Source organism: Euleptes europaea, chromosome 19 (assembly GCF_029931775.1).
Source record: "Euleptes europaea isolate rEulEur1 chromosome 19, rEulEur1.hap1, whole genome shotgun sequence".
Classification (NCBI taxonomy): domain Eukaryota; kingdom Metazoa; phylum Chordata; class Lepidosauria; order Squamata; family Sphaerodactylidae; genus Euleptes; species Euleptes europaea.
This window is the reverse complement of record NC_079330.1, coordinates 32170321-32314499: the sequence shown is the minus strand read 5'-3', so window position 1 is coordinate 32314499 and position 144179 is coordinate 32170321. Positions and strand designations below refer to the sequence as shown.

The window sequence follows — 144179 nt, the reverse complement described above, 5'->3', positions numbered from 1 at the left end:
CGCCGACTCCTTCGGGGCTTCCTTTTGATTGTGCATGCCTTTTCCGCCTGTCAGAGGTCACCTCGCCCACTGTAAGTTCCACGATAAATGGGAGTGCCACAACATCTGTTTTGATGCACAGCCTGTACTGTTAGAATATAAAGAAACACGATGGTTTCCAGTTGGCAAAGGTGGCAGACAAGTATGTATTTTATCTCCCTATCTCTTCAATCTATATGCAGAACTTATCACAAGGAAAACTGGCTTAGGTTTAGATGACGGTGGAGTGAAAATGGGAAGTAACGTTAACAATCTGAGATATGCAGATGACCCCACATTATTGGCAGAAAATAGTGAAGATTTGAAATGACTCCTGATGAAGGTAATATCAGAAAGTGCTAAAGCAGGATTGCAGCTGAACGTCAAGAAGACAAAATTAATGACTACTGAGGAATTGCACAACTTTGATGATGAAGAAATTGAAATTGTTAAAGATTTTTGATTCCTTGGCTCAATCATCAACCAAAAGGGAGCCTGCAACCAAGAAATCAGGAGATTGAAACTACAAAGGGCAGCCATGAAGGAGCTAGAAAAGATCCTTAAGTGTAAGGATGTGTTGTTGGCAACCAAGATCAAGATAATTCATGCCATGTATGGGTGTAGAAGTTGGACAATGAGGAAAGCTGACAGGAATAAAGTTGATTCATTTGAAATGTGGTGTTGGAGGAGAGTTTTATGGATGCCGTGCACCACCAAAAAGACAAATACGTGAATTCTAGATCAAATCAAGCCTGAACTCTCCCTAGAAGCTAAAATGACTATAAACTGAGGCTATCATACTTTGGTCACATTATGAGAAGACAAGAATCACTGGAAAAGACTCTGGAAATGCTAGGAAAAGTTGAAGGCGGCAGGAACAGAGGAAGAGCCAACCAGAGATGGATAGATGGATTGATTCTATAAAGGAAGTCACAACCCTCAGTTTGCAAGACCTGAGCAAGGCTGCTAATGATGGGATGTTTGGGAGGTCATCATTAATTTATAGGGTCACCATAAGTCAGAAGCGACTTGACAGCACATAACACACATAACCTCACTTCCTGACATTGTGCGGTTGGCTCCGCCTCCAGCAGCAGCCATTTTGTGGCTGCGCCCACCACACTGGGTCAGAATTCCAAAGGTGCCCACAGGCTCCAAAAGGTCGGGGACCCCTGCCGTACACGGAAATCCACCTAACTCAAAGTTGTCTAATGGCAGAAACTCTTCAGACAGAGAGGTCTTTCCCAGCATGGGCTGGGATCATTCAACTGGAGGTGCCAGGGATTGAACCTGGGACCTTCTGCATGCATGCATGCAAAGCAGGGGTTCTGCCACATAGCCACAGCCACTCTCTACAGCACTGGTTCCCAACCAGGGGTCCGTGGACCCCCAGGGGTCCGCGAGAACTAAATTAAGGTCCGCGAAACAAAGTTATAAACCCATAATAAATTAACATTTTCAATTAATAAATTAATATTTTCAATTAAAAGTTATCTATTATAAAAATGGAGCCCCGTGGCGCAGAGTGTTAAGCTGCAGTACTGCAGTCAAAACCTCTGCTCACGACCTGAGTTCGATCCCGACTGAAGTCGGTTTCAGGTAGCCTGCTCAAGATTGACTCCACCTTCCATCCTTCCATCCTTCCGAGGTCGGTAAAATGAGTACCCAGCTTGCTGGGGGTAAAGGGAAGATGACTGGGGAAGGCACTGGCAAACCACCCCGCAAACAAAGTCTGCCTTGGAAACGTCGGGATGTGACGTCACCCCATGGGTCAGGCATGACCCGGTGCTTGCACAGGGGACCTTTACCTTTACCTTTTTTATTATAAAAATATATATTCAAATATTATTCTAAGTTTAATGTTTAACTAACAGCTATGATGAAAGTTTATTTTCAAATTCTCTGAATTTTTATTTTGAACCTTGGGGTCCCTGCACCGAACAAAAAAGTCCTAGTGGTCCCTGGTCAAAAAACAGGTTGGGAACCACTGCTCTACAGGGAAACCGCTGCTGGTGGTAGCATCGTGTGTTCAGTGCCATTTTTGTGGAACGGAACTGAAGAAAGGGTAGCCGCATGGTGTCCTCCTGCCGATGGCCTCCCTTCCAGGGGCACTGTTGCCCAATGGGGACGATCTCTGCACACCTCTAAAAGCAGAGAAGGAGGGAGGGAGGAGAAACCCCTTCCTGTCTTCCTAATCAAAGAACTCGTCACTGTCGCTTTGGCGGCAGCAGATGCCAGTAACAATAACCAGAATCTGGCGCCTTTGAAATGCATTATTAACAAGGAACCTTCATTGCTGCCCCCCTCCCACCATTCTAACGAGCTTTCCTTTTGGATGTCACTCTGGGTTGGTGCCGATCCCCAAGCGGCAGGAGAAGCTGTCATTTCTGATTTTCTTCCGAGGGAAGGAGCGATTTCGGAGGAGGGAAGAAGATGACCAGCCCTTCCTGACCTTTTCTCCTTCAATTTCGCTCCTCTCTTCTCTTATGGGGCGGGGGGAGAAAAACCCCTCTGGCAAATCACGCTACGCGGAACTGACAAACTCATCACCGTGTCACACCGTTACATATACAATCGCCGTGTCACTCGCCATCAGGCAGGAGGAAGCCCTGATGGAATTACAGTCCCATCATGGATCTAATCGGTCAGTAGATTTAACTCCCCCCCCCTTCCCCGCTGCCTTTTCCGTTTGCTGGGAGTTTCAGGTGCTTGCTGCAGCCAAAAGCTATTTCAATTTGCCTTTCACGGCTAGGGACGTTGCCAAATTTCATGAACAAACTGACCCGGATTATACCCCGGATTTTTCCTCCAGTGGAAAAAAACCTCCTTCTTCTGATGCAAAAGCTCGTGAACACACATGAACACATGAAGCTGCCTTCTACTGAGTCAGACCCTGTGTCCATCAAAGTCAGTACTGTCTATTCAGACCGTCAGTAGCTCTCCAGGGGTCTTTCAGGCAAGGGTCTTTCACATCACCTACTTGCCTAGTCCCGTTAACTGGAGATGCCTGGGATTGAACCTGGGACCTTCTGCATGCCAAGCAGAGGCTCTACCACTGAGCCACAGCCCCTCACCTTGTGAGGGGGGACGTTTTCAAGGCCAGTTCCAGGTTTTGGTGGGCCCTGGGCAGAGAGTGCTAAGGGGCCCCCTCTCCTCCTAAACTCACTACCAGGAACCCCACTCACAGACCTCCCTTCCCGCCCCCACCCATGTACCCCCCAGCTGCCCCCTCCCACAGCCACCCAGAAGGACATTCCTGGAGGACATGGGGAGGTGTGTGCAGCTGGGAATGCCACTGCTGTGACCGTCCCCATCTGCATGCTCTGGCAATGCTGGGCAGCCCAGGTAGCTAGGAGCACAGGAGATAAAATACTTTCAAGCAAGTGAGTGAGGGAAGGTGAGGGCATGCAGGCAGGTTGCACAGGAGGTGTGTGGGTGGGAGCTGGTGACAGTGGGCCTAGCCAGAAACCCTGGGCCCTGGCAGATGCCCTCCCTCGCGGCATGCTGACAGCAGCCCTGGAAGTTTCCTTCCGCTAGATGAGAGCTCTTCCGCCAACAGAACAGATCCAGTTTCTGACACAAGTTCTTCCTGGGGATGCTGCAAACCTTATGGCAGACAGGTTCAGCAGGCAAACGTACCATCTTTGATTGCTAAGATGGTTTATGAGCCTATCCTCAGATCTGTCCACCTGTCTGCCATCTTCCTTGGGTAGCTGTCGAACATCACACAAGTGCTAGGACTGTGGCTGCCTGAGAATGCACATGTGGAAAACATTACCAATTTCACTTAATGTGTAGTGGTTAAAGTATTGGACTTGGATCTGGGAAACCCAGGTTCGAATCCTCACTCTGCCATGGAAGCTTGCTGTGTGACCTTGGGCCAGTCACACACTCTCAGCCTCGACCCTGGCAAGTATTTGGATGGGAGACCTCCAAGGAATACCAGGAACATGACGTGGAGGCAGGCAATGGCAAACCACCTCTGAACATCTCTTGCCTGGAAAACCCTACGGGGTCACCAGAAGTCAGCTGTGACGTGAAAGCCAAAAAACCCATGTTGAATACACAAAAAAGTAATCCAACAGGATCAAATGGCTCATGACCAGCCTGTCAAAAAACTGGCTCCATATTTAAGCCTGGTGAACAGAACTTGAGCCAAATATGTGGGTGGAGGAGGGGGAAATTATGCTGTAAGCCGCTTTGAATTGCCCATTAGGGAGAAAAGCAGGAAACATGCAGGGGGTTATGTGCTGTAAAGTAACTTCTGACTCATGGCGACCCTATGAATTAATGTCCTCCAAAATGTCCTGTTATGTATGTAGCGCGGGGAACCAAGTGTGTGTAGAGCTTGGATTTCCCCAGGCTCCTGAGTTGTGTGTTCCTATTGGCTACTGGGGCCCAACCGCCCAATCATGGACTTGGGAGGAGTGGTCGCAGCTGGCTGGCCGGGCATATATGCAGGGGTCTGAGCACAGTTCTCCAGTTCTGTTCTGCATGTTATGAATAAAGCGTTTGCTGTTGGAACTCCATCTCCGGTTTCGTGTATCGCCCACGCAACATAACAGTGGCGACGAGGATGGGATTCAAGCGCTGGTAGGCAATCCAGCTCATCCCCGCTGAAATCACTCAAAGGCCGGTAAGCAGCCCGGCTCGCCGACTGAAATCACTACAGAATAGTCAGTAGGCAGCCTGACTTGCACGGCTGAATCACTACAGATACACGAAGGAGATGCAACACAATGTGAAATGGCCACACCAGGAAAATTCAAGGCATTCAACCCCGCCACTCCAGAGAAGTGGGAGGCCTATGCCATGCGACTAAAATTCTTCATGGTGGCCAACGACATCACGAATGCCGGAAAAAAACGAGCGATCCTCCTCAGCAGCTGCAGCCAGGCCACATTCGAGATCGCCCAGGAACTGCTGGCCCCCGCACAGTTGGACACGGTCACGTACAACGCCATCATGGCCGCCCTGAAAGACCACTTTGCTGCGGAAAAGTCAGCCACATCACCAGAGCCTGCTGCGCCACGAGGAGAGGGGGAGTTTCAAAATTTCCCACTAAGAGAGATGGCACTGCCCAGCCAGCGAACTCCCTGTCCGCCGTCCTCACCACGACCCGCCACGTGCCTCCCAGGGCCCACAAACGGGTGGAGGGGGACTCTGAACAAAGTCAATGCCGCCAAGAAAATACAGGTGACCATCCTCATCCAGGGCTCACCGTGCAAAATGGAGGTTGACTCTGGGTCTGCGCTCTCGATCGTCTCGGCGGAAACCTTCAAGTGCCTGTGCACGAATGGCAGGGTGCCACCGCTTCAGAAAAGCAGCCTCATCCTGACCGACTTCCAAAAGTGTCAGGTTCCAGTCCTTGGAGTAGCGACCGTCCAAGTCCGGCACAAGCAGTTTGCAGGGGACCTCCGACTGGTCGTCGTTGAGGGGCACCGCGTCAGTCTACTGGGGCTCGAGTGGTTCCCTGCTTTGGGAATCCACATGGTCGGGTCCACAGCATTGACCAGTCGCAGCTTGAGGCAGATCTTCACAACACACGGCCTGCCAGACACCGTCGTCTTGGACAACGGGGCCCAGTTCACGTCCACTGAGTTTTGTCAGTGTGCACATCAGTTAGATTGGGGGGGGGGGTGGAGGAAAAATCTCAAAGCTATGGAAACCCGTTCACCCCACTGTGTTCAATAGAGCTTACTCCAAAGTAAATTTACAGATGAAGCTTCCTTACACCAAATTAGATCATTGGTTTATCTAGTTCAGTACTATCTGCTTCAACTGGCAGAGTCTCTTCAACTGGAGCTGAGGCAAAAAAAAGGCTTTCTCAAAAATGTAATAGAAGAAGAATAGAAGAAGACTGAGAGGGGATATGATAACCATGTTCAAGTACTTGAAGGGCTGACATATAGAGGAGGGTGCCGAGTTCTTTTCTGTTGCTCAAGAAGGTCGGACCAGAACCAACAGGTTGCAATTAAATCAAAAGAGTTTCCGTCTAGACATTAGGAAGAATTTCCTAACAGTTAGAGCGGTTCCTCAGTGGAACAGGCTTCCTTGGGAGGTGGTAAGCTCTCCTTCCCTGGAGGTTTTTAAGAAGAGATTAGATGGCCATCTGTCAGCAGTGCTGATTCTGTGACCTTAGGCAGATGATGAGAGGGAGGGCATCTGGGCCATCTTCTGGTCACTAGGGGTGTGGAGGGGGGAGGTAGTTGTGAATTTCCTGCATTGTGCAGGGGGTTGGACTTGATGGCCCTGGTGGTCCCTTCCAACTCTATGATTCTATGATTCTATGAATTTGTTCATTGATGATGCCGCTGGTTGCCAGGGCGGTGGTTCCAAGGTAAGGTGCGGTTAACCCTTTCTGTTTGCTGTTTTCCTGATGCAAATCACTCAGGCAGTAGCTCTGAAGTGGCACAGTCCAGCCTGACTTAACACTCTCTTTCCAGAAGAAAGAACAGGTTGGTGCAGAGTACATGAATACAATTTCTAGCAGGCAGAGATCAAACTCTGGCAATGTGTAAGCAGGGGACATTCATTCTGGGTGTGAGAATACAGTTGTTTCAGAGTGTGTCCCTTTTTTTCCAGAAGTGGACTGTTGAAAATACGTGGTTCTTATTATGAGACACTACTGCTGCAAACACCACAGAATGCCCTTTTTATGAGCCTTGCAGAGATATTGAGCTGTAGGAAACAGCATGCTGGACTAGATGGATCTTGGATCTGCTCCAGCAAGGCAAGTCTTTTGTTATGACAAGATAATTTGGGAATCGAGCCTCCATGTCTAGAAGCAGTCTAGCTGAGAGTGCCTTGTGTTGGGGACAGCCTACTAGAGGGGGGAAGGACTGTTGTCTTAATGTTTAGCTAAGAAATATCTCAATGGCATCTAGCTGTTGGAAAAAGATATACCAGGACTAGATATACCAGGACTAGATATACCAGGACTAGATATACCTGGACTAGACAGCTTGGGTCTAATCCAGGAAAGTGGTTTTGTGAACGAAGGTGGTTTATTATTATTATTTTTAATTCTCCAGAACAGAGAAAGTGTGAAAGGAGCCGAAAGAACAGGTCGGAGTAGAGGAGTTTAGAATATCTATCACCCACCTCAGGATTTGAAGGCTTGCAAGGAGTGAAATTCAAATAAATAATCCGAGAGGAGCCCAGGTGGAAAGGGAGAAGCTAGGGCCCCGTCTGCCAATTATCATTTGAAAAGATTCAGTCGCCGCGTTCTCTCGTCCACCCGGTGATGAAAATGAGATTCTCTGATGTGCGCGCCGGGCTGGATTTACCTTCGCTGGGTTCGCCCCCAATCAGTAGAGAGGGGTCATGCCACAAAAAATGTCATCCTTCAGCTCCATCAAATCACCTCCAATTTCAACAAGGAGGTATTATGCATTTCAAAAGGGGGGAATACCCCTTCACAATCCCCATGTATGGCTTATGTTACCAGTGCCTAGCGCTGCATGGTACACAGCAAACAGCGGATCTACCGCCAACAGCTTATTTCTTTCAATTTTTTTATGTTGCTAAAAGATGTGCAACTTCTGGTGCTTCTAGGCTCCCCCGCCCTCGGCATCTAATTTGAAATCTGAAAAGGAGGTGAGAGAATTGTCCAGCCCCTACACACACACACACACACACACACACCCCTCTGAAAGAATCTTAATAATCTTCCTCTCCCGTGTGTTTTCCTCATTAAAGAAAAAAAATTCTCCATTTAAATGCAAATTCAAGTTTTAGCTGGGGACTTCCCCCAAAAGTATCTCTGGAAACACCGGGGGAAATAGACTCGGAAAATCTAAAATGGCTGACGGCTGCAGAAAACATTTGCGCTCGAAACCGTCTACTCAGTAGCCATGCTGAGCAAAATCTGCAGCTTGGTTAAGGTGGCATGCTAATCGCTGCCCTAGACGTCGCCAACAGGGGAAACAGCCAGGGACAGCTGCTGATTCACAAATCTTCTATGCTTACGTATAAAATGGTGAAGTTGGGTTGTTGTTTTTTAATGGAAAGGTTTTGCCATAGAGTCTCTGGCAATTCCTAAAGATGTGTGACATCACTTATGGTTTCCCCCTGGAAATGATGTGATACAATTGCCAATGACTTCCCCCCCTTCACACTGGCCACTAGAGTGCTGGTGGGCCACACCCACAGAGGGGTGAGACATTGCCCACCTCCAGCGGGCGTACGGCAACCCAATCACATCTTCACTGAGCTCTCTCCCCTCCCAAACTCTGCCCTCCCCACACGTTGCCCCCAAATCTCCAGGACTTTTCCAAGCTGGAGTTGGCCAACACGGTGCCTCGGTCCTGTCAATTCTGGCACTGAGATTTAAGAAGACATTTGCTAGCCTGAACCATAACTTGTGTTGGCAAAGAAGCATTCGGATGAACACTTCAGCGGGAGCACAAACCCAGGCGTTCTTTTGTACTGTCGTAGCTGTTTACCGCATTGGGTATGTGCCATGCTGGATCATGCCAATGGTCCATCTAGTCTAGCATCCTTTTTTGCAAAAGAAGGCCCACAAGCTGGTTATGGAGATAAAATCCTCCTCCCGAGCAGGGTGAACCCATTTAAGAAACCAGGATTTTTCAACTGAAACCACGTGGCCAAATAATTTGGTTGCCTTCCCAGTTTTCAGAGCCCCTATCCCAAGCATCGTTTGTGGGATGGGTGGCATCTCATGACAGGGCCTTCTCTGTGGCAGCTCACTGCTCTGGAATGCCTTCCTGAGAGAGGACAATATGGATCCCTTATTGAGAGCCAGTGGGGTGTAATGGTTAAGAGCGGCGGACTCTAATCTGGAGAACCAGGTTGGTTTCCCCACTCCTGCACATGAAACCAGCTGGATGACCTAGTCACGGTTCTCTCCGAACTCTCTCAGCCTCACCTACCTCACAAGGTGTCTGTTGTAGGGAGGGAAGGAGATTTTAAGCTGCTTTGAGACTCCTTAAAGGTAGAGAAAAGCGGGGTATAAAAACCAACTCTTCTTCTTGTTCAGTAAGCAAAAGGGCACGAGATTTGCTTCATTGTTATGCCATTTATATGCAGTACGTCATTTAAGCGCCACAAATCCCATTCCAAAAATATTTTGGAATGCATGCGGTGTGACCAATACAGCTTAGTAGTGGTGGAAAGTGCAGTCAGAGTCACAATTGACTACAGCGGCCCCATAGAGTTTTCAAGGCAAGAGAGGAACAGAGGTGGTTTGCCCGCCTCTGGTCATTTATGCATGGGCACTTGGACTCATGCTCGGCCCCGGTCTGACTCAGTTGCTCCTTAGAGCTCTGCGCAAGTTCTCCAACCATTTGAAATGACTTCACTGCCAGCCCTCGCAACGGCCAGATCTTCCCATTCCTCTGTTAACCCGACTCTTCCCTCTCCCCTGAGCTCAGCCCGGCTGAAATTTCCGTGCAGATGGCAAAACCAGGCCACACAAAGACTGGCTTCTCTCACAGCCAATCACAAAGCAGCGGGTAAAGAAGCAGATTCAAATCCTGCTTCCTTGGAGCTCCTTCTGAGCAAAAGAAATACGTGTTAAAAGGGAGGTTTGGATTTCTCCCCCTTTTTCTTTCAGATGGCTCCGTTTTTTGTTTAGTGTTCTTAAAATGCTTTTTTAATGCGGCAATTGGGTTTTTTTGGGGGGGGGGATCTTCTCTCACAGTGAGCATTGCAATTAAAAAGCAGCATTTAAGGGGGCGGGACTTGATCTGAGCTTGGAGAGAGCTTGGTGCAGAGATTCCCAACAGGAAAGTGTGGGTCCAGCGTGCAACGAACCTCAGGTAAAACTCCCGTGTATAAATGACATCTGTGTAATGACCCTGGACTTCCATGGTGGTCCCCCATCCAAGTATTAACCAGAGCCAACCCTGCTTAGCTTCTGAGACCTGACAAGATTGGGCTAGCCTGGCCATCCATGCCAGGGAACCTCTATGCTAGACTTCTAGAAACCAACGGGGCTAAACTAGCCAAAGCAGTCAGCACAGCTACCAGCTCAAATAATAATAATAAAAGGATTTTTAAAAAAACAACAGTGAATAAGCAAGGTATGGCAAGAGCAAAATGAACTTTAATGCAAATGGCCAACCTGGGGGAAATAGCTTTCCGCACAGCTCTGGCAGTGACTTGTTAAGTATTTTTTGCTTAAGTGCAAAATCTTTGCCGTATGGATCATTAAGTTTCTGCACAGCAGTGATAATCGTTGGAAGGATAGCTCAGGAAGATTGGGGTGGGGGGGAACCACCCAGGGCCTGCTTCCGATCTTCCTTGATCCTGGAGTGCATCCAAAATAACCATCCATAAATCCCAATTTGGATCTTTCTCTTGCTCCACTGCCAATCAAGAACAGAGTACAAACCTCATTTATTCAAATCATGGGAGAAGACAGACGCGCCAAGCTGCCTGGCTCTATTCTCCTTGTGCTGGGTGATCTTTTGAGGATTGCGGGGGGTGGGTGGGTGGGGACTGAGCAAGGGTTACTGACTGCACCAGCTCTAGGGTTCCCAACCTCCTGGTACTAGCTGGAGATCTCCTGCTATTACAACGGATCTCCAGCCCATAGAGATCAGTTCCCCTGGAGACAACGGCCGCTTCGGCAATTGGACTCTATGGCATTGAAGCCTCTCCCCTCCCCAAACCCTGCCCTGCTCAGGCTCCGCCCCAAAAATATCCAGGTATTTCCCAACCCGGAGCTAGCAACCCTAACCAGCTCCAGGGCTGGGGGGAGGGGGACACGCTTGACCACAACCATTTCACTGGACCTTTTGCCCGAATTGGCACTCCCTCTGTAGCCAGGCCTGCATCAGCATACCCTCAGGTGGGGCAGTTGCCGGGGCCCACGGTTTCTGGCAGGTCCCACTGCTGCCAGCACCCCCTAGGCACTTGCTAGAGCTCTGCCCGCCCCCCACCCAACACACTGCCCAGGGCCACTGGGGAAAGGTCTGCAGGCATCTCATTTGGAGCAAAGGCAGTGGTGGAGTTGCCAGGCTCCTCTTGGCCACCAGCAAGGGGGGAGGGCAGGGTTGCTAGATCCAGGCTGGGAAACTCCTGGAGATTTGGGGATGAAGAAGAAGAGTTGGTTTTTATAAGCCGACTCTCTCTACCACTAAAGGGAGACTCAACCCGGCTTACAATCACCTTCCCTTCCCCTCCCCACAACAGACGCCCTGTGAGGTAGGTGGGGCTGAGAGAGCTCTAAGAGAGCTGTGACTAGCCCAAGGTCACCCAGGTAGCTTCGTGTGTAGGAGTGGGGAAACAATTCCAGTTCACCAGATTTGCCTCCGCCGCTCCTGTGGAGGAGTGGGGAATCAAACCTGGTTCTCCAGATCAGACTCCACCGCTCCAAACCACCGCTCTTAACCACCACACCACAGTGGATGGAGCCTGGGGAGGACAGGGAGGTACAATGCCATAGTGGGGTACAATGCCATAGAGTCCACCCTGCGAAGCACCCATTTTCTTCAGGTGATCTCTGTAGTCTGGAGATAAGCTGTAATTCCAGGGGATCCCCAGGCCCCACCTGGGGGCTGGCATGGCATCCCTAGGCAGTGGGAATGCTTGTGAGCAGTCAAGGGATGGGCACACAAGCAGGTGGGATGTGTGTTAGTGGGTGGGTGCCTGTCACACACACTCCCCTTCCCATGGCCTTCGTGCACTCCGCTCAAGCCTAGTTCCCGCAAAAGCTTCAGACACAAAAGCCCTAGGAAAACATTTTTAAAATGATATTACAATCCGGTTTCCAAATTAGATTTTGCCACAAGGAAATACAGTCAAGCACATTTTCATGAGGGCTTGGTGGTGGGCAGAGGAGGGGAGGGGGCCCTTGGGAACTCTTTTCCTGGGGTGGGGGGAAACCTGGAACCAGCCCTACCCTAGGGTTGCCAAGTCCCCCCTGGCCACTGACGTGCTGGGGGGATAGGGTTGCCAGATCCAGGTTGAGAAACTCATGGGCTGTTTATGCTTGGTAATTGGCAGGGCGTTCCAGGCTGAAGTGTCCCACATATTTTTTTGATTTCTTCATTCTGAACCTTCATTCCAGCCTTCACTACGAAGCCGGCGCATACCTGCTTCGCATTTCTTAAAAGCCCCTTTAACACAACCTTTTGTATTTCCTCCACCCCCGCATCGAAGCATTTACTGAAGGAACCATGAAAAATCACAGCTGTGGCTTAGCTATGCAAACAACCATTGCTAATGGCTATGCAAACGAAGGAACGAAGAAGCAGGCGAGTGGGGGGTGGAACTTGTTTGACTTTCTCCACTTGCATTGGAACCGTGAACAGTCATTTTAAAGGGTGGATTTTAAAAAGCAGCTTTGAGCGAGCATCAAAATCGACCCTGCATGAATGGCATAAATCCCCATGATTTGGGGATGGAGCCTGAGGAGGGCAGGGACCTTAGTGGGATACAGTGTCGCAGAGTCCACCCGCCAAAGCATCCATTTTCTCCAGCAGAACTGATCTCTGTAGTCTGGAGATGAGCTCTAATTCTAGGGGGTCCCCAGGTCCCACCTGGAGGCTGGCTGGCATCCCTACTCGAACCTCTGGGCCCAATCTACCCAGAGGGAATCAGTTGAGATAGAATCATAGAGTTGGAAGGGATCACCAGGGTCATCTAGTCCAACCCCCTGTACAATGCAGGAAATTCACAACTTCCTCCCCCCCACACCCCCAGTGACCTCTACTTAGGGTTGCCAGGTCCCTCTTCGTAACCGGTGGGAGGTTTTGGGGGTGAAGCCTGAGGAGGGTGGGGTTTGGGGAGGGGAGGGACTTCAATGCCATAGAGTCCCATTGCCAAAGTGGCCATTTTCTCCTGGTGAACTGATCTCTATCGGCTGGAGATCAGTTGTAATAGCAAGAGATCTCCAGCTAGTACCTGGTGGTTGGCAACCCTACCCCTACTCCATGCTCAGAAGATGGCCAAGATGCCCTCCCTCTCATCATCTGACTAAGGTCATAGAATCAGCATTGCTGACAGATGGCCATCTAGCCTCTGCTTAAAAACCTCCAGGAAGGAGAGCTCACCACCTCCCGAGGAAGCCTGTTCCACTGAGAAACCGCTCTGTTAGAAAATTCTTCCTAATATCTAGACGGAAACTCTTTTCATTTAATTTCAACCCGTTGGTTCTGGTCCAACCTTCTGGAGCAACAGAAAACAACTCGGCACCATCCTCTATAGGACAGCCCTTCAAGTACTTCAAGATGGTTATCATAGCCCCTCTCAGTCTTCTCTTCTTCAGGCTAAACGTACCCAGCTCCTTCAACCTTTCCTCCTAGGACTTGGTCTCCAGACCCCTCACCATCTTTATTGCCCTCCTCTGGACACGTCCCAGCTTGCCTACATCTTTCTTAAATTGCGGTGCCTCAAACTGAACAAAGTACTCTAGGTGAGGTCTAACCACAGCAGAGTAAAGCGATACCATCACTTCACATGATCTGGACACTATACTTTTGTTGATAGTGCCCAAGATCGCATTTGCCTTTTTAGCTACTGCATCACAATGCTGACTCATGTTCAGTGTTTGGTGTTATCTGCTCCTGCTCACTCCCGTGGCGGCTCGCTCACTTGTAGAGGGCGGACAAGCAGACAGCAGCTGCAAGGGGGAGAAGCAGGGTTGCCGGCTCTAGACAAGGTATTCTTGGAGATATGGGTGGGGGGAGTGTGGAGAGGGGATGAAGCACCGCAGGGATGTGATGCCACAAATTGTGCCCTCTGAAGCTGCTATTTCCTTCCAGAGGAACTGACTTCTGTAGTCTGGATGTCGGTTGTAATTCCAGGAGGACACCAGGCCCCACCTGGAGTTAAGAAACCAAAAGGAGCAGCAGCAGGCCAAGAAGTAGACTTGTAGGGTTGCCAACCGCCAGGTGGTGGATGGAGATCTCCCGCTATTACGACTGATCTCCAGGCAAAAGAGATCAGTTCACCTGGAGAAAATGGTTGCTATGGCGGACTTTATGTCATTATACCTCATTGAAGTCTCTCCCCTCCCCAAACCCCACCCTCCTCAGGCTCCAGCCCCAAAATCTCCAGGTGTTTCCTAACCTGGAGCTGGCAACCCTACCAAGAAGGCTCCCGTTGAGTTGATACTGGGCTCCCACGGCAGAGCAAGGGCCTTGTCAGGGCCCCAGAAATGCTGCTCCTGCTTAATTTGTTCCACATCGGCTAATAGGACTGGACTCAGTGAGCAAAAGCCCAGTTTGCTGGCACTCCAGGCCTGGAACCCAGGAAGCTTCCCTGTACCCATCCTGCTCAGTATTCGTCCAGCTCAGTATTGCATGGCTGATATTTTTGGTAGCTTTCCAAGGTTTCAGTGAGTTTCCCAACACTTGCTCCCTTGGATCTTTTAAATAGGAGATGTTGAGAACTTTCCGTGTGCCAAGTGAGTGCTCTGCCCCTGAGCTACGGCCTCCTTTCCCAATCCTAACCTGAGAGAATGAATATTTGGAGCAGGCTTGTACTGAATTGGATCCTTGGTCACTCTAGTTCAGTATTGTTTCCTCTGACAGGCAGGGGCTTTCCAGGATCTCAGGCAGAGAAAGGTCTTTCTTGAGAGAAAGCATATCTGGGCAAGGAGTAGGCTTGCCATCTGCCCACCCACAGCGGGTAAGCCCCCACCCTTGGCCCCAATACCCTACCTTCAAGAAATCAAGGAGCAGGAGGGAAAGGGCCTGGAAATGGCCTCCATAGTGACATTCTAGGGATTTCCTCATGTCTCTATGGTGTTCACCACAGAGATAAAGGGAAATTCCTAGAGTGTCTCCTAGAAGTACCATCACATCCTCCCCAAACTCCACCCTCTTTGGGCACCTCAAGCCTAGCCCAAACCCCTGCACAGCATAAGAAATACACAACTACATTCCCCCGACTCCCCCAAAGACCACTGCTCAATGCCCAGAGGAAGGCAAAAAAAAAAAAACCCTCTGGGATCCCTGGGCCAATCTGGCCTGGAGGAAAATTCCTTCCTGACCCCAAAGTGGCAATCAGCATTAACCTAGGCAGGCAAGAAAGAAGAAGAGGTTTTTATATGCCGACTTTCTCTCAAACCGGCTTGCAATCCCCTCCCCACAACAGACACCCTGTGAGGTAGGTGAGGCTGAGAGTTCAGAGAGAGCTGTGACTAGCCCAAGGTCACCCAGCTGGCTTCATGTGGAGGAGTGGGAAAACAAATCCAGTTCACCAGATTAGCCTCCACTGCTCATGTGGAGGAGTGGGGAATCAAACCTGGTTTTCCAGATCAGAGTCCACCGCTCCAAACCGCTGCTCTTAACCACTGCACCAAGAAAGCTGAGCACAGACTTATCCCTTCCTGCCCTCTCTGTCATGATCAGCCTAAGTTCACAGAATCAGAATTGCTGTTAAATTGACATCTAGCCTCTGCTTAAAAACCTCCAAAAAAGGAGAGCCAATATACTTGATCCGATAATCAATAAACCAGAGCATATTCAACAACTGGTGGTCATGACACAATCCACACTTGCAGGAGTTTGGGCACCCCCACTGGCAGCGACAGGGGGTGAGTTTATGTCAGATCAGGTGGATCGGTGTTTTGGATGGGTGAGGAGGTGGAACCACGGCCCTTTATGCATGGCTGTTTCCCTTGTGGTCACCCCTCTGACCACTTTGGGTCATTGTTCTGATTATGCATGCAGTTTCTGACCATCAGAGGTCGCCTCGCTCTCCCTTTGTGTTTCCCTGCATTTTGCCCACATTTTCAAATCGTAGATAAAACAGGGCCCTGACAACATGGGGGAAATGCGGGGGGAGCGCGAGGTGACCTCTGATGGTCGGAAACAGCAGGCACAATCCAAACAAAGACCCGAAGTTGTCAGAGGGGTGACCACGGGGGAAACAGCCAAGCATAAATGCCCTTGTGAATTTTTGGAGGCTCCTAGGGTGAAGGATCATGGGTGCTAGAGTGGATCATGGAACCTGGTAAATGTATGCCCTGTACTGCCTTCTCCCACAAGAACCTACCCATACACTCCAGCTATCTTTGGAGGCCCTGCTTCGGTTGCCCCTGCGATCTGAGGCTAGACACGTGGCGACCCAAGAAAGGGCTTTCTCAGTCATGGCACCAAAACTTTGGAACCCCCTTCCCAAGGAGATTAGTCTGCCTCCCTCTATCAGTATCTTACACCAGCAAGTGATGACTTCTCTGTTTGGCATACCCCCAATAAATGCTGTTTCTGGTGTTGTTTGTTTATGTGTTTTTATTAAAATATTTTAAAATTTCAAATGGTTCGTTTAAAAGTTTTTATGCGCGCCACTTTGGGGACCCTGGTTGGGTGGAAAGGCAACATAAACATGTTTCAAATTAATAAATAAGTCAGGAAACTGGCCATTTATGCAGGGTCGATTTTGATGCTCGCTCAGAGCTCCTTTTTTAAATCCGACCTTTAAAATGGCTATTCACGGTCCTGATGCAAGAGGAGCAAGTCAAACAAATTCCACCACCCCCCACTCACCTGCACCTTCATTCCTTCATTTGCACAGCCATTAGCAAACCTCGTTTCCATAGCTAAGCTGCTGCTGTGACTCTTCATGCTTCCTCAAGTGAATGCTTTGATGTGGGGGTGGAGCAAATACAAAAGGTCGCGTTAAAGGGGCTCCTAAGAAATGCGAAGCAGGTATGCCCCACCTTCACAGTGAAATCTGGAATGATGGTTCAGCATGAAGAAATTAAAAAAAAATGCGGGGCACTTCAGCCTGGAACGCGCTGCCAATTACCAAGCATAAATGGCCTGTGAGTTTTTGATGGTTCAGGGGGTGCAGTTGGGTTTTTTTGCCAGTTAGAGAATGGAGTCCAGTGAATGATTTGGAGGGTAAGGAAGGTAGAGCCTCATGAGTTGGGGGGCAGATAAAGAATGGAACCAGGCAGGTTTGTGGCAAATCAGGAAGCAGAGCCAGGTGAATTTAGACAGGCTAGCCTGATCTCGTCAGATCTCAGAAGCTAAGCAAGGTCAACCCTGGCTAGTATTTAGATGGGAGACCTCCAAGGAATACCCGATCGTGACAGGAAGGCAAACAACCTCTGAGCGTCTCTTGCCTTGAAAACCCCACCATGGGTCACCATAAATCAGATGTGACTTGATGGCAAAAAAAAAAAAAAAAGGAGGTGGAGCCATGTATATTTTTGATGCATCGGGGAGGTGGAAAAAAATACAGAAATCCATTGACACCTTAAAGACTCACCCGAAAGTGGGCGGGGGGAGCAATGTGATTGGGGGAGGTCCACACAGATCAGAGCGTGGAGATAACATAATTTTTTTTTGCCTTTGCTCCCACCCCAGCATAAACTAATTCACTCATTCAACAAAATAGCTGCTATTTAAGCCAAGGGAAACATTTAGAAAAACAGGTAAAATACCTCCCACTTTCTGCTGCTTACATTGTGAAGCCCAATCCTGCAGATACTTTTATGGCTAGGGTTGCTAGCTCCAGGTGGGAAATCACCTGGAGATTTTGGGGGTGGAGCCTGAGAAGGGTGGGGTTTGGAGAGGGGAGGGACTTCAGTGCCATAGAGTCCAGTGGCCAAAGCGACCTTTTTCTCCAGGGGAACTGAACTCTATCACCTGGAAATCAGTTGTAATAGCGGGAGATCTCCAGCCACCACCTGGAGGTTGGCAACCCTATTCATGGCTCTTATTCTTAGAAGGAACTGTACAACCCCTCTCTAGGGCTGCCAACCTCCAGGTTGTGGCTGGAGTTCTCCCGGAATTACAACTGGTCTCCAGATTACAGTTTCCCTGGAGGAAATGGCATCTTTGGATGGTGGACTCTATAGCTTCACATCCCCGCTGAGCTCCCACCTCTCCTAGGGTTACCAGGTTGGGGTGGGGTTGGGGTTTTTGAGTTGCCATATCCGGGCTGGGAAACTCCTGAAGATTTGGGGATGGAGCCTGGGGAGGTCAGGGACCTCAGTGGGGTACAATGCCATATAGCCACCCTGCAGAGTATCCATTTTCTCCAGGGGAATGGACCTCAGTACTCTGGACATGAGCTATAATTCCAGGGGATCCCCAGGTACCACCTACAGGCTGGCATCTCTAACCCCTCCCCAAATTCCACCCCCCACAGGTATAGGGTTGCCAGGTCCCTCTTCTCCAACGGCAAGGGGTTTTTGGGGCGGAGCCTGAGGAGGGCGGTGTTTGGGGAGGGGAGGGACTTCAGTGCCATAGAGTCCAATTGCCAAAGCAGCCATTTTCTCCAGATGAACTGATCTCCACCGGCTGGAGATCAGTTGTATTAGCAGGAGATCTCCAGCTAGTACCTGGAGGTTGGCAACCCTATCCAGGTACCACCCCCAAATCCACCTTCTTAAGAATGCGAGTCTGTATGTCACACACACTCCCCTACCCTTGGCCTTTATGCACTCAGTTCAAGCCTCGTTCGCTCGAAAGCTTCAGACACAATAGGTTGAAACAGCCCTGGGAAAACATTTTTAATACGATATTACAATCCGGTTTCCAAATTAGATTTTGCCACAAGGAAATACAGTCAAGCACATTTTCATTTTTAATTTAATTATTAAATCTCCAGCTTCATAAGGAAGGATTGGGGGGGTTCATGTTCTTAAAACTGCTCCATTTAATTTCCAAATGTACAACCCAGGTACAACGGGCTGAAATTAGCAGGCCTACATGTGCCGGGGGGGCGGGGGGATGTATCGATGAACCAGGCATAAAAAACTGTTCCTATCAGGAGCTGAAACTGCAGGAAGAAAAGTAGCAAAAAAGGTGAAGATTTTTGGTTAGATTTTTTTAAAGAGCTCCGTGCTGTTTAATAAAGGGTTGCAAAATGGGATTTTGGATATTTTTTTTAAAAGGCTTTGCTAATGTTTTGCTGGATCCGTTCATCACGCACGCTCCACCGATAAAAACCGATGGCCTGCATTTAGTTTCTTCCAGGTGCATTAAATTCCCATAACATGAACAGGGCCCTGTTAAGTCTACCATAACCTCTCTCTCCCCCCCTCTCTCTTTTTTCATTGTACAGAGATTACATTTCCAACCTAATGACAAGAGCGGTTTGTTCAGACACTGGAGGCTCCAGCAGGAACAGTCATTGAACCCTTCCTACAATCCGTCACAGACCCCCGCACTGCTGAAGGCGCACCGCTCAGGGGGGAGGGCCTCCTGAAAAAACTGCTAGAAGCACAATGCTTTGTGAGCCCTCTCCAGCCCTGCAAAGGTTCTGCTGCTAGGGTTGCCAACTCTGGGTTGGGAAATACCTAGAGATTTGGGGGGGCGGGGTTTGGGGAGGGGAGGGGCTGCAGTGGGATATAATGCCGTAGAGGCCGCCTTCCAAAGCAGCCATTTTCACCAGACAGTAAAGAGTTAATTTGTTTATGTTGATTGTTTAGGATGCTGATGCAATGCAATGGGTCCTTAGCTAATGGGTTAAGCAAAACGCCATTGAGGACATGTCTTGGGTCACGTAGGAACAATTGGGTTTATTGCTTTTTCTTTTGTTAAGAGCGGTGAAAGCGTTGCGGTTACTCACTTCACTTTGGATTTTACACCAGCAAGATGCACATCTCTGCTCCCAGCAGAGATGGGGCAATAGCTAAGCCTTAGACGCCTGCTAGTATAAACTAGAAAGTTCACAGGGAACTAGATAAGTATGGATGGCCCAGGCTTGCCTGATCTCGTCAGATGTCAGAAGCTAAGCAGGGTCAGCCCTAGTTAGTATTTGGATGGGAGACCACCAAGGAAGACCAGGGTTGCTGTGCAGAGGAAGGCACTGGCAAACCACCTCTGTTAGTCTCTAGCCATGAAAGCCCCAAAAAGGGGTCGCCATAAGTCGGCTGCGACTTGTCGGCACTTTACACACACACACAGATAAGTAGAAAGGTATTGTTATTTTGAATCCCAGTTACCCTATCCTTTAGCACAGGGGTGGGGAACGTCAGGCCCGGAGGCCGTATAAGGCCCTCGAAATCATTTGGTCTGGCCCTTCATGGGTCCTGGTAGATCTCTAGCTCAGAAGGATACTGCCCTGCCTGAATCTCTTGGGCCCAGCTGGGGATACCAGAGCTCAAAAGCGAGTCGCTCTATGTGGCAGACACTGGGAGCCGTCTCCGGTCGTGCCTCTTGGCTAAATGTCTGACCAAATATAGCAGGCTAATTTTTAAGTTGATAATTTTGTATGGCCCCCGAATGATATTATAAATATCCAAATGGCCCTTGGCAGGAAAAAGGTTCCCCACCCCTGCTTTAGCAAGTAAAGATTTTGATTTTCTTGAAACAAGGAAAGACTCTGTCTGTACTTTATTGTGTGCTCTGATTGACTCCTACCTAACCATAAGCAACGAGCCAACGAGCCAAACCTCCAACAGTTACAGCCGCCCAGTCACCCCCAGGTGGCTGGGTTGGCATATAAGCCAGGTTGTTGCACAGTTTACCAGATCTGTTCTAGTTTGTTCAATAAAGCAGTTGTTGGAACTCCGTCTCCGGTCTCGTGTATCGCCCACACCAGTGGTCAGCAAACACATTAGTCAACAGAGCCAAATATCAACAGTACAACGACTGAGATTTCTTTTGAGAGCCAAAACGCCTCTTAACAACCATTCATGAACTGGAGATTTTGCCTTGGATTTGCCGCTCTCTAGATGCACATTTTCCCCATCTGCAGTCTCAAAACTCTGCAGGGGGGCTTATTGTTGAGTTTTGAGAATCTGGATGGGGAAAATGTGCATCTGAGTGGCAAATCCAAGGCAAAACCTCCCATTCATAAGTGGCCAATAACCCCCCATGCAGAGTTTTGAGAATCTGGATGGGGAAAATGTGCATGAATCAAACAAGGCTTCCCCCCCCGGGCCCCGACCTCCTCCTCCTCCTCTTTGCCGCCGTCGCCTGGGCTCCTTCTTTCCTTCCCGCCCTGGCCAGCATGCCGTCGGCCCGTCCGCCCCTCCTCAGCACCTCGGCCTCCTCCGCCAGCCAAAACGAAAAATCCCACCTGCTGATTGGCTGCCGCTGCCCGCCTTGGCGCCGCCGGCCCTCGAGCGCCGCGTGCAAAACCCGGCCGTGCTGTGAGGGGAGGGAAAGGGGGAGAGGAGGAGGAGGAGGAAGAGGAGGGTGGTTTGCTGACCACTGGCCCACACCTATATAACACCAGCCATGGACATGTTCCTGGGCAAGGAAAGACAAGGAAAAAACAGAGTAAGCCTGAAGGAAAAGCAAGCCAGAACCATGCTTTTATTATTTATTGAAGATTATTCTTTAAAAGATGTATATCATAAGAACATAAGAAAGGCCCTGCTGGATCAGACCCAGGTCCATCAAGTCCAGCAGTCTGTTCACGCAGTGGCCAAGAAGGTGCCTCTAGGAAGCCCACAAACAAGACGACTGCAGCAGCACCATCCGGCCTGTGTTCCAAAGCACCTAAGATAATAGGCATGCTCCTCTGATCCTGGAGAGAATAGGTATGCATCATGACTAGTAGCCATTTGGACTAGTAGGCATGGATAGCCCTATCCTCCATAATAACATAAGAAAGGCTCTGCCGGATCAGACCAAGGCCCACCAAGTCCAGCGGTCTCTTCACACAGAGGCCAACCAGGTGCCTCTCGGAAGCCCACAAACAAGAAGATTGAAGCAGCACCATCCTGCCTGTGTTCCAAAGCACCTCATATAATAGGCCTACTCCTCTGCTCCTGGAGAGAATAGGTATGCATCATGATTAGTACCCATTTTGACTAGTAGCCATGGATAGCCCTCTCCTCCATAAGAACATAAGAAAGACCTTGCTGGCTCAGACCCAGGCCCATCAAGTCCAGCAGTCTGTTCACACAGTGGCCAACCAGGTGCCTCTAGGAAGCCCACAAACAAGGTATCCTGTACACTCAGGCTTGCAGTTCTTGAAAATCAAGAACCCAATCCACATAAAACACTGAAGCCCCTTCTCCTCTGCACTGGTTGCCGGACCTGAAACAGCCCTGGGTAGGGAATGCTCTTTGCCCCCACCAGGGCAAATAAGCGCCCCCCTTGAAGACCAGGAAAATTACATGGGGGAAAGACTGAGGCTTGTGCCATTGTCCTAGGGTTGCCAACCTCCAGGTAGGGCCTGGAGATCTCCCAGAATTACAACTGATCTCCAGATGACAGACATCAGTTCCCCTGGAGAAAATGGCTGCTTTGGAGGGTGGATTCTCTGGCATTATATCCACTCTGGTCCCTCTCCTCTTCAAACCCCACTTTCCTCAGTCTCCACCCCCAAATCTCCAAGAATTTCCCGACAGAGTTGATAACCCTACAGTCCAGATCTAAATCAGAGCTCCTTGCACTCTGAAAGGATTTCTGAGTGTCTCAGACAAAGTTAGGGAAACCAGATTCTACATGTTACAATTTCTAACGTGTAGTTTGTCCCTCTAATATTGTGTGAGAAGAAGCATTTCTCCTAACCTCCCCTCTCCACCCATTTCACCTCAGTTGCCAACCTCCAGGTACTAGCTGGAGATCTCCTGCTATTACAATGGACCTCCAACCGATAGAGATCAGTTCACCTGGAGAGAGAAAACAGCCGCTTTAGCAATTGGACTCTATGGCACTGAAGTCCCTCTCCTCCCCATCTCTGGGTGTCAGATGGAAAAGTGTGTCCAAAGACCACTTTTCCGTATGGGGAGAATCTTATCTGCTGGGGGTCCTCCCAAGACTAGGTCCACACCATGCCTTGGGTCATCAGTATCCTTAGGCAACCGGTCTTGGCAAGAGGATCAGAGAAGGGGATGCCTGCACAGGCAGGTTGCAAATGTGTTATGATCAATACCATTGCCACTATTATTAACTGGCCTTTCTCTTCTGCTTATAACAGCCAACCAGTTCTCTCCCTCGTCTGGGCCAGCCGGGGCTGCTGGTTTTTAAATGTATGGGGCTGCCGTTCAAACAACGTTGCCAGCTGAGGGTTCGAAAACACCTGGAGATTTTGAGGGTGGGGCCTGGGTAGGGTGGGGTTTGGGGAGCAGAGGGACCTCAGTGGGGTATAACACCATAGAGCCCACCCTTCAAAGCAGCCGTTTTCTCCAGGGGAATTGATCTCTGTCATCAGTTGTAATTGTAGATCTCCAGGCCCCATCTGGAGATTGGCAACCCACAGTTCAAAGCTCAGGATCAAAGCCAAAGAAAAACGAGGTGGTGACCCTAATTTTAAAAGAAAATAGTCAGGCTGACATTAGAACAAATCAATGTTAATTTCCTTTAAAAAAAAATAAAACTAAGCTTTGCAAATGTTGAACCAAAATGTCATTCTTTCAGCTCCTAAATCCAAGGCTAGCGAGACAACCCATTCCTCCCTCCCCCTACGGCAAACTCTCTGCAAGCCCCCCCCCTCATCCTCCCCCCAGGGGGACAGCTTCTATGAATTCACAATACCCGCTTGGGATCTCGTAAGTAATTGTGTCTGAAATATCCATTGCGCCGGAGAGATGCTCCTCTTTAGAAGCAAATCAGATCATTTGAATGTCGTCCCCAGAGACAGAGAAGACACGGCAAGACTTGTTCGTCCTTTGTAAAAGTTTCAAAGCAATTTCATTCCCCCATCCCGCTTCCTGGAAATGGGTTCAAATTGGCTTTTCAACTGAATTTACGAGCAAAATTCATCCTCCGCCTGCCACCCCAAATTTTGCTTGAGAGAGGACCCCCTAATCTCAACGGCTTGCCTTTATTTACGATTCCGCACCAATAACACCCGAGAATCTCGACCACCTCCTTCATTATTCGGTCTCTGCCGAGGCAAAGCATTTATAATTTTTATTGTTATATCTTTTAATTTTATTTTGCTTTCCTGGCTGGGTTGAAGAGAAGGGGGAAAGATACAGGCCTATATTTATTGCAAGGGAAACGATCTACCCTTGGCGAATTGCGTGTATCAGTTAATTTAATCTGTACCAGTTTTATTTAAAACTGTTTCTCCGGCTTCCAGTTTCTGCAAGAATATCCCAGCCTCTTCCTTAGAGTAGAATGATCAGGCTGAAGTTGTTTGGTTTGTGCTTTAAGGAAATAATATCACGCACAGAGGCATAATGTATATATGTGTGTGTGTGTGTGTACGCACTGAAAGGTTCACTCACACATACACAATCACACACACACACACACGCCCGTTGCTACGGAATCACGCTTTTCCTCGCTACTTACTTATGCCTGCACGCCTCCAGTGGTTCCCCTGTGCTGATTGACATTTACAAATTACCCGGCAGAAAGTGTTCAATCTTTGACCCGTGTGTTTCTATTCAGCAATGAGTAAGATTTGCAAGCATTTTGTCATATAATTACTGCAAATCCCTTGAAAATTTCCACAACAACGCCTAGATGAACGGTAATTTGGCCCGGCAGCTGCTGATGCCTTTACAATAAACCAGGATGCAGAACAACATAATATATTTTCTTCCCTCTTGTTTGGATCTAAGATTTCTGAAGAGGATGAAGATGAGGGAGCACAGATAAATGTGTGTGTGTGTGTGTGTACTTGCACAATGTAAAAGAACCAGAGATTTATTTCCACACTCAGCCTAGACCTGAGCTGATTTCATTCTATCAATAGGATGTGTTCCCCAGCCCACCCCACCCCCGAAGTAGCTCTACATTTTTATTATGCCCTGTGATATGCATAGATCACTGGCGTTGTTCTCCGTGAAATTTATTCCACCTTTCAGCATGCTCTTGATGGGGCTTATTGCATTACCGGTTGAGCGAGGAGATTTGATGCTACAAAGGTTCAGAACGGCCCCTTGTAATGCTTAGATGCCAACTGAGACGGAGATGATATGCCGTCTCGTAAGGTGAGCGATGCTGCTTGTGTTTTATCAACCTTCAAGATGGGCCCTTTTAAAGACATAGATCCTGCCCAGGACGAAGGCCAGGCAGCCGCCACTTGCTGGTTTTAGACACGGCAAATCCCAAGATTTACCATTTCTAAAACAAGCAAGAATCTGCTTCCTGGAAGTGGCAGCCCGTCCGGGAAGAGCAGATATAGGGAAGTCAGTACTTCGCCCAGGCAATCCCTCACTGGGCCAATTTGCCAGGAAGCCCTGCCTCAACTTGAGCCTTTCGTCTTGGACTATCCAGAGACCAGGCACAAAGGGAGCTCCTACTTACATGCAAGTAAGAAGAAGAACAACCCATCCCCTCCCCAAATTCTGCCTTCCCCAGGATCCATCCCCAAATCTCCAGGAATTTCACTAGCGGGAGTTGGCAGCCCTAGATGATCCTCCACCCTTCTGTCTATATGTTATCTGACTGTAGATTTTTATTCTTCCAAGGAACAGAGAGCGACATACATGTCGGGTTGCCAACTCTGCATTGGGAAATTCCTGGAGATTTGGGGTGGAGCTTGAGGAGGGCAGGGTGTAGGTAGGGGAGGGATCTCAGTGGGGAATAATGCCATAGAGTCCATAGAGTCCATCCTTCAAAGTAGCCATTTTTTATAGGGTGGACTGAGCTCTGTTGTCTGGAGAGCAGTTGTGATTCCAGGAGATCTCCAGGCCCCACCTGAAGGTTGGCAACCTTGCATACATCCTCTCCCATTCCAATTTTGTCCTCTGAAGAAGTCTGAGAGGCAAGCCAAGCTGAGAAAGGATGACAGATATCCAGCAAGCTTGGTGGCTGTGTGGAGGTTTGAATTCAGTTCTTTCCGGTCCTTATTTGACATGCTAACCACTATATCACACTGCCTCATCCTTTCCCATTGTAAGTTCCTCAGGGCAGAGAGTTGACCTCCTGTCACTATGCACATTGACAGAAATATTCTCTGATCACTTTTTCACGTATAATACTACGCAGCACAGAAAGAAAAACAGGACATATTGGCCTTTTATGCAGGCACATTTCCCCGCAGTCACCCCTGCCAACTGCTTCGGGGCTTCCTTTTGATTATGCATGCCTTTTCCACCTGTCAGAGGTCACCTCGCTCTCCCCGCGTGTATTGCCCATTTTCCAGATGCTGTTTTAGCCAGAATCTGGAAAATGCGGGCAAAATGCGTGGGGAGAGCGAGGCGACCTTTGATGGGCGGAAAAGGCATGCATAATCAAAAGGAAGCCCCGAATCGGTCAGCAGGGGTGACCGCGGGGAAACATCCCTGCATAAAAGGCCAATGTTACCTTATTTTTAACAGCTGTCAGTGTCTAATATGATATTTGACGCTTAATTTGTGACCTTGACAGGGTTGAGCGGCCCCCACACCCCTGGCTTTGGACTGACCACCCGTTCTTATGTTCTCAAGGAGGAGTAAGTAGAATTTTTTTTCACTATCTTCCCCAGGTAGATTATTTATGTAGTACATTTTTCATCCCACCTTTCCTCCAAGGAGATCCAGATGGTGTAGATGAGTCTCCTCTCCTCTGTTTTTATCCTCACAACAATGCTGTGAGTAGGGTTGCCAATCTCCAAGTACTAGCTGGAGATCTCCTGCTATTACAACTGATCTCCAGCTGATAGAGATCAGTTCACTTGGCTGCTTTGGCAATTGGACTCTATGGCATTGAAGTCCCTCCCCTCCCTAAACCCCGCCCTCCTCAGGCTCCACCCCAAAAACCTCCTGCTGGTGGTGAAGAGGAACCCGGCAACCTAGCTGTGAGGTAGGTTACAGCTCATTCTTGAGCCTTGCAGCAGCCGGGGACGGCGTGGCAAAGGTGCCGCCATGACGCCTCCAAAGGGGTTTCCTGGCAGCTGCAAGGCTAAAAAAAGGCCTTTTAAAAATAGAATAGGAAGCCCCATTGAAAACAGTGATGCTGGTGCAGCAACGCTGTTGCTGGAGGGGGCATTCCCAGGCTGGAGGGGCTTAGGAGGCTGACTATACTCAGCTCTGCCCCAAGGAACACCCTGGGAACACATGCTGGCGCCATATGTATTAATGTGCATAGTGACAGGAGGTCAACTCTCTGCCCTGAGGAACTTACAATTGGAAAGAATGAGGCAGTGTGATATAGTGGTTAGCATGTCAAATAAGGACCTGAAAGAAATTAGTTCAAACCTCCACTCAGCTACCAAGCTCACGGGATATCTGTCATCCTCTCTCAGGGGGTGTTTTATACCAGGGACTGAAAAAGCAGTGAGTAAGTATTCCCTCATGGTTTTAAATACTGAGGACTCTCATTTTTAAAGGGGAGACTGCTTTATTCCTATCGTTGCAAAATTGGCCTGGTTTGTTCGGATAAAGGGTGTCGGTAACGTCACGGTGTGCGTCCAGTAGGCACCCACCACACCTGGACTGTAATAAGAGTTCATTTCCATTTTAGAATAGACGGCTCCCCAGTTCTGAACCAACCCCCAAACCTGCAGAAATTGCATTTTTCTCCTCTTCATCCCAATGCTCTGCTCAGACAGAAAAAAAATGTAGGACCGTGAGGATGCCAGCAAACCTTTTCAGATCCTCTTACAATGATACCTCCTGCCTTCACCCGGATTCTCTGAGGCTGCTGCTGGCTGCCTTCGTTAGCTCCACCCCTAGTTGAGGTTAATGAATGGGGGGCGGGGAATGATGAAGGATCATAAAGCCGCCAGTATCATAAAAGGTACAATGAAACCAAGAGAAGCTATTGAGTTATAAATACAACCGATACATGCGGCATCACTCAAACAGCAGAAAAAGCAGCCATAAAATAAGTCATTTTAAGTCCTCTTTCCACAAGTGACTAAAGTCTCTTAATTCTCAAGGCACGCTCGCCTTTACAGCATCCAATCCGCTTATCTGTACCAAGAATTTTATAACTTATAACTTCTTGTGGCGGCTACAAATATAACACACACACACATACATATATAGATACACACACACACTTTTTTTTTTTCCTCTGTGGAGAGAGGATTCTCTGTGTATCGCGAACGTCTGATGCCCAGTCATCTCTGGATTAAAACAGGAAGCTGGATAACAAAACCAGACCATTAGTTCTTCCCACCACAGCTCAGTATCATCTGCTGAGACTGACAAACTAGCAGGCAATCTGTGCCTTCTGACAGGCAATCTGTGCCTTCTGGATATCCTTCTGACTATAGATTGGGGTTTTCTACAACCCCAAGGTGTGCTTTGCTACTGAGCCATGGTTCCTCCCCATAATATAATTAAGAGAATATGTGAAATTGCCTTGTACAGAATCAGACCCTTGGTCTACCCAACTCAGTGTGATCAGCAGTGTCTTCCAGAGTCTGTCTACCGTACAACCTAAGATAATTTTTTCCCCCACTGGAGAAAGGTCTTCCCCACTATCTGCACATCTGAGAGCCTTTAAACTGGAGATTCCAGGAGGAGGAGGAGGAAGAGGAAGAGGAGAGCTCTAAGAGAACTGTGATTAGCCCAAGGTCACCCAGCTGGCTTCATGTGTAGGAGTGAGGAAACCAACCCGGTTCACCAAATTATCACCTGCCGCTCATGTGGAGGAGTGGGGGATCAAACCCAGTTCTCCAGATTAGAGTCCTTCGCTCCAAACCGCTGCTCTTAACCCCTCTGGCTCTCAAAACATAACCTGGCATGGCATAGTGGTGGACTAGGGGTTCAAATCCTCACTCTGCCATGAAAATCTGCTGGGTGTATGGTTGCCAACTTCCAGGTACTAGCTGGAGATCTTCTGCTATTACAACTGATCTCCAACCGATAGAGATCAGTTCACCTGGAGAAAATGGCCGCTTTGGCAGTTGGACTCTATGGCATTGAAGTCCCTCCCCAAACCCTGCCCTCCTCAGGCTCCACCCAATAAAATCCCCCCAGTGGCAAAGAGGGACCTGGCAACCCTAGCTGGGTGACCCGTAGCCTGTCTCAAACTCTTGGCCTAACCTACTTCACAAGGTTGTTGTTAGGATTTAGTGGAGAAGGGGAGAACAATGTGAAAAGTCGCTTGGGGTCCTGATCAGGTAGAAAAACAGGATGTAATTTTTTTAAAAGGGGAAGGGCTGTTGCATCTCTCTACTCATCTCTAGTCATCAACATTTGGTTACCCCTCCCTGGTCTGTCAAGGCCCCCAGTATGGCTTTTGGGAGACCCCTGGTTAAATTTGCATGAATTGCTAAATAAATGCAAAGAATTATTTTTCAAAGAAGAATGCCTTGTTCGTCCTGTGTCAATAACACAGCTTGCTAAAGAGCTGTATTTCTTGAGGGGGGAAATAATCTCCAGAAACTGACCTTTAAAAAAAACACCGTAGTTTAGCTCTGATCAGTCCAAGATAAGGTCACCAGGGGGGATGTACAGGTCTGCCCTTCTTGTTTTTGTGCGTTGTTGCTAAAAGCCTGCAGGGCTGGTATTTTCATCCTTGGTGTTTCTGATTCAGTGGTTTATTTTCAACACTTTTTGTGGCATTTAATAAGTAATTGACACAAAAATTCTGGCCGGGATTCTATACCCCCCCACACACACACTTGTGCAAAGCAATGGGTCTTACTCCATAGAAAAGTGTCCTTCCAGAGAGAAACACCTCAATTTCTAAAGGAGAGTCGTAGGGATCCAACCCAGCATTAAAAACCTGCCATGTGCCACCCTCTGCCTTCACCACATACCACTGAGTTTCACCTATAGGCCCCACCACCTGACCTCCCAGGCTCCATCCTCTTTATTCCTGGAGATTTGGAGATGGAGCCTGGGGAGGGCAGCACTGGGTGGGAGCTCAGCAGGATATAATGCCATGGAGCCCGCGCTCCAAAGCAGCCATTTTCCCTAGGGGAATTGATCTCTGTAGTCTGGAGATTGGCAACCTTACCAGTAGTGTTGGGGGAGAGTTTTACGGATACCATCAGCCACCAACAGGACAAATCTGTGGGTTCTAGATCAAATCAAGCCGGAACTCTCCCTAAAAGCTAAAATGACCAAACCGAGACGATCGCACTTTGGTCACATTCTGAGAAGACAAGAGTCACTGGAAAAGACAATAATGCTAGGAAAGGTTGAAGGCAGCAGGAGACCCTAACCCTAACCCAACATGAGATGGATTGACTCAATAAAGGAAGCCATGGCCCTTAGTTTGCAAGACCTGAGCAAAGCTGTTAACGATAGGACTTTTTGGAGGTTGTTAATATACTGGGTCGCCGTAAGTTGGAAGTGACTTGACAGCCCTTAACATAACACACACAGTTATCCAACTCTATGAGAACTGGCAAATTCATGAAACTGTGATTTCAATTTACAGAAGTATATTTTGCCATTTGAATTTCTTTCGGGGGGGAGTAGCTGAACCCACCCCACCCCTTTTGATTATAGGTTTAGAGAATACAGGAGGAAACACAGATTTTTTTTCCTGTTTTGGAAATATTGAAAACCTATGATGGATAGCTCACTGTGATTGTTTACAGAAGAGATGGTCATGTCCAAACATGTACACAAGCACTTAATGTATTGATAATGAAACGTGATTGAAGAAGCCATGTAATCCACCAAAGGTCAGAAAATAAGAGCATTTCCAAAAGAATATAGTCTAGAAAGAAAACCTTTTGGAAATCGCTGGTGGCATTGAGCAGGGAAGAGCAATTTTTATTGTGATTCTGTGCATACTGATTTAGGAGTAAGCCCTGTTATTTCAGTGGGCAAAAAGCGGGGCAATGCAGGGGGAGAGCGAAGCGACCTCTGACGGTCGGAAACGGCATGCACAATCAACACAAAGACCCAAAGTTGTTGGAGGGGTGATGGCGAGTGAAACAGCCGTGCATAAAAGATCTGTTGCTGTTTCATCCAGAGAGAAGGAAAACACTCATAAGAAAGTGGATTTTTTTTTTTTTATTCCAAAGGGTGCAACCACAAATAGATCCTTTGGAGAGTTGATATAATAGAAGAAGAAGAAGAAGAAGAAGAAGAAGAAGAAGAAGAAGAAGAAGAAGAAGAAGAAGGAGGAGGAGGAGGAGGAGGAGGAGGAGGAGGAGGAGGAGGAGGAGGAGGAGGAGGAGGAGGAGGAGGAGGAGGAGGAGGAGGAGGAGGAGAAAAAGAAAAAGAAAAAGAAAAAGAAAAAGAAAAAGAAGAAGAGATGGGTTTTATATGCTGACTTTCTCTACCACTTAAGGAAGAATCAAACTGGCTTAAAATCACCTTCCCTTCCCCTCCCCACATCAGACACCCTAGGTGGGGCTGAGAGAACTGTGACTTGCCCAAGGTCACCCAGCTGGCTTCATGTGTAGGAGTGGGGAAGCCAATCCAGTTCACCCGATTAGCCTCCGCCGCTCATGCGGAGGAGTGGGGGAATCAAACCCGGTTCTCCAGATCAGAGTCCACCGCTCCAAACCACCGCTCCTAACCACTACACCGCGCTGGCTCCATGTGTAATGTTCATAGTAGGGAACCCCCTTCCCCGACGTGTATATTTTTCGCCTGCCAAAAGGAACGGTGGGGGAAAGACTTTCCAAATAAATGGCTCCGGCGGCGGCGCGAGCTTCACATCCTCCCTCGCCCGTCTTCCGTGCGGCGGCTGACAGGAGGTAAAGCATGCCAAGCATCATCTGAAATGCATCAGCCTAAATGGCTGCCATTCTCGAGTGGGCAGTAATCAGGCCTTCTGGGTCCATAATTGGTTGCTACAATCCATCTCCACTCTCCAGCCTGTAAACATTCCCCAGCATTAGACAACAGCCCAGTTAATTTCAATACCGCCTTTTCGCGATCAAATGAAATTGGCAGGGTAAATAGAGAACCGAGGCTCATTTGCTACTTTGCCTCCGTCCCGTTCGGCTTAAACACTGAGCGAAAGGCAAAGGGCCATTAAAGGTCAGGAAGAAATTAGAGAGCCCCCCCCACCCCGGTCAAAACTACATCTGGCTGCAAGTGAAAATGATATGAAAAGGTGGGGAGGGGAGGGGAAGAGGCCAGACACAAAGGGAAGAGAAAGGGAGGAAAGACGGTTCCCTTTTTTTAAAGCAGTGGTTCCCAACCTTTTTTTTTGACCAGGGACCACTAGGACTTTTTTGTTCGGTGCAGGGACCCCAAGGTTCAAAATAAAAATTCAGAGAATTTGAAAATAAACTTTAATCATAACTGTTCGTGAAACATTAAACTCAGAATAATATTTGAATATATTTTTATAATAGAGAACTTTTAATTGAAAATATTAATTTTATTATGGGTTTATAACTTTGTTTCGCGGACCTTAATTTAGTTCTTGCGGACCCCTGGGGGTCCACGGTTGGGAACCAGTGTTTCAAAGGATGGCATTTGTAAACAGGGTGCAAAATTTAGCCCAGGCGTTCCCGAACGGCATGCCAGGGCATGCTAGCATGGCAGGATAGAATTGTTCTGTGTCATGTGAGATAAATTTAAAAAAAAAATTAAAAGTCCAGCATGCCCCAGGCACTCATTCACAAAGGAGTCTACCCACTGTGACTCTGCATGATGTGCTGCTCTGGCCCGACTTCCTTCCAATTAGGGTTGCCAACTGCCAGGGGGTGGGGGGTGGAATCCTGTCTCTTTAGTAAGGCTTAATGGGTTATTTAGCAGGTGACATTATTTACTTCCATGCCATGAAAACCTACAACTGCCCACTTCTACACATTAAACCTCTGTTAAAGAGGCAGGACATTTTTTCACCAAGCCATTTGGCACCTGTGCTTCCATTCTGCCTTGGCTGTTCATACTTTTGCATCTCTGCTTTCGGTAAAAAAAATTCCTCTCATACTAGGGTCGCCTGTCCTCAGAGGATGCCTACTGCATCTCTGAATGAGTCCGCACTGGGATTCTCTCAGCTCAGTAACATATAAAGAAAAATGGGTTGGACAACTCTGTGGGAAGAGTTTTTTTTTCCTTTTGCATAATGACATGTGCTTCCAATTTAAATTCAGCGAAGTTGGAAGCACGCCGTGCCTATAGGGTTGCCACCTCTGGGTTGGGAAATACCTGCAGATTTTGAGGGTGGAGTCTGAGGAGGGGGGAGTTTGAAGAGGAGAGGGACAATGCTATAGAGGCCAATTGCCAAAGCGGCCGTTTTCTCCAGGGGAACTGACCACAGGAGGAACAACCAGGGAAAGGGCAGGGACGTTGTCAGGGAAGGAAAACTGTCGAGGGGACAAACCTGAGCAACTGCAGTTCCACGTACTAAATCTTTGTATCAGTTGGGGATGAACAGGAGGAGTTGGGTAAGAATGAGGGGCCCATTCACTCCTGTGTAATGTAGGATGCAACCTATCCAAAGCAACTGCAAATACCAGCAGTTCCAACAGGACTCTTCAGTCCCTCCCACAGATGTTGGCAGAGTATGCTAACACCGCATTCCTGAGCCGAGCCGGCGGCCGCACTGAAAGGCCTTAGAAGGCGATGAAGGCCTCTGCCGGCACAAGGGCCCACAACGCCAGTGCCCGGAAGGCGCACACCGGCGTTAGTGGCCCCGGCGCCAGCGTGCAGGCCCGGCCGCTGGTCCCTGGCTGCCGTCGTGTCAGCAGGGGGCCCAGATGCTGCCGGAGCCTCCCGCTGGTATCCGGCCGCCGGCACAGGCCGCGGTGGTGCCCCAGGAGGCGTTCCTGGGGTGTTCTGGCACCGGCCAGGGGGTGCAAAAAAAAGGGTGGGTGTTCCTGAGCCGAAACGGTTCAGGAGGCCGACTAATGTCCGTTTCGGCTCAGGAACACCCACCCTTTTTTTTTGCAACTTTATGAGGATTGCACGTTTTTTTTGTGCCGGACGGAGGCATTCCTCTCAGTAATGCACTGTAAGTACCTCCAGCCGATAGAGATCAGTTCACCTGGAGAAAATGGCCACTTTGGCAATTGGACTCTATGGCATTGAAGTCCCTCCCCTCCCCAAATCCCGCCCTCCTCAGGCTCTGCCCGAAAAATCACTCGCTGGTGGCGAAGAGGGACCTGGCAACCCTAACCTAGCTGCATGGCTAACAACCAACATACCATACATTAAAGAAAGGGGCAAAGATTGCCATGCTTCATAAGTAAGCCTTGAATATTTTTTAATTGGCTCGCAAATAGGGTGCTCAGCCTGCAGATGGCACCTGGAGATCTCCCGCCAGTACAGATCAGTTCACCTGGAGAAAAAGGGTGCTTTGGAAGGTGGACTCTATGGCATTATACCCCATTGAGGTCCCTACCCATCCCAAACCCCACCGTCCTCAAACTCCCCCCAAAGAAACCCCAAGTATTTCCTAACCCAGAGCTGGCCACCCTACTCACAGAACAGAAATGAATTTGGAGGCCGTTTTTCTAGTGGCTTGGTCATATTGATGGGAACTTGTCTATGACCATTTAGCACTGATTTAGCCCTGGAAGCATGCTGGGGCATCCCAATCCTAGGCTGAACCTCCTGCTTTGCTGACATGAAATCAACATCTAAATCAACAGATTTGTAAGTAAATATGTCATTGTGCACATGACGTCGACAAGGCCAAAGTAAAAGGAGGAGATGGGCCCTTGCAGCTCTTTTTCTTTGTTACTAAATTAACCCAAGCAAGGATAACCGTTCATCCAAATTAATATTTCTAGTACTTAAAGGCACTAATAAAATATTGCTCAAAGAAGCCACTGCCAGGCACCCTAATATTTCTGCAGCTTTCTGCAACACTTTCCAACGACTTTTAATTTTCCCCCCATCATGAGAAATCATGAATCACGGCCATGAATAGAAATGTTTGTGACGTCAGATTGAGCTTGCATTAAAACACTGGATGATAGCCGAGAGAGAAAGAGGGCCAGAAAGGTGGAATGGGAAGACAGGGAAAGTCAGTGGGCAAAATTGCCTGCCAAGAAAAAAAAATCATATTCAGATTCTCCCCCTCCAAGCAATTAAACTGAAAGAAGTAAGTGTTCTGCTAATGAAATAAAACCATTATTTCTCTTCCTCCCCACTATGAAAGGCCTTCGTTTTCCCCTTCCTTAGAGAAACTGTACACATATATTTTAGGGGAAAAACTGTTGGCCAGAGTCCGGGGAGAAGAGGGAGAAGCAGAGAGCACCCACCAGTATTTCTGAAAGCACTGCCCCTATGAATTTTTCTTCAAGAGGCATAAGAAATGACCATAATTACAGTTACAATTTCTGCCTCTTCAGACCAGCTTAAATAACTCTATTATATGGCGCACAGCTTCATAATTTTCTATCGAATGAAGAAGGGGGCAGAAGAAAGAAACAAACCAATTTACTTGTTTATGTTCATTCTCCAAGTGGTTCACGGATGAGAACAGTTGCCCGCCCCCAGCCTGCCCCCCTTTCCCCCCTCAGTTTAATAGAAGTTCAACCTTCACCACTCCCTACCTCCCCCCCCCAAAAAAAAGTGATTTAAAACAAAATCCTGAATGTAAAATGCTAATTTGTGATGAAAGAGGTTGGATGGTTAAGTACACAGGTTAAATTTTGTTAACTTTACTCAATATTGATAGTTTCTCAAGGCGAATTCAGACGAGCATTTTTAAGTGGTTAATGAGGGATGTGCACAAACCCTCTGTAAAAAAAAATCTGGTTTCCTTACAGCAAAATACTTGTGGCCTCCTTTGAAATTCCTCAGGTTATTTTCTGGAGCAGGAACCCCACAAATATATGTGAAAATTTCCCAGAAGAAATGTATTGCTAGCGTTGTCAGAAACCCATCTGGCTTTCCCCACCACAATTCATTGGGGGTGTCATTCAAAGAGCAGTTTCCAAAGGGTCTTTTTTTCAGGATAGAGAGCGTCCTTAATATATGCAGTGTAGGGAGACACAACTTGATCAGGTTGCTTCCATCTACAAGCGAGATTTCTCACCAAAAGCCAATACACTGTGCACTACTCTGCTGAACTATGCATTTATTATTATTTTTTAAAGGTGGGCTCTAGCCCTCATGAAAATATCAATGCATATTCCTGCAGGCAGCATTTACAAAAAAATTCTGTTTGAAAACTCTGAGCCTGCATTGGCATCTTTCACCTACACTCTTTGCCAGATACCTTTTTCCTGCCCTTCCATTGTGCTAGTCCCCATATCTGCCAAACCAAAGATGACCCTTATGATTACTAAATAAGCTTTATGAAAAAATAGCACAGAACTACATTTAATTGTTTTTTTCTTTTCTTTTCTTTTTAGCAAAACTTGGGTTTTTTTGGTGTCACAAGGAGTTGGTACTGGAGCAAGCAAAGGAAATAGGTTCCCTATAGATTAGGAATTGGTAACTAGAAGCTCCTAGGCCAAATCTGGTTTGCTGAGGCATATCAGTGACCTCAACATCTTAACTGCCAATCCAGAGGCAAAAGAGGTACTCTGTGACAATGGGATTAACCGTCAATCCACTAAACCTCAAGGAGAATCAAACCAGGAGAAACACTAAAGACAAATACCCTTTAGATGGTGCCTGTTTCTGCTTGCCTTCCAGTTAGGGTTGCCAGCTCTGGGTTGGGAAATACCTAGAGATTTTGGAGGCAGAGGCTGAGGAGAGTGGGGTTTGGTTTAAGAGGGACTTCAGTGGGGTATAATGCCATAGAATCCACCTTCCGAAGTGGACATTTTCTCCAGGGGAACTGATCTCTGCCACCTGGAGATCAGTTGTAATAGCAAAAGATCTTCAGCCACCACCTAGAGGTTAAATAAAGAACAACAAGCACTGATGGCACACGACTTATATAATGATACAAGTTCAATCCCAAATGATGTATAACAATATGCAAAGTACAAAATAAACCGGAAGGTTTGTAACAAGGTTACAATGTAGCGCTGTTAGGCAAAGCGGCTCCAGTAGCAAAGAGAGCGAGCTCCGAAGGTAAATGGAAAACCCGGCAGGGAATTCCGTGGCGCGAAACACCAACTGTGTGTCAACGCGAGGGTGAAACAATGTTCAATTGTGAGCTGCAGTTGGAAAAAAATTTACTTCATCCCGAGATGGGAGACCGGTAAGACCCATTTCGCCGTGGCTTTATCCATCGGGGAAGTTTAGAAAGGCGAGAGATGACCGTCTATCTCAAACGCTGAAAAGCATGTAGCTTACAGATCGAAGGATGGCTTCTAGATAAATGGTGGACATTTTGTGGGCCTCGTCCCCAGAATCGTAGTCGCTGGCGTCCCCGTAATGGACGGGGGTCGCTCCCTGTGGAGGCTGCGGGGGCCACGGTCGCCAACGCGTTCTGCCCGTGTAGAGGACTCGGCCGCCGTGGCCTCTTCGATGGCTGCAGCCAGCGAGACGTCCTTCTGAGCCACGAGGCGGTGGCGTACCTTCTCGTTCCGCAGGCCGAAGATGAGCTGGTAGCGGAGTGTGCCTTCGGGAATGAGCAGAAACAGGCAGTCTGGCTGAGCGCTGCGAGATAGGTGGCAACAGACTCTCCGGGTTCCTGGTCCCACAAGTGGAAGTCCAGGCGACGGGCGAGTTGGTGGGCTGGCATGCGAAGTGGTTCCCCAGGGCCGCCATGATGGTGTCAAATGGCGTCTCGCTCAGCTTCACGGGGGTCAGCAGGTTCTGCGCCAACTGGAAGGTCCGAGGGCCGCACACGCTGAAGAACAGCGCCTCCAGGAAGAACGCAACGTGGTTGGCATAGCTTTCCCACTCGCTGGGGTGGGCCGTGTCGAACGCTTCCATCGAGCCTTTGGTGGCCATTGTGCGAGGTGTTGCGTCTCTTTCGTGCATCTGAGAGATTTCAGCAAAGGCGAGCCGGCCTGCCTACCGGGCACTGTGAGGTCGCGGAAACGAAGGTGATTTCAGCAACAGTGATCTCATCAGGATAGCCGGACTGCCTACCAGCCTTCGTTGCCACTGTTAAGTCCGCGTGGGGAGGACACACGAGGTCAGAAACGGAGTTCCAACAACAACACATTTATTGTAGAACACAACAGAACTAGAGAATACAGTGAACCGGCCCTGCTTATATGCCCCCCTGGCCGCCCGCAACCGTGATGGGGGGGAACAACCCTGGGGTCGCCAAAGGTGCGTGCCGGCTTAGGGTCAATGGCGCGTGCCAGCTTAGGGCCAATGGCGCGTGCAGGTTTAGGAGCCTTCGTCGTGGACTCAAGCTCCTAGGTTTTCCCCTGCTTACCGGCCTAATATCTACATACGTACATAACAGTGAGATTGGGTGAGAATGCAGCTTGTTTGCGGTGCTTGCCTTCCTCCTTTATTCCCCATTTCAGCCAGGATCAATTTTTTCAGTATGCACGATACCTCATTCCTTGCAAGTTCAACGGTGTTTCAACCCAAAACGAACCCGGCTTTTCCCATTCCTCTTCTGGCCCGAATTAAACCGTTCATCCTGGCTCATTCCAGAGTCACAGAGCGTGCATACTCTGTTCTCGGGCTGAGCTTCCCCGCGCCATCATGCCCCACCCTTTTCCAACCCCCTCTTCAAAGCAGCATGCCAAGGGGAAAACAGAAGATTGGCTTCTCTCACAGCCAATCACAAAGCAGTATGTAAAGAGGCGGGGATTCGAGTGCTTCCTGCTTCCTGCTACCTCAGAGCTCTTTCCGAGCAAAAGAAAGGCTTTTTTAAAACGAGGCTTGGATTCCCCCCCCCTTCTTTCAGATTGCTCCGTTTTTTTGTTTTTTTGTTCTTAAAATGCTTTTTTATGTGGTCGTTGGGTTTGGGGGGGAAGGAAATCTTCTCTCACGTGGAGCAATGCGAAGTAAGCCAATTACAGAGCAGCATTTAAAGGGGTGGGACTTGATTTGAGCTCGGGAGACTGTTTTTCTGTATTCATGGTTCGATTAGCATACAGTTTCGTCCCTGATCATTCAAGCCAATGCATACAGTTTCCCCCAACCCGGGTTACTTTAAAGTGCAATGAACCCAGGTCCAAGCAGGGAGATCCAACCCATCCATAAAAGACCAAAATTTCTACTACGGAGCCAACAAAGTATCCTTTCAAAGTTCAGGGCTTATACTATGCGTTGGGATGTGAGGCTTCTTGCTGGCAGCCTTCGTTGCCCGCTGCCACTCCAAGAAGCAGCAGGATAATTTTTTTTAACGACATTGTCATTTGTGCCACAAAGTCACTTGATCTCCAGCTGATGGAGATAAGTTCACCAGGAGAAAATGGTCATTTTGGCAATTTGATTCTATGACTAGGGTTGCCAGCTCCGGGTTGGGAAATACCTGGAGATTTTGGAGGTGAAGTCTGAGGAGGGTGGGGTTTGGAGAGGGGAGGGACTTCAATGCCATAGAGTCCAATTGCCAAAGTGGCCATATTCTCCAGGGGAGCTTATCTCTGTTGACTGGAGATCAGTTGTAATAGCAGGAGATCTTCAGCCACCACTTGGAGGTTGGCAACCCTATCTATGACATTGAAGTCCCTCCCCTCTCCAAACCCTGCCCTCCTCAGGCTCCACCCCAAAAATCTCCAGGTATTTCCCAACCTGGAGCTGGCAACCCTACGGGGAAAGAATGTTGGGTAGCTCTAGGAACTGCTGGAAACTATGGTTTCTGGAAGTGACATCATGGCTCACACAACACTGTTAGAGTTGCCAACTCTGGGTTGGGAAATTCCTGGAGACATGGGGGTGGAGACTGGAGATGGGTGGCTCACACAACACTGTTAGAGTTGCCAACTCTGGGTTGGGAAATTCCTGGAGACATGGGGGTGGAGACTGGAGATAGGGGGGTTAGGGGTTAGGGAGGAGAGAGACCTCAGTGCCATAGGGTCCACCCTCCAAAGTAGCCATTTTTCCAGGGGAACTGATTTCTGTCATCTGGAGAACAGTTGTAATTCCAGGAGACCTCCAGGCCCCACTGGGTGGTTGGGAACCCTAAATTCTGCACCCTCCATTTCCCACCCCTAAAGCGCCTGTTTCTATCACCAATCTTAAGAGGACATAAAGACTGGAGTATTGCTTTTCAGTGTTGCAATTTTGGTCTCTGGGGACAATATATGATTTTTTAAAAAGGCTTTTCTAGGGACGGCCCATCTGCTCCCTCATACAGGTGGTAATATGTGTTCATATTAGATACTGTACAGGACAGGCATGGCCTTTATCCCAAAGGTATGACATCCATGTGAGGAGCATTTTTAAATATGGGCAGAATCATGTATTCACAGAAATCCCCAAATTCACCCGGCTCTCAAATGCTGAACACATCCAGACACAAAATCAAAACTCAACGGTGTCATTTTCACCACTCAAGTGACTTTGATGGCTTCTCTTAACTGTATCTGAGGGAGTCCGGGATATAACCGGGTTACTGCACAGATGTCGAATACCGAAAGGCAGCAGTGCTGACTGTCAAATTCAGACCTCAAATATTTGAATGTTGAAAGAGTACCCAGCAATTATTCAACGTTGGCATTCACGCAGGAGGAGAATTTCGGGGAACCAAATTCATTTCAGAACTACTTTGAGTTGCCGTCCATCTCCAGAGGTCCGGCGTGCAACACCCCCTTCCTAACTCATCCCGCAGTTGTGGAGGGTGACTGTCCTTCCACGCCGAGCAATATTGTCTAATATAAGAGCACCATCTAGTGCCTCGCGTTAAATGGTATCCATCAGCAGCAAAGGCCCCGCCGTCTATAAGCCGGCCTCCTAATTTGACAGCAAGGGAGGGGGGAATTAAAACATATTAAAGGTGTTAATAAGTGACTTATTTAAACGGGGTATTGCATATTGAACATTAATCACCATGCCGTTAAAACTGTAATTAAGGAGTCACTCTGCCTTCTGGGGAAGGCGCGCTTGGGAGCCGAGAGAAAATGGCCTCTTTATTAATACAAATTATTTTATTTGGCTAAAGCTAATAATTCTAAGTGAGGTCAACGGGACTTCTTGCGCGCGGGAATCGGCCCCCTTGCCCGACCGGCGTTTCCATGGCAACGGAGCTAAGTTCATCTGCCGCGCTGCAATGGCTTTGGTGCCTGTGCAAGGGGGGTCTGGATTGTTTCAGAGGAAAACAGAGCATTGCAGCCAATGGACACATTTCCACACTCTCACTCTCTCTGGGGTGAAGGGAGAGACTAGAGATTTGCATTTGAGGAAATGGGACTTTTGGTTTTTAAAAATACCCAAAGATTTCCCCCCCACACACACACACACAAAGGTGTTGTTGCCGTTTTTTAAAAAGGTCCCAAGAAGTTTTTTTTTTTTTAAAAGAAAGGTTAGAGAAAGGGAGAAAACGCCAAAGCTAGACTCACCCTGAAGTTTAAGGTTATTGAGGCATGTTTTAACTGGAATTTTTGGGTAACCAGTTTTAGCCATCCAAGAAAGAGATTGTCCAAGCAGAAGATGGTTTCAGAAGGTAGCCTGTTGGTCTGCAGTAGAACAGCTATATCCAAGCCCCGTTGCACCTTAGAGACAAACAAGGTATTTGGGGTATAAGCTTTCAAGAGTCAGAGTCTGACAAAGGGAGCTTTGACTCTCGAAAGCTTATACCCCCAAAATCGTATTGGTTTCTAAGGTGGTATTGGACTCAAATCTAGCTGTACCAACGGAAGAAGGTGATCTTCTGAAGTCAATCTGTGATATCTCGATACCTCCAAGGAGCTCAGAGTTGCATACATTGTTCTCCCTTCTCTGTTTTATCCTCACTACAACCCTGTGAAGTAGGTAGGGCTGAGAGAGAGACCGAGACCGAGACTGTCCCAAAGTCACCTAGTGAGTTTCATGGAAGAGTGGAGATTTGAGCTCTGACAGTCCTAATCACTAAACTACGCCAGCTCATAATGGGACTGGTTGATACATGGCCTTCCAACTGCCAGGTAATGCTACTCAGTTTGGTTTCTGTTAGCTCTTTATCTAGAACGTCACCTAAAATTAACCTCCAGCTTTCTTACTATAAGGGCTCTCACGTTTTTCTTCTGATTCCTACCTTCCAAGGAACCTGTATATTCTGACTGGTATTAAGGATGGATCTGAGGAACTGCAGGCTTTTATAGTTTTGGTGGGTCATCCATCCCGGTAGTTGCTGGCGTATCTTGACATCTACCATGCACCCAGCACCGTCTGACTAAGTCTGCAGCACCTCCTGGTCTCCATTCCATGAAGGCTACAAACTGCAGACTCTGAATCTTTCCAGACAAGTTTTGGTAACATTTTTCCTCTTTTTCCTTTTTTCCTGGCTGGACATCAAGTGTGATGAAGAGATCCAGAGGACTCATATGAATACAAAAAGCTGCCTTATACTGAAACAGACCCTTGGCCAACCAAGGTGAGTATTGTCTACTCAGACTGGCAGCGGCTCTCCAGGGTCTTAGACTGAGGTCTTTCACATCACCTCCTACCCGATCCTTTTACCTGGTGATTTCAGAGATTGAACCTGGGACCTCCTGGACATTAAGTAGATGTTTTAACACTGAGCCATGGTCCATCCTCAAAAACGTGAGCTCAATATTTCCTCATATTTCCTCAAAAACCTGTGCTCGTATTTCCTCATATTATGGTTGGTCCTAATACACTACTGTTGTTCTGCAGATGTTTCTGCCACAAACATCCCAGTAATTTCTTGCTGAAACCAAGGGCAAAGGCATTGCATACAAGCAGCAGATTTGTAGAGGCTGAACACCCTGAAGAAGAAGAAGAAGAACACATGAACACACATGAAGCTGCCTTATACTGAACCAGACCCTTGTCTACTCAGACCGGCAGTGGCTCTCCAGGGTCTCAAGCAGAGGTCTTTCACATCACCTACTTGCCTAGTCCCTTTAACTGGAGATGCCAGGGATTGAACCTGGGACTTTCAGCATGCGAAGCAGAGGCTCTATCACTGAGCTACAGCCCCTCCCCCAAAAAATTACAGGGGAAGGAAAGTGTGGGATACATGCTAGTCAACTACACATGAACACATGAAGCTGCCTTATACTAAATCAGGCCCTTAGTCCCTCAAAGTCAGTATTGACTACTCAGACCAGCAGCAGCTCTCCAGGGTCTCAGGCAGAGCTCTTTCACATCACCTACTTACCTATTTCCTTTAACTGGAGATGCCAGAGATTGAACCTGGGACCTTCTGCATGCCAAGCAGATGCTCTACCACTGAGCCACAGTGGAGAAGAACAAGAAGAGTTTGTTTTTGTACCCCGCTTTTCTCTACTGAAAGGAGTCTCAAAGCAGCTTACAATCACCTGCCCTTCCCCCTCACAACAGGCACCTTGTGAGGTAGGTGGGGTTGAGAAAGTTCTGAGAGAAATGTGACTAGCCTAAGATCACCCACCAAGCTGATTGTGGCTGATTGCAGTTACACAGCCCGGATAACCCACAAGAACCACTGATTGTGGCTGTTCATGTGGAACGGGGAATCAAACCCAATTCTCCAGATTAGAGTCTGCCACTCTTAACCACTACACCATGCTGGCTCTTCAATCAGCAAAGATCATTTTTAAATGTGTACAGTGTTGGCGGGTGGGGGGGGAGTTCAGCTAGGCTGTTTTGATAGCAACTTCCAGTGACAAATTCTACTATTCTTCTCAGACTACCAGCATTCATAAGAGCAGGCAGGGGCTGTATAGAGCATCTGCTTTGTGTGCAGACGGTCCCAGGTTCAATCCCTGTCATGTCCAGTTAAAAGGATCAGATGTGAAAGACCTTGACCTGAGATCTTGGAGAGCCGCTGCCAGGCTGAATATGTGATACTGACCTCAAAGGAACCGATGGTCTGGTTTAGTTTAAGACAGCTTCATGTGTGTGTTCATTAGAAAAACCTTGGTGGATCACATATCAAGGGGACTGGATCCTGCAGAACTGCTCTCCGAGCAATGGTGGTGACTTCCTCCAGTGCAATGATGCAAGAGGATCCTTTTTGCAACAGAGGAAGACTTCTTGGACTAGAGGAAGTAGTAGAATGGATCCAACCCCTTGATCTATCTATCAGCATTCTGTTTCCAGAAGAATGAAAGCACATGCCTCCCGAAACTCAAAACCAAGGCACAGCATATGGTGCTTGGAAGTTTCAGGACTTTCTAATGCAATCTCATGACCAAACACCAATCAGAAGAGCCAATTGCATGTAAATCTTTTTAAGGATGTATAAATCTGCCCCGTGGCGCAGAGTGTTAAGCTGCAGTACTGCAGTCAAAAGCTCTGCTCACGACCTGAGTTCGATCCCAACAGAAGAGGGTTTCAGGTAGCCAGCTAAAGGTTGACTCAACCTTCCCTCCTTCCGAGGTTGGTAAAATGAGTACCCAGCTTACTGGGGGTAAAGTGTAGATGACTGGGGAAGGCGATGGCAAACTACCCTGTAAACAAAGTCTGCCTAGTAAACGTTGGGATGTGATGTCACCCCATGGGTCAGTAATGACCCGGTGCTTGCACAGGGGACTACATTTACCTTTATAAAACTGCCTTCTTTTGTTTCTTTTTCCATTTCGGCCATATTCATTGCGAACATTTTCACCATTTTATGCTATTCCTACACAAAAATAGGCATCTATTTTGTATTTGGGTTCAGAAAAAGATGCCTGAAATTTTGTAGCAAGGATGCATAAAAGAAATTCCACCTTTCAAATTAAACCAGAGTAGTCAATTAATTTGGGAACATCTTTATTCTTTTCCAGAACAAGCTAGGCTAGAGACAGCCCACCACATTTTTTGACAGCAGAACTCTGATCAATCCATTGAATGTGTAGATTGTTTGTGTCCGATTCCTTAATCTCACTTCCAAAAACAATGCTATGGGTATCAGACCCATCCCTACCATCTGAAGACTAGGTGGCTAAAAACAAAAGCCCATCTCTTTCCCTACCAAGAACACCTCCGTTCCCCAGTTTGCCAGACCTGTGTGTTATTCAGTTTCCAACCAATTACTTTCTGAACACTGCAGTGATTTATCTACGTCCCTGTGTGATGTCATTCGTTTATGTACAGCATTACCCAGAATACGGCATTAACATTTTACTATTAGTCTTACCTTTCAACACAAAAAGATAAAAGTGTAAATCTCAAGACACAATGGATGTGTCAACCGAGTTGATCTAGTGTTACAAGTTGGGTTACCGGGGGTGGGGGCATTAGCACATCCCCGCACCTTGAACGATGGCAGCAAAACTAATATCATTTTTCTCCCTGCCGCAAGCAAAGAACCATCTTATCGGGGAACCCAATCTAATTTTAATTGCTGATTGGCTTGACTAAGTGGCCGCAAGGTAAGACTCCATTGGGGAGATGTTTCCAGCCCAAAACCTACCTCTGAGAAAGAAAGAAGCAGCACTGCGAACAAACAACAATCCTAGCAATTTCTCAGGTGCCGTCGATGGCAGTTTCACACTACCCTGTCTCCAAGGGATGACTCGAATAAAGCATCGCTGAGCACCTCTGTTTCTTCAGGAGAAGGAGATAGCACAATGGATGCTTTTGATACCTTTCAAATCTTCTGTGTACAAAAGTATGGGTTGAGCAGAGGAGAGCCTTTACAGTGGCCCGGTTACAAGTGTTTCCATCAGAGGTTATTCAAGGTAGATATGGTAGTATTCCATATGGTCAACGGTTTTGCCCCTGTTCTGCTGACCAGATAGAAGACCTGCCACATGTTCTTTTCCATTGTGCCCTGTACACCACGATACGAAATAGATTGATCCAGTGCATACCACAGGTACTGGTCTCAGAAAAAGCGTGAGTAAGATTCTTGTTGGCTGATGTAAACTTATCTATTACACAGAGAGTGGCCTCTTTTTTCATTATAGCATTTAAACTAAGGAAAAGTTTTAATAGGCCTGATACAGGTGATATAATCATAGAATCATAGAGTTGGAATGTACCACCAGGGTCATCAAGTCCAACCCTCTGCACAATGCAGGAAACTCACAACTACCTCCCCCATACACACCCAGTGCCCACAAGATGGCCAAGATGCCTCCCCTCCCGTGAACTGCCCAAGTGCATAGAATCAGCATTGCTGACAGATGGCCATCTAGCCTCTGCTTAAAAACCTCCAGGGAAGGAGAGCTTACCACCTCCCGAGGAAGCCTGTTCCACTGAGGAACCACTCTAATGGTTAGAACCGCTTCCTAATGTCTAGATGGAAATTCTTCTGATTTAATTTTAACCCATTGGTTCTGGTCCGACCTTCTGGGGTAACAGAAAACAACTCCACATTATCCTCTATGTGACAGTCCTTCAAGTACTTGAAGATGGTTATCATATCCCCTCTCAGTCTTCTCCTTTTCAGGCTAAACATACCCAGCTCCTTCAACCTTTCCTCATAGGATTTGGTCTCCAGACCCCTCACCATCTTTGTTGCCCTCCTCTGGACATGTTCCAGCTTATCTACATCTTTCTTAAATTGTGGTGCCCAAAACTGAACACAATACTCTAGTTGAGGTCTAACCAGAGCAGAGTAAAGCGATACCATCACTTCACGTCATCTGGACACTACTGTTAATGCAGCCCAAGATCACATTTGCCTTTTTAGCTACTGCATCACACTGCTGACTCATGTTCAGTGTTTGGTCTACTAAGACCCCAAGATCCTTTTCGCACACACTACTGCTAAGACAAGTCTCCCCCATCCAATAATTATGCATTTGATTTTTCCTACCTAAATGCAGAACTTTATATTTGTCTCTGTTGAAATGTATTTTATTGGTTTTAGCCCAATTCTCTAGCCTGTCAAGATCATCCTGTATCCTGGCTCTGTCTTCTACTGTATTTGCTACCCCTCCCAAGTTAGTATCATCTGCAAATTTAATAAGCATCCCCTCTGTTCCTTCATCCAAATCATTTATAAAGATATTAAACAACACAGGGCCCACGACAGATCCCTGAGGCACTCCACTAGTCACTCTTCTCCAAGTGGATGAGGAACCATTAACAAGCACTCTTTGGGTACAATCTGTCAACCAATTACAGATCCACCTAACAGTAATAGGATCTAAACCACATTTTCCCAATTTGTCCACAAGAATATTATGGGGAACCTTATCAAAAGCCTTACTGAACTCTAGATAAACTATGTCTTCAGCACTCCCCTGATCTAGCAAGGTAGTAACTTTCTCAAAAAAGGAGATAAGATTAGTCTGACATGACTTGTTCTTGAGAAACCCGTGCTGACGCTTAGTAATAAAATCCATCCTTTCTAAATGCTCAAGGACTGACTGTTTGATGATTTGTTCAAAAACTTTTCCCAGTACGGAAGTCAAGCTGATGGGTCGGTAGTTACCTGGATCCTCCTTTTTCCCCTTGAAGATGGGGACAACATTTGCCCACCTCCAGTCTTCTGGCACCTCTCCTGTTCTCCAAACTTCTCAAAAATAACGGTAAGAGGCTCAGAAATTACATCTGCAAGTTCTTTAAGTACCCTTGGATGCAATTCATCTGGCCCCGAGGACTTCGTTTCATTCAAAGAAACTAGGTGTTTGTGCACTGCCCCAGTGCCAATCCTCGGCTGCAAATCACTTCCCTCATCATGGGTTCTATTTATGCCATGTTGAGCACTGCTTCCCTCACAAGAAAAGATTGAGGAAAAGTAGGAATTGAGGAGTTCTGCCCTCTCTTCATCTCCCGTTAGAATTTCACTTTCCGGTCCCCACAATGGGTTTATCTTGTCCTTATTCTTTCTCTGTACATAGGAAAAGAACCCTTTTTTGTTGTGTTTAGCATCTCTCGCTAGCCTAAGTTCATACTGAGCTTTAGCTTTCCTAACACTCTCCCTACAAGTACTAGTTTTTTGTTTATATTCCTCTTTGGTTATAAGGCCCTCCTTCCACTTCCTAAAGGAGTCTTTTTTATTTCTCAACTCTTTAAAAAGCTGTTTATGGAGCCACCCTGGCCTCTTTAGGCTCCTCCCATTTTTTCTTCTCATAGGAATGGTTTGGGATTGCGCCTTCAGTATTTCATTTTTAAGAAACTCCCATCCTTCTTGAACTCCCTTCTCCTTAAGTATTTCTGACCATGGGATTCTACCCAGCATCAGTTTAAGCTTGTTAAAATTTGCTCTCCTAAAGTCCAACTTATATGTCTGACTACGTAGTTTTTCCTTTCCCCAAGATTGTAAATTCCAAGAGTACATGGTCACTACTACCCAGGGTGGCTACTACTTTACCCTAGGGCTGTTGATTCGGTTCAGCCCGAACTGAAAATCAGCCGAATTTCCCCTGATTCGGTGGTTTTTAGTTCGGGAGGAACCGAACTCAAAACTGGCGGGCAACCGGGGGGGCCGAATTCAGCGAGTTCGGGAGTTCGTGAATAAATTCGGCAAATTCGGCCGTCAGTAAGCAGCATAACAGTCAGTAAGCAGCTTTCTCCTCCCCCGGCCAATCGGTGACCAAGCTGGGTCTTCTTCTGGCCAATCAGTCAGGATTGAGTACTGGAGGAATCAGCTGATGTGCGGCCCGGCCAGGGAGAGAGAGAGAGAGAGTGAGTGAAATCCTCGTGTGTGTGTGGGGAGTGCTTGTGCACATTTGCTCCTTTCTGTGGCTGCAGGGGGCGTATTTTTGGGGGTACAGACACAAAACTTTTAGTGGAGCTTCAGATGAAGCTTCTTAAGATACCCCCCAAGTTTTGTAAACATTGGGTCAGGGGGTCTCGAGATATGGGCTCTCCCCCTTTTCCCTCCCCCCTTTTTCCATTTATGTGGCTGCAGGGGGCGCTTTTTGGGGGATATAGCCCCCAAACTTTCAGCATAGCTTTACACAATTATTCTTAAGATACCACCCAAGTTTTGTAAAGATGGGTTCAGTGGGGGCAGAAATATCGCCTCCCCCCTTTTCTCTTTCCGTGGCTGCAGGGGGAGCATTTTTGGGGGTGCAGATCCCAAACTTTGAGCGGAGTTTCAGACCAGTGTTCTTAAGAGACCACCCAAGTTTTGTGAACATTGGGTCAGGGGGTGCCGAGATATGGGCTTTCCCCTTTCCCCTTTCCCCTTTTCCCTATTGGGATGAATGGATTAGCTGATCCTGTGTGCATCTTCTCCAGAGCAAAACGTCCCGTGCCTAATTGGAATCATCTTGGATTACAAGTCCTCCCCAGCCCCTCCTGATGGAACAGAAGACAGCCACAGTAAGACCCCTTTGGGGGCTTTAATCTATAATTTTTCTCCTGTGTATGTGTGTGTGTGTGGGGGGGGGGAAAGCAGAGTCTGTGTGTGTGTGGGGAGGGAGCAGTTTCTGTGGGTGGGGGGGAAGCCAAAGGGGGCTTTCGTCGGTTCTGCCTGGGGTGTGTGTTCCCCCTCGAGTCTCTCGCTCCCTGGTTTGAGGGGGGAGGTTTCAGTTGTGTGTCTTCTGGTTTTTCCTGTTGCAAAGGTGTTGTTTTACAAGGTTGTGTTGCTTTGCAGTTGTTTTGCAAACTGTTGTCGGGGCTGGGAGCTTTGTGCGTGGGCGGCAAGCTCTGCTGAGAGATGCACATTAAGGGTGGGGGGACCCCTTTCAGGGCCCATATCTCAGCCCCCCCTGACCCAATCTTTACAAAACTTGGGGAGTCTTTCAATAAACGTCCTTTGAAGCTCTGCTGAAAGTTTGGGACCTCTAACCCCAAAAATGCCCCCCCCCAGAGCTGCGGAAAGGAGCGGTTTTGTTTTTAATGGCTTTATTCGGCCGAATTTTTTTCCCAAACTTTGAATTCCCGCCGAATTGAACGGATCCGAAGTGGGGGAGTTCGGACTTCGGCATATCCCGAATCTAAACGGGCCGAATTTGGCCGAATCCAAACTATACCGAATTTTTTTAAATTCAACAGCCCTACTTTACCCTCAACAACCAGTTCTTCCCTGTTGGTGAGAATCAAGTCTAAGATAGCAGATCCCCTTGTTTCCCTGTCCACTTTCTGGAATAGGAAGTTGTCAGCAAGACAAGTCAGGAATTTATTGGATCTTGCTTTTTTAGCAGAGTTGGACTTCCAACAGATATCCGGGTAATTAAAATCTCCCATGACCACTATGGGGTTGCTAACCTCCAGATGGGGCCTGGAGATCTCCTGCTATTATAGTTGATCTCCAGGAAATAGAGATCAATTACCCTAGAGTAAATGGCTGCTTTGGAGGGTGGACTCTATGTAGGGTTGCCAACCTCCAGGTACTAGCTGGAGATCTCCTGCTATTGCAACCGATCTCCAGCCGATAGAGATCAGTTCCCCTGGAGAAAATTGCCGTTTTGGTGATTGGACTCTATGGCATTGAAGTCCCTCCTCTCCCCAAACCCCACCCTCCTCAGGCCCCACCCCAAAAACCTCCCACCAGTGGCAAAGAGGGACCTGACAACCCTAACTCTATGGCATTGTACCCTGCTGAAGTCCCTCCCCTCTCCAAACCCCGTGCTCCCCAGGCTCCACCCCCCAAATCTCCAGGTATTTCCCACCCATATCTGACAACCATACTTGGAACCTCCCAAGGTTTCATGCCTGGGCCCAGTCTCTTTTGCACTTTTTTGTTGCAGCGTCCTGTTCACAAAATTCCCAAAGTGCCCACAGGTTCAACAAGGCTGCATAAGCCTTTCTCTAAAGCCTTAAGAAGGGTTCAGCAGATCTGAAGGAACACCGCCACACATATGAATGTTGCCACATGCTAAGGGCATCAATTAGTGGCTCTGTGTATGTATGTCCCCACCTTGCCACCCAGAGGGAGAGAGGGAGATCACCTGCGTGGCGTAGTGGTTAAGAGTAGTGGACTCTAATCTGGAGAACCAGGTTGGTTTCCCCACTCCTACACATGAAGCCTCATGGGTGACCTTGAGCTAGCCACAGTTCTCTCTGAACTCTCTCAACCCCACCTACCTCACAAGTATGGTTGCCAACCTCCATGTACTAGCTGGAGATCTCCTGCTATTACAACCGATCTCCAGCCGATAGTGATGTATTCACCTGTGAATTCCCTTTTAATTCACAACACTCTTGCCTGTATTATCCGCTTTGGAGATCCTGACCAGAACCTTTTGAGGTCCCGTGATTTATGCCTACTATGGATTCATATTAAGTGATATGTATATTTGTTAAGTTTGTATATTCATGTATATTGGCATAGTAACTTCCTTAGTTTTGTATGTATACACATTTTGTATATTCTTTATGGCTGGTTTTATATTCATTGCATTGTATTTTCTATTTTAAATGGTCCTACACACCGAAGTCCCTCCCATCTTCAAACCCCGCCCTCCTCAGACTCCATCCCCAAAATCTCCAGGTATTTCCCAACCCAGAGCTGGCAACCCTACCGCCAGTCCAAATAGACAACACCGGCCTTGACAGATTAATGGTCTGATTCAGCAAAAGGCAGCTTTGGGCATGTTCATGTGCTCAGGAATCCAGGTGGGGCTGCTTCAAAGAGAGACCAAGGCTGCAAGTTTCTCTCCCACCTTGGCTCCAAGAAAGCCACTACAATGAGACAGCACATTTTTCCCATGAAAGGAAATGTGCCATTGCTATGTTGGCTCACGGCCTACGTGTACACACCCGGGGATATGATCATTCCACCCAGGTAGACGGCGGAGAAAATAGTATATATTCACAAGTTACAACCCATCTCCCATAACTTATTAACACATAGTCAGGATTAATCAAGCACGGAACGCCCAAGCAGGCTCCGCTAATTAGTCGGCAATGATAACTATATTTGTCATTCCCCTACCCAATTAGTCTCGTGTACATTTCGGGAGTTTTAATTGCACCTTGTTCTCCATTTACATGTCACCCCTGTGCATCTCTCCTCCTAACTCTTCCGCAAATTTGACAAAAATTTGACGTTAAATATAGATTATCTTTAGATTTTCATAATTAACGCAAACGTACCAGCCTTTGGTCTAAACACTTCCCCTTGATCTATAAATCTCCACATTCCTGCAAAGATGCCTGCTTAGTAAATGAGCTGCAAAGTGGTGACTCAGCTCTGGGAGGAGGCCTGGCCCAAGCGGAGGCTGCTGTCGGAAGCCCCGTGGGGGCAAACCTGAAGGCTGCAGAGCCAGAGCCAGCCACTCATGTGGCAAGGTGCCCAAGTGACAGGTTGGTGCCTCTGTGTTCTTAAGCCAGGGGTGCACCATGACACACGTTGGCACCTTTCCTGGCGCCCACCAAGTGTTTAAGAAAGTCAACAAAGCCAGAGGGGGGCAGCGTGATGTAGGGGTTAAGAGCAGCTGACTCTAATCTAGAGAACTGGGTTTGATTCCCCGCTCCTCCATATGAGCAGCGGATTTAGGGTTGCCAGGTCCCTTTTCACCACCGGCAGGAGGTTTTGGGGGCAAAACCTGAGGAGGGCGGGGTTTGGGAAAGGGAGGGACTTCAATGCCATAGAGTCCAATCACCAAAGTGGCCATTTTCTCCAGGGGAACTGATCTCTATCAGTTGGAGATCAGTTGTAATAGCAGGAGATCTCCAGCTAGTACCTGGAGTTTGGCAACCCTAGGCAGACTCTAAGCTGGTGAACCGGGTTCGTTTCTCCACTCCTCCACATGAAGCCAGCTGGGTGACTTTGGGCTAGTCACAGTTCTCTCGGAACTCTCTCAGCCTCACCTACCTCACAAGGTGTCCGTTGTGGGGAGGGGAAGGGAAGGAGATTGTAAGCCGCTTTAAGACTCCTTCAAAGGTAGAGAAATCACCGAGGTATAAAAACTAACTCTTCTTCTTCTTAGCTGTTATGGACTTGACTGGCTGTGCAGATTTGTTAAAACATTGCTTTGGCAGCAGTTACCACCACTACACAAGGATCTTCACACTGTGGCTGATGGTAATATGCAGCCGCCCACCACGCAGTGTCAAAATCCCCAAGGTTCCCACAGTGTCAAAAAGGTTGGGGACCCCAGTCCTAGGCTGTAGAGTGACCCCATACCCTCCAGACCAGCCACTAGTAGATCTGCTTGACTTGAAAAGATGAAAAGGCAACTTTCTACTGCCAGAGGTAGGGCTGCCAACTGCCAGGTAGTAGCAGGAGATCTCCTGCTAATTCAACTGATCTCCAGCCAATAGAGATCAGATCACCTGGAAACAATGGCCACTTTGGCAATTGAACTCTATGGCATTGAAGTCCCTCCCCTCCCCAAACCACGCCCTCCTCAGGCTCCACCCCAAAAATCTCCCGCTAGTGGCGAAGAGGGACCTGGCAACCCTAGCCAGGGGCCACATCCAGCTTGCCGTCCAGCTAGGTTTGCCAAACTCCAGATACTAGCTGCAGATCTCCTGCTATTACAACTGATCTCCAGCTGATAGAGATCAGTTCACCTGGAGAAAATGGTTGCTTTGGCAATCAGCTACCACCTGGAGGTTGGCAACCCTACTACTTAACTGATCCTTTTCAATGAAGAGGCCAGGGAATGTACCTGGGAATTTCTGCATAGAAAGCAGATCCTCTAGCACTAAGCCATGACCCCACCTGTTGTGGATGAAGGGCCGCACATTGTAAGGAAATGAAAGGTACACGTAGAGAGATACACAGCCTCCTCCCCATGGGATGCACTGTCGAGGGAAGTGATGTTTTGCCTACACCAAAACATTCTGCCAATATGGCCCTTCCCTCGCATAAAAGTAAATAGTAAATTTTGGCCCACCTCACTTCTGACTACACTTGCCTCCACATTGGCCTGGAGATCTTCTGGAATTACAACTGATCTCCAGACTACAGAGATCAGTTCCCCGGAGAAAAGGGCTGTTTTGGAAGGTGGACTCTATGGTCCACAGAGGTCCCTATCCTCCCCAAAACTCTCCTTCTTCAGGCTCCACCCCCAAAACTCTAGGAATGCCCCAAACTGGAGTTGGCAACCCTGCTTCTGACCCAGGTTTCAGACCATTTACTGTATCAATTACCGCTGAAAAAGGATAGGATTGCCAACCTCCAGGTACTAGCTAGAGATTTCCTTCTATTACAACTGATCTCCAGTCAACAGAGATAAGTTCCCCTGGAGAAAATGGCAGCTTTGGCAATTGGACTCTATGGCATTGAAGTCCCACCCCACCAAACCCTGCCCTCCTCAGGCTCCACCCCAAAAACCTCCAGGTATTTCCCAACCTGGAGCTGGCAACCCTAAGAATTGAGCTAGCTGTCATTTACTAATGCCCCACCCCTTCATCTGCATAGCCACACCCAGAATTCAATTTCTGGAATGCATTGGTAGATCAGATGAAACTGCAAGAACCGGCCAGAGCCATAGTTTAGCATCACATAGTGGAAACTGCCTTGTTGCCAACGCCTCATCTCTGCTTTCAACAAGCATCCTAAGCACATCATGACAAAGTCTGAGAAAGCTGCAAACTCCTCAGAGACAAATTTCACACGATCCCTGCACCGTGCTTTATGGAGCTCTTTGGAAATGTATCAGCAGTAATGGTCTAGAGCCGTGTTGGCGAACCTATGGCACGCGTGCCACTTCCGGCACGCGTAGCCCTTTTTGCTGGCACGCGTGGGTGAGCTCCAAAAGGCCTCCTGGGTCATCTGTGCCCCTCCCTCTCTCAGCTGAGCTCCCCCCCCCACCGTGCGTGCGTCGGCGGGTCAGCTTCCTGCCTCGCACGCACGCGGCTGGCTTCTTCCTCTTCCCCCCCTCTTGCCCCGCAACAGCTGATAGGCGGCGGGGAGGCCAGCAGCAACGAGGCGGGGCCTCCTCCTCTAGGCTCCAGCAGCAGCTCCTCCTCACCGCCTTCCTCCTCCTTGTCCCCCTCAGGCGGCTCCCAGCAGTCCAGCTCCAGGCTGCCGCCACCATCGTCCTCCTCCTCAGGCGCCTCTCCCCCGGCCGTTTTCACCCGCCTCCTCCTCCGGGCGCTCGTGGAGGGCCAGGCGGACCCTCAACAGCCGCGCATCCGCCAGAGAAAGGCCTGCCATCTCCCGCCGTCCTCCCCCTCTCGCGCTCGTCCCTGACTCCTGCATTAAGCTTGTGGGGTAGCCGGAGCCACCCTCAAGTCCTCCGGCTTGGGCGTGGCTGCGTGGCCTCTGCCTTCTCCCTCCCCGCCCCCTAATGTCGCCCGCAGGCTGGCGGGGTTGCAAGTGTTGGCGCGCTCGCCCTCGCTGCCCCCTCCTCCCCTGCCCCCGACAGCAGGTGCCCAATGCCGCCGCGCCGGGGCCCAACGTCTCCGCCGTCCCGCGCCGTCGCCTCGCCGCCTCCCCAGAGCTGCCGGTAAGGGGGGGGAGAACTTCGGGTGTGCATCCTGGAGCAAGTCCTGGGTGGGGCTTGAGGCCCGACCCAGGACACTTCCTTCCTTACATCCTTTCTTCCCCAGTTCCTTCCTTCTCTTTCCTTTTCCAGTTCCTTCCTTCCTCCCTCCCTCCCTCCCCCCTCCCTCTCCCTCTCTTTCTTTCTTTCTCTGTCCCTCCCCCCTTTCTTCCTTCCTTCCTTCCTTCCCCAGTTCCTTCATTCTCTTTCCTCTCCCAGTTCCTTCCTTTCTCCATCCCTCCCCCTTCCCCTACTAGGGCTGCCAACCTCCAGGTGGTGGCTGGAGACCTGGCAACCCTAGCAATAATGTCCAGTATTCAGGTTAAATTGCTGTATTGGCACTTGGCGATAAATAAGTGGGTTTTGGGTTGCAGTTTGGGCACTCGGTCTCTAAAAGGTTCGCCATCACTGGTCTAGAGGTACCAAAGTGTACGGTGGGGGGCAAGGAGGACAGAGCCGGCTGCTTCTCAATCATTCTCTTTTCCATATTAACAAGGCCTCAAAATGATCATGGAGAGCTCTTTGTGGGAACCAGGATGGGCCGAAGAGCTTCCCCTGACAAGTTTGCGGGTGATGGAAAGGGAGAATTAGCATCTATTGCCCATTCCAAATTCCTCATCCCAGCTATTTCAGTCCAGAAATCCCTGTTACAGCTCTGCTTTTTTCCCTTGTGCAAATCAAGCTCGTGATTCTTCATTTCCACACCATTTTCTGTTTCCTTGCACTGACGTTTTCTGGCAAAACGTCCCCAAAAATTATTGGTGCTTTGATAAGTAAGCACTGTAGATACATAAAAACGATAACCACCAGCAAATAATGCTGCAAAACCAACAGCCAAAAAAGCAGAGAAACCAAAAATCAAAAATGGCAACAGCAATAAAAAGAAATTAAATAGAGATTGTTCACTTCTACCTAAAACCAGGAGAGGATGAGCAGATCGAGGACAGTTCGGAGCAAGTAAACAGAGAAGAAATCCAGCTTTCTCCTTGGTAGATTGAAGTGACAGATTTCCAGTGATGGATCCGGGGCTCCGTGCACAGGAGAGGGAGACCAGAAGAAGGACAGATGGGGCCAATAGGTTTAGGAACGAGTTTACCCTTAAAAAAAAAAAAGTCATTTGATTTGTGGCATCAAAGTTTTCATCAGTATGCTTTCAAAATAAGAACCTTTCTGATTGCTCCTCTCTACCTCATTGCTGTCAACCAGGGGGAGAATTGGGGCGGCAACATGGTAGGAGAGCCGGTGTTGTGAGCATGATGAAGTCACTCCTGGGAAAAATCCAGAAGATGCAGCAGTAGCTCTCAGAATGGCTGGAAACTCTATGGTAAAACTATAGAGTTTCCAGTGATTCCTAGAGCTACTGTCACAGCTTCTGAGTTTTCCCCAGAAGTGACATCATTACGCTCATGACACTGGTGATTTCTGGCAATAGGAGCTCAGGGTGGGGGATCTGCTGCTTAGGGGGACTTGGCAGGCCTGAGTTCTGCCATCTTGAATAACCAAGTGTCTCCTTCAAGCTTTTCCACTTTTTCCAATCAACTCTGAATCCAGATTATTTACATAATGAATAATCTCATCTGTACCTGGTCTAGGGTTGCCAATCTCTAGCTGGTGGCTGGAGATCTCACCCTATATCAACTGATCACCAGGAGACAGAAATCACTTCCTCTAGAGAAAATGGCCACTTTGAAAGGTGGTCTCTGAAGTCCCTCCCTTCCACAAACCCCACCTTCCTCAAGCTCCACCCCCCAAATCTCCTGGTATTTCCCAACCCAACCAGAGCTGGCAACCCTAACCTGGTCACCCTAGAGTCATTCAGCATCAGGTAAAGATGTAGGGTTGCTAGGTCCCTCTTCACCAGCAGCGGGAGGTTTTTTGGGCAGAGCCTGAGGAGGGCAGGGTTTGGGGAGGGACCTCAGAGAACGCAATAGGGTTTTTGACTAATGCAGTAGCAAAGTATGATTCAAGCATACTTTTCTCGTTACCAATCCCTAAGCAGGCCAAGGTCCACAAAAACACGAGCTAGTTGGTTGCATTCTTTGACTGTGCAAAGTCTGGCAGGTGAGGCTGATTCTGGCATTACCTGGTAAGGAAAATATGCATGGGATGGATAAAGATTTCCCATAATAGTAGAACTCAGGGGCACACAACAAAACTGATGGGCAATAGATTCAGGACAGACAACCGAAGTAGTACTTCACACAGTTGGGTAGCTGACTTGTGGAACTTACTACCATGGGATGTGATCCTGGTCACTGTCTTAGATTTCAAAAGGGGTTGAAATGGATCTATGGAGGAGAGATCCACTAATGGCTACTAAGGTAAAGGTAAAGGTTCCCTGTGCAAGCACCGGGTCATTCCTGACCCATGGGGTGATGTCACATCCCGACATTTCCTAGGCAGACTTTTGTTTACGGGGTGGTTTGCCAGTGCCTAGGGGGTGTCAATCTCTGAAGCCTGGTGCTTGGAGGCAACCCCAATTTGAGTGGTAAAAGGCCCCTTGCAATGCAGCACTTCCGGGTGTAAACCGGAAGTGACGTGATCGCGTTGGCAAGGCCACACACATGCGTGATCTTTCCCTCACCTCTGCCCCAAAAACCTCCCGCTGGAGGAGAAGGGGGACCTGGCAACCCTACAGATGGACCACTGGTCTGATCCAGCAGAGGGCACTTCTTACTGTCTTATGTTCTAGCAAATCTGTTCCCATGTCCTGCATCAGCATGAAATAATCATAGCTCCTCTCCATTATTATTATTTTAAATTGCCCCACCTTTTATTATCACAATGCAAAATTTTGCTGGGATTTGAAGACAACATTGGGAAAGGTAATCTGGAGCCAAATCCCCCTTCTTTGTATGATGCACATCCTAGCTGATGCTTGGGGGACAGAGGGTAATGTTTAAACTCCTGGAACATATGCTTCCATTCTGGAGACCATGGCCAAAAATGCATGGCCATTTTGTGCCCTGTATCTCCCCCAGTTGTAGCGAATCCCATGAGGCCACATGTATGGCCGTTGCCCGGCCACGGGATGAACCCTCGTGATTCCGGACCTTCCCCATGATAACTGAATGCTGTATTGTCCTGATTATTCTGGCCAATTCGCTACAGCCGTGGGAGTTTGAATGGTGCGTTTCAGCACCCGGGTCGACTCCCCGCGATAGCCCCAGCAGCAGCAGCAGCAGCAACTCTTTTGCCCCACACATACCCCTCTCTCCCCCCTTCTCCCCTATGCCCTCCTCCGCCTTCCCCCAGCACCAGCCGGGGTTTTAGCTAGGGTTGCCAGGTCCCTCTCCACCACTCGTGGGAGGTTTTTGGAGTGGAACCTGAGGAGGGCGTGGTTTGGGGAGGGGAGGGACTTCAATGCCATAGAGTCCAATTGCCAAAGCGGCCATTTTCTGCAGGTGAACTGATCTCTATCAGCTGGAGATCAGTTGTAATAGCAGGAGATCCCAACAAGTACCTGGAGGTAGGCAACCCTAGTTTTAGCCAACCTAACTGCCTGAAGCATGCAGCCCATGTTGGAAGAGTTGCAATGTCTATTGTGCAAAGGAACTGAGAAGAAGACCCACCAGGGGGTGGGCAAGTGGTCAGCTAGTTAGGGCTGCAAGGTTAGAGACCTTTCCACCCTTTTTTCACACCTCTCGTCTGTCCTTAGACTGATATTCTTAGGGGACAATTTCTTCCTTCTTCTTGGAAGTCCTTCTACCCTCTCTCTCCCTCCTTAGCTAGATAGATAGCTAGAGGCTCTGTCTCTCAGCTTTCCTATCCTAAAATGTAGTTCCCTCAAGAAAGGCAACTTTATCTTTAATCAGTGAGTCTGACCCTTCTCTGTGTACTTAACATACTCTGCCAACAGCCCAAAGCCCCACGGTAAAGAGGCGAAGTGGCGAGGCATTGGCAGCTCCTTCCGGCACCGGGCACTTCCAGCCGACGCCACTTGCAACCGGCAAAAGTGACCCTGTATGTGTTGGCCGGAAGTGCACAGAGCTGGTGCTGGAAGGAGCTGTCGCTGCTATGCCTCTTGACCATGGGGCTTCGGGCTGCATGCCACACGTTTCCAGCCAATGAATAAGGGTCGCCTTTGCTGGTTGGAGGTGGCGTTGGCTGGAAGTGCCAGGCGTAAGCGCCGGAAGGATCCGCTGCCGCCTCGCCACTTTGCCTCTTGACTGTGTGGCTTTGGACTGCAGGCAGTTAGGTGGGCTAAAACCCCAGCTAGTGCTGGGGGAAGGGGGAGGGCGGTGCGAGGGAAGGGAAAGGAGGAGAGAGAGGCATGAGGGGAAGGAGCCGCTGTCCCCTCTCCCCATGAGTTCAATTTTTTTAATTCAGGATTGGAAGGCATGAGGACAGGGACAAACAAATTCGAATACAGCCATGTGTTAATGGCCCATACATCCATCTAAAATCCCTAATTTTCTTTCAGACCCACACTCATTCAGGCCAGTTTCATACCCAGAACCACCATAGTCCTATAGTTCAGGGAAATACAATGTAGACAAGGAAGCTGCATTTGAAGAGGAGGAGGAGGAGGAGGAGGAGGAGAAGGAGAAGGAGAAGGAGAAGGAGAAGGAGAAGGAGAAGGAGGAGGAGGAGGAGGAGAAGGAGGAGAAGGAGAAGGAGAAGAAAAAGAAGAAGAAGAAGAAGAGTTGGTTTTTATACCCAATTTTCTCTAAGGAGTCTAAGAATTCAAGAACCACAGAGAAAAGGGGTGCATGTGAAAATTACCATCAAGGTATCCAAAAATATATATTCCAAACAAACTTGGAAAGAAATCAAAGGTACACAAATTTGCTTTTACTGGTGCATTCATGCTCTCCCCCATTTCGTTGACTGGGGGAGGGAGACTGTTATAAATATAATTGTTCTCTGAAAGGAGAAAGGATGATACAGCAGTAGGAAAATCTAAGTGTCTGAGCCAGAGACAGGGACCACTAACACATGATGTCTCCATCATGGTGATCAGGAGATGGGCTAAGGAAAGTGGGGTAGGGGGAGAGAAACGGACAAAAGAGTGGAGGGAAAGAGGGGGCTGGTCCCCTAATTTGAAAGGCCCATGTACAAGGTGGTAAGAAGGGCATCTCTATTAATGAAATATGTAATTGGATATTTATTTATGTGTTTATTTAGAACATTTCTATGACGCCTCCTCAGAGACTTGCTCAAGGCAGCTTGCAATTAAATACCACCGTATAAAAACACAAGCCCTTAAAAAAGAACAAGCCATTAGATACAAGCAGCATAAAAATTATCCATAAAACAGAAACAGACCATTAAAAAGCTAGTAAGGTACACCTCTAACTAGGGTTGCCAGGTCCCCCCTCTCCTCTGGCAGGAGGTTTTTGAGGTGAGACAAAGATGGCACGCGCAGCCACACCGACGCGATCACGTCACTTCTGGTTTACACCCGGAAGTGCCGCATCACAAGGAGCCTTTTATCACTCAAACATCTTTATAAATGATTTGGATGAAGGAATAGAGGGGATGCTTATTAAATTTGCAGATGATACTAAATTGGGAGGGGTAGCAAATACGGTAGAAGACAGAGCCAAGATGCAGGATGACCTTGACAGGCTGGAGAAGTGGGCTAGAACTAATAAAATGCACTTCAACAAAGACAAATGTAAAGTTCTGCATTTAGGTAGGAAAAATCAAATGCATAATTATAGGATGGAGGAGACTTGTTTGAGCAGTAGTGTGTGCAAAAAGGATCTTGGGGTCTTAGTAGACCAAACACGGAACATGAGTCAGCAGTATGATGCGGTAACTAAAAAGGCAAATGCAGTCTTGGGCTGCATCAACAGAAGTATAGTGTCCAGATCACGCGAAGTGATGGTATCACTTTACTCTGCTCTGGTTAGACTTCAACTAGAGTACTGTGTTCAGTTTTGGGCACCACAATTTAAGAAAGATGTAGACAAGCTGGAACATGTCCAGAGGAGCGCAACAAAGACGGTGAGGGGTCTGGAGACCAAGTACAATGAGGAAAGGTTGAAGGAGCTGAGTATGTTTACCCTGAAAGGGAGAAGACTGAGAGGGGATATGATAACCATGTTCAAGTACTTCAAGGGCTGTCATATAGAGGAGGGTGCCGAGTTGTTTTCTGTTGCCCAAGAAGGTCGGACCAGAACCGGCGGGTTGAAATTAAATCAAAAGAGTTTCCGTCTAGACATTAGGAAGAATTTTCTAACAGAATTCCTGAGACTAGATTTATGGTGAAAGCTCCTTTCAGATTTAAACAAGAGACTTCTAAAACTTTGGAAAATCTAACTCAGCTTCCTTTTTTGTTGTTATTTTGCCAAGAAGCCCAAATCTGTCGAACTGCCGATAACAATTTGCATTGCACAACCATTCCATATGTAAATACAGTCAAATGCAAGATCCGGCACTCCACCCCTACATGTATCACCCCGTGATTGTATTATTTGATAAAATAGTTACTGATTGTATCCCCTGGCAGCCTATTTCATCTTTAAAGCAGACTGACTCGCTCTGTTTTGCATTCACTTCCTAAAGAGCTTTCTATAGAAGACGTTTCTGGATTGGAAGTCAACACTCTGCAAACAAAACATCCAGCATATTACCCGGCAACCGGAGGAAATCGAAATTTCCTCACTTTGATTTTTCGGCCGTCACATCCAGACGCAGACCCATCTCTCAAGATAAGTTGCCCCTTTTGTAAATGTTTGTGTAACTAAATTTGCTTGGGGGGGAGAAGAAAGGGGGATTCCAGAGACATTAAATGATAAACACTATTTTCATGCACAACTCATCTCCCCCTGCCCACCCCAAAATAAAGATATTATGCACGCAAAGATAATTTCATGCAAACACAATGTTCTTGTCGGAAGGCATTCAAAAAAATCAACATATACAAGGTTTCTTCTTTGCTCTGCCAAGGCTCCAGAGCAGCAGCAACTGTATAAATTATATATTTAATTATATGTATCTACCGCAGACATCGCCTAGGGTCAAAAACAGAAAGATAGCCGGTTCTTAACACTAGCTATATTTGCACAACAATTACCTGCTCTGCAGGTTACATTCTCCCGCTCTGGAAGATATCAAGCCCATCACAGCAGTCCCCTTTTCTTTCATATGCAAACACACGCACGCTTTTTAATCCATGTTTACACAAGCCGTTTTTCCTACTGCCATAACACTATTTGCCACCTTTAGTGACAAACTCCGTCCCCTCACCTCGACATCTGAGCAATTCCTTCCCCTAGATTTAACAGCCATTGGCTATTCGTCAACCATTCCACTCTTTAAAAAGGGGAAATGAAATTTAATTTTTCCTTGACACTATAAAGAGAAAAGTTGCCACATCTCTCACACAATTGACCGATCTATTTGACAGCAGATAACGCAGTATCCGCTTCTCAGAAAGTGTCTTTAGCTGTTTTATCCAGGGAGTGATATATTTATTTCATGCAACATTATTTTGTGGACATCCTAAAACAATGTGGGCTAGGGAGTCTATTTGATCCAGACAAAAGGGGCATTTTCATTCTTCTGCAGTAATTTTATTGTATCACCCTTGTTTCTCGGCTGAGTCTAGGGCATTACATCTCGCCAATAAGAAAGTTTGAGCAATTCTATTTCCATTCTGAGTTTCCTAGATTTCACTCCCATTCTCTGTCCTCATACACACAAACCCCAAGATGGTCAGAACACTGGACACAATCCAAGGCTGTGCACTATGGCTGCAATCCAAGGAACGCTTTCCTGGGAGTAAGCCCTATTAAATACAATGGGACTTCTGAGAACTGCTTGAGTTAGGATTTCTCTCTGTGTACAGTTGTCCACTGTTTTCAATAAGAGCAAAGTTAAACATAGAATCATGGAAGGGACCACCAGGGTCATCTAGTCCAACCCCCTGCACAATGCAGGAAACTCACAACTATGTTTGCCCCCCCACACCCCCAGTGACCCCTACTCCATACCCAGAAGATGGCCAAGGTGCCCTCCCTCTCATCATCTGCCTAAGGTCATCAAATCAGCATCGCTGTCAGATGGCCATCTAGCCTCTGCTTAAAAACCTCCAGGGAAGGAGAGCTTACCACCTCCCGAGGAAGCCTCTTCCACTGAGGAACCGCTCTAACTGTTAGAAAATTCTTTCTTATGTCTAGACGGGAACTCCACTGAAATAAGTGGACTGGATCCCATGACTACATTCGCTGAAGGGCCAAATTCTGAGAGGCGCCTGATACATGAACACCACCACTGTTTTAGAGATGAACTCAGCCATTTTTAAATGCCCCAAGGGTCGGCCCGTGAAGCAGCAGGACCAGACAGTCTTGTCCCCCTGGTGCCTGTTCACGTGCCAAACCAGGCACGGGGGCTGTTTCGATGGGCCAGTTCAATGTCAATCAATCAGTCACATTTATTATGGTCATAAATCATCACATAAAACAAAATATTACAAAATATATGGTAAAACAGAAATGTTCAGGATAAAACAAAATTCAAATATTTAAAAGGAACATAGACATTACTGAACAGAAGAAAGGCCCTGCTGGATCAGACCAAGGCCCATCAAGTCCAGCAGTCTGTTCACAGAGTGGCCAACCAGGTGCCTCTAGGAAGCCACAAACAAGACGACTGAAGCAGCATTGTCCTGCCTGTGTTCCACAGCACCTAATATAATGGGCATGCTCTGATCCTGGAGAGAATACCGGTAGGTATGCATCATGACTAGTATCCATTTTAACTAGTAGCCATGAATATCCCTCTCCTCCAGGAACATGTCCACTCCCCTCTTAAAGCCTTCCAAGTTGTCAGCCATCACCACATCCTGGGGCAGGGAGTTCCACAATTTAACTATGTGTTGTGTGAAAAAATACTTCCTTTTATCTGTTTTGAATCTCTCACCCTCCAGCTTCAGCAGATGACCCCACATTCTAGTATTATGAGAGAGGGAGAAAAGCTTCTCCCTGTCCACTCTCTCCAAACCATGCATAATTTTATAGACCTCTGTCATGTCTCCCCTTAACCACCTTCTTTCCAAGCTAAACAGCCCTAAGTGTTTTAACCGCTCCTCATAGGGCAGGTGCTGTAGTCCCCTGATCATTTTGGTTGCTCTTTTCTGCACACAGAAATTCATAGGGTTAATACAAAATAACAATCTATAAGGTTCAAAACAATATTCATCCCATACTTCCATAGCTATTGTATAGATTTGGTCCAGAACTGTCTAATTTTTTATTGCTAACCAAGCAAATCTAGCAATTCCATTTGTTAAGACCTCACTTGTATCTGACAGCAATAATTTAAGGCATTGTTTCCTCAAAGCTCTAGGACATTCCACAAGTACTGATGTTACTAGTCCTGCACATATATGGACATACAGCTTACATTCAAATAGCACATGTTGGGTAATTTCGAGTTCACCTTCCTTACATATACATTTACGTGCTTCCATCAGAAGTTTATTATATTTCCCATCTAACTATGTAGAGAGCAAAGCATTGTACCGAAGAAGCATAAAAGCTCTTCTATATTAAGAATTTGTAATATTAAGTACATATGGCATCATGACGTTTCTATTAAGCAAGTCCTTTCTAAAAAGGGGATCCAAGAACTTATTTAAATCATGTTGCCCTTCTACTTCTGCCACTCTGGGTTTAAAAGAGTTCCTTCACTTTCTCACAACTCACGGTCAAGAGAAACTGGTACGAGAGCCTGTAACAGCCCAACTTTTCCTTAAGTGCTATTTGACCTGGCGCTACAAATGAGTCTGTTAATATTAGAGTTATTAGACCCTTCTTTTGAAACAACAATTTTAGCAAAACCAGAAATGTGGCCACCCAAAACCTAGACTGGACATTAACCATCCCAGTTTCGATTCGAAGTGCAGCATTCACCAGTTCAATATCCATGCAGCCACCAGTAGCACCAAGCCAGCCACGTGGTGACACGTGGAAGGAGTCAACTGGAGTGGCTTGCCTCCAAGACTCACATTGCTGCCACCAGGGCCCAGGGCAACCTACCCCTAACAGCACAGTTCGAGGGCATGTGGAACAGAAAAATGTGTTGAGCTGGCCCTGGAAGATCCTCCAGCTCCTTAATCATTTTGATCTTTGTTGCACTTTCCCCAGCTCTATGATGTTGTGAGGGCCTCGAGCCTTGACATTTTTTTTAATGGATTTTAAAAATTCATGGAGGTTGATAAGTACATCAACAGCTATCAGCTATGATCAGCTGAGAGCTCACAAGGAAGATCTTGGACGTACCATTCCCCCAAATCTCCCCTCCAGGATTCTAGAAGCTCTCCGGGTATTGGACAGGATGGTTCTCTCTCTCTTTCCACCCTTTTAATGGCGACCCTGTAGGGTCTTCAAGGCAACAGAGGAAAATGGGTGGCTTGCCATTACTTGCCTCTGCATAGCAACCCTGGACTTCCTTGGTGGTCTCCCATCCAAGTACGAGCCTCAGCCAACCCTGCTTAGCTTCTGATATCTGACAAGATCAAGCTAGCCTGGGCCATCCAGGCCAGGGCACTGTTCTCAACATTACATGCCTCCTAAAGCATGCTCAATCCTTTTCAAGCCATTTTGGGGGAGATTAAGATATATATTTTTCTGCATACATGGGCATACAGAGACCTCCCCGTGGCCTGTGGGCGCCCTTAGTTTTGCTGCTTTCACGATTGACCAAAGGGGCAATCAATATATTTCTCATTGGAATTCACAGAGGATGAAGGAAGGGTATTACTTTTACATTTGGCTTGTGAGGGGGAGGGGCTGTGGCTCAGTGGTAGGCATGCAGAAGGTCCCAGGTTCAATCTCCTGTATTTCCAGTTAAAGGGACCAGGCAAGTAGGTGATGTGAAAGACCTCTGCCTGAGATCCTGGAGAGCCACTGCCGGTCTGAGTAGGCAATACTGACTTTGATGGACTAAGGGATTCAGTATAAGGCAACTTCATGTGAGTTTCCGGAGTCATCTGGCCAGCCACTGTGAAAAACAGGATGGCTGGATGGCTATTTTCTGTGATCAAGCAGGGCTCTTCTCCTAGGGTTGCCAACCTGCAGGTGGGTTCTGGAGATATCCCTGAATTGCAACTGACCTTGAGACTACAGAGATCAGTTCCCCTGGAGGAAATGGCTGCTTTGGTAGGTGGACTCCATGGCATTATACCCTGAACAAGTTCCACCCCTAAATCTCTAGGAATTTCGTAGCCTGAAGTTGGCATCCCTATCTTCTCCTGTGCTTAGCTGTCCCACACCAAAGCCAACACAGACGGAACAGACATCAAGCCACACTCTTCTTGCTTTAGAACTTAAAACCGGGTGGGGGAAGCCCACCCCAAATCGGGAAACACTCTACCCTTTAACCTTGAAAAAAAATTAAGCAAAAGTGTTTGCTTCTGTACACATGACTTGGTAAAATAAATTGCGCCCTTAATTACGAACACCCTCCGTTCTGCCGTGCTCCAGGCGACACTGGATCAGCGGATACCTCCCCTCTTTAATGAGTAGTTATTGAACATGCTAACCACAATCAGCCCTAATTAAATACTCGGCTGTCAAGAGGAAGACAGCAGTTCTCAGAAATGCAAAAAAGAGGAGCGCCGGTCTGTTTTCAATAATTAGTTAACAATATTCCCCGGGCTGCATTTGGAAATCGAAGGAAGAGTTATTCACATCTGCTTTGACACCCACTCCAAAAACAAAAGAATGTTCCCAAACCCCACTTTTAGCAGCCTCGTAACCTTCTCCTTATAACTGCACCTAACCTCAAAAGCATATTTGTTTTCTTTGATAACAAGAAGGCAGAGGACCTGCTCCAAGCTGCGAGATGGTTAAAGGCACCTGCCCCAGGCTCAACTTGGACAGGGGTACAGAGGGAAATCACATCCAGGTAAAAAACAGGTTTCATCTCCAGGTGTTACACAATCCCATTTCCTCTCTGAGACTTTAAAGGGTCATGGTGCAACAATGTGGACATTACTGAGCGACCACTATTCTGCTTCTATGCAAGGCACCTCATGAGGAGTGGTGGTGAGACCAGCCAGGCCTACAATTTTGGATCATGAGAGGGCTCCAAAACATGGTCCAGAATCCTCCATAAAGCCCTCTGTTTCCTCAGCATCCAATCATTGTAGAAAAAGTCCCCTGAAGATCAGAACTTTGAAGATCGCCAACTCTTTCCCAAATCTATCATTTTGTTCATTTAAACCCCACCTTTCTCTCCAACAGGGACCCAACATGGCTGACGTCATTCTCCTCGCCTCCATTTTATCCCCTGTGAGGTAGGTGAGGCTGTGAGCATGCGGCTGGCCCAAGTTCACCCAGCAAGCTTCCATGGCAGAACAGGGATTCAAACCAGGTTCTCCCAGATCCTACTCTGACCCTCTAACCACTACACCACACTGTTTATAAACAGAATGGGGCCATCTTAGACAGTATAAAATTGCATTCCTGCTTAGTTTTGTTTGCACAATGGGCAAAGTTGGAACTCCCTGCAACGCTCCACTCCTGTCAGGACAAATGCAGAAAATGTAGCAAAGACCCTTTGGAGACCAGAAGAAAGCCCCCCGGTTCATTTCAGCCTCGATCATGTTTGAAAGAAATGTGAAGTAATAATTCATTTTGTTTTTGAAGATGTAATTTTTTGGGAAGATGTCATTATAAACACAGCCTTGTCTGCTTTTTCGTAAATGTTTTTAATATGTGTTTTTAATCATTTTATTCATGAGCATTTTGGCTTAGTCTTGCTTCTAAATTCAGCTTAAATAATTATATGCGTTTCTGAAATAATTCCAGTTATTAAAAACAAAGCAAAACAGAGCAAACCTGACCTGGGTGCTTTTAAAGGGTGGGTGGATAGGTATTTTTCAACATCACCGTTGCTAGGCCATATTGCACTCTACTTTTTGAAGTTCTGATGAAAACCCCAAATTTCAGATACGAATAGGTTATAATTCACAGCCTTTAGAAAGGCTTTAGCCAACCAGTGATCTTCAGAAATCTCTACATGTGGTGCAGTTTTGAGCAGGTTCTCCACAAAAGAAGCCCTCGTGATACAAAGCAGTTTGGACTAGGGTAGCAAAAGGGTCCTCTTCTTCTGTATCATCATCACCTAGATGTGTTCAGTTTTGGGCACCGCAATTTAAGAAAGGTGTAGACAAGCTGGAAGGTGTCCAGAGGAGGGCAACAAAGATGGTGAGGGGTCTGGAGACCAAGTCCTATGAGGAAAGGTTGAAGGAGCTGGGTATGTTTAGCCTGAAGAGGGGAAGACTGAGAGGGGGTATGATAGCGATCTTGAAGTACTTGAAGGGCTGTCATATAGATGATGGTGCTGAGTTGTTTTCTGTTGCCCCAGAAGGTCGGACCAGACCCTACGGGTTGAAATTAAATCAAAAGAGTTTCTGTCTAGACATTAGAAAGAATTTTCTAACAGTTAGAGCAGTTCCTCAGTGGAACAGGCTTCCTCGGGAGGTGGTAAGCGCTCCTTCCCTGGAGGTTTTTAAGCAGAGGCTAGATGGCCATCTGTTAGCAATGCTGATTCTATGACCTTAAGCAGGTGATGAGAGGGAGGGCATCTTGGCCATCTTCTGGGCATGGAGTAGGGGTCACTGGGGGTGTGTGGGGGAGGTAATTGTGAATTTCCTGCATAGTGCAGGGGGTTGGACTAGATGACCCTGGTGGTCCCTTCCAACTCTATGATTCTATTATTCTTTCTGGCAGGTCTGCTGAGATCGTCATCAGAAGTCCAGCTCTGCCTCCCTCCTTTTTCACATAGCAGGTAGGAGCAGGGCCTCTTCCAGCGGTGGCACCCTGGCATCAGAATGCCCTCCCCTTAGATGAGCACTTTACATAAGATTTGCTGACTTCAGGAAAGGGCTGTGGCTCAGTGGTAGAGAACCTGCTTTGTATGCAGATGGCCCCAGGTTCAATCCTTGACATCTCCAATTGAAAGGAACAGGAAGTAAGTGATACAAAAGTCCTCAGCTTGAGACCCTGGAGAGTGAATGTCATTCAGAGGAAATAATACCGAACTTGAGAGACCAAGGGTCTGATTCGGTACACAACAGTTTCATGTGTTCTGGTGCTGGATGAAGGTGTTTAGCTGGTGAGCTTCCCCTTCACTGGCAGTCTTTAAGCAGATGCTGGACAAGCACTTGTCAGGGATGCTCTCTAGGCCCGTGTTGGCGAACCTATGGCACGCGTGCCACTTCCGGCACGCGTAGCCCTCTCTGCCGGCACGCGTGGTTCCTCCAAGCTGCTGGCCTTTCCGGCTCTGCCCCACCCCGGGTGATCTCCAATCAATAGAGATCAGTTTCCCTGGAAAAAATTGCCACTTTGGCAATTGGACTCTATGGCACTGAAGTCCTTCCCCAAACCCCGCCCTCCTCAGGTGCCACCCCAAAAACCTCCCACTCATGGCGAAGAGGAACTTGGCAACCCTAGCCTCTCCCTCTGGGCCCCCTCTGGGGGTGGTATTCAGGTTAAATTGCCGCATTGGCACTCGGCGATAAATAAGTGGGTTTTCGGTTGCAGTTTGGGCACTCGGTCTCTAAAAGGTTCGCCATCACTGCTCTAGGCTGATCCTGCATTGAGCAGGGGGTTGGACTAGATGGCCTCTAGGGTCCCTTCCAACTCTGGGATTGTATGGAGACATTTTATGTCCTCAGGCTATTAGGTGAAATTGTATGATGTGTTTTTCCTTCCTTCTCTGCACCCTAGTAGAATTTTCATTCTACTTTTTATTCATATGCTGTTCCACTCCTGTGCATTGTAAATTTTGACTGCTTTTAAATTTGCGATGTGTGTATTTTGATCTGCATTTCCATTTAGTTAATTGTGCCCTTATAACTGGTGTCCTCGCAACCTGGTTGCTGTCCTCTTAGTCCTCTTGAGTCTGAGGAAATAAGGCAGGATAAAAATATTTTAATAGATACATTTAAATAAATGAGTTTATTTCCCAGTACTTAGTGACTGGTCTTAATATTTACCAGATGTAAGGATTTTATATTTATCACTTTGTGCAGTATTTTGACGAACTGACAATTTATTGTTCAGATTGTTGTTTTAGAAGGTTGTTTCTTGCTCCGGTAAGCAGTTTTCTAGTTGAGAACAGGCATTAAAATGTTTAAATTAATTAAACAACTAAAAGAATTAATACACGCTTCAATGTTAGGGGAATCGTACCAAGCAGGCACACGGACCGGGGCTTTTTAGGGTCATGGGTGAGTCACCTGACCTGAGTTGGCCTATCATCACGCATGAGATTTCCTGCTGGTTTGTCCCCAACCTTGTCTTCAACTTTGGCCAACATCTGGTGGTGGGACACAGGCTCAGGGTTCAAGCCTCAACAAAGTGGTCCGAGTCTTGACGCTTCATCTCCTTCCAACATTTCATAGATGAAAACAAAGACAGGCTTGTAACACCCTTACAACACTGGAGAGATAAATGCCCACCTCCCATAATTAGGGTTGCCAACCTCCAGGTACTAGCTGGAGATCTTCTGCTATTACAACTGATCTCCAACCAATAGAGCTCAGTTCACCTGGAGATAATGGCCACTTTGGCAATTGGACTCTATGGCATTGAAGTCCCTTCCCTCTTCAAACCCTGCCCTCCTCAGGCCCGCCCCAAAAACCTCCCACCAGACCTGGCAACGCTACCCATAATCCAATGCATTGAGAACCTCATAACCTTATCAACGTTTTAATGTATAGACGACAATTGTGTATGGACATATTTTATGGAAACTTTTTGTAGATGCTTATGTATAGACTTAGCACCTTAAAGACTAACAAAATTTCTGGCAGGGTATGAGCTTTTGTGAGCCACAGCTCACTTCTTCAGATACAGCTCACGAAAGCTCATGCCCTGCCAGAAATTTTGTTAGTCTTTAAGGTGCTCCTGGACTCTTGCTCTTTTCTACTGCTACCCATCATGATCTATCTGTTTGGGGGTTGTAATTCTTTAAAAAAACAAAACACCCTTATTCTCGCCCCCACGATCGCCGATCCAGACTACTCCCAGTCTGCATCGACTGTGCACCATACACTGTGTTCATTCGCTTTGCAATAGTTTGTCGTCTCCTCAACTGGAGGGAAGTTTTGTTCTTCTGGCTAAGGAGAGACTCGGAAAAGATCTTTGTCCTACACCGACCCCAAGAGGTCAAAATATACTTCCTCAACTGAAATGGCACACAGCACTCTGTGCAGTACCTTTCACTGTGTTCAGATGCCATATTTCGTCAGATTTGTTGCCGGGTTTGTGCGTGTCTTGATCTTGCCCCCTCTCTTCCCAAGAGGATAATCCTGGTTAAAAACATCTGTTACTCAAAACATACAACTAAGGTGTGCAACTTGTTCATACAGACACACACACACTAACCAGGACTCCGAAGACATGTCCCAGGTTACAGTGAACACATGTACATCCTGCATGCAAGTGCCTACATCTGTTTGTAACAAAGAGCCAACTTTACAAATGAAACCGTGGACATGGACCTGTATAAATGTGGGGTGTCAATCTAGGGTTGCCTGGTCCCTCTTCACTACCAGTGGGAGATTTTTGGGCAGAGCCTGAGGAGGGCAGGGTTTGGAGAGGGGAGGGACTTTAATGCCATAAATTGCCGAAGCGGCCCTTTTCTCCAGGTGAACTGGTCTCCATTGGCTGAAGATCAGTTGTAATAGCAGGAGATCTCCAGCTAGTACCTGGAGGCTGGCAACCCTATGTCAGCTGTGCATGTATTGGATGCAACTAAGAATTACTCCATGCATGTATAAAGAAAAATCAAGTGTACACTATACTCCATGTGTTCACTGTAACTAGTGAATAGGGCTTAAGTTTCCATGGTTTACAATCCCACTTACTATTTATGTATTCACTTCTTTTATACCTGCATTTACACCCTGCCTATATAAAGCCTTGATCGTGGTAAGTCTGTGCTATTACAGGCCTACCTTACAGGGCTATTGTAAAAAAAGCTCAACAACTTACAGATGGCATTTTTGGGGTGTTCTCATATGTATGCCCAGCATTGTTATAACTTTGCTTGGCTTATCTCATTAGCTTTGGGAAGGCGTGGCAAATTTTGCACCCTCCATCTATCTCCTCGGGCTGGCCTCCATGCAATCCCCTCCCCACGGCCCCTCTGTCACCCCCTACTCAGTTCCCGTCCAGCAGCCGTCTGCTCCCATAAGAGAACCCTGATCGCCAATTCAGCCTGTCAATAGTCGGCCTGCTCACCAGGGAAAGGGAGAGCGTTACTTGCTCCGAGCATCTCTGCTGCAGCTGCCTTGGGAATCAATAGTCAGCTGCAATTGCTATTGATGACTCCGTTGGCGATTTCATGCCGGCTTTGTGCTGAGAGCCTGGCCAGCGGGCTGCCTTGCCAGCCACAACTTGTTGACTGAGTTGCAGCTGCGCCCCCACCCCGCCTCTGAAAAGGCCCATATTGTGACCCCTCGTGTTGTGCCTGCTTTCTCTGGGGGTCCGTCTGCAAAGGGTTGGAATTATTTAATCCTTCCCCCTCCCAAAAAAGCTGAAATTATATTCCAAGAGAAGAAGCAGTGTTCTTGTTGGGGCTGTGCCCTTTCAGTAGGGCTGCCAACCTCCAGATAGTAGCTGAAGATCTCCTGCTATTGCAACTGATCTCCAGCCGATAGAGATCAGTTCACCTGGAGAAAATGGCCACTTTGGCAATTGGACTCTATAGCATTAAAGTCCCTCCCCTCCCCAAACCCTGCCCTCCTCAGGCTCCACCCCAAAATATTTCCCGCTGATGGCGAAGAGGGACCTGGCAACCCTACCTTTCAGGGGAGAGGCCAAAGCTCCAGTCTAGAGTCCCTTGTAGGGTTGCCAATCTCCAGGAACTAGCTGGCGATCTCCTGCTATTACAACTGATCTCCAGCCAACTGAGATCAGTTCACCTGGAGAAAACGGCCGCTTTGGCAATTGGATTCTATGGCATTGAAGTCCCTCCCCTCTTCAAACCCCGCCCTCTTCAGGCTCCGCCCCCAAAAACCTCCCGCCGGTGGCGAAGAGGGACCTGGCAACCCTAGTCCCTTGGCAAGCCAAAGGTTCCAGGTTCAACCCTGGCAACTCCCACTCAAGGATTTCAAGGAGCAGGTTTGGGGGCAGACTGGCCTCTGCTAGGGTTTCCAGCAGGGTTGCCAGATCCCTCTTTGCCACTGGTGGGAGGTTTTGGGGTGGAGCCTGAGGAGGGCGGGTCTGGGGAGGGGAGGGGCTTCAAAGCCATAGAGTCCAATTGCCAAAGCGGCCATTTTCTCCAGGTGAACTGATCTCTATTGGCTGGAGATCAGTTGTAATAGCAGGAGATCTCCAGCTAATACCTGGTGGTTGGCAACCCTAGCTCCAGCTCGGGAAATTTCTGGAGATTCGGAAGTGGAGCCTGGGAAAGGTAGAGTCTGTGGAGGGGAGGGACTTCAGCAGGGCAGAATGCCATAGAGTCCACCCTTCAAAGCAGCCATTTTCTCTAGGGGAACAGATCTCTGTCATCTGAAGATCAGTTATAATTCCAGGAGATCTGCAGGCCTCACCTGGAGGTTGGCAACCCTAGCCTCTGCCAGTCAGACAGACAACGCAGACCTTAGGGTTGCCAGGTCCCCTTGCCCACCAGCGGGGGATGGCGGGTGGGGTTGCCAGATCCAGGTTGGGAAACTCCTGGAGAATTGTGGGTGGAGCCTGGAGAGGACAGGGACGTCAGTGGGGTACAATGCCACAGAGTCCACCCTTCAAAGCACCCATTTCTGCAGGGGAACTGATCTCTAGTCTGGAGTTAAGCTATAATTCCAAGGGATCCCCAGGTCCCACCTAGAGGCTGGCATCCCTAACCGAGCTAGATGCACCAGTGGTCTGATGGAGCAAGGCACTTTCATATGTCCATAACCTCAAGGCTAGACTACTGTAATGCACTCTACATGGGCCTGCCCTTAAAGTCAACTCACAAAATACAATTGGTATAGAATGCCGCAGTTCAATTACTATTAGAAGCTATAGTCAAAAAGGGCAAGAGTCCAGTAGCACCTTAAAGACTAACAAAAATATTTTCTGGTAGGGTATGAGCTTTCGTGAGCCATAGCTCACTTCTTCAGATACAGCTAGAATGTGAATCCATCGGTCTTTAAGTAGAGGAACAGTATGTAAATGTGAATAGCAGGCTTGATGGGATTAGGTGCGATATGCAGAAGAGTCTGTGATGTCCAGGGGAGAGACGGGTGTGGAGAAATCAGCATTGGTCATGGGCCATGAATGCAAGGTCTTTATTCAGCCCAGGTAAATGCATTGACTTTAGTTTGAATATCAACTGTAATTCAGCAGTTTCTCTTTCCAATCTCTCTTTAAAATTCCTTTGTAAGAGAACTGCTACTCTTAAATCTGCAACAGAATATCCTGGAAGGTTGAAATGTTCTCCCACTGGTTTTTGAATATTGTGGTTTCTGATGTCAGACTTATGTCCATTTATTAGAAGCTAGGCAGAGCACACGTATAACACTCATTCTGCAGCTGCTCCATTGGTTGATCAGTCACTGGCTACTGGTTATCACCTCTAGAGTCCTTATTGGCCTTGGGCCCAGGGGACTCTCTTGCTGAGAAGGCAAAGAAGGATCCCACTCTTCTGTCATTCTACAGAAATGTGGGGAGGGGGAGTGAAGGTGATTGTAAGCTGGTTTGATTCTTCCGTAAGTTATAGAGAAAGTCGGCATATAAAAACCAAGTCTTCTTCTTCTTCTGGGAACATCCCTATACACACCGGCGCCACATTTCTCTTCTTGGATTTAGGTCACAGAGAGGCTGCAGCGACGGAGGAACACTGTGTAGCTCTGTGGCGCCCAGGCACTGAACTGCCCCCACCACCAGCATCAATGCCACTTATTCCGTGATAAGAGGGCACTTGCACTGGCAGCGGGGTCACGCCACCTCCTCCAATCCTCAGGAATGGGCTGCAAATGTCCGATGTTTGTGTACAACAGATTCCAAATTCTTTCAGATTACAGAATCCCAAAGTATTCATCTTCATTTAAAGCAGGTTCTTCACACAAAGAAAAAGAGAGAGAACCACAGGACAGGTATCTTGGCCATCTTCTGGGCATGGACTAGGGGTCACTGGGAGTGTGTGGGGGAGGTAGTTGTGAATTTCCTGCATTGTGCAGGGGGTTGGACTAGATGACCCTGGTGGTTCTTTCCAACTCTATGATTCTATCAGGTGGCTGAACTGGAGACATGGATCTACTAAACGTGACACCGAATTTACGACCTAGGATATCCCATTAGTGGACCATGAAAATTTGCCAGCTTCCAAGTGGTTGATGCGATTCAGTGCAGGCAGACATCCAAACTGGGCCATTAGGAGGTGAACGCATCTGGAATAATCTCATAGTTGGTCTGAGCATTTAACTCTGCAGGCTTTAGCATTACGGCTATCTATCAAATGGGTTTGAAAATAAATATATAACCTCTACATTCCACTGTGATTGATCCTAAACATCTACCATATTGGGGAGGGGGAGGGGTAGTAAAGCATCTCCCCGGCTCATTTCTTAGAGCAGCAGCAGATGGTCAAGAGCATTTCCTGAAATTGAATATTATAATGATTTTTGGATGGGGGAAAAACAATTTACATAATAATATTTTTTTGAGTCCAGTAGTGAAAATACCTTGCAAGAAAATCCTTCTTTATCAGCACGCGCGCGCACACACACACACATATATATATATAAAAAGAGAGAGAATGATTTCAAGTCTCTAATTATAAACAACCTTCCCTCTAGTTCAGATTGCTGAAAGAAATTGAAAACGTTCAGTGTCCGGGCAAAGGTTCAGTGCATGTGTTGTATTTAATTCATCCGTGTGAGATCTGTGGTGACATGTAGATTGGGGCTGTGATGCCTATTGAAAAGATGCGGCAAGAATAGACTGCAAAATAAAAAAGATGCGCCCATCAATGCAGGAATACAGTTTGGCCTGTTAGAGATCAAGCAAAGACTCCGTGTTTTTAAAAGGGTCAGTCTTCCACTGGGAGAGTTGCCAGGTCCCTCTTTTCCACCGGTGGGAGGTTTTTGGGGGCGGGGTTTGGGGAGGGGAGGCATTTCAATGCCATAGAGTCCAATTGCCCAAACGGCCAATTTTCTCCAGGTGGACTGATCCCTATCTGCTGGAGAAAAGTTGTAATAGCAGGAGATCTCCAGCTAGTACCTGGAGGTTGGCAACCCTATCCACTGGGATGTGAGCCCAAACGTGCCTCCTGTTTGTCTTCCATAAGCGTCAAAAAGCAACTCCTATTTACAACCATTTTGGACACGTTACAGAGACCACTGCTTTCTTTTCGGGCTGCTCCCTCTGCCCACGGCTCCCGCATCATGCTGAGCCTCATTAGCCCAGGCCTCTGCTTAGTCCTGTTGGCTACAGCCAGCCATGTGATTTGGCCAAGGAAGCTACCACGAACGGTATGAGGTCACAGGCATGACGGGATGATGTCACCGACCATTCCAGCCAAAATATTACAGAAAGTTAAGGTAGTGAGGGCAAGAGAAGCCATGGCATAGCGAAGCCGCGGCAACTGGGATAACAGAAAGGTCCCAGCCAGGTGCCAAACAGCACAAATGTCTGCCAAGGCTAATATTTTTGGTAATGTGTGTGGATGCATGGAAATTAAAGAACAGGGAACGTGGGGGACATTGAGCCGGCCCCATAGCCATCCCCAACACATTTTAAACAAGGGGTGGTATAAAAATTTGGCTGGCCCTTGTAAGAAAGGCAATAAGCAATATGTGTGTGTTTCATACAAATGTTATTGTGAATGGATCTTAGGGCTGCCAACACTGGGTTGGAAAATTCCTGGAGATTTGGGGTGGAGCATAGGAAGGGACCTCAGCTGCGCCACAGAGTCCACCCTCCAGAGTAGCCATTTTCTCCAGGGGAGCAGATTTCTGTTGTCTATAATTTCAGGAGATCTCCAGGAGATCTCCAGCTATAACTTCAGGAGATCTCCAGGCCCTGCCTGGAAGTTGGCAGCCCTAATGGATATTAATATACTATCCTCAATTTCATACATTCTATCACATCTGCAAAAGATATGTGACAAAATTCTCCTTGAGGCTTGGAAGATGCAGATGTTATACCCTGTTGTGGGAGACCTCACCCCGGATTAATCTATATGGTGTCTACACTGCTAGTTTCGGTTCAGATACCTTTATTGGCATATCCAACATTCATCCAAGTACAGTAAGGACATAACATAACTTATTAAAAGGAAGAGCGAATTGTCTACACTGCTATATCTTGTGCATTCTGGAATGGTCAAGGATCACCCCAATCTGCTTTTTGAGGAGATGTGGAAAGGGCAACCCAACAAACCAAGGAGCACCTTTGCTATGACACCAAGCTGAATCACTGTGGACTTTTCAGCGGGGGGTGGGGGAATAACCAAAAGAGGCATGATAGATGCTGACAACACGATGCATAGTATGGAGAAAATGGATAGACAGAAATGTTTCGCATTCTTCCAGAACATTCAAAATTAGGGGGGAACACAAGAAGGTTCTTCTTCATGCAACATATTTGAAAAAGATGGAATATGTTACAAGATGTGGTAGCTGCCTCGGCCTAAGACAGGATGTAGACGAATTCATGGAGGACAGCTTCATCAATGGCTGTTCGCCGCAATGACTAAACCCCCATGTTCAGAGGTAGTGTACCTCTAAATACCAATGCTGTGTGGTAGGTTCACAACAGAGAGGGAAGGTGGGGCATCCATACTCTACTTATTGGCCTTCCTGGGGATGGTGAAACTGGATGCTAGGCTAGATGGGACTGTTAGTTTGATCCAGCCTGGCTGCTCTAACCTAGACCACTTCCAAGCCAGAACTCGAACCCGATCTCCACTCCTTCATACTGGCTTTTAGCACAAGCAGACCATTCCCTGGTTTCATGGACTGGAGTATGGACTCCTCGTCAGAGGAAGAGGCTGACGTCTCAGAGAGCCACGCACCCAACGCTGTGGCAAAAAGATGCAGTTGAGACCTCCGAGAGCCCCCTTTGATGGGCAGGAGCCCCCAGAGTCCAAGGCTGCCCCCTCTATCTGGAATACCCCTCTCTCTGCTTTCTGACTCGGCCTTGGACCTCGAAACCTTCATCCCAGAGCTTGCTGCTGCACCTTAACCAGCCCTTCAGTCACCTCAGCCCCTTTGCAGTCAGTGAGGTGTAATGGTGAAGAGCAGTGGTTTGGAGCGGTGGACTCTAATCTGGAGAACCGGGTTTGATTCCCCACTCCTCCACATGAGCATCGGAGGTTAATCTGGTGAACCTGGTTGGTTTCCCCACCCCTCCACATTAAAACAGCTGGGTGACCTTGGGCTAGTCACAGCTCTCTCATCCCCACCTACCTCACAGGGTGTCTGTTGTGGGGAGGGGAAGGTGATTATAAGCTGGGTTGATTCTCTCTTAAGCGGGAGAGAAAGTTGGCATATAAAAACCAACTCTTCTTCTTCACTGCTGTAACTGGGTGTGGCACCTTTTTTATATATAAAATTATTATTTTTATTTTCATCATTTAATATATCAACATAAAAACAATATCCAATACTAAATAGTTATAATAAAAATAAAAAACAAATAATATCACTAATTTAACAATAAAATGACTTCCCCCCTCTCCCTCTTCCATCTAAAAATAAATTGTATAAACTTTTGCTAACGGAGCTAATCCCGATATTATTTTTAACCTGTTCTTATCCTATCCAACATTATTAAATCAATACCTAATATAAAATTAATACAAAGTATAGATAAGGGATTAGATCAAAGAATATCCTTTAAATGATCCCATTGAAAATTGATTTTCACAGTAAATTCTCCAAGCCTCCCATTCCCCCCCCCAAAATTGCACATTATCATTCTGGTTTATCAAAGCTGTAAGCTTCGCCATCTCAGTCGATTCCAGCATCTTTTTTTATCCGGTCTTTTTTGTCTGGTATCTCGATTGTCTTCCATTTAGCCGCGTATATCGATCGTGCCGCCGTGGTGGCATAAATCAAAAAGGTGGGTGTGGCCTGCTGCTGGAGGGGAGGGGCCTGTAGCTCCACCTCCTTGGAAGAGTATTTAAGGCCCCAGTTGTGCTCGGAGAAGTTGTGCCGTGGCCAAGAGTCTTCCGTGCCGGGAGGAAATCCTTCCCCGCCTCCTCTCCTCCTTCATACAGAACCATTTAAAAGAAGCATTAGGGAGGGAGCCGAGCAGCCATTTAGAACCAGTGTTGATATAAAAATGTGCATTAACCAGCGATGCTAATGGAGGGAAATCGGTCCCCACCGCTGCCGCTCCAACAAGCGCCTCTTAGGAGAAGCGCGGCACTTAATGAGGCCAGGTGAAGCTGTGAGCACCCTGGCAGAAACAAGCGCCTAATTTATCCCGGTGGCTAAGGCGCAGCCTGGCACATCCCATTTCCCTCCCTGCGCGCTTTTAAATATCACAACGCCGGGGAGGGGGGAGGCGCCTGCAATCCATCAGGATGTGAGATGTGAGGCCTTGGCAAACTCAGCCCCCGGGGAAATCCGGGTGCCTCGAGGAGGTGTCGTAGATCAGCGAGTGAGCGTAAACTTTGCATACGTTGCCAGGTTCAGTTCCCCGGCACCTGCAGTTGTTGCTATCACTTTTTCATTTATAGTCTGCCTTTCTCCCTGGGACTCAAGATGGGTTACAAGTATGATAAAAAGGTTTTCATTCAGACATAGGTCGGTTACGCACGCTGGTTTGTCTCGCGGCTCTCCCGGTTCTCTGTCAGAGTTATGCATAACGTTTTCCTACCTGTGGGCTCAGCTCGCTTCCGTCCCGCGACCTCCCTTGGTTTTCCAATCCCTGTTTAATCCCGAAATTAAGTTATGTTCCCAACTCTGGCTCACTCTGTGATTTTGATTAGTTTTTGGGGTGCTTTGATGATAAATCAATATTACATCAGAGCAGCAGGGGGGGGTTTAAAAACCCAGCGAAGGGGCCCAGAGAAGGAGGCTTCATTCAATAAATTTGTGTGTGCAACTACAGAGGGCTTTTCTCCAGCCCATGGAGCCAAGGCTGCCAGCCCCTGCTCTCTCCTCCCCTGTCCCTTTATGGCACTGGTTCCCAACCAGGGGTCCATGGACCCCCAAGGGTCCGCGAGAACTAAATTAAGGTCCGCAAAACAAAGTTATAAACCCATAATAAATTAATATTTTCAATTAAAAGTTCTCTATTATAAAATATATATATTCAAATATAATTCTAAGTTTAATGTTTAACTAACAGTTATGATTAAAGTTTATTTTCAAATTCCCGGAATTTTTATTTTGAACCTTGGGGTCCCTGCACCGAACAAAAAAGTCCTAGTGGTCCCTGGTCAAAAAAAGGTTGGGAACCACTGCTTTATGGGCTTCCTGGGCTGGCAGCGACCCCACGGGCCCAGCCAGCCACCATAGGGCTGCCAACCTCCAGGTACTAGCTGGAGATCTCCTGCTATTACAACTGATCTCCAGCCGATAGAGATCAGTTCCCCTGGAGAAAATGGCTGCTTTGGCAATTAAACTCTACAGCATTGAAGTCCCTCCCCTCCCAAAACCCACCCTCCTCAGTTTCCACCCCAAAAACCTTCCACCAGTGGTGAAGAGGGACCTGGCAACCCTAAGCCACCATCTGCCACCTTTTATTTAACAGTGTCATTGTTTTGAACTGTCTATTCTAGTCATTTTCAGCAGTGTGTGCGCAACAGAGAAAAAACCCCCCCCATAATGTAAGAAGGGTTGTGAAATGGCCACTTACGGGGGGGGGGGGGGGCTGGGTGACGTTTTTGTCAGTGTAAGCACTACCACCAATGATAATGCAGCATTTAAAGGGTCGGGGACTCAGGCGCTTCCTGATTTCGGCTTGTAATTATGATTTGCTCCTGAGAATCCCACAACTTTCTTCGCAACGAGCAACACCCATACATAAGGTTTTCCAGTCTCGGGATATAAAAGTGTGAGACAAGAGAGGGATGAACCAGCGATATACTAACCATGCATAAACGACCACAGAATTGCCAGTTCCAGGTTAGGAAACTCCTGGGGATTTGGGGGTGGAGCATGGGGAGGACAGGGACCTCAGTGGGGTACGAGGCCATAGAGTCCAACCATCAAAGCACCTGTTTTCTCCAAGGAAACTGGTCTCTGTAGTCTGGAGGTGAGCTGAAATTCCAGGGGATCCCCAGGGCATCCCTCGCAGACAGTATGCGGATTAGAGGACCTCAGGTTAGCAGCGCTGGCAGATTTCAGCTAGGCAGGGTGCAAATTGAACCGGACTGTACAGTAGCAAGAAAAGCTCCTGTATATAAAAAGATGCACGTGCTCATTCAGCACAATTTATTTTGCTTATTGATCAAGAGGAGGAAGGCCAAAGAGCTTGGCCCCCAAACCATGGAAATCTTGCTCACCCTTTAGGGATAATAATACCGCCATACCTTACAAAATCATTATAGGAATTGGCAAGATAATATTTGAGAAACCCATAGGAAGAACCCTGTCATATCAGGCCAAGAGCTCCTTCCCCCCAGTATCCTGCTTCTCACATGGGCTAGTCTGATGCCTCAGGGAAGTTCATAAGCAGCTCAAGAAGACAATATCTCTCTCTCGTGCTATTTTGCCACTCAGTATCTGGTATGAAAGTAGACTGCCTCTGGATATGGAGGCTCTGATCTTATCACATCTGATAATAATTCAGTAAATGTCTTGCTGGATTCTTTGACAGCCTTGCTCAGATCTTGCACAGATCTATCAAAGATAGGACATTTTGGAGGACTTTGATTCATAGGGTCGCCATGAGTCAGAAGCGACTTGATGGCACCTAACACACACTTCCTGGATTAGACCAAAGTCACCAGGGGATGCCTCAAAAAACTCACAGTGATAATATGAAGACAAAAGCACTTCCTGATGTTGCCCCCACCACCATCTAAAGGTATACTGTGTCTCAACATGGAGGTTCTGAACACAACTGACATTTAACAGGTCTGATTTTAGGACACTTCCATCACCTGTGTATATATTTGCAAACAGGTCAGCTACCCACTTGCATTACAAAAAAAATGTCATTTCTTTGGACAAATAAAATTTCGTACCCATTACAAGGCTTACTCAGAACTGCAGAATGCATATAAGCATAGATATACTTCATATTTTAAAAAGAGAAATGTGAGACGTCCCCTTATAACCCATTAACTCTTTTACTCCTTTGCAACGTCAGTCAAATTGCACACCTCGATCCAACGCAATGCAAACACTGCCAGTTCATTAATACATCACTTGTGGGATGATCAGGTGTTTTGTTGGGTTGTTTCTTTTAATTAATTTTTAAAGCTCACCATATGTCGATCCCAACCGAGTTTGATTTTTTTGCCTCGAATTCACAGTTGGCACCTCGATTCCTTTGCAATTAGGCTCCACTTAGCAGCGGTGACCCCCAGCTTTGAACCTGCCATTGCTATAGCTGGTTCGAAGTTGAACGGCACTTTTAAATACCGAAATAAAAAAAATGTTCAGCAAATTAACACTGGGCCATGGGGCGCTCTCCGCCGGGAACCGCCTCTGCACCTTAATGGGACACGTAGACGGTCCTTACCCGAAGTAAAGCGAGATGCGCCTGGTGGGGGGAAGGGGGGGAGATCTGGGAAATAAGTGCCAATGTCTTTTTTAACATGTTGTAGCATATTTGTAAACATCGTTAATCATGGATTAGCAGATGGTAATGTTAATTGCACCTGTGAACGTAACAAGACCTCAAGGTTGATTACATTTACAAACGCTGATTATCGCTTTGGCGCGGCTCGAGGATTCCACGGAGCACCCAAAGGTATCATTTATCCAGGTAGAACTGTCTGGGGGTGGAGGGAATTAATAATGAGCTGCTGCACAATTAAAAAAAAAAAAAAGAACGTGGTCCCTTTACACAGCTGTCACCAAGAGAAGAAAGGAAGACACCTGAGCCAGGTGAACGATCCGGGTGGGAGACTGGGCTCTGAACCCACGTCACTAAATGCCATCAGAATCAGCACCCGGACAAAGGCGATGTTTACAGTTCCAGCACCCCAAAGTGCACTCATCATGTGAAACATTAAAAGGGACGGCAGTCGGATTCCTCATCCTGGCTGGTTTGTTGCCGAAATCCTGGTTTTGATTTTGCTTCTCCCTTGCAGAAGCCAAACCCAAAAATCTATTTCTATTTTCTGTTTTCTCGTATGGAAGTTCCCCCCCCCAGCCCCGACACACACACACAACAAGTATTTTTCAACATTATTGGGCGCATAAATGGCCTCCAAGAAACAAACAGATTGATAATACCAATGACGAAAAGGCTCACAAGAGCAGTATATGAAAAACAAACGGAAAAAAAGAAGAGGTATTCCTACTTCCCAAAGCATCTTTTGCATCAGTGGTTTTCAAATGATCTTCTAGGTAACTGAGGGATTCCTAGGGAGTTTATCAAAGGTTCCTTGATAACAAGGTCAAGTCACTCCTAATCTTCCCTTCCTATTTCCAGCCCGTAGGAATGACTTTAAGTTTGTTCTAGCTGGAAACCTCCAGTAGTTACTATGTGTTTTATGGTGTTGTACAGGAAAGAAGATCCCTGTCCTAAGCTGTGGACTCTAATCTGGAGAACTGGGTTTGATTCCCCACTCCTCCACATGAAGCCAGCTGGGTGACCTTGGGCTAGTCACAGCTCTCTTAGAGCTCTCTCAGCCCCACCTACCTCACAGGGTGTCTGTTGTGGGAAGAGGAACAGAAGGTGATTGGAAGCTGGTCCCTTAAGTGGTAAGAGAAAGTCGGCATATAAAAACCAACTCCTCTTCTTCTTACTATAAGGTAAAGGTAAAGGTTCCCCATGCAAGCACCGGGTCATTCCTGACCCATGGGGAGACGTCACATCCCGACGTTTTCTAGGCAGACTTTGTTTGCGGGGTGGTTTGCCAGCGCCTTCTTCTTACTAGTATGTAATATTTGCCATTTGGGAGACAAATTGGGGTGTGGGGTGGAATTTACAGAGGCATAGTATGTGTGCGTTCCAGTTCAACTTACTTAGGGACTGGTTCACACATGAAGGAGAATAAGGTTGCCGGCCACCAAGGTGGTCAGACTGCAGCACCCACTTTGGACTCAAGCAACAGACAGAGCAACTGACCTGGGTTTCAACCCAATGAACAACTCTCAAAACCTTGACATGGAAGAAAGATTTGGCTGAGCCAACACTAGTGGTATTGAGTCAATCGAGTGAGTGTAACGGACAAGACTCCCCCCCTCCCATCTTCGGAGAGCCTTTGTTATCCAACATATCAGAAGAGCAATTATGAAAACAAAACAAAAAATTAGAATGTTTCATTTTAGTAGATACATCCCTGAAACACATCTGGGTTGAGGAGCCAGGGACGGGAACAGGGACTTTCAAATTGCAATCACCCCTTGTTACTCCTCTCTGGGTATCAAAGACCGGCTATGTACAAAACACAAGTAATCAGAAAGCGTGGTTTTGATCTCGCTGATGTATGCAAAAATGACAATTAACGGTCTCATTTATGATCCACAGCTAGGAGGGTGATTCTTCTCTCTCTCTCTCTCTCTCTTTTTTTTTTACAGTTATATTTCAAGGACAATTATATTCAGGCTTAAGGCAAAGAGAGAGAGAGAGAGGGAGAGACTATAAAAATGACATTTTGACATTTAAAAATATCCAGGAAATTAACTGGGGGAGGCAATGATCCAATTAATGGATCACATTTATTAAATCAGGGGCCGACGTTCGTCGAATGCAGCCTTTGTCTCAAAAGGGTGAAATCCTGCACCGAGATGCATGCTGACAGCATGGACATAAGAAGAACCCTACAGGATGACACCAGGGCTCTATAGCTAACGCAGCATCCTTTTCCCCCACAGTAGTCAGTCAGATACCTCCAAGAGGCCAAAGGTGTACAGAAAAAAGTACCTTCTACGATGCAACTGCTCTTCATGGGTATACAGCCCCCAACTATGAAGGGTCCACCTATCACAATTAATAATTAATAATTTTGATTCTATGACCTTAAGCAGATGATGAGAGGGAGGGCATCTTGGGCATCTTCTGGACATGGAGTAGGGGTCACTGGGTGTGTGTGGGGGAGGTAGTTGTGAATTTCCTGCACTGTGCAGGGGGCTGGACTAGATGACCCTGGTGGCACCTTCCAACTCTATGACTTTATGATTCTATGAATTGTTGATAGACCTATCATCTTCCAACCATTCACAAAAATCTCCTTTTTAAATCCGTATCAACTACTGGCCATTACCGCATCTTGTGGCAGGGAGTTCCATAAGTTAGCTAAGCATTGGGTGAAGTATTTTTGTCCGTCCTGAATCTACTGCTCATCCATTTACAGAAGAAAAACTCTCCATTTGTTTTCTCCACCTGATAGTCTTACAAACCTCTCTCGGGGCCTCCTCCCTTAGTCAAGTTATTTCAAAGCGAGATGAGGAGGGATGGGCAATTAGCAGGGTCTCAAGAGGGTTTTCATATTGGGGGGGGGAGTTTGAAGGACTTTTCCTAGATCCCAAGACATTTCAGTGAGCACTTATTTATTTTACAGAATTCAGATCCCATCACGAGGGCCACCAAGGCAGCTAACAAATTAAAACATACGTAATGTTCTGGGTAACAGAAATGAGGGACATGCACACTGGGTGGGGATACACCTCTGGGCAGCAGTGTGTGTGAACAAGATCTTAAGGTACGGGTGGACCATAAGTTAAATATGAGCAGCCAGTGTGATGCAGTGACAAAAAAAGAGAATGCGATCTTGGGGTGCATCAACAGAGGCATCACATCCAAATCGCAAGATGTCTTCGTTCCGCTGTACACTGCATTGGTCAGGCCGCACCTGGAGTATTGCGTGCACTTCTATATAAATAAATAACTTTTTAAATTTAACTTATACCCTGACCTTTCCCGGCAAGGCCAGGCTCAGGACAGCTTCCAACAATAACAACTCACAACGTATTACAATATAAATGGAAGAGTAAAACACACAATTTTTAAACCAATTGTCCAGTTTAAATGAACAAGATGGCGTCCTGACTCCATAACCGCTTCTTAGAAATGACAAGAATATCCTCGATGGGGAGGATGGTCTAAGGCAGGGGTGGGGAACATCAGGCCCGGGGGCCGTTTAAGGCCCGCAAAGTCATTTGGTCTGGCCCTTCATGGGTCCTGGCAGATCTCTAGCTCAGAAGGATCTAAGAGTGGTGATCCGCCCCCTCCCGTGGACAGAAATAGCCTATATTCAAGGTGGATGTGGGTTTATTTTGCCGAGAAAAGGAACCCTTTTCCCCCAGGCAGAAGAGTCATCAGCTATGGAGCTGCTAGGACCACCCAAGAAACTGTGTTAACCCTTTCCCCACAACGGGGGGGGGGCGTCATCTGGGGCAGCTGCCTGCTTGGGGCTTGGTCAGCTAATTTTTGTTAATTTGGTATGGCCTGCGAATGATGTTATAAATATCCAAATGGCCCTCGGTGGAAAAAAGGTTCCCCACCCCTGGTCTAAGGTGACACTCAGGAGACCAACGTCGACCCAGAAAGTCCCAGGTCCTCCAAGGAATCAGGACAGGAAGAGGGAAGAAGGGGAAAAGGACAAAGGGAAGGGGGGGAGGAAAAGGGGCTCCCAATTCTTTTGAGTGCGTGGGCACCTTTGGAATTCTGGCACAGGATGGTGGGTACAGCCACAAACTGGCCGCCGCAGGCGACAGAGCCAACCACACACACACATACAGAGTGCATGGGACCAGAGGAATAATTTAAAATAAACCCTGAAAAAGAAGAGAATAAAACCAAAACTGTTGCAGCGGCTGCTCCCCCCCCCCCATTGGCCAATCAAAAGTCCTACCGGGCAAGAGCCCCACCTGGCTCCATCCACTTTCTAAAAGCATTCGGCAGGCACCGGGAAAGGTGTCAGAGGGCACCATGGCACCCATGGCCACCATGTTGGGGACCCCTGATTTAGCTGATCTATCTCAGCGGACCAGTTGGAGTAACATTGGTGGGCAGGGTGACCAATGGGCACTGGACAACGGCCAGCTGGAGCAGGGAATCTGCCTGGCTCACTTCTCATCATACCCATGTCGGTTGTCAGGGTCAATGAAGAGTCTCTTCAGATGAAGAAAAAGGTGGTTATTCCAAGCAGCCCAGGCAGGATGGAAATCTTCCCCTGCCCAGTCTGTCCCAGTTTTGTAAATGGGAATTCTATTTAATGTGTACATATATGCATGTATGGGTATATGCGTGTATATACACACATGTACTAAGATAGATGCCAAGAATGAACAACTGGATTTTATTTGTATTCCCTTGTACTAACTAGAGAGGTTACACTTTTTCGCTCCCACTTGTTTTTTTTTCTCCCAGCATACAGCAAATCAAAATGTGTATCATCAGCACCACCTAGTGGATAGAGGGTGGGCTCTTCCTCCCTAATGACTTTTGAAAAGAAGGGAGACATTTCAGACCATTGAATTAAGGGGTTTAAACATCCTTGGGTCTTTGTACCAAAGCACTGAAAAGATTAAATCAAAAGAGTTTCCATCTAGACATTTGGAAAAACTTTCTAACAGTCAGAGCGGTTCCTCAGTGTAACAAGCTTCCTCGGGAGGTGTTGAGCTCTCCTTCCCTGGAGGTTTTTAAGCAGAGGCTAGATGGCCACCTGTCAGCAATGCTGATTTTATGACCTTAGGCAGATGATGAGAGGGAGGGCAACTTGGCCATCTTCTGGGCATGGAGTAGGGGTCACTGGGGGTGTGTGGGAGAGGTACTTGTGAATTTCCTACATTGTGCAGGGGGTTGGACTAGATGACCCTGGTGGTCCCTTCCAACTCTATGATTCCAGCAACGTGTGTAATTCAACATGTGTTCTGATGAGGGAAGGATACCTATTTATTTATTTAATAGATTTGGACTTGCCTGGCTCTACCAGGCTCAGGCTGCTTCCAACATAATAAATACAGTATACCACATATATAACATAAACATTAAAATACACCATTAAGAACTTTAAAACTATAAACCCAATTTAATACACCTATGAACCAACTGCACATCTGTATCCAAAAGACTCCATGAATTCTCTGGTCTCTGTTCCTGGTAAAATGACATCCATATTTTGCCTTTTGGGGAGCTGAGGGGGGGCATGGAAAAAAGAGGGGACATCAAGGAAAACCGGACTTGTCAAAGTTGCGGGGACTTACTTGCTCTGCTCCTAACAGCTTGGCAGGGGGACGCTTCAAGTTCAAGCCCCCTCTTCGTTAAATGACAACATTTGGGCAAGGCCTTTTCTCATCTAAAAGCCATATCCTGGAAGATTAACAACCTGTGTTGGATGCAATGAATCAGCATGTCTACTTCCAAAATTCTTCCCACCATCCCTGCAGGTATGAAGAACTAGTCTACAGAAGGGGAATGTAGATTTGCTCCCAAACAAGCTGAAAAAGGCCCATCCGTTCCATTCCACTGGGACATGAAAATTAAGGGGAATAATGACAAGAGAGACAAGAGAGCAAACCCCTTCGTCCTTTCGTTTTATTAATCCTCTGCCCTTCTCCTCCCCCACCTCCCATGCCTACAATACTTCCTGGACAGCTGCTGTGGCACCTCCGAGACTGGTACCAGAGGCCAGACACCCCTTAGGTGAGCAGGCACATGGGAGGGGAATCCACCCCTTTACATTCTTCTAGGCTTTTGCTTCCGATGTCTGAGGCACCACAGCTATTGTAACATGGGAAACAGTCCTTAGGGGATCAGAGATAACATGACCACTCAGCAAGCAGCATTGGGTAATAGAACCATGAGATAGCTTTGCAGAAGATGTGTGTCAAAGGGAGAGATGTGCTCTTCTATAGCCAACGTCTTCTGGAGAGTTCACTGCATCTAGCTAAATTGTTACATTTTTCTCAGCTTATAGGAATCTTCCAGCTTCCTGAAGACCATCAAAATCTTTCTCGCCTAGCATGTTTCTTGGTGTAGATCCCCTGGCATCACGGCCTATTGGGGGAAGCATCTTCAAGGATGGGCTGTTCAGGGGTTTTTCCCAGGCAGAAGGAAGAAAAGCTTCCTGTAGCTTTAATTTTTTGGCTGCATATGGAGTGCAAAAGAATCCCTGCAAAGGAATTTTTTAAAATAAAATAAATCCGTTCGGAAAGTTTACCGGGTGTCCGGCTTTTTCACTGTCACAAGAAGCAACAGAAAGACATGGGTAGGATCTAGAGAGGAGCTCCTTACCTGCTGCAACGGATACATTTAACGATTCTATTCCGGGTGGTAGCGGTCTTCCTGGGAAGATGCTTAGCATCCTTTGGCACATGCTCCTAGACTCCGGGGAAAGCCCATAGCCTTCATTCCCTACCAAAAAAACAGCCCCAGAAAATGTTTTTAAATGCAGAATTTAGGACTGCCCAATGAAATTGACTGACAATAGTTTTAGGACAGAAGAGTTGCATCACAGCATGGAATTCATTTATGGATTTTGTGGATGGCTTTAAAAGGGATCACACAAATCCATGGAGGAGAGGTCAACTGACAGCTATGAGCTCAATGGAACTTCCTTAGCCAAAGGCAGTGCTAGCTGCCAGGGTCCCACAACAGCAAGAGAAGTCCTACCATCTTCATGTTTTGGCTGCAGGCATCCAAAAATCATCCGGCCAACCACTGACAAAGACCAGATAAGACATGACATACAAGAACAATCAGAACCCTGGCTCATCTCATGAAGCACTGCCTACTCTGACCAGGAGCAGCTCAGACCCATGTTCCACCTAGTGGAGTATTGTCTACTCTGACCGGCAGCAGCTCTCTGGGAATTCAGGCAAAGAAACCACTTTCCCAGCAGAAACTGATTGAGAAATTAAAACAGCCCTGTTATGGTAACAGATAAAATACCTTCCCAAGTAAAAATCCTAATTATCAATGTATACTTCACAAGAAATGGTTTCCTGTCTTGTCATACTTCCAGTTCAATATTACATCTGATAAAAAGAAAGAAGGGCTAACAGTGCAATCCTAAACAGAGTTACATCATTCTAAACCCATAGACTTCTATGGACTTAGTAAGGTGTAACTCTGCTTAGGAGTGCACTATAAATCTTATATTTACATTTCAATGAATACTTCAGATAACAAACGATTCACTGATGCAATAATTTACTGATCTTACTTGTTAACTTAATACTCAATATGCATACCCGTATTTACAAGTCTTGCTTATTGAATACCTGCAATAAGCAAGACTTGTAAATATACCTGCGTAACATACGTTGAATTCATGTTTAAGGTATCACACATGAAGCTGCCCTATACTGAATCAGACCACTGGTCCTTCAAGGTTAGTATTGTCTACTTAGACCGGCAGCAGCTCTGCCAGGGTCTCAGGCAGAGGTCTTTTTCCATCACCTACGGCCTGGTCCTTACCTGGGAAAGCTGGGGATTGAACCTAGGGCCTTGTTTTTACATGCCAAGCAGATATTCTCCCACTGAGTCATAGCCTCACATTCAAATGAATTATTCATTTTTAAACAGCCCTGGAGAAAGATCAGCCAAGGGGACCCTTGCAGTTCTGGCAGCTCTGCAAGATCCGCTTGGCTTGTCCTTGGGCAGTGGCAATTAACCTGCCCCCATTGCGATCATCGCCGTGGCCCAGATATACGCTGAGCATCCCCTGTGGCACTACCAGCATTTCAGGGGAAACTTGAGGCCGCTTGCTCCTGGCTCCTGCCCAGTGGCCCACCAAGGACTTTCCCGTCTGCTCATGTTTCTCAGCATCTGCTCCCTGAGATCCTTTAACTGGGATTGAACCAGGGACCTTCGGCAGAGTCAATGCGCTGAATGCAGAGTCAATGAGCTGCCGCCACTGAGCATGAAACCCTCCAGGGCTGAGCTGGAACATCTCATCTTAGGTTCCTTGGTCACTTTTAAAAAATAAAAACAAATGTTCTCTATTGACGTTCAGATTCTGAATCTATTGACATTTTTATTGTATTAACTACTGTTTTCTGGAGAGGGAGGGGGAGAGAATCGGCATCCTTCCTTTCTCAACTGAAAAAGTTTTGAACACAGAGGCAGGAGATTCAAATGCTTCCTGGGAGCTCTTTCTGAGCAGAAGAAAGGTTTTTTAAAACCGAGGCTTGGATTTCTCCCCCACCTCCTTTCAGATTGCTCCAGGTTTTTGTTTGTTTGTTTGTTTGTTTGTTTTTTGGTCTTAAAATGTTTTTTTTTATGAAGCAATTGGGTTTTTTGGGGGGAATTTTCTCTCACATTAAGGTCTACAAAGTAGAATCATAGAATTGGAAAGGACCACCAAGGTCATCTAGTCCAACCCCCTGCACAATGCAGGAAATTAATAGCTACCTCTCCCCACATCCCCAGTGACCCCAACCCTCCCCCTGCCATGCAGGATCCCACAATCAAAGCACTCCCGACAGATGGCCACTAGCCTCTGCTTAAAGACCTCCAAAGACGGGGACTCCACCACCCTCCGAGGCAGCACATTCTGCCGTCGAACAGCCCTCACCGTCAGAAAGTTCTTCCTAATGTTTAGGTGGAATCGCTTTTCTATTCGTTTAAATCCATTACTTCGTGTCCTAGTCTCTGGAGCAACAGAGAACAAGCTAGTTCCCTCATCAACATGACACCCCTTCAAATATTTAAACATGGCTATCATGTCACCCCTTAACCTTCTCTTCTCCAAACTAAACAAACCCAACTCCCTAAGTCTCTCCTCAAAGGGCATGGATTCCAGACCTTTGACCATTCTGGTCGCCCTCCTCTGGACACGCTCCAACTTGTCAACATCCTTCTTAAATTGTGGAGCCCAAAACTGGACACAGTATTCCAAGTGAGGTCTGACCAATGCAGAATACAGTGGTAGTATTACTTCCCTTGATCTAGACACAATACTCCTATTGATGCAGCCCAGAATTGCATTGGCCTTCTTAGCCGCCATATCACACTGTTGACTCATGTTCAGTTTGTGGTCCACTAAGACTCCCAGATCTCTTTCACATGTACTGTTGTCAAGCCAACTATCTCCCATCTTGTACCTGAGCCTTATGTTGTTTCTGCCTAGGTGAAGTAACTTACACTTCTCCCTACTGAAACCCATTTTATTGCTTATGGCCCAGCTCTCCAGTCTATCAAGGTCATTCTGAACTCTGACCCTGTCAGAGGGTATTAACTACCCCCCCCCCAACTTGGTGTCATCTGCAAATTTGATTAGCATGCTCTCTATCCCATCATCCAAGTCATTTATAAAAATATTAAACAGTACCGGTCCCATGACAGACTCCTGTGGCACCCCACTGGTAACTCCTCTCCAGCATGAAGTTGTGCCATTAATGAGCACCCTTTGGGTTCGGTTGGTCAACCAATTACCAATCTACCTAACAGTAGCAGTGTCCAGCCCACATTTTACTAGCATTGTTTCAAGAAGACCATGGGGGACTTTATCAAAGGCTTTACCGAAACCAAGGTACACTACATCTACAGCATTCGTAAGTAAGCCAATTACAAAGCAGCATTTCAAGGGGCGGGACTTGATTTGAGCTTGAAGACTGCTGGTGCAGAGATTCCCAACAGGAAAGTGTGGGTCCAGCGAGCAACGAACCTCAGGTAAAAATCCCATGCATAAATGACCAAACAGAGGGGGTTTGCCATTGCCTGCCTCTGTGTAACAACCCTGGACTTCCTGGCTGTTCCCCCATCCAAGTGGTCAACACTGCAGGGCCAACCCTGCTTAGCCTCCAGTATCTGACAAGATCAGGCTAGCCTGGGCTGGCCAGCTCACCTGCTGTCCACAAAACTAGCTCTTCATTTCAAAGTATACAGTTGTGTCCAAGTGAATTAGTTACCTCTTAATGAGCCTTCTCCTTCACTCCCTTTCCCAGTCACGCCCTTCCTGCAGATCTCCATTCCCACATGGGGAGCACCAGCTTTAACCTTACCACAAACCTCCAGCCCTTGATAACAAATTGCACTGTGGGAACTGACCCTCCATCACAACACTTTAAACCCCATGGTTTAAATACCAGGATGTTACCCACCTAGTAACAAGACTGTGGGCCTCGTCCAGAGAAAGTCTAAGCAGCTCTCAACAGGGACATCATCGTGGGCTGTGGTGTGGCCGACCGTCCCAACAATTTCCCAACCTTGTTCAGATTTTGCCTTCAAAAAGTAAAGATGTTGGGGGGCGGGGGGAGAGACAAATAAATCAACTTTCCCCCCAATGTTGCATAGCCCACATGATTAGAAAACACACATGGAGCTGTACATCCACTGTAAAAGAGAATACATCCAGCTGACCACTGACTTGTACCTTTTCCAGCATGACTGGATCCAGCTTAGCTGAGAGCCTCCCCAAAACACACACACACATATATGAAACAGCCTTATACTGAATCAGACCATCGGCCTGTCAAGGTCAGTATTTCCACAAAGAGCATTTACAACATTGCATTTTAATATCACTTGTATGGCTAACTCCTCCCAAGACACTTTTGAGTACGAATTTGTGGCTGAAAAGCAGGATAAAAAAATTAACAAACCAGCCCTCTGTTTTTGCATCATAAAGTTCTTCTTGTGGCTCAAAAGCCACTTTAAACCAATTATCATAAATATATCTGTGGCGCATTTTAGCCATCTTGATCATTGTGAATGAGCGGCTGGGTACTCATCACGAATGCACCTTATTGATCCTTGACAGCTGAGAATCTCTTACCCGCTTTTGGAACGTAATAGCCATTAGAGCTCAGGGAAGGTGACGGCATCCAGAGAAACCATTTGGAGCCTCTGTGGCCTTTTGGATGATAGAAGAATGAGATGGAGAAAAAGGAGCTGGAAGTTCCTAACAGGCATTAGCTGAATCTAGGGTAAAATCTTGGTGGGGGTAAATCCAAAAATTGCTTTTCAAGAAACTGGCACAGGGTTTGAGGCTTATGTAAAGACTGTGCCTGTCTGTGGGAGGGGCTGTGGCTCAGTGGCAGAGCATCTGCTTGGCATGCAGAAGGTCCCAGGTTCAATCCCTGGCATCTCCAGTTACAGGGACCAGGCAAGTAGGTGATGTGAAGGACCCCTGCCTGAGACCCTGGAGAGCTGCTGTGAGTAGGCAATACTGACTTTGATGGACCAAGGGTCTCATTCAGTATAAGGCAGCTTCATGCTTGCATATGTAAGAGGCAGGGTTGTGTAGTGGCCTGAGCACTCAGCACTGGACTTGAACTAGCAGCCACAGGTTCAAATCCTCATTCATCAGTGTAGCTGCCTGGTGGGCCCTGGGCCTCCTACTAGCTCTTAACCAAGGTCATGATCAATTTTCTGTGGCTCCAGAAGCCAGCACAACATTTTAGGAGTTAGACTCCTATTGCAGCCTTCAGAGTTATATAGGACTATATTTTCTAATTAATACAGCCGCACAAAATACTGGCACCTCAAGGAAACATTTAGACAATGTGGCAATCTGGCACCTGGTATTTGTCAGGCCCTGCCTTAGCCTTAACCCGCCTCGCAGGGCTGTCATAAATGGAAAAGTAGGAATCTGTTTATGAAGGACAGGAGGGAAAGATACACATGAAGTACATTAGTTACATTTTTTAAGTAAAACAATTATTACAGAGATATAACATCCCTTGGAAACTGAACCCTGCATGCTGTCGTTTGACACAGAAGTGAGGCAAGCGAAAGGCCACGGCCACTTATTTATTTAAAAAAAATTCTATCCCTGCCTTTCAATACAAAATTTCCAAGGCTGTTGATAAGTGGGGAAATGGCCATAGCATTCTCTAACAAAACAAACAAACATCCCATCACAACTAAAGGGGCCAAGCAGTTCAAAAAGAGTCCGGGATCAGCAATGACCGTCTAATTAAATGCCAATTAAAATTAATTAAAAACTCAGGAACACAAGAGTAATATTCACCCAGCAGCTGACAGCCAACCAAGTAGACACTAGCTATGTTGCCTTCCAGAGAGCTGACCACAATTAGGGTGCCAATGCAGAAAAAGCCCTCCTTCTGGTCACTAAACCCCACCTCGCTCAAAAAGTAAGGGCACTCAAACGACAGCCCTGCCTGTGGGTCTTAACTGATGTTCAAGTTCATAAGAAAGCTGGCAAACCTTCAGATGTACGGTAATTATTGAACAGAAACGACACTCTGGGTTAGATGAACCTCAGTCGGATCTGGCAACGCATTTAGCATGTCTTTACCCTTTCAGGCTTACATGGCATTCCTTGACACAGAAAAAGGAGTACCCAATTAACTACAAAATTCATTTTAGCAAGTCGGGGGGGGATAGCTTCCTTATGGCCTCGGTTTTTGAAAAATCGGCAGTTTCCAGGTGATAAGAATATCAAAATTTATGCATGCCCAGTGACAGAGGTTAAGCTGGCCAATGAGGACCCAATTAAGGAGATGGCCACGACGGCCCGTGTGTTCATAAATTGCACTTTATAGTAAAGGAACCGATTCCCCCAGATGTTTCAATTAAGTCTCAACACTTTTTTACGGGATTTTTATATCAGTTGGAAAGGGTTGCTGGAGACACTGAAATGAGCCAGAGGGAAAGAGGAGAAGGTTAGGTGGCAACTTGCCAATGAAGATGCCACATGAGGAATGCCTGTGAGCGTCAGGAGACTTCCCACCTTTCCTTGTCTTGGGTCTCTCTCTGTTACAGATTGTGGGCATTCAAATTCATTTGACATGACCCCATCCGCCAGTACTGTTCTTTCGCCATCACGTTGAATCTAGCTCCCTCACCCAGCACCCTCTTGACAAACCCCCCCAGATTTCTAAACCTTGCACAATGCTGCCAACATGAGACCAAGCATTGCAAAATACATCTCTTGTGGAAAAGAGGAGACATCCAAATTTACAATCATAGAATCACAGAGTTGGAAGGGAACACCAGGGTCATCTAGTCCAACCTCCAGCACAATGCAGGAAATTCACAACTACCTCCCCCACACACACCCAAGTGACCCCTCCTCCATGCCCAGAAGATGGCCAAGATTCCCTCCCTCTCATGAACTGCCTAAGGTCATAGAACCAGCATTGCTGACAGATGGCCATCTAGCCTCTGCTTAAAAACCTCCAGGGAAGGAGAGCTCACCACCTCCCGAGGAAGCCTGTTCCACTGAGGAACCGCTCTAACTGTTAGAAAATTCTTCCTAATGCCTAGAGGGAAACACTTTTGATTTAATTTCAACCCGTTGGTTCTGGTCTGACCTTCTGGGGCAACAGAAAACAACTCTGCACCATCCTCTATATGACAGCCCTTCAAGTACTTGAAGATGGTTATCAAATCCCCTCTCAGCCTTCTCTTTTTCTTTGACTTGTCTGTCAAAGAAAAGAGACTGAGCAGAATGCCATCCAATGTGTATGAAACATTTTGTAGTTATCTCTAGGGGGGTGCACCATTTTTTCCCGGTATTTTTTGGATTCGAGTTTAATAGACCCAAAAAAATTCTGAAAAAAGCTGAATCCTCATACTGATATGGTTGATTTTTTTCCTGGCTTTTTCGAATATCCAAACATTTTCAGGACCATTTAACCCTATGGGAAGTCTTTGCAGGGCTCTGCAGGGGGAGGGTATTTGACATAGAGTCCCCAAATTTGGAGCACAGCTGCAGGTGATTCTCCTTACAAGAACCCCCAAGTTTGGTGAAGATTGAGTCAGGGAGGTCAAATTTTATGTGCCCCCAAAGAGGGTGCCCTCATCTGTCCTCCATTGGAAACAATGGAGGAAAAATTGGTTGCCCATAAATTTGGACCCCCAACCCAATCTTCACCAAATTTGGGGGTTCTCGTAAGGAGTCACCTGCTGCTACATTACAAATTTGGTGGCTCTACCTCAAAAAAAACTGCCTCTCCCCAAGAACCCCCACAAAGATGATAAAACCTGAAAAAGCCAAAAAAATTGTAAAAATTAGCTTTTTTTGTCTTTGCCTTTTTGGCTCCAATAAAATTGTGCCCCTTTTTTTGGTTTGGTATACCCGAATGCACACCCCTAGTTATCACTAGCCAATCTTTTGAGAAGGATACCTTTTTAATTGTTAAGTGGCTTCATTATCATTGCAACCCACCTTGAGTCTGGTCACAGAGAAAGGCATGTTAAAATTGTTCTCAAGAAATAAACACTCCTAAACTTTACAGCTACATTACTGGGGTCAAACAGACCCTAATGACTTCAAAGCATAGGATATAATGGAATCTACACAGAATAAAATGACTTGGATATAGTATGCATTAAATGTAGGCAGCCGTGACCTGGATGGCCCAGGCTAGCCTGATCTCGTCAGATCTCAGAAGCTAAGCAGGTTCAGCCCTGGTTAGTATTTGGATGGGAGACCACCAAGGAATACCAGGGTTGCTGTGAAGAAAGGCACTGGCAAACCACCTCTGTTAGTCTCTTGCCATGAAAACCCCCAAAAAGAATCGCCATAAGTCAGCTGCGACTTGAAGGCACTTTACACACACACAAATGTAGGCAGTTCTCAATAGATCAAATATGCAGAAACAGCAGCATTAAAATCAAACTAACAAAAAAAACCAGTCAATGTAAAAATTATCTCCAAACTAATGAGCAACCAAAGCAGAATCAACCCCAAAAAGGAGCAAAAACCTAGAATGAAAGGGATTCAGGCTAGTGGTAGAAGAAGAAGAAGAAGAAGAAGAGTTGGTTTTTATATGCCGACTTTCTCTGCCACTTAAGGGAGAATCAAACCGGCTTACCTTTGCTTCCCCTCCCCACAACAGACACCCTGTGAGGTATGTGATGAGAGAGAATGACTTGCCCAAGGTCACCCAGCTGGCTTCATGTGGAGGAGTGGGGAAACAAATCCAGTTCACCAGATTAGCCTCCGCCGCTCATGTGGAGGAGTGGGGAATCAAGCCCGGTTCTCCAGATCAGACTCCACTGCTCCAAACCACAGTTCCTAACCATTACACCCCGCTGGCTCTCATGCACCACGCTGGTAGGCCTGGTTTCTGTTGGATTATTATTATTGTGTCTAGTTACATATAACAGACTTGGGCAGGAGCACCTGATCCTGCCAAAATTATTTTCAACGATTTCAAAGGTTGAGTTAAGCAGGAGCTCCCAGCCTCCACCTTTGAAATCAATGGGGCTATTAAAAGCAAGTTCCTCTGACTGGTTTATGCCCTGGAAATTTTGCAAACCAACTGAGCAATAAAGAATAGGGCTGATCTTTTTTAAAGCACCACCTCCAAATGAGCAGATTAATAGATGATAATATAGCACAGGTAAGGATGCCAGTCTCCAGGTGGGACCTGGGGATCCCCTGGAATTACAGTTCATGTCCAGACTACTACTACTGTATAGATCCCATTATATCCTACAGTTTCAGTGGAGAAAATGGATGCTTTGGAGGGTGGACTCTATGGCATTGTACCCCACTGACTTCCCTGTCCTCCCCAGGCTCCACCCCCAAATCTCCATAAGTTTCTCAACCTGGATCTGGCAACCCTATCCCCCGCTGGTGGCCAGGGAGGACCTGGCCACCCTATGAACAGGGGTAGGATACCTTCCCCCCCGAAAGTAAGGGAACATCTACCTTTGATGATGTCAGTGTGCCAGCAAACAAAAGGGGCCCAAGACCCACGGGGTGCAGTCCCAGCCCTCCATCCCCCCAAACCAAGGGCTCACCTCTGTCACTTGAGCAAACAACCAACTCTGCATTCCGTGCAAAATGGCTGATCAAGCAGCTGTTCGGCACACGTGACAAGAACTGCCTCCCCCAATATTATGGACCTGGCCGTTTTAATTTATGTATTTATTTTACCTGAAGAAAGCTCTGGAGATGGTCAGTGCCAAACACATCCAAGACTTCCACGGCCCCAGAACTTGCTTTGCTGACAACAGGCGTCAGAGGGCAACTGAAAGTAGAAGAGTTCAAGGAGGGGGAAAAACGTAATTCGAGATTCCAAGATCAGCTGAGAACCGCCCATTAACAATTCCCCAGTGGGCAAAATTTTGCTTTGTCACCTGCCCTTCTCAATGTACCCCACCTACAAACACACACGCTTTATCACAGTTTAAGACAGCTAAGGAAAACAAACAACCTGTGCTGTAATAGGTAACTTTAGGAAATCGGCAGCACAAAGGCTCCACAAAGAACACAGTGCAAAAATTACACAAGCACTGAATTATTTACAAGCATTCAACAATGTTTACTGAGCACTGAATTCATGCCCTATTGAAACCAAAAGAACCACCAAAGTATTAAATTCATAACAATGGAGTATCAAATGGTAACAAAACTAGCAATAAAGTACCAACGCAACTCAAGTTGGAAAGAGAGGCTACGTGCTCACACATATACCTATGGGAACAAAAAATGCACATTTAGCCGCAAGGCGATTTACCAGCAGCATACAGTGCAATATGCCATGGAATGCTCAAAAAACATTCTGAAAAGAGCTGACGAAGCCACCGTGAAACGTGAAGTGACTGGTCTCACGTACTGCAAATTTTTGAGGCTTTTGCCCATGGACCTGAGTTGCGCTGGTACTGTATTGCTAGTTTTGTTACCATTTGATACTCCATTGTTATGAATGTAATACTTTGGTTGTTCTTTTGGTTTCAATAAGGCATGAATTCAATGCTCAGTAAACACTGTTGAATGCTTGTAAATAATTCAGTGCTTGTGTAATTTTATCACAGTTTAAAGCAGAAGATTGAAACAAAACACAAGAAAAAATTATGCAACAAAAGAAACATGCCTCAAGTTATAATTTCCTGAACAGATGAGTCTAATCACAAATACTGTATACAGAGGAAAATGGAAAGCCGTATCTTCGGACCGTAAGAAAGAACATTATTAAATGGTCATTGATCAACCCACGCAAAGCAAAAGATTTGGTCCTGAATCGAGCCCATTATTTGTATTTAAACTCAGCACATCGTGGAATAATTTGGGAATTAAAAACTAAACTTTGATCGCTATGAATAGACAGAAGGGGAAAGCGGCATGTTTAAAATTTGTGTGGCAGCTTTGGTGGAGAGGGTTATGTTGTTAATACATCATTCCAGGTTTCCAAATTGGGGAGGGGCTCTTTTTGGTCAGTGGCAGAGCCTCTGCTTTCCATAACGAGGTCTCATGTTCGATCCCCAGCATCTCCAGTTAAAGGGATGGCCTCTGTCTGAAAAATATTACAGCTGTAGTCTAGTTACCGAGTTACAGAGAGCCTAGTTACAGATGCTAAACTTTACAGCATTTTAAAACTTGGAATGTCTTCAAGGTCTCTTCATGCTTCCCTGTGGTTGCTATAGGTATAGGGGAAAGTATCTTTGCCTGTTTGTGCCTTCTCCAGCCTTATTAGAGAAAGACAAAACTCTTAATAGAATCACAGAGTAGGAAGGGACCACCAGGATCATCTAGTCCAGCCCCCTGCAAAATGCAGGAAATTAACAAATACCTTCCCCCACATCCCATTACCCCAACCCTCCCCCCGCCATGCAGAAATCAATAAGAAATAGGACAATCCAAAAATAAGAAAAGTCTATGAACTCTATACATTTCCATATGCTCTATATGGCCTATAGGTGAAAGGCCGTTACAAGTCGCATTAATTTACAAAGGATTGAAGCCTTAAGTCAGTGAAATGGATAGAACTTACATCTGCATCAACATGGTTCGAATTGGGTTGTATGGGGAGGCAAGTCAAATCCTTTGAGGACTAGTAACTTTTGTAGACAGGGTGCAAGGCTGTATGATTGCTTGCATTAAACCTCCATGAGAGGATGGGATTTAAGCCCATGTTGGACTTGGACTATGAAGACCTGGGTTCAAATTCACAGGTTAACTTTTGGCCGATCAGTTTGGTGGCTTTGTGATAAAGCTAAAAACTTTTGGGATATGATATACAATGAGCTAAGGTTAATTCTACAACAAAATATCCCTAAAACTTCAGAGATGATGTTGTTAAGCATTATACCGGACTATATTATAACACAACGGACCTTTTTACTGTATGCCACCACAGCTGCGATAATGCAGCTAAATGGAAAATGACTGAAATACCGGACAAAACTGATTGGATTCATAAAATGTTTGAACTAGCAGAAATGGCAAAATTGACTGAGTTAGTAAATCAAAAAATTATGATGAATTTGTTAAGGAGTGGGAGGCGTGGATTGTTTATTGCAAAAATGAACTTAATGTGCAAAATGTTAAAGGTTATAACTTAGACTAGGTTAATTTTCTTGTTTCTACTTTTTTTCTTTTTTAAAAACTGTAGAAGGTTTTATTTAAAAAAAATTATAAATAAAATAAATAAATTTATAAATAATAATAAATTTATAAATTTATAATATAAATAATTTATATATAATTTATATATAAATTTATAAATAATAAATTTATAAATAAATAATATTTTTATTTTATAAAATAATTGCTAAGAGGATTACAAAGATAAGTCAGAGATAGAAGAAGGAAGGGGGGAAGTTAAAGTAGAGGAAGATAATTGTTATATATATGTTAGTTTTAATTGAGAATGAGAAAAGATTGAAAGGCAATGTTAATTGATTGTATCGAATATATGAAAACAAAATTAAAAAAAATTTAAAAAAAACTTTTGGCCGATCAGTCTCAGCCTCTGCTACCTCACAAGATCATTGTGAGGATAAAATGAGAGCATTCTCACAAATACCACTTCCAGCTCCTTGAAGAAGAGCTATGCTGGATCAGACCAAAGACCCAAGGAAGGGTGGGATAAATATGTAAGAATAAATTATGCCTCTGAAAAACTCACCTGTTCCTTTGACTCATCACAATCCCGTCAACACCCAAGAAGTGAGCAGACCGCAGAACTGCCCCCAGGTTCATGGGGTCTTGTATCCCCTCCAAGGCCAGCCAGAGGAGCAGGGACTTCTCGCTGGTGGCCCCCTCAGCCTCACGGGAGGACCCTTCCTGCCAGCGAATCGGACGAAGGGGCGTGGCCTCCAAGCAAACGCCCTGGTGGACCCCTCCCTTACAAAGGGCATCCAGCACTTTCCGTGGAACCAGCTGCACAGGGATACCACGAGCCTCCGCTTGCTGGGATAGTTCTTTCATCGCAGGCCGTGTACTGGTGCTGCCGGACTTGACAAGGAGCCTGAAGAAGTCCCTCTTGGACCTCCCCAGTGCCAAGGAGCAGGGCGCAATCCCAAACAATATCTCCGAGCCTTTGGTCCTTTCAATAGGCAAAGATCTGGGCCGTGATTGTCCCTTCTTTTTGGAGAAGTCATCGTCTCTCAGGTTCCAGAATTCCTCCCCACTGGTGGGCGCACCTTTGGTGGGCAGCTTCCACCAGCCACGGTATGGAGTTGGAGGCGTGTGCTCTCTGCAGGGTTTGCTAGCTGGAAGTGGTTTCTGGCTTGGCTGGGCAGCCTCCCCTTTTTTGGCCCTATAGAGGTGAGCATCAACATGCAGGCAAGGAACTTCTTTGGGGCCAGCCTGACTGGGGGACCCATTTTCTAGCAGCGGCTGTTCCTCCCATACCGAGAAGTGGCGGACAGTCTGGGAAGAGCAGATGCGATGAGCACCAACCCTCAGCCTCACAGCTTTCTGGAAACAAAATTTAAAGGCCTGGAGGGATTCCATGGTGGGCTCGGGGTGTGGTTATTTCTACCTGAAGAAACGAGAAGCAGCAGCGAGTCAACAGGAATAGTTATTGAGGGCCAAACTACACAATACATTTTTTGATGAGCAATTAAAAAAATGTAGTTTGGAACTCACACTGGTGTTTGCGTGCCACAGTTCTGTGAGAAGACAGAATCATACAGTTGGAAGGGGCCATACAGGCCATCTAGTCCAACCCCCTGCTTGATGCAGGATCAGCTAGAGCATCCCTGACAAGTGCTTGTCCAGCCTCTGATTAAAGACTGCCAGTGAGGGGGGGGGGGACTCACCACTTCCCCAGGGAGCTGATTCCACTGTTGAACAACTCTTACTGTAAAAAACATTTTTCCTAATATCCAGCTGGTACCTTTCTGCCTGCAATTTAAACCCATTATTGCGAGTCCCATCTTCTGCTGCCAACAGGAACAGCTCCCTGTTGTAGCTTGTGATATAAATGCTATTTATCCCGTGCATTTTTATCCTCCAAGGAGCAAAGGATGGTGGACACAGTTCCCCCTCTCCCATTTGGCCCTCACAACAACCCTGTGAGGTAGAGTGACTGGTCCAAGGACACCCAGTGAGCTTCATGGCAAGGTGAGGATTCTAGTCCACCATTGTATCTACCATGCCATACTTAACCCTCAAGAGGAAAGATGGAAAGAGAACAAGTTACACAAATTTTAAAATACCATATATTTCCAGGAAACAACCCCTGGTAGTAAAGGGGCCTGAAAGCTTAACAGCAGCTAATTTAAATCAAAGAATTCACTGCTGATGTGGAAATGAGGGCAGGTAGATCTGACATCCAGAGATCTGCCAGTGCAGCTTTTCATGTTCTGGACCAAACCAGGGTCAGCTGCTCACTGCTGGCTGTCAAACAGAAGAGCTGCCGGGGCCGGTTCAAAGGTTGGCAACCTGGTTCATGGCTGCTGAAGCCACAGATTACTCAAAAGCATGCCCAAAACTAACCACCGTAAAACGACCCATCTCTGGCTCAATTTTCTGGGCCACCAAGAAGTGGAAGAAAAATGTGCCATCAGCTCAGATTTGGAAACAGAGCCTGCAGAAAACGGAAAACAGTGGCCCTGCTGTGCCACAGCATGAAGTACCTACAGAATATGTCTGCACATCACTGTTAAAGGCACAGGGCAGCGGTTTTTCTTCCTGGCCAGAACAGCTTCACGATTCAAAACACACTAACCAGATGACGTGTCCCCCATCCTTCCTCCAAAGCAGCCTTTTCTGAGAAGACTTTAACACCTTTATATGCAGTTTTTATTGTTTCTTAATCAAGTTATACTTGCTAAATAAAGAAATAAATGTATGTTGGTACTGTTATATAAAAGAGCCAGTGTGGTGAAGTGTTAACAATCCTGGTTCGTGTCCCCGCTCTGCTAATGACACCCACTGGGTAATCTAGAGCTGGGTAAGCACTCTTAGCCAAACCTACTTCACAGAGTTGTTCTGAAGAAAAAGGGAGAACAATGTATGCTTGTCCAGAGCTCCTTGATGGAAGGGGGAGGGAATAATAATGGATTACATAGAGATATAATGATATCAACACTCTATCAGCGTATTTTTTTGCCATCAAGTCACCTCTGACTTAAGACGACCCTGTAGGGTTTTCAAGGACAGAGACGTTCAGAGGTGGTTTGCCATTGCCTGCCTCCGCATCACTACCCTGGTATTTCTTGGAGGTCTCCCATCCAAATACTAGCCAGGGCTGACCCTGTTTAACTTCTGAAATCTGATGAGATACTCCCATACTCTCTCTGACACACACATATGCCTGTCCATATTTACCAGGGATACTCCCAGTTTTCTGTTCACTCGCCCTGGCAAAACCCTCCTTGTTTTTTCCCTATTTCACTCACTGAAATGTCAATTTTTTTCATCTTTCAAACCTCTTTCCTGAGGTCTTAGGAGTTACATCTTGGGAAGGGGTGGTCAGCGGAGGACAGGGAAAGATGCATCTTGACTCTGGATTAATGCAAGTTCATGGATATCAGATGCCTGCACACAACTTTGTTTGCTCATACTAGAATTGCTCATACTAGAACCAACAGGCAAAATCAAAAACATTCTACAGAGTTTTATTTTTAGTGTATGCCAAATAGTTATGCACAGCAGACCATAAACACTGTAGACAATTGCCCATCACAACTTTTTTAAAGGATTGCGGGTCCATAAAAAATAACCCCCCAAAAAACAACAGCCGTGTAAGCACTTTTAAAAGGGGCTCACATCATCACAGAGCCTAACACTTGTTTCCCCTCCTCATCTCTGCTCTACAAAGGGGTCCAATTTGCAGAGGGGAAGGAAACGACTACCTGCTGAAGACACAAATTTCAAATTCAAATGCGATATTGATGTTTTATCATTTGCCAAATTCTGGAATACCTTGTACGATTTGTTATGCCAATAAAGGTTTTTGAATTTGAATTTGACTACCTGCTGGCTTTAATATTTTCAAGGAGAGCCGGCCACCTCCGGGGGTGCCTCTCAAACCCAAACCCAATTTTATCTTTCACCCCCACCCACCCCGGGTCCATTCAGTTGCCAGATGGCTACAAAATACAGACATGGGGCTTTTCAGACGCCCTGAAGCATCTCCCTCTCTCTCTCCCCCCCCCCCCGCATCTTTTGGTTTTTAACATTCAGCTCTGACACTAAAATCTTCCTCGTGGCCTCAGTGGTGTTTTGTTGGACCCTAAAAACAAGCTGCTGCTTGGGGGCTCTTTGCAATAAGAGAAGCACCCATAAAACAATTAAAAACCTAGGCATTTGCAGCTCCCCCCTCCTCCCAGTGTTGCCCTGGATACAGCCACAGGCTCCTCTCCACAGCCCCAAAACTACTGCAGAGGGGGAAACCTACCTGGTCACCCACGTGGAAAGCTTCCCACTTCCTGGTGCTCAGCCGGCAGGGAAGTCCGGCCAGCCATAGAGATGGGCCAGGGCCAGACAGGGCCGTTGCTCTCCAGCGCCACCTGCTGTCCATACCGTGGTCCCTTCATTCAATTTTCCTCCTGGTTCTGCACTGCAGTGGTGGTTCCCAACCTTTGTTTGACCAGTCTGCCACTTCAGCAGAAAGCCGGTGCAATGCAGTGGTCAAGAGTGTCGGACTGCAATCTTGGAGAGCCTGGTCTGACTCTCCGCTTGGCTATGGAAGCACGCTGAGTGACTCGGGCCGAGTCATACTCGCTCAGCTAGCCTACCTCACAGGGTGGTTGTAAGGATAAAATAGAGGAGATGAACGCAACGTAAGCCACCTTGGATCCCCATTGGAAAGAAAGGCGGGGTACATATGAATTAAATAAATAAGCGGAGGTTTAATAGGATATTATTGACCAGCTGATGTGTTCACCTCAATGCCATGAAAGGCTCCATTTGCCAATTTCCACTCTATAAAGAGGCAGGGCATTTTATTTCCACACATTCAGCCTCTATAAAGAGACGGGGCATTTTCTCCAGGATTGTTGGCAACAGTATCTGTTACGATAACTATGAACTCAATAGGTCCTTGTATTTGCGTATGTCCTAAACATTTCACTTAGGCATAAATAAATGTAGAACAGAATCAGCATTTTCTTTTTCTTTTACAATTCACAGTTAAGAAACCTACTTATAATGTACGTCGTTCCCCATTTTGCTGTCACGCGTTCTTGAGGATCTTTCACAAAGAAAAAGGAACACACATGGCTCTTTGTTGGTTTTAGCAATGATGCCAGGAGCCTGTCATTCCAAAAAAGCTGGTTTCAAAGTGCAAAGTTGAGGGGAGGCAGACAGCAAAGGCTTCGGCAAATTCAAGGAAATTAATCAATCCAAAGTTTCAAAAGCAATAGGCGGCAGAAGACAATAAATTGAAATTAAAATACTGGAGTAGAACAAATCAAAGAATCTGGCAAACACTGAGGTTGGGATGCCCATCAAAAGCAGCCCATGATGCTCAACACACAAAATAAAAGGGTATTTGGACTCTTAAGCCAGGGTCGGAGGAGGAAACAGCCACCCATAATTGCTGCCCAATTGCTGGCTGCTATGGCAAACCTGAGGGTTGGGTGGGGGGACTGAAATCGAAACACCAGACGTAGACTGAAAATTTAACGTGCACAATGGAAAGGCCTTCAGAAACTTAAGGACGGAGAGGGCAGAACGAGGTTCAAAGTTGGGGGCTGCTGCTACTTTCCGGTGGCACTTGCTGCCACTTTTGTGAAGGGGTTCCCCAGGGCGACACAGCTTCTCTTGCTCTCCTCAGTGGGCACCCAGCAGCCCCCTACATGTGATTGTAAAGCATCAGGACAGAACCATTTGTGGGAAATCTCAAAAGCAAACTAAGCCACACAAGCTCCAAGTCTGCTTTAAGTCATCTTGGGGCCTCTCCTGGCCAGGCAGGTGACAGCCAACAGCTTACTCAGCTGCAAGTTTACTTGGAAGTAAGGACCATTTCGGCTCAAAGGGATTTGTTCTCAGGCAAGCATGGCCAAGGATTGCAGATTTAAAATGGTTCTTAAGCGCTGAAGAAGTCCACTCCAGAGTGGTGGTGTGGGCAGATGATCCAGCTACCTTTGCCCCAGGTGAAACTTCTGTAGTAAAAAAAATTGGCATATATCCTATATACCCATTTATATCCTATATATACCCATTCCACTGAGCAAAGGGGGAGCCCTTCTCCAGCCTAAGGATCCTCCTTCCAAATTATGGCTCTTCCTCTGGCCGACAGTAAGGTACCTGTCAGGTACTGGCCAAAGCTGCCCACTGCTGTCCAGGAACAGACCTTCACAATGGTCATTGGCCTTTTCTCCATGAGTGGTATAAATCGTTGCATGCCATCAAATTCTTCATGTCATTTGTTTTAAAATTCCACACGTTTTTTTCTCTCTTTGGTTTTGGAAACGTTTCCCCATCATTTTTCCTCCGTTGTTTTCCCGAGCACTTTCGCCACAATGTTTTTTTAAATCCGTTTCCCAGCCAGCTTTCCTTGAGCATGCGACCTTCTTCAAACAGTCTTTATTTCTCTGCCCCAACAAACACCCTCCCCTGGTTCATGCCCCCTGTTTTGCTCATCTCCCCTCCCTTCCCCCCTCCACCCATTTCCCCCCAATTTGTTTTAAAAAATTTGAAGCCAAGATTAGTGATATAATGCTGGATTTAATGGACACATGAACATTAGAATAACCCTCCCCATTGCTGCGGAAGACCAGGGATTTGTGGAGAGGTGCTGGTCTTTCCCATGGGTAATGCAGTGCATATCAGGGTATATCGATTTTAACCTCATATGTAAAAACAAAAAAACAAAGACATTATAGGAATGTGAAAGGAAACCCAGCCAAATACGTTGCAAATTCCTGTAAACTTCCACACGCTGTCCATTGCAGGGCTATAGCATGCTAGTTGGATTGTGCTTGAGTGCAAAGTGGATAAACCCACTGGATCTCTAGTTGTTTTGGGAGGGGGCATGCAGATGTGCCTAATGGTGAATTGTGCTTCGGTTTGGGGCAACCATTTTGAGTACAAACTTTCCAAATGCAAAATGGCAGTTGAGACACACGTGCACAAGTGATCTTCCCAGAAGGTTGAAGGCACCCAGAGGACAACTGCAGTGGATTACAATGGTCTCGACCAATCAGAACGTGTTTCTGTGGCTGGGAACTTTGAACACAGGAGTTTGACACGTCTCAAATCATAAGAGCTACGCCTTATCGCTAATGCGCTGGCGCAATAGTGTTTCCTCATTTAATGGTGGTGTGCATCAGCACTAGACCACACGCGCAAATAACACACACAAAAATTAGTGGGAAGTGGGGGGGAGCGTCCAGCGTGATCATCTACGTCATGAATGACGTGACACCCCTCCCCCCAGAAAACATTGCTTTTGGGGGAGAACCAGTGCAGACAGGATAAACCTGATTTAGAATTGAACAGGAAAACAGAAAGCGATGTTGCAAAAGGAGGAGCGCGGAGCTACTTCGTGGAATGCGCTTCCAAGCCTCGCAGATCAACCACACAGAAAAACTGGGGTAAGCGATGCATACCCAAAAGGCCCTTGTTAGGGCATACCTGACCTCTGGAGACCTGTTTTTCTCTTCCCTTCACTGTCCCATCTTCCTTTTCCATCATATCTAATTGATTGCAAGACATTCCAGCAGGGGCCTGCCTATTTTGGTTCTTCAGATAGCGCTTGGTAGAATTTTCAGGACCTCCTAAATAATGATATGCACATCACAAAGAGACCTTTATAGGTTTTATTTTTTTAAATAATGATATGCACATTTATTTTTTTAAAATAATGATATGCACATCATTGGAAGACCTTTGCAGGTTTTATTTTTTAAACCTATGTAGTTGTGGGCAGGCACCTATTGGCCAGTGCCTGTGCTGTCAGCAATGACCAGCAACACAACTCTATCTGCCCATTCCTGCCATTATGTGAGGTGTGCTTATTAACGGGATGAGACCTTCCTTTCTTCACAGCTCCAGTGAGGGAGGATTCATCAGCTAATTGAAAGGGTCCAAGCAGCTTTTGGCTGTTAATTTTCATCCTGGCTTTTCAGGGTTACCCGAGCCAGGTAGCCAATGCAGCAACCTTACCCTCTGTCCAAAATGGTCAAGGTATGCAGCAGAGGGAAGAGGTAGACCCCACAGGAAACAGTTTCTAGCCTAGTCCTTTGCATGCTGTGCCAATTTTCAACTTACAGGGAATTATTCATGTACAGGAATTTTGTAGTAATGCACTCTATTCCAGGGGTCCCCAACATGGTGCTTGAGGGCTTTATCAAGTGTTTTCAGAGAGTAGGTAGGGCAAGGTGGGGTATTTGCCCAACAGGGCCAGAGAAGATCTGATTGGCTGTGAGGAGTTTCTAAAAGTTGCTTCAGCAATGGCTGCCAACACAGCACAAGGATCTTCATGTTTTACTATGTGCGTATGCAAGAAAATATGTCTTTAAAATATGGTCATTTTAAAAGGTATTATGTAAAACAGCTTCTGCCAGAAATGTTGAAGAGTTATTATTAGAGTGGATGAACTTTTGTGAAGGCCTATGGTCACATACAAATAAAAATTTACTTACTTATTAGAGTTATGTATGACTTCACTCCCTGACACATGAACACATGAAGCTGCCTTATACTGAATGAGACCCTTGGTCCATCAAAGTCAGTATTGTCTACTCGGACCGGCACCGGCTCTCTAGCATCTCAGGCAGAGGTCTTTCACATCACCTACTTGCCTGGTCCCTTTAACTGGAGATGCTGGGGATTGAACCTGGGACCTTCTGCATGCTAAGCAGAGGCTCTACGACTGAGCCACAACCACTCCCCACATTTTGGCTCCACCTCCTGCGGCAGCCATTTAGTGGTTGTACCATCTTTTGTCAGAATGATGTCCACAGGCTTGCAAAGGCTGGCAACTAGGGTCACCAACCTCCAGGTGATGGCTGGAGAGCACCTGAGATTTCCAGCCTACAGAGACCAGTTTCCCTGGAGAAAACGGCTGCTTTGGAAGGTGTCCTCTATGGCATTATACCCCGCTGAAGTCTGTCCTCTCCCCAAACCCCACCCTCCCCAGGCTCCACTCCCAAAATATCCAAGAATTTTGCAACCGTGCTGAGGACCCCCTGCTCTGTGCTATCACCTCAGTATTACATCGCTTCCTTCTCCTGCGTAAGCCTGGGCCTCCCTCTCCACGGAAGTGTACAGCCACAAATGTTTTTTTAAAGCAGGGGATAGTAGTGATTTCTCACCCCATACACACACAAGCCATCTCCCCATAACAATGCAATTCCTCCTGTGCCCAAATCCACATGAACTGAGCAGGGCAGTATTATCAAATGGTGGTTCTCGTGTGCTAACAGAGGTTGCACAGCCATTCCAGCTTCTCGGGGACTCCTGGGAATTGTTCTAGGTGAGTCGTGAAAGATCCGTGATTTTAAGAGGCAGCTACTTTGGAGATCAGAGAAGAGTCACTGTATGGAAAGATACTGAACCCTTTCTTCCTAGGCTATGATTTGAAACTCCAAAGCTGCAGTAAGCCAGGTGTGCATGGGTGGGGGGAGAAAAGTTTTTTTCCCTCCCATGCAGAGTTCCTTGCAGCTTCAGAGGGGCATGTTAAATAGCAGAAGAGGAATGAAAGGAAAGAGTCCAATACTTCCATCCCCAATGACCCTTCCCAGATCTTCAAATCAACCACCACTCTGCTGGTTGCAAACTAACATCTTGCCTGGTTTGGCCTCAGGTGGGAAAAGACTTTGGGGTGGCTCACCCAGGATTCTCAGCCTACTTCCAATGACACCTCCCAAGAGTCTTTGGGGGATGCCATGATAGCAAACAGGGGAACAAAACCAACACAAGAGTTTACAGCATAGATTACAGGGGCAGGCGGATGATCGACATTCAACCAACAGTTTCGCTGCGCAGATCTTTAGGCAAATCCTCAGCACTTGGCTCCCAAGGGGAATTTTCTTCATGGTCCTTTCTGTAGCCATGGCTGAATAGAAGAGATGCAGAAAACCAGTTGTTTGCCTGTTTGCCATGGCTTTGGCCAGCCAAAAATGAAAGAACCTTCCATGTGGCATTTAATTAGTTATGACCATCAGGGTGTGGTTCACGCACTGGGGTGGTGATAGAGGTTACAGTCGCCTTTGACGGATCTGTGCTGTGAAGCTAGCAAGCCTCTCCTCCAACATCACCTAGACTCACCTGGAACCTGTGAGGACCCCTGCCCTCTCAAAAAAGAAAATACAGCATCACGGGTGAGCTTCTTCAGGTGCTTTCAAATTAATTCCAGCCATTTATGGAGTGCAGCACATTGAGAACAGAGGGGAATATCCACGACCAGCCGAACCTTTCTGTGTTACTTTCCACAGACATGACAACAGCTCAAAAAGGAGAAATGGGGGGGGGTCTTCATATCTGGACTTAAAATGTCACCAGTCAGCAGAGGGAAATGCCGAGGTAGATGGAGGCTGCCCTCTCTGTGTTGTGCCAAGAGCAAATCTTATTTTGCTAGGATAGCTGCTCAGTAGGTCTCATCTGAATATCGCCAATCTGGAATAGAGAGTTTTCAACACAGTCCATGCAGCAAAATGGAATAAATGAATGAGGTATTTGCATCTATTTATGCTTCCTTCGGGATGTGACTGACATTTCCCCTTACTGTGACTCCTTTTCAGAAAACTTATCTATCTCAACTTTCATTTCAGTGAGCTCATGGAGGGAAGGGTCAGGCCTCAGTGGCAGAGCGTCTGCTTGGCATGCAGAAGGTCCCCGGTTCAATCCCCAGCATTTCCAGTTAAAAGGACCAGGCAATAGGTGGTGACCTCAACCTGAGACCCTGCAGAGCTGCTGCCAGTCAGAGTTTATTGCCAAAGGTGCAGAGTTAAACAAAAAATGTTCCATCTTAATTGAAGAAGAATTGGGTTTTATATGCCGATTTTCTCTACCTTTTAAGGAGAATCAAACCGGCTTACAATCTCCTTCCCTCCTCTCCCCACAACAGACATCCTATGAGGTAGGTGAGGCTGAGAGAGTTCAGAGAGAACTGTGACTAACCCAAGGTCACCCAGCAAGCTTCATGTGTAAGAGTGGGGAAACAAACCCGGCTCACCAGGTTAGAGTCCGCCACTCTTAACCACTACACCACGCTGGCTCTCTGAGCAGGAGATTCAGGACTGAAAGAAAGACCACTTCTCTTCACACAGCATATAATTTAAACTATGGAACCCATGGCCACAAGGGGTGGTAACAGCCAATGGCTTAGATGACTTTAAGGGGAAAATGCATGTCAGGATAGTTAGTAGGTCATGGTAGCTAAATAAGACCGGAGATGAAAATAAGGATGGCCAATGATGCAAAACCAGTTTTAAAAAAGTTTTATTACTCAGAACAGAATTTCCCTAGGTGTTTCACCCAAGAGGCTTCCTCAGGGGAATCTGTAGTTATTACAGTAGTCCTTCAAATGAGCATAAATTCTGTAGCACGTTGCTAATTAAAGAACCTTTCTATATATCAATATCTAGTTAAGGTTGTATCTCTCAGAGTAATAAATTTTTGTACCTATTTTGCACCATTGGCCTCCTCCTTATTTTTATCTCCTGTTACTGGTGCAGCTCTTTTATTTCTCTTTGTAGTTAAATAAGACCTCCACGTTCAGTGACAGTGTACTGTCACCGAATACCAATAGTTGGGTCACAAATGAGGAGTGAGGGGTGTTCCCTTGCTACCCTTCTTGTTTGCTACCCATAAGGCATCTGGCTGGCAACTTTTAGAAACAGAATGCTAGACAATGTGGAATTTCTGTCTGATCCAGAAGAGATCTCCTATGTTCCTACATTTAAACCCCATGCAAATATCACCCAAGGTGATATTTTGGTGGTAGCTAGACTTGGCCACTTTCTAGACTTGCATACTTTCTTACAAACATTTGTAATATGTATCTGGAAGCTGCTGGCACGCACAAACTTCCACCTGGAGCTCCCCCAAATATTGCAGATCTGTGCTGCCCCATATGATACCTGCAAATGCACATCACCTGGATGCTTTTGCTTGGCTGCCGGTGGACTCTGATCTGGAGAACCGGGGTTGATTCCCCACTCCTTCGCATGAGTGGCGGAGGCTAATCTGGTGAACTGGATTTGTTTCCCCACTCCTACACACAAAGCCAGCTGGGTGACCTTGGGTTAGTCACGCTCTCTCAGCCTCACCTACCTCACAGGGTGTCTGTTGTGGGGAGGGGAAGGGAAGGTGATGGTAAGCCGGCTTGATTCTCCCTTAAATTGTAGAGAAAGTCAGCATACCAAAACCAACTCTTCTTCTTCTACCTGCTCGTTCAACTCTCTGTCATTCCCCCCCACTTTTGAAGACGCTGTGTGGTGCTCCTTGGCTCCTATTTTGCAAGAATGGCAAAACATTCCCCTGAGGCTCATGGCTGTCAGATAAGTCTGTTGAACTTATTCAGATTTGAGGACATCTTTATGACCGGGTTACTTTGATTATTGCAAAATTACAGGCAAGGAATTCAACATTTCCCCATTCAAGAGGGTTTCATAAAAGAAATTAAATTTTCTGACTGATCGAAGCCTAAAATTGCAAAATCAAAACCTGCATAGTTTTATTTTATATTTGATAAACACCATTTTAAACTCAGTCATAAAGATTGGTATACTGACATATATTTTTATGTAATTGCATTCTGTATTTTAATGTATGTAGACCACTGAAGAAGGCCACACGGCCAAAACGAGTATGGTCGCCCTTTTGGTCAAAATGTTTGCTTGTTATTTTGTGTCTACTTGTGTTACATGCTCATATGTGCAATAGAAATATAGAGGCTATATTAGGGCCTTAGACAAGTTGTTGATTTTACTGTAATAAATACATTAGATACATTTTCATAAGATGAATACTTCGTATTCATTTTGGCCCTTTTGTATGCTGTTTCTTGACCTTAGGGTACTTAATTTTGTCAACATATGTCAACGTTATGCCTAGACTGCAGTTTGCTAAATAGATCATACTGATCAGAGTGACAGCTAAGTCATGTGATGATGCTGGTCTGATCCAGTTTGTACAGCCAGGAATGGGGATTTCCAGAATGACTCATCTCAAGTGAACTGTGATTGGTCATAAATGTGTATATAAGTCTGTGTAGTGAATGTGAGTTAACTCTTGCCTGAAATACACGTGCTGGCGGAGCATGCTGATGCTCAGAGCTGTGAATGTTAACAGCCAAAGGACTCTGTGTAGATATTGTAAATAAACTGTACATAGCAGAACTGCGTGGTGTGAAGTTGCTACCAGGTAAACTCCTGAAGTCCAGACAAGCTGTGCGTGACAAATTTTTCAGTCATTAGGAAGAATTTTCTAACCGTTAGAGGGGTTCCTCAGTGGAAGAGGCTTCCTCGGGAGGTGGTGAGCTCTCCTTCCCTGGAGGTTTTTAAGAAGAGGCTAGGTGGCCATCTGTCAGCAATGCTGATTCTGTGACCTTAGGCAGATCATAAGAGGGAGGGCATCTTGGCCATCTTCTGCGCATGGAGTAGGGGTCACTGGGTGTGTGTGTGGGGGGAGGTAGTTTTGCATTTCCTGCATTGTGCAGGGGGTTGGACTAGATGACCCTGGCGGTCCCTTCCAACTCTATGATTCTATGATAAGTCTCCCTTTTGTGCACAAACGCCCAAAACATTACAGCCTCCAGCAAAATCTAGCAAGTGGTCACCCTTTCTCTGACCCTTGATACATGTTTCGGAGAGGGGCTTGCATCGGAGCAGGCTAGAAGAGCCCATCAACTCGAATAAAAAGATAATCCCTACATCTGAGGTTGCATCTCAGGCAGAGGCTTAGAGGCACCGCTGAGCAGGCAAGGCCCAGTGGAGGGGAAATGAGCCTCCCCCTCTCACCCCTTGAAATACAGAAACCAGAGGCATGCTTTAACAAATGCCTACCTGTACATGAGGTGGGGCACTGAGGACGTATATGACGGCATTGGCCATATCCTCGGCTTTTAGACACTGTAGAGAGGGAAACGAGAATTGGCACTTGAGTCGTGTAGGTGGGCCCAGGGGTAAGACTTCCATGGGGCCCTCAGCCTGACCCAAACCCATCTTCAGACACCGTTATGTCCCTTCTCTGTCTCCACAGTTAACCTTCGCTTTTAAAGACAGCCCCCACCCCCAACTGTTTTCTATCAGAGTTTCATCCCACTTTTCTTCCGAAGAGTTCAAGGCCGTGTACCCAGTTTCCCCCCACGGTATCCTCACACCAACCCTGTGAGGTAGGTTGTGAGAGAGTGATTGCCTGAAAGTCACCCAAAGCCCTTCCGCGGCAGAGGGGGGATTTGAACCCAGGTCTCCTAAATCCTAGTCTGCGGTGTAGTGGTTAAGAGAAGCAGACTCTAATCTGGAGAACCGGGTGTGATTCCCCATTCCTCCCCATGAAGCCAGCTGGGTGACCTTGGGCTAGTCACAGTTCTCTCCGAACTCTCTCAGCCTCACCTACCTCACAAGGGGCGAAAACGCACGGTCGCTGGAGCCTCCTTTCTTCCCTGTTCCAGCCAGGATCCAGCCAGGATCGAACGCACGTCCGTGCGTTCGATCCTGGCTGGATCCTGGCTGGAACAGGGAAGAAAGGAGGCTCCAGCGACCGTGCGTTTTCGCCCTACGTATCTGTTGTGGAGAGAGGAAGGGAAGGAGATTGTAAACCGGTTTGATTCTCCTTAAAAGGTAGAGAAAGTCGGCATATAAAAACCAACTCTTCTTCCTCTTCTTCTACAACACAGGCGCTCATGGTGTTCCCTCTTCTCCAGCTCAGGGTGGGTGTGAGGGATACTCCCATCATGCCCAGCTCTGCGTTTTCCAGGGAAATCTGGCTGGACTTGGGAGCCAGGGGCTCCAACCTGGACCGGGGCACATGTCCCCATGTCCTCACCAGATGACCGGAGGAATGGTTCAAGCCTGGATACAGACAGCACAGCACAGACATCCTCCTGATCCCGGGAGGCAAGTGACACACGACCACCGGCTACTGCCTGCTATTGAGCTCTGAGGCTGGCCATCCTCCCTCAGTCCAGGCAACCAAGGGCTATGACTGCTTCCTTGCCTGCTTATTTGGGATCTTCCACACCAGACCCCAGGTTGGTCCCGTGGCCTATTTGCACCTCGGGTACTGGCTTGGCTCCCCGCCCCCTAACCGAATTCCTTCTCCCCTTCCCTGCTTTCAGGCCCTCCTCTATCTATTTTGATCCCACCCTTTCTCAAAAGGAACTCGGGGTGGCGTACACACCACCTGCCATTGATATCCTACAACACCCTTGTGAGGAAGGTCGGGCTGAGATGGAATGACTGGGCCCAAGGCCACCCAGTGTGCTTCAGGGCCGAGTGAGGATTTGATCCAGGCCTCTGAAGTCCCGGCCCAATCCTTCAACCAGTACACCATGCCAACTCACACGCAGCCCTGCCAACAGATAGGCTTGCCCCTGTCACAACTCACTTTGGACATTTGAGGTACCCCAGTAGAGCGGGATTCATGACCACATATTCTTAGTGGCTGATTAGATTCTCACTACTTTTAAGCCATAACGGCTCCAAAGGCAACTGGAATGATGATGAGAGGGAGATGATGAAAGGGGAGGGCCTCTTGGTCATCTTCTGGGCATGGAGTAGGGGTCACTGGGGGTGTGGGGGGTAGTTGTGAATTCCCTGTATTGTGCAGGGGGTTGGACTAGATGACCCTGGTGGTCCCTTCCAACTCTATGATTGCAGTGGTTGCCACTGAAGCAAGTTGCCACAGGTCTGACTAACTGGTGCAAGGAGCAGTTTAATTGTTTGGAGAAGAGAGAAATCCTTTCCCACGCTAGAAAGACAGCACCCCTCATGCATTGCTGCAATCAAAATAGGGAACGGGTGATGGGGGGGCCAACTTCGTCTTTGTTCCAAACTTCGTTCTAAGCTCGTCTCTTTCCAGGCCTCTCCCCAAACCTCCAGCTGACCCAGTTCCCGCAGCAACCGGCGCGACTATTCATGCCTTCTGGAATAGCCCCTTTTAATGCTGTGCCACACGGATGCCAAGAGAAGGTTTTAGAAGACACCCCCTTCGCCACCATCACCCCTTTCCCAGAAGCGCTACAAATTGCTTCGTCCACAGGTGAGTTCATGGTTTCTAAACCAAAAGGATATAAATCAGTCTCATTTTCCCCACCGGATTTGCTTGGTCACCTACCCGAATGCTCTCATATGTCGCTGCAGCTCTCTCCGGATCGCTATCGTGGAGTTTAAAAGCAAATCCAGTCTCCACCAGTCCCGGAGATATGCACTAAGAAGAGAAAGAACAAAAAGCAGCATCCTGACAGGATTTGTAACTCCTTTTTTCAACACAAAGACAACACAGGTTTTTAGTCATTGGGGGGGGGGGGAGACCTAAGAATCTCCCCCCAAAAGCATTTGAGCATTCAAAGCATGTTGCTTATATTATCTTGCTGCACTCCCAACAACAGCCCTGTAAGGTAGTCTGGGATGATCACCATCTTGTGGGAAGGATGAGGATAAGAGACTCAACCAAGGCTAGCTGGGGGGGGGGGGTCATAACAGAGACACATTTTGATCCAGAGACTGGGATTTTCTGCTCATTCTCTTAGTTTTGAGGCTATACTAGTTCTTGAGATAGGAGAGATAGTAACTTGATCCCGAGGAAACCAACGTGCTGGGCTTCTTCCAATCGGGAGTTACATCACGAACAGTGACTCATGCAGAGACAAAAGAGGAGGACTCATTCTTACCCTTCCATACCACTTTAGGAGGAAGAATGAAATATCCCTGCATCTTTAATGGGGGTGGGTGGGAAATGTACCCACCACTATTAGTTTATGAAGCCCTGATGCATCCTATCAACAAATGTTCTTGTTTCAGGATCCGGGGCTTGTGTCATGCAGAATCCCACCAACCTCTGTTCCCCATATCTATCGTCACAAACTGCTGACAACCCCCCGAGCTAAACTCACCGTGGCTCGGATGTGCGTCTTTGCCTCTCGGAGTTCCTGCCGCAGCCCTTCCGTCAATGCAGTGACGGCGTGTTTTGTGGCACTGTAAAAATGCACCACAGATTGTGGGACCACACTATGGCCATTCATGCTGTAGAGAAACCAGAACATAGAGAAAGGGAGAGGTGAACAGACACAACCCAAGAGTGCAAATCCAATGCCCAATGAAACCACCAATTACCCTTGAAAACAACAGCTCTCAACGAGAGAAATCCCGCCACACCAACTTGAGCTTTTGTGGACCGGCTCTTCCTGACACAGTGCAGGATCCAATAAAGGTCCCATGATCTATGATACACGAGGGGTTAGAAGCTGGTGGCCAGGACTTGGTTTGGCCCCTGTAGGCCCATCTCTGCTGCCCGCCCCAAGGCGTAGATGAAGAAGAGTTGGTTTTTACATGCCGACTTTCTCTACCACTTAAGGAAGAATCAAACTGGCTTACAGTCACCATCCCTTCCCCTCCCCACAACAGACACTCGTGAGGTAGGTGGGGCTGAGAGAGTGTGACTAGCCCAAGGTCACCCAGCTGGCTTCATGTGTAGGAGTGGGGAAACAAATCCAGTTCACCAGATCAGCCTCCACCGCTCACATGGAGGAGTGGGGAATCAAACCCAGTTCTCCAAATCAGAGTCCACCGCTCCAAACCACTGCTCTTAACCACAACACCACAGCTGCAGAGATGAGGACAATGCGTTTGCATGCATTTATTTATATCCCAATCCCCAGTGGGATTCAAAGCAGCTCAGAATATTGTTCTCCCCTCCTCCATTTTCTCACAACAACCACCCTGTGAGGTAGGCCAGGCTAAGAGTTTGTGATGGCTCCAAGGACATCCAGCGAGCTTCCATGGTAGAAGTGGGGATTCAAACCTAGGTCATCCAGGGCCCTATGTCTGCCACTCTATCCACGACACCCCACTGATCTCTCAGGGAGGTTTGTCAAGGAGGTTATTTTACCACCCATTTCCACCACACTTGGATTAATAGTCAACACAGAGCTGTGGACTTAATCCTACTTGGTTACCTCCTCCTTCCATCCAATATCTCATGGCCTCCCCCTGCCTCTCCTAAGACAAAGAGGCAGCCATGTCCCCACCGCCTCAGCAACCTGGCCAGGTCCTTCTTGTTTGGGGTTCTTGCTAGGCTGGAGCCCACAAGAAGAAGAAGACTTGGTTTTTATATGCCGACTTTCTCTACCACTTAAGGGAGAATCAAACCTGCTTACAATCTCCTTCCCTTCCCCTCCCCACAACAGATGTCCTGTGAGATCGGGGGGCTGAGAGAGCTCTAAGAGAGCTGTGACTAGTCCAAGGTCACCCAGCTGGCTTCATGTGGAGGAGTGGAGGATCAAACCCGGTTCTCCGGATCAGAGTCCACCGCACCACAAGCGACTCCCGCTTCCAGTTCTCCTGCAAGAGAAGGGTCTTCGCCTCCTCCTAGGTGGGGTTGCATCATGGGGGTGCCGAGGCTCAGAAAAACGCCAGAAACTTCTCATCTGGTCCTCAACACCACCTTCCACCAAGAAGTGCCCTGACGATACCCTTCAGCTCCCTTCCAACTAAAGGCAGCAAAGGGCTCTCCTCCCATGTGTAGTAAGCAGAGACCCGGGCAGGGTTTTGTTCTCAGACACCGGCAAAGGGCTCATTAACTGCCTCTCTGATACATCAGCAAATGGCCGGTCCTTCCCTGTGTGATCAGCAGCGCCCTTGGCAGAGGTCCCTGTCCAGCTTGTTCTCAGACACGGGCAAAGGGCTCTTGAACCTTTTGAACCAAGTCATTCCCTAATCCTGCCCTTCAGCTTCTGACTCCCATGCAAGAACCAAAATGGGAGTGGGTGACGGAAACGAATAACGGAGAATCATAGAAGAATCCTGCCAAAGAGTCCACTCCTGTTCAGTCATGGGGTGAGGCGGCATCACTGGAGAAGTAGTAGTAGGAGGAGCTTCTTATGTGCCAACTTTCTCTACCACTTAAGGAAGAATCACCCCGGCGTACAATCCCCTTCCTCTCCCCACAACAGGTACCTTGTGAAGAAGGTGGGGCGGGGAGTCACCCAGCTGGCTTCATGTGGAGCAGCGGGGAATCAAACCCAGTTCTCCAGATTAAAGTCCACCCCTCCTAATCACTATGCTGGCCCTCGCCAGCCAGAGAAACAGCGAGGGGTAGAAATGACGTCAGGCTGAGTCAATGTCACATCTTGGGGGGAAACTGGACTTGATGCCAGCTGACGCTCTAGAAACTCTATGGTAATACCATAGAGACCCTGAACTGGATGGCCCAGGCTAGCCTGCTCTTGTCTGATCTCAGAGTCCACCGCTCTTAACCACTGCTCTTAACCACTGCACCACGCTGGCAGGAATAATTGAGCAGTCAATGTGGCCCTTGCTGAATTCAAAATATGGTCCTTGCTCAAAATTAGTCGCTGACTAGGGCCATAAGTTGTTCCTCGCGTGCAAATGACCCTTCTGCACATGGAGCATTCCTCATTGGGAGCAAAAGAGAATGGCCATTCATCTTGCCCACCTATTAATGTTAATTAGATGGCTGTCGTCAATGTTACGCTCCTTCATGGACTGGTACGCTTCACGGGTACAGATGCTCACAGCCATCACGTTGACCTGAAAGAACACAACAAGGGGAAGCTAGAACATCCTAGAAGCATGACAACACTTTGGCATTTGGGAAAACATTCAGCGGCCAGGGAAGTCATTTGCTTAATGCCTTGGTTTTAGTAAACATCTTATACTTATTTAAACTTGTAAACTCTTGGGAAGGTTCTGCTCTGTCTTTAAAGCACTCTATATAGTGCTAAGTTAATAACATAAACATATGGATCAGACCCAAGGTCCTTCTAAGCCCAGTATCCTGTTTCCAACAGTGGCCGGCAAGATGCCTCCAGGAAGCCTACAAACATGCCATAGAAGTAACAGTCCCCTTCTTGTTTTATCAAGGCATCTGGAATTTAGAGGTAGACTGCTTCTGAACTTGGAGGCCCCATCCTGTTTGCAACAGAACTCTCTAGGAAGCCCACAAGCGGCAGCATGAAGGTAACCACCAACTGCACTGGCTCCAGCTGGAATACCAGATCAGGTTCAAGGTGCTAGTTTTGACCTTTAAAGACTTACAGTCTGGGACCTTTGTACCTGCAGGACCGTCTCTCCTAGTACACCCCCCCAGAAGATGTTACTTTCTGTAAAGAAAAACCTCCTGGTGGTCCCCGGCCCAAAGAATGTTAGGCTGTCCTTGACCAGGGCTAGGGCCTTCTCGGTCCTGGCCCCAGCCTGGTGGAACTGCCTCTCAGTGGAGACCAAAGCCCTGCAGGGTCTTCAAGCTTTCCACAGGGCCTGTAAAATGGAGTTGTTCCACCAGGCCTATGGTTGAGGACAGCCACGATTTTCCATCTATGCTGGCCTCCCTACCTTTCCCCCTACCTGCATACAATACTGACTGTCAATCTAGTGTAGTGGGGATGCTGGCAGCTCCCAGGCTTTGCAGTGGCTCTACATTAAAAAATAAGCGCCACATTCTGATTAATTTACCGACGTTGTTATGGGGCTGGAACTTACTGATTTTGTGGTTTTAATTGATGTTGTTTTTATTGTATTTATCTTGTATGGAATTTTGTTGTAAGCCCTGAGCCCGGCTTTGGCCAGGGATGGCAGGGTATAAAACAATTAAAAAACAAACAAACCCTTAATCCCAATTTAAGTGCTCAAGCACAGAATCTGGTATTTAGAGGAAGACCACCCCTGATATGGAGGTTCTATTACTGGCCATGACCCCTTGTATGCACATTTTCTTTAAAATAGTCCAACCCCCAATAGTGAGCTTCCAGAGTCGGTTCTACTGGAATAGATCGGCAGGGATCCCATTGAATTCCATGCTCAGTTGCGCAAATGGAGTCTCTCCAGAATAAAACTGGTTTTGCCTTCACTTGTAGTTGAAAGTGCGCCATTTCTGATCTGAGGCACAGCTGATGCCAGCATCTTCTCTGAAAACATCTGGGGGCAGGACTCAGTGCTGTAAGAATCTTGCCTTTCATTTAAAAATCAAGGCCGCTAGACCTCATGACTGCAAAGAGCATGTGTTAATTCCAACTCAAGACAAGTCCAGTACGCGTCCTTGAAGAAGTTGCTTGTTTGCATCTTTTTAAACCTGTTTCCCAACCCAAAATTTGCTCCTGAAGTAGCTCACAGGAATCAAAATTGAATACAAACACCAACTGAAGATTGATACTAGAATTTGGGGATGGCAGAGCTGTCAACTGGGCTCAATCCGGGCACAACAGAGGGTGCCGGCTTCTTCCTGACCTCCTTCAGACAGCCTGGTTCAGAACAATGTACAGGTGGAGTATCCCTTATCTGGACATCCCATATCCAGGCAGATCTGAAAACCAGACCCTTCGAGCTGGCATGCAGGCAGATCCCTGCTGCCTGCTTTCAATGTTTCCTCTCACCTAAAAAAATAAAATACAGTGTACACTGCATTGTAGGTGGCGACTGAAAGCCTGCCGTTGTTAGTTTGCTTTTGGTTGCCCTTGTTTAACAGCTGATACAGGTATTCTGGTGAGATAGTTACACCTTTGCTTTCTGATGGTTCAATGTACACAAAACTATTTAAAATATTGTTTAAAATTACATTCAGGCTATGTGTATAAAGTGTATATAAAACATAAATGAATTTGGGTCTCATCCCCAAGGTATTTCATTAGGTGTATGCAACTATTTCAAAATACGGAAAGATCCAAAATACAGACCACTTCTGGTCCCAAGCAGCCCCGATAAGGGATACTAAACCTGAATCATTAATTCTGATTTTGCTGACCATGGGGTCGGGGGAGTGTGCAATCAACCACTGGGAATCTTACAGTGCAATCTTATGATTTACTTGGGTGCACTCAGCAGCATGAATGGCCGTGGTGTGGTCCCGTGGTCTGTGGTGCATTTTTACAGTGCCACAAAATACGCCGTCACGGTATTGACGGAAGGGCTGTGGCAGGAACTCCGAGAGACAGATCCACGTTGAGCGAGGGCTGGATTTTTGCTTCTTGCAGCCTGTTCTAACAAACTATTACAAGCAGGGGGCAGCCTTACTCTGCAGAGTCTAACTGAGATCAAGGGCTTCAAGTTTTTGGCAAGTTCAGTGGTCAGAAAGATTTTCTAAGAGCCAACTTGGAAGGGGGAGAAATGGAAACCAGGGTGAAGTAGCAAGAGGAGGGACCCTGACCGTCCTGTTTGGTTACAACAGTTTTCAAAATTCTCCAAATTTCTCCCTGAATTTTGCTAATCCACATTACTTAGTCTCGGTTCTAAAGCAGCACCCATACACCCGTGAAATCCTGTTCTTGATGCCAAGGTTTTGTTCAGACTGCCGCGCACGTCCCGTCTGCTACTTTTTTAAATTCACAGTCTTTTTTCTCCCACAGGTTAACCACACGCTTCACCACATAGGTGCACTAATTAAGACGTAAGTGCATCAAAGGAGAATTGACACAACCGCATCCAAGTTCCTTTCCATGCTGTGATTTAATTCAGTGCACAGTGATTACATCTTTGCACAAAATTGGACTATTGCTGTGCTGTGCTTCAACCAGTGTGCTCAGGTGCATTGACAATCTGCAAGGAAAAAAGGATGGTGCTTTCTGAAAACTGCAGCAATTTGAGGAGGAGGAGGAGGAGAAGGAGGAGAGTTGGTTTTTATATGCTGACTTTCTCTGCCACTTAAGGCAGAATCAAACCGGCTGACAATCACCTTCCCTTCCCCTCCCCACAACAGACACCCTGTGAGGTAGGTGGGGCTGAGAGAGCTCTAACAGAGCTGTGACTTGCCCAAGCTCACCCAGCTGACTTCGTGTGTAGGAGTGGGGAAACAAATCCTGTTCACCAGATTAGCCACCGGCGCTCATGTGGAGGAGTGGGGGATCAAACCCGGTTCTCCAGATTAGAGTCTGCCTTTCCAAACCACTGCTCTTAACCACTACACCACAAATTCTCAAATTTAAACCGGAAGGCTTGCAGGCAACAATGAGCAAAACATGAAACAATGAAATGTGTTAAGGGACATCTATTCATCCCTACCTCTGCCCCCCAGCCCTGGTGCCACCTTTCTTCCAGACCGTGCTTAATTAAGAAAAAGAAGAAGAGTTGGTTTTTATACCTCACTTTTCTCTACAAAAAGGAGTCTCAAAGTGGCTTACAATCACCTTTCCTCCCCCCCCTCAACAGGCACCTTGTGAGATAGGTGAGGCTGAAAGATTTCTGAGAGAACCATGACTAGCCTAAGGACACCCAGCTGGCTTCATATGGGGAAACCAACCCAGTTCACCAGATTAGAGTCCACCACTCTTAACCACTATACCTCGCAGCCTCTACACCACACAGGTGTACCTGGACACCAAAGCACCTGGTGTAGAAGCTTTTCTAATGAGTGCCCACTGGATCTGGTTAGGGGTTAAGAGGAAGATGACAGTAAGTCCCAAAGAAAGCAGACAGGATTTATAGGGTTGTCAGGTTTCGAACAAAGGCAACTGCAGGGGCGGGGGTGTTAAAAAAAGAGGAATTTATAAAATTACATATTATGTTAAAAAAATGGACTGAGGACTCAGAGAGACCTGATGAAGCTGAAGGATAATACGTACATTCAGGACAGAGAAAAAGAAAATACTTCTTGTATCTGGGGAGGGTTCTCCAAAAAATGGCTGAGATTCAATATTATAAAAACTATTGCTTAATCCCTGTGGGCGAAGAGGATGGTTGGTGAATAAGACACTCAGGAGCCATGCAAAGAGTTGGCTCAATGCGGAGGGTTGGGAGTTCCCAAAGGGACTTTGCTCGGGGCCTTTGGGCTCCTTAACCCCATCCTTTCCAGGACACAACCAGAACCACAGAGGCTTTGGCCAAATTCTCCCCTCATTCTCCTCACTGGCTCCCTTAATTTGTCTTTAGCACAGCTCACCAAAGGCGAGAATTCAGCCAAAGCCCCCGCTGCTCTTCACCATTGAACTGGGGTGGGTAAAAAAAACTTCGGTTAAATAAGCTGAAAAATGCTACACAGAGTGAATGTCGCTTCAGCCACAAAACGTGTGTAAGTGCTGTCAAGTCACTTCTGACTCATGGCGACCCTATGAATCATTGTCCTCCAAAAAGTCCTATCTTTAAACGCCTTGCTCAGGTCTTGCAAACTGAGGGCCGTGGCTTCCTTTATAGAGTCAATCCATCCCTTGTTGGGTCTTCCTCTTTTCCTTCTGCCTTTCCCTTTTCCTAGCATGATTGTCTTTTCCAGTGATTCTTGTCTTCTCATAATGTGACCAAAGTATGACAGCCTCAGTTTAGTCATTTTAGCTTCTAGGGTCGGTTCAGGCTTGATTTGATTTTGGCAGTCCACGGTATCTGTAACACTCTCCTCCACACACCACATTTCAAAGGAATCTACTTTCTTCCTATCAGCTTACTTCATTGGTCAGCTTTCACACCCATACATAGTAATAGGGAATATGGTGGCATGAATTAACTTGATCTTGGTTGCCAGTGACACATCCTTACAGTTAAGAATATTTTCTCGCTAGAAGGGGGTTAAGTAATCCTTGGCCTGCGTCTTGAATGAAGTGAGCGCCTGAGTTGCAGAAAAGAAGGGTTAGAGAGGACTTTGTCCACGTCAGAGAGAAAATGGCAGAAGTGCAAAATGGGAGGCATGGGTTCTTAGGGACTGTAGTGCTGAGGGCCAACTGGGAATCCCTGGGGGGCAGCCTGAGCCCTTGGGGTGCCAGCTGCCTACCCCACACTCAGGCACATTTTAAGATTTTTCTATGACAAAGTTGCTGTGCTTTATCACAGACGGAGGGACCAAAAGGACTAGTTAGTGACCAGTCATAGAATGTGGTGGTTTTACACAGCTGTGAGTACTTATAATTCATGTTGAACACATGAAGCTGCCTTCTACTGAATCAGACCCTTGGTCCATCAAAGTCAGTAGTGTCTACTCAGACCTGCAGCGGCCCTCCAGGGTCTCAGGCAGGGGTCTTTCCCATCACCTACTTGCCTAGACCCTTTAACTGGCGATGCCAGGGATTGAACCTGGGCTCTTCTGCATGCCAAGCAGCTTTGGCTCTGCTGTGCCTTCGGTGGTCATGGATAAAGCTTTGTGACCCATTTCTGTGCCAGCTCCCCACCTCATTAGCCAACTGTGTGACTTCCAAGGCTCCATGATGAATTTCACATCTTGGCCTTTACCAGCCGCTGTTGCTGTCATGCTGTGCTCATGGGCGTCCCAGAAACATCCACCTGACCGCTCTTGGAAACACACGGAACTTGTGCTTGAGACTTTTAGCCAACCCATCTCCTTGACATGCTAGTTTTCTGTATGCGGGAAAGGTTTTTCTGGATAAAAGCTAGTAAACTGCATGTGAGTTGTAGTGCTTCAGACTGCAGGTAAAAAACTTACACAAAGCACCTTTTTTCAAAAAACGTCTCCTCACATAGAAAACCTGAATCAATGGGTTGAAATTAAATTAAAAGAGTTTTTGGCTAAACATTAGGAAGAACTTTTTGACAGTGGTTCCTCAGTGGAACAGGCTTCCTCGGGAGGTGGTGGGCTCTCCTCCTTTGAAGGTTTTTAAGCATAGGCTAGATGGCCATCTGTCAGCATTACTGAATCTGTGAACTTAGGCAGATCATGAGAGGGAGGACAGGAAGGGTTGCATCAGTGCTTGGCTCTCATGGCCCTTTGTTACATGCCCAGGGAAATGCCAGTCACCACTTTGGGGTCAGGAAGCAATTTTCCTCCGGGTCAGATTGGCCAGGGATCTTGAAGGATTTTTTTTCTGGCCATCTTCTGGGCATGGAGTAGGGGTCACTAGGGGTGTGGGGGGCAGAGGTAGTTGTGAATTTCCTGCATTGTGCAGGGGGTTGGACTAGATGACCCTGGTGGTCTCTTCCAACTCTATGATTCTATGATTCTACAGTGCCACATGAACACATGAAAGCTGCCTTATACTGAGTCAGACCCTTGGTCCATCAAAGTCAGTATTGTCTACTCTGACCGGCAGCGGCTCTCCAGGGTCTCAGGCAGAGGTCTTTCCCATCACCTACTTGCCTGGTCCCTTTAAGTGGAGATGCCGGGTATTGAACCTGGGCCCTTCTGCATGCCAAGCAGATGCTCTACCACTGAGCCACAGCCTTGATATTCTCCCAGACAGGCTAGTTTTCTACATGAAGGGAACCTTTTTCCATACAGAAGAGAGTGCCGTCATGTAAGCCTCCACTTTATCGTCCAAAGTAAAACAGCACACACCTCTGTCTCAAACTTGTTTTGGACCGGCTCTGTTTCACCTAAAGCCATGCTTCTCTCCTATTCACATCAAGCATCGTCCTCCAGCCCTCCGTCTTGCCGGACAACAAGGGCTCCGGCCGGGCCAGTCCGGCGTTGTTGATGCAGACATCAACCCCCTGGTGGAGGGTCTTGATGGCAGAAAACATGGAGAGGATCTCCTCTTCAACGGAGAGGTCACATTTGTATGGAATTAGTGTGCCCGGGAACCCGGCGCTCTGGCACTCAGCTGCCAATTTCTAGAGCAAAAAAATAGGGTGGGGAAAAGATCAGAATGTAATAGGGTTGCCAAGGGCCAGGTGGTGGTGGACAAACCCCCACTAATCCACCTGGCTGCCTGCCAACTAGCTGAGGGTTGGCGGGCAACACGTGAACGGCCCCTTCCCCGCAAGCCACGTCACTTCCGGTTTATACCCGCAAGCGCTGAATCACAAGGGACCTGTTACCACTCAAACTCCCAGTTTGAGTGGTAAAAGGCCCCTTGCGATGCAGCTCTTCCAGGTGTGAATGCATCGCAAAGGTCCTGGTGATGTGTTTTACAGGCCCCTTGTGATGTGTTTTACACCTGGAGTTGATGCATCCCAAGGGGCCGGTTACCACTCAAACTGGCCCCTTGCAATGCATCACCGGAAGTGATGCAGCACTTCCAGCCGCGAGCAACCCCCCCCCACCTCCACTCCAAAAACCTCCTCCCGAAGGAGAAGGGGGACCTGGTAAGCCTAGAATATAATCCTATTTGAGGAATTCATTCATTCATTCATTCATTCATTCATTCATTCAAGAAGCCTATATAGCACATAGAGTCCAGTAGCACCTTAAAGACTAACAACATTTCTGGCAGCCACAGCTCACAAAAGCTCAAACCCTGCCAGAAATGTTGTTGGTCTTTAAGGTGCTACTGGACTCTTGCTCTTTTCTACTGCTACAGACAGACTAACAGGACTACCCATTGTGATCTATATAGCACACAGGCTTTTAGATAAAATAATATAACAATAACTGAGATACGTGCGAAAAAGGAACACATTTGGGGAATTCAAGGCAGCTGAGCATTTTGCATTAAATAAATTAAAAAATGAAAATAAGTGGCTGATATAAATTTACTTGCGTCATTTATGCCTTGTTTTTCTCCCCAGTAGAAACCCAAAGTGGCTTACGTCATTCTCCTTTCTTCCCTTTTATCCTCCTAACAACCCCAAGAGGTAGATTAGGCTGAGAGCATGTGACTGGAGAAATGCCATCCAGCGAACTTCTATGGCAGTGGGGATTCGAACTTGGGTCTCCCAAACAGTCTGACACTCTGACCGCTACATCTCACTGGCTTGTGAAGAAACGTATTTTTAAAACAGGTTTAAGAACTGACCCGCAGGCAAAGATCAGGCTGGGTATTTCATACCACAGAGAGGATTCGGTCCACAACAAAAACCCCTCCCTTTCCTTTTTGGTTCACCTGTCCCCCTCCTTTTCCTTCCAGCCAACAGCAGAATATTAGATGCTCTCATCCTGCCCTAAGTCCTTCTGCCATCTCCTTATGCCTCCGTACCCCCTTGGCCTCCCAGCTTCTGGCATCTTCTCCAAAAATTCACCCTTGGCTTCCCAACCTACATTATGACGCAAACTCTATCACCAAAAAGAAATTCTCCTCCCTCTCCAGCATGGCGTAATAGTTAAGAGCAGTGGTTTGGAGAGGAGGAGCCTGATCTGGAGAACCAGGTTTGATTCCTTCACATGAGCGGCGGGGGCTAATCTGGTGCACTGGATTTGTTTCCCCACTCCTACACACGAAGCCAGCTGGGTGACCTTGGGCTAGTCACAGCTCTCTCAGCCCCACCCACCTCCCAGGGTGTCTGTTGTGGGGAGGGGAAGGGAAGGTGATTGTAAGCCGGTTTGAGTCTCCCTTAAGTGATAGAGAAGTCGGCGTATAAAAACCAGCTCTTCTTCGTCTTCTTCCTTGGGGAAAAAACAAAACCCTCCAAATAATTTACCACTTTTCAAATCTGGAATTGAAGCGTGAGCTGAAGGAAGTACTTTTTCACACTGTTTACAGTTCACCTGTGCACCTCACTGCCACAAGATATACTGACAGCCAGCAGCTTGGACCAGTTCATTGGTGTTCAAAGCCACTGACCAGCTAAAATCTACATTGTTACCTAATCCATCATCAATAGGTTAACGAGGTCTGATAACGACTGAGCATCCACATTTTTCTTATCATATCTCAAGAAGAATCCCGTGTTTCAAAGGCCTCCGGTGGTTTCTTTTTTCCACTTAAAGAGCATGGGCCAAAAAGCACTCGTCCATTTTCCTCAGTGCTGAAGCCTATTTCCCTCCCTGCAACATTCATTTAGAGTGAGGGCATCGCATCTGCCATCACTTGCCCTCAGTGAGGTGATCAGGTAGTGATCCGGATTAGCCAGGTGGCACCATGACGGTCACCATAAACGATCCAAATAGCTGGGATCATAAGAACATAAGAACATCAGAAAAGCCCTGCTGGATCAGACCCAGGCCCATCAAGTCCAGCAGTCTGTTCCCACAGTGGCCAACCGGGTGCCTCTTGGAAGCCCACAAACAAGACGACTGCAGCAGCACCCTCCTGCCTGTGCTCCACAGCACCCAAAATAATACTAGAGATACTAGTATCTCTGATACTAGAGAGAACAGGTATGCAGCATGACTAATATCCATTCTAACCAACAGCCATGAATACCCCTCTCCTCCATGAATATGTCCACTCCCCTCTTAAAGCCCTCCAAGCTGGCAGCCATCACCACATCATGTATTGAAGGAAAAGACATCCTGAAGAAATCTGGAAAACAATGCTGGAGAAGCAGCAAATCTGAGATGCTAAGAAGGGACACTCTTTAAAAGGGAATGGAAAAATTCAGACCCCTCAAAAGTCTGCTTTGGAGCTACCAAATTATTCCATGTAAACGTTTAGCAAAACCTATACGAGAAAACCCATTTACTACCACACGTGACCCTCGGGCAGTCAAACATTACTTTCTACACTGCGGGCACTACTGCTGAACTATACAAATGTATAGTCTAACATTTAAAATCCTTATGGCACAATTAACAGAATACATGAAAGATAACTCACGAGAGAATCATGAGAGAGGGAAATCCTTTTATGAATATATTAAAAGCACCAGACAAAAGAGCTAGTCAAATCAAATTACTACTATGGTAAGAAAATATGGAAGACGGTATTGTTAAGAGGGGTAGAGATGGTTAGATACCAACAAAATGATATGTAAATGTTTTCCCTTTCCCTATTTTTTCCTTGTATATCTACTTATTAATGAAATAATAAAAAATATGCAATAAAAAAAACATTTAAAATCCTTAGCAAACATTAAAACTTAAGATAGCGCCCCTATAAAACTAATACTAACAATGATAGGGAGACAATCAGAGAGGGGGCGGAAAAGAGGGAAAGGGAAAGGAAGGGAAAACAAGGGAAAGGGAAAGGGAGGAGAAAGGACGGGGTGGGGAGGGCAGCTAGAGTGGAACCATCACTGTCCTCAACCACAGGCCCGGTGGAGCATCTCGGTCTTGCTGGCCCTGCGGAATTGAGCCGGGTCCCACTGGGCCCGGGTCTCATTTGATAGAGAGTCCCACCAGGCCGGAGCCAGAGCTGAGACTGCTCTGGCCCCGGCCGAGGACAGGTGAACACTTTTGGGGCCAGGGACCACCAGTTAGTTGTTTACCTGCTGAGCGTAACGCTCTTTGGGGGGTGAAGAGGGACCTGGCAACCAGGGCATGGAAACAGGAGGCCAACAAGATAGAGCATTCAAGTAAGGGTGGAATAGCGCACAAGATGCAGGTCCTTTTTCGCTCCTCTTGCCATTGGTTCCCAAAAAGGTCAGTGGTGGTCTCCGTGGCCAGAGGAACAGAATGTGCAAGCTTTGGCACTTACACAGAACTCTGACATAACTCAAATGCTGGTGCCTTTTTCCAGGAAGAGAAGCTGAGCCAACATAATTCTGCCACCCGCCAAAAGCTAGAAGAGGAATGCATGCAAAGGTGTGCACCATTACTAAGCCTTATTAGGGCTTTCTCACTGACAAGGGAGTTTTAAAAGCTTCATTTTTTAAAAAAATGTAAATGCCTGAGAGCAACCCCAGGTAAGAGAAAGAGTCCCAGATCAATCAAACCACCAGTAAGTACCACAGCTTTGTTCAGGGAATTAGGAGCATTATTCTCCTGGGAGTAATCTTCCACACTGAGATGCTAAATGTCCTGGCACAGGTTCAGCAAAGCACTCCAGAGCAAATTGAGCAAACCCCCATTACAGTACTGATTGGAATTGGGAGGGGGGCAAATATAGGATGCCTGATCCTGCCCTTTTGAAATCAACTCACTTTCCATCTGGAAGCAGACAAATGAGTCGGCAACACAGAAATGAATTTGACTGAGAATTTATTTTGAAGGCCAAGGGTTGATTGAGCCAGGTCTGTCAGTACCTAGTAGCCTGGTCACCAATGGCAAGGGACAATTGTTTCCAGGTGACCAGGCAGGGTCAGATCTGGGTTTTGGGGAACCATATGCACGTTGCCCTCCAGTGCACCCCATGAGTCTGTCATCTCCCCTCTTGCATAGGGAGTGGCGCATGCTGCTCTAAGCCCTGCTACTGCTGGCAGAGTGAGACTTAAACCTACGTCTCCCAGATCTCACTCGGATACTCTCTTATCTGTAGTTGTCTTTGGGAATTGGCCCTGCCGTTTGGATTTTGTACTGGGCTCATACATCTTCTCACGCTTGGATGGATTGTTGTTATTCTATGCTGGTGTCAGCGAATGCTTTGGATTAGCCTTTATCATTTTATGCTGGATTTTCATTGCATGCTGGTTTTTGTGCCTTTAGTGTAAGTCCTTATTTTATCGATAGTCTGGTCAATTTTCATTTGTTTTATATGGAATTGCCATCTCAAGCAGGTTTTTAGAGAAGCAACCAATAATCTAAAGAAATTGAAATAATAACAATAATAACAATAATAATAATAGGAGGAGGAGGAGGAGAAGAAGAAGAGTTGGTTTTTATATGCCGACTTTCTCTCCCACTTAAGGGAGAATCAAACCTCCTTAAAATCACCTTCCTTTCCTCTCTCCACAACAGGCACCCTGTGTGGTAGGTGGGGCTGAGAAAGTGTGACTAGCCCAAGGTCACCCAGCTGGCTTCACGTGGAGGGGTGGGGAAACCAACCCGGTTCACCAGATTAGCCTCCGTCACTCATACGGAGGAGAGGGAATCAAACCCGGTTCTCCAGATCAGATCAGAGTCCACCAAACCACTGCTATTAACCACTACACCACGCTGGTGTAATAATAATAATAATAATAATAATAGCCAACAGGGAAAACTTTTCCTTGTCACTGCCATGTTGTACAATTGATCCCTGATTATTGCAAGGAAACTGATGGAATGCTTAGATCCACGTCATTATTTTTTGCAGCCCAGCAATCAACAAATAAAGCCTGTACCTTTACCAAAGCAATTTGTCTTGCTGGTCTCCATCAGTTTTTTCCTTCAATAAAACATTCAATAACTGTGCAAATCGGTATTGTTTTGTCAGTCTTCTAGGGATGGGTAAAAACCATTCTTGCCTGGGGGGCTTTGGGCAGGAGTTAGATCAAACCACTCTGCCAGATTTGCATTTCTGACGGAAGCTTTGAGTCTGTTCCTTCTCTCTCATATTTCAGCTTTTAAAATCAGGTGAGTTCTTTTTTAGAGCTGCTAATTTTGATTTATTTCTGCCCTTTTTATTGGCTCTTTGGTTTGCACGTCTTGCTTTCTATGACTGCTGCAGATCTGTGGATCATATCTGCCATTCATTTCTTGGAAACGGCTTTTCTGTTGTGCTAGTTACCTGAGTGCCACAGTGGCTGAAGGGTGGGGATAAAACGTTTTCTCCCACAAATAAATTCGCAATTCATTGTGAGAACTGGCTCGGCTGCCCATTACGATGAAATATTCTTCTGCCATAATCAAATGATACTGGAGGAGATTATTTGGCCAGCAATAGCAACACCTCCCCAACCCTGAGGAAGCCTTTTTCCCCTCTGCTGATGGGCTCTAGGGTTTTGATGCTAACAAGAACAGGCAACCCTGCCTCAGACGCGTGCAACAAACTTGTAGCCCGAGAAGAAGCATCCCATGGTGTCTGGATTCCACCGCCTGAAGGGGACAAGGAGAAGGCGAGAAAGATGAGACCAAAATATCCCAGGATTTTGCTGGCCGACGAAGTGAGAAAATTAACTCACTGCTCACACTTTTCACTGGACTCAGGAACTTCTGACCTTAACTGGAAGCCCTCTGTCCCTTTTAAATTGTTTTGACTTATATCCCATTCTATCCAAGGCACTGGTTCCCAACTGGGGGTCCACGGACCCCCAGGGGTCCGCGAGAACTAAATTAAGGTCCGCGAAACAAAGTTATAAACCCATAATAAATTAATATTTTCAATTAAAAGTTCTCTGTTGTAAAAATATATATTCAAATCTAAGTTTAATGTTTAACTAACAGTTATGATTAAAGTTTATTTTCAAATTCTCGGAATTTTATTTTGAACCTTGGGGTCCCTGCACCGAACAAAAAAGTCCTAGTGGTCCCTGGTCAAACAAAGGTTGGGAACCACTGATCCAAGGGCTATGGGCGGGTGACAGAAACTCAGAATTGGGGCTTGGATGGGTTGCCCTGCTACACTGGAAAAAATGGGGTGCGTCCCCAAGGAAACTGCATTTCATTATTTTACGTCAGTGATCGCAGAGGGATCCTTCAGGTTTGATAGGTGGGGTGGATTTCAAACAGAGACAGGTGAGCCAGTGGGGTGCAGTGCTTAGAGGAGGGGTGTCATATCTGAGGGCTGGATATCACCTGGTCTTGCCATCCCAGATCGGGAGTGGGGTGTGTGTGTGGGTGGGTGCCTCAGCTGGCTCGCAGGCTGAATAAGACCTCTCAAGGGGCTGGATCTGGCCGGCAGGCCTTACATTTGAAACCCCTGGCTTACAGTGTCACACTAGAACCTGGGAGAACCAGGTTCAAATCCCCACTCTGCCATGGAAGTTTGCAGGGCAACCATGGGCCAGTCACACAGTCTCAGACTAACCCAGGGTTGCCAGGTCCCTCTTTGCCACCGGCGGGAGGTTTTTGGGTCGGAGCCTGAGGAGGGTGGGGTTTGGGAAGGGGAGGGACTTCAATGCCATAGAGTCCGATTGCCCAAGCGGCCGTTTTCTCCAGGTGAGCTGAGCTCTATCAGCTGGAGATCAGTTGTAATAGCAGGAGATCTTCTGCTGTTACCTGGAGGTTTTAATGTAAACAATGGATCTATGCTGTATTAACCACAGTTATGCCAAAAAATCAGCACGAGGGCTCTGCTTTTAAACATAAGATTATATTCACCCATTGCCAGTTGCAAGTTTCCCTTATTTAAGTAACACCATATACATTGAAATCAAAATAAACATTTAAACAAGATAATACAAAGTGTTCAGTCACACCATTCAATTTCAGAATCAGTCGCTCAAGCATAAGCTGTAAAAGAGTCCGTTACTCAAGTGTAAGCTGCTAGAGCAGTGGTTCCCAACCTTTTTTTGACCAGGGACCACTAGGACTTTTTTGTTCGGTGCAGGGACCCCAAGGTTCAAAATAAAAATTCTGAGAATTTGAAAATAAACTTTAATCATAACTGTTAGTTAAACATTAAACTTAGAATAATATTTGAATATATATTTTTATAATAGAGAACTTTTAATTGAAAATATTAATTTATTATGGGTTTATAACTTTGTTTCGCGGACCTTAATTTAGTTCTCGCGGACCCCTGGGGGTCCACGGACCCCCGGTTGGGAACCAGTGTGCTAGAGAGTCCAAATAAAATTCAAAAACAAATCCAGGTATAAATCATGCTGCGGCTGTCTTCTTGCAGCCAAAAGTCAAACCCAGGTGTAAATCACGCTGCGGCTGCCTTCCTGCAGCCAAAAGTCAGGGATTCTGTATGGCTTGTGAGCATCGAAGTTCAAAACAAAAAGTCATACCGGAGTTCTTTCCCTTAAATAAGGTAATTCACAGTGGGTCGCCGTGTTAGTCTGTCTGCAGTAGTCAAAAAGGGCAAGAGTCCAGTAGCACCTTCAAGACTAACAAAAATATTTTCTGGTAGGGTATGAGCTTTCGTGAGCCACAGCTCACTTCTTCAGATACAGCTAGAATGTGAATCCATCGGTCTTTAAGTAGAGGAACAGTCTGTAAATGTGAATAGCAGGCTTGATGGGATTAGGTGTGATATGCAGAAGAGTCTGTGATGTCCAGGGGAGAGATGGGGGTGGAGAAACCAGCACTGGTCATGAGCCATGAGTGCAAGGTCTTTATTCAGCCCAGGTAAATGCATTCCCTTAAATAAGGGAAACTTGCAGCTGTTACCCGGAGGTTGGCAACCCTGGCCTAACCTAACCCACAGGGTGGTTTTGAGGACAAAATGGAGAGGAGAACAACGCAAACCACTTTGGGTCCCCAGTGGGAGAAAGGAATGCTCAGGTGGAGGAGTGGGGAATCAAACCCGGTTCTCCAGAATTCGAGTCCACCGCTCTTGCAGTTCTGTGATTTAAAATGTCTGCGATTGAATTTTTTAATAAAGAATTGAGCCTTCTGATTCATCTTCCCACTCCCGACGTGTTCTGTCCTAGCACCTTTGCCAGCTTCCCCTACTCTAACCTGTTTCAAAAGGAAGGGGTTACATCGGCATACCCAACCTTCCCCCCTCCTTCACGTGGAAGTCCACATGGACTCGCCTCCTTGTGGCGAAATCCCCCCCCCCCAAAAAAACCCACCTATTTCAAAGGAGAAAAGAGCAGCCGCAGTTGTGTGCTCTTGGGTCCAAAATAGCACTCTTCAAAACTTGTACTTTGAGCGAACCCTTTATACGAGAAGTGCCTGCCCAGGAATATGGGTTTTTGTTTTGTTTTTCAAAGTAGCCAACTCTATCAAACACCCAGGTGAATAAAAACATTTTGACCTGGTGCCTGAAACGAAGAAGATCGAGTGCTTCCCAGATAGAGAACCAGCATGCTGGTGGGCTAGAGCCATCCCCAGGTTCATTTTTTTTTTTAACCTGGGGATTGCTTAATATTTTTTTATATTAATGTTTTTTTGAACCTGGGGATTGAGGATGATCAGGGGCCTGGAGACCAAGCCCTACGAGGAAAGGCTGAAGGAGTTGGGAAAGTTCAGTCTGGAGAAGAGGAGGTTGAGGGGGGACATGGTTGCTCTCTTCAAGTATTTGAAGGGCTGCCACTTAGAGGAGGGCAGGGGGCTGTTCCTGTTGGCCACAGAGAATAGGATTCGCAATAATATGTTTAAATTGCAGGAGGAAAGGTACCGGCTGGATATCAGGAAACATTTCCAGTAAGAGTTGTTCAACAGTAGAATCAGCTACCTAGGGGGATGGTGAGCCCCCCCCCCTCACTGGCAGTCTTCAAGCAGCAGCTGGGCAAGCACTTGTCAGGGATGCTCTAGGTTGATCCTGCATTGAGCAAGGGGTTGGACTAGATGGCCTGTATGGCCCCTTCCAACTCTATGATTCGATGATTCTAAATCCCCACTCTGCCCTGGGCCATACCCTGTCTCTCTTAGTCTCACCTACCTCACAGGGTTGTTGTGAGGATGAACTAGGGAATAGAGGACCACGTGGGCCCCCATGAGTTCCACAGAGGAAGGACGGGATTAAAAAATGCACTTGATAGACAACTGAGGAAAGGAGTTCCACACAGGAAGGGCTGCTCAGGGAGAGACAAGTCTTGAACTCATGAAGCTGCCTTCTACTGAATCAGACCCTTGGTCCTCAAAGTCAGTATTGTCTACTCAGACCGGCAGCGGCTCTCCAGGGTCTCAGGCAGGGGGGGTCTTTCACATCCCCTACTTGCCTGGTCCCTTTAACTGGAGATGCTGGGGATTGAACCTGGGACCTTCTGCATGCCAACCAGAAGCTTTTATCTCTGAGTCATGGCCCCTCAATGTTGCCATCTTACCTTATAAAGATGGGGGCGTGTAGAACAGGTCCTCAGTAAATGGCCTCATTCCCAAGCAAGCTCACACAGTAGCAGGTGGTCCTTGCAATACTGTTACTCAGAACCAGCATGATGTAGTGGAGCGGTGGACTCTGATCTGGAGAACCGGGTTTGATTCCCCACTCCTACAAATGTGCGGTGGAGGCTAATCTAGTGAACTGGGTTGGTTTCCCCACTCTTCCACATGAAGCCAGGCGGGTGACTTTGGGCTAGTCACAGCTCTCTTAGAGCTCTCTCAGCCTCACCTTCCTTACAGGCTGTCTGTTGCGGGAAAGGGAAGGTGATTGTAAGACGATTTGATTCTTCCTTAAGTGGTAGAGAAAGTTGGCATATAAAAACCAACTCTTCTGCTTCTTCCCAGACCACATGGGGTTTTAAAAGGTAATAAGCCAAGATTTTGAAAAGTACCCTGAAGCAAAGAGGCAGTTGTTGGTTTTGAGAACACAGGAGACATCTTTAATACTGGTTAAGGGTTACGTGTAACAATCCTAATCGCCCCGTTAAGCAGGGTTGACCATGGTCAGTCCTTGGATGGGAGACCATCTAGGAAGACCTGGGTTGCTATGCAGTGGAAGAACCACTTCTGCTTATCCTTTGCCTTGCAAACCCCACTGGGGTCTACCACGACTTGATTGAAAATGCTTTAGTTTAAAGGATTCTTTTGATAAGAGACAATGGGATTGCACCCTGTCAGCATTTTAACAAGATAACTAATGCTGAATTGGGGAGGGGGATGATTAAAATCAGGGGGGTTAACTCTTTCTTTCCCATATGGTTTTTGCCAGTTAAAACTAACAACTGAAACACTCCCCATTAATATGAGCCTGAAAGAACAGCCTTACTATTTCTTGTCCTTTTTCCTTTAAGTACTAAGATGTGTGTGTGTGTGTGTGTGTACAGTTTCCAAGTTGGCAAAAACTCAGAGGCAGTAAAAAGTTAAACCACCTCTTTCCTGACCATCATATAGTCCAGATCTGAATTGCATCTTTGGGTGGCTTCTACAACTGCAATGCATAGGGTTACCAGGTCCCTCTTTGCCACCGGCAGGAGGTTTTGGGGTGGAGCCTGAGGAGGGTGGGTTTTTTTGGAGGAGAGGGACTTCTGTGGGATGTGTAAGATTTTAATTAATTTAATTCTAGCATATTGGAAAAATGTTATTTTTCTATTATATTTGTAAGCTGTGGTTATTTATATAAGTCAGTAGAAAATAGTCCTGTCTAACTTAAACTGAACAAAGCAGGTGATCTTTCGTATCTGGTACAAGATATCACCAAATAACAGATGAGATCATATCCATGTGACCACAAAATGAGATCAGAGTTAGGGTGGATTTGAGAGGAGGAGATATTCAAATCCTCTTAGAACAAAGAACTCTGGAAAAGTATAAATATGAGAACTAGGCGGAGTCTGTTAGGAGACTTTCACTTTTGAACCCGAAAAGGGCTGAAATGTCTTCCTCTTTTGCCTGGCAAAATAAAAAAAGCTTTTTTTCTCCCTTTGCTTCTTAAACCTGGCGTCGTCTCTACTTTGTGATAATAAATCTGGTCACAGAGGAGAGTGTATATTTACATCCAACAGATTTATGGCACCCCAGGGGACATCTGGTTGTCAATTGCTCACAGATGACGGGTGTCGAAGTTTTGTAGGACAGGTGCACCCGGCGATTTCGCTGGTCCTCAAGCTTGGCAGACACAGCATCTGGGGGTAAGTGCAATTGCAGAGTCCCACTTTTAAACCGACCCAGGAGAAGCAACGGGCTGGAGGTAAGGAACCGCGGAAAGGAATTACGGGACCTTAATGGTGGGGCAGATCTTAGAGGTAAGCCCTTCTAAGAGGAGAAGGCAGAAGCAACGCCACCATGGATAAGGGGCTCAGTGGGACGCCACTGAGTTGGAATGGTAACGGGGGCTGTAACAGAGGGTTCAGCCAATGGTATTTTATTGTCAGTGTGAAAAGCAAGAGCAGGAATTGTGGAATCCTGTGCTGATCCAGAATTTTTCCAGTTGCCTCCAGGGCACTGGAAGAGGTAAATGCCTAGAAAAAGGAACGTACTTTTGTGTCTTGTCTTGTCCAGCGTGATTTATGTTCCCTCTTTCTGTGAAGTATTTTATAAAGGGTTATGTGATTATTTGACAAATGTTAACGTGTTTATTTTTTATGGGGCCAGCCTGAGATACTGGACGGCGTCAGCCAAAAAAAATTTCCCTCCTCCCTTCAAACTGTGTTGCCGAAAAAAAATCAAATTGTTTGAGTAGTCTGGTTTTGTTGTGTGTGTTGTTGTTGTTTTCTGTTGAAAATCTGTTCTTTGCTGGGAAAAAAGTAATCTGGTTGTCTTCTTTCTGAGGAAGAGACTGGAAGAAGAAGAAAAAAATCCCCCATGCCCCTCCTTTCTCCGCTTTAAAGTGTTTCTTTAAACCTTCTTGCTTCTCTGTTCTTTTTTTTTCTCTAGGTTTTTTTAACAGACTGGTCGTAAATCAAGGCAGCAATGCTGTTTTGTTAACAGAAGATCCTTTCTTTCTCTGAAGTTTAAAATGTGAAACAAAAAAAAAAAAGGGGGAATTTTAAGTTAACTCTGACTGAACCAGCCCTCTTGCTGAACGCAGGAGGAGGGGTCAAGTCAAAAGTGTTTGGAATTTGGAAAGCAGAGTCTTGTGAACTGTATAAAACTTTATAAGAAAAGAAACAGACTGGAAATGCTTACAAGGTGGAAAGGCAATGTGTATTAATATGAGGGAATAAGTAAGTTATGAGAAAGTTAGAGCATGTTTTGAGTGTGTTGTGAAGGGGCAAGTGTTTTGGCTTAAGAGGGCTGAGGAAAGGTGTTATGTATGGTTGGGAAAGACTTTAAAAGAGGAAAGCAGAAGGGTTTATAAAGAGAGAGGATAGTTATGGTTATTCAATGAGATGGATATTGGTGATGCTAGGTGCCTGTTTTCTCCAGGGACGGAGAAATCATGTTAATATATTAAGTGTTTTAAAACACAGTCAAATTAAAGCCAGGGTATTATTAAAGGCTTTCACGGTCAAAGTTAATTGGTTCTCATAGGTTATCTGGGCTGTGTAACCATGGTCTTGGAATTTTCTTTCCTGATGTTTCGCCAGCGGCTGTGGCGGGCATCTTTAAAGAAGTAACACTGAAGGACAGTGTCTTTTTATTTTATGTTTTTCTGTTTTTATGTTGTTATAACATAAAAGTGGCATCATTAAAAAAAATAAAATAAAAAATAAATTATATATTATTTGTAAACGAATGCTGTAAGTGCAAGATGACAATGCAGGCCAGTTGAACATTTCACCCATACAGGTAACCTTTGACTGGGAGCGTAAATGCCAGTTAAAATTACCAGTAGTACAGCAGTTGCTGACAAATGGGAGACAACATCCCTATTCTGGCATTGCCAAAGCCAGGTAGAAAAGGAAAGAGAAGAGGATGGAGATTAGTTAAGGATTTAAAGGAAATTAATGAGATTGTTCAACATGGGCATCCAATGGTGTCAGATCCTCACACTTTCCTGTACACCCCATCAGGACACCATGTATGGTTTAGTGTGACAAATTTGAAAAATGCCTTTTTAGCATTCCACTGGATGCCAACTCTAAGGACCTGTTTCTCCTGAGGTGAAAGAATCCAGATAATCTCTGCAAAAACAGGGAAGCTGGTGTTAAAGGGAAAGATCTCATTGCTGAATTTCTTAAGACAGAAAGAATATAGGGTCTCAAAAGAAAAACTCCAAGTAGCCCAAAGGGAAGTAATTTATTTGGGACACAAAATAACACAGGGAAGACTATTTATCGCATGCCACTCCCTCAAACTAAGAAACAGCTAAGGTCCTTCTTGGAAATATTGAAATTTTGTCGTGAGTGGATAAAAGAGTATAGTAAACTAACCAGAGACTTTATAAAAATATGCCATGATGAGGAACCAAAAGTATTGTAGTGGGAACCTGAAAATGCACATAAGTAAAAAGAGCTGAAGCAAGCTTTGATGACAGCACCAGCTCTGGGTATCCCTGACCTGCAAAAAAGAGGGTTGCATGGCGGGGGTCCTTACACAAACTTGTGGGCTAACTGAAAGACCTGTAGCTTATTTATCAAAACAGCTGGATCCAGTGGCACAAGAGTGGCCTCCATGCTTGAGGGCAGTAGCTGCAACTGCCCTTGCTGTGAAGGAAGCAAAGGAATTGACTATTGAACATCCAATCAGAGTGTTTTGCCCTCATGCAGTGACTATTTTGTTACAACGGAAAGGAGCCAAATAACTTACAAAAATCCTGCTAGTCTGCTGCCTGTAACAACTGACTGTCTACAGACTGTAGATATGTGCACCATGGCACGGGTAAATGAGCCTATCCACAACGCAGATCTCGAAATTTGGATTGATGGATCTTCTCGAGTGGTGAGTGGAAAAAGGCAGAGTGGATACAGCCTAGTGACTGAGTGCGAAGTGCTTGAAGCAAAGCCATTACCAGCGTCATTTTCAGCACAAGCAGCCGAATTATATGCATTGAACCAGGCCTTATTTAAAGCAGCAGGTAAGACTGTGAACATTTATACTGACAGCAAAGATGCTTTTGGAGTTGTACAAGCATATAAATACATCTGAAAAGAACAAAGAGTCCTGACAGCTAGTGGGGAGCTGTAAAGCATGGAAATTTGATTTTACAGGTTTTGGACAATATTTAGTTACAGGTGACAATAACATCAAACTGGACATACCAAGGAGGCCAAAGGAAATTGCAGAGCTGATGAAATGGCAAAAGTGACTACAGCAAAATCAACATCCTGTGATATGGTAATGACTTTAACCCCAGTTTTTACACTACCACCTACAGGGCCCTGCACTGAAGAAGAAAAGGAACTGGATGGCAAAAGTAGGGACTACAGAAACAAGAGGGGGGTGGTTGAAAAAAGCCTAAGGGTACACATCACACACATCCTCACACAATTACACTAGAATAGTCATCTGGGGAACAGGGTTAACAGAAATATTCTTGCAATCATACAATGGAAAGGGCATCTATCAGAAAACAAAACACATAGCAAAAGCATGTAACATATCAAAGGGTATATGTAGACAGAGGGGGTTATTTGTTAGGGAAGTTATAGAACATTTAAAAAAAATGAAAATAAAATATAGTTTTTACATGGCTTGGCGATCCCAGTTACCAGGGACAGTAAAAAAAATGAATCAGACCCTAAAAAGAAATGTTAATTAAAATTTGTGTAAAAAAAACTAATTTAAAATGGTCAGATGTATTGCCTATCACACTGACACGCATCCGTATATTAGCCCAAGGGCCACACAAGTTGTTGCCCTTTGAGGCTCTGTATGAATGTCTCTTTTAGCATTTTTAGAATCAGGGAACACCCAATAAAGAGGTTGAAAACAGATATATGAAAAAAACTATATAAAAACTTTAAGTGCAGCTTTGAAGGAAACCCAAAAACTGGCTTGTGTTGTACAACCTCTCCCCCTAAACTCTGTTGTCCATTTTTTTTTTAATAGGAGACTGGGTGTTTGTAAATTCTTAAAAGCATACTACTCTCCAGCTCAGGTAGACGGGTCCGTTCCAAATTCTTTTCACCACAGATGTCGCAGTGAAGGTAAATGGAAAGGAAGGCTGGGTCCATTAATCCAGATGCAAGAAAGTGCTACCACCGTGTGAGGCCGAGATCAGAAGGGCAGTAGATGACGTCGTGGCAGCCAACGCCACTGCAACTGGAGAGAGAGCTCAAGTGCAAGAGGCTCGAAGTGGTTGGTCGAACCTGCAGGCGAACTTAATTTTTATTCAGAAATCAACAAGACTTATGATTGAAAACTTGGAAACCAGAGCACAATTGCTAGCTAAAGAACAAGAGTAGATGTTTGAAACTCTTTTAGAAAGCCATTTTGATGTATTATTTGGTCCTTTGGGTTAGAAAAAGTGGCTAGGGAAACATTGTGTCTACATTATTGTTTTAAAATTGCAAGTTAATATAATAGAATGATCAAGATTCAAAATAATTTTGATTTTGATCATGAGGGGGGACTGTGGGATGTGTAAGATTTTAATTAATTTAATTCTAGCATATTGGAAAAATGTTATTTTTCTATTATATTTGTAAGCTGTGGTTATTTATATAAGTCAGTAGAAAATAGTCCTGTCTAACTTAAACTGAACAAAGCAGGTGATCTTTCGTATCTGGTACAAGATATCACCAAATAACAGATGAGATCATATCCATGTGACCACAAAATGAGATCAGAGTTAGGGTGGATTTGAGAGGAGGAGATATTCAAATCCTCTTAGAACAAAGAACTCTGGAAAAGTATAAATATGAGAACTAGGCGGAGTCTGTTAGGAGACTTTCACTTTTGAACCCGAAAAGGGCTGAAATGTCTTCCTCTTTTGCCTGGCAAAATAAAAAAAGCTTTTTTCTCCCTTTGCTTCTTAAACCTGGCGTCGTCTCTACTTTGTGATAATAAATCTGGTCACAGAGGAGAGTGTATATTTACATCCAACACTTCAATGCCATAGAGTCCAATTGCCAAAGCAGCCATTTTCTCCAGGGGAACTGATCTCTATCAGCTGGAGAGCAGTTGTAATAGCAGGAGATCTCCAGCTAGTACCTGGAGGTTGGAAACCCTAGCAATGAACTCCGCATCAGGACGCCCTCAAAGACAGTTAAGAAATTTCCGCTGGGACATGCTGAGAGGATCGTATCAAGTCCATGCTACTGTCTTACTTGCCCAATTTATTCCCAGGCTCAGTTCAAGGTGCAGGTTTTGACCTTTAAAGCCCTAAA

General features: G+C 46.7%; 2 protein-coding genes across 2 annotated transcripts; both read right to left on the bottom strand.

Annotated features, from left to right (window-relative positions):
* Nucleotides 1-88852: 88852 nt before the first annotated feature.
* Nucleotides 88853-102465, bottom strand: MRM1 (mitochondrial rRNA methyltransferase 1). Its single transcript, XM_056865036.1, has 5 exons — nt 101636-102465; nt 98662-98755; nt 92909-93029; nt 89097-89216; nt 88853-88974 (listed from the first exon to the last, which is right to left on the bottom strand). Exons 1-5 carry the CDS (start codon nt 102463-102465, stop codon nt 88853-88855), a joined length of 1287 nt encoding a protein of 428 aa, XP_056721014.1.
* A 9000-nt stretch (nt 102466-111465) lies between these two features.
* Nucleotides 111466-127567, bottom strand: DHRS11 (dehydrogenase/reductase 11). Its single transcript, XM_056865155.1, has 6 exons — nt 127359-127567; nt 120529-120623; nt 117968-118097; nt 117190-117282; nt 114918-114983; nt 111466-111525 (listed from the first exon to the last, which is right to left on the bottom strand). Exons 1-6 carry the CDS (start codon nt 127476-127478, stop codon nt 111484-111486), a joined length of 546 nt encoding a protein of 181 aa, XP_056721133.1. The 5' UTR covers nt 127479-127567; the 3' UTR covers nt 111466-111483.
* Nucleotides 127568-144179: the final 16612 nt, after the last annotated feature.

Excerpts from the sequence above, each read along its gene's own strand:
- DHRS11 (XM_056865155.1), bottom strand. The coding sequence starts at position 127,478 with ATGTTTTCTGCCATCAAGACCCTCCACCAGGGGGTTGATGTCTGCATC. Across the intron at positions 118,098-120,528 it reads CATCTAATTAACATTAATAG|CATGAATGGCCATAGTGTGG; the intron begins GTGGGCAAGATG and ends GTTTCTCTACAG. Across the intron at positions 111,526-114,917 it reads GTGCCCCACCTCATGTACAG|ATTGGCGATATTCAGATGAG; the intron begins GTAGGCATTTGT and ends TCTCTATTCCAG.
- MRM1 (XM_056865036.1), bottom strand. The coding sequence starts at position 102,465 with ATGGAATCCCTCCAGGCCTTTAAATTTTGTTTCCAGAAAGCTGTGAGG. Across the intron at positions 89,217-92,908 it reads GCCCACAGTCTTGTTACTAG|GGAATGAAGGCTATGGGCTT; the intron begins GTGGGTAACATC and ends TTTTTTTGGTAG. Across the intron at positions 88,975-89,096 it reads AAATGTATCCGTTGCAGCAG|GGATTCTTTTGCACTCCATA; the intron begins GTAAGGAGCTCC and ends ATTCCTTTGCAG.